Genomic DNA, 138,866 nt, shown 5'->3' with positions numbered 1-138,866 from the left:
ACTTTGTGTTGGTCTTTCATGTGGAATTCCAATAAAATTGATTCATACGAATACTTTTGCAACCCACTGTAAATATATTTTTGCCTGTAAATCAAAAAATCAGCCTGCCAGCTCTGATTGCGGGCTGGCAAGCTGATCACTACGGGCGGCTTTGTTTACTGATGAGAGCAAGCTTCTGTCTAATCTCGCTCCCCGCGAGATGACGGGAGCTCGCATGGCCTGACCAAGGAATAACAGAGTCACTCTGCGGCCACCAATCTGCATTAGGCTGTCACAGAGTGGTTAAAGGTGGCCACGCACCCTACAATTTTTTAAATATGTTTCCAATTCAAGAATTAATACATTTTTTTTACTGATTGTAACATTTAAAAAATCTGACCAATGTACCATACACACGTGTTCAATTTTTCCCCAATTCTGAAAAAAATGACTGTAAACTCTGAGAAAATTGCTTGGGTTTATATATTAATAAACTGACAATCTGCTTGTGACGATTTAGTGCCACAACTCAGATGTCTGATTATTGGTGATCTGCGGAATCACCAATGATGCAGACACTATACCCGATTATGTGTGATCCGCAGAATCACCAATAATACCAGTACAGCAAGACCAAGAGCAGAGTATGTAGTGTTTGGTGCAACCGTAACTTTAATAGTTTTTACAGGACCTTACCATAGGAGTTGGTAAGGTACAATCTGGACACAAACAAGACAGAATAGACATAAGGCTCCCCAGTGGGGCTGGGAAGAACACGGACAGAGAATACGGAGATAGTATAGCTAGTCTCTGCCAGGGATGCCGGCGAGAGACAAGAACCAATCAGACAGATAATCACAGATGTTCACCAGATAGCAAACTAATCCTATCTAGCGTACAAGCTCCAGCAAGCTGGAGAACAATACTGGCAAGGATGAATCTCCGAGGAGCGGGTGATTCAGAATCTAATGCAGGCAAGAGACAACAATACTACAATAACAGATACCCCACAGAGCAGGTAATTATGGCTGCATACAGCCTAGCAGAATTATAAGGCCAGAGGAGCTGGCGTAGCTATACCTCACCAGTGGCGAGGGCCCACAGGTGAGTAGAATGGTCAGGCAGGCAAGGCTCGGCAACAGAGAGGCAGATAGACGAAAGTACAGAATCAGAGAGCAGGAGAGAGGTCAGCAAAGCAGAAGGTCACAACAGATATATCTAAGTACAATCTAAATTTGAGGTGTGAGGTCCTTGGTCTCGAGCACCCTGGAACTGGTCCAGAGTATCACAGAGTAATGACACAGCTATCCTAAGCTTGGGGGTGAGGTCCTTGGTCTCAACCCCCCGGAACCAGTATAACAGAGTAATCACACAGCAATTCTAAGCTTGGGGGTGAGGTCCTTGGTCTCAACCCCCTGGAACTAGTCTAAAGTATAAAACAACTATGACACAGAAATCCTAGGCTTGGGGGGTGAGGTCCTTGGTCTCGACCCCCTGGAACTGATCTAAAGTATAATACAAGCCATGACACAGAAATCCTAGGCTTGTGGGTGAGGTCCCTGGTCTCAACCCTCTGGAACTGATCTAAAGTATAATACAAGCTATGACACAGAAATCCTAGGCTTGGGGGTGAGGTCTTTGGTCTCAACCCCCTGGAACTGATCTAAAGTATAATACAAGCTATGACACAGAAATCCTAGGCTTGGGGGTGAGGTCCCTGGTCTCAACCCCCTGGAACTGATCTAAAGTATAATACAAGCTATGACACAGAAATCCTAGGCTTGGGGGTGAGGTCTCTGGTCTCAACCCCCTGGAACTGATCTAAAGTATAATACAAGCTATGACACAGAAATCCTAGGCTTGGGGGTGAGGTCCCTGGTCTCAACCCCCTGGAACTGATCTAAAGTATAATACAAGCTATGACACAGAAATCCTAGGCTTGGGGGTGAGGTCCTTGGTCTCAACCCCCTGGAACTGATCTAAAGTATAATACAAGCTATGACACACAAATCCTAGGCTTGGGGGTGAGGTCCTTGGTCTCAACCCCCTGAAACTGATCTAAAGTATAACACAAGCTATGACACAGAAATCCTAGGCTTGGGGGTGAGGTCCTTGGTCTCAACCCCCTGGAACTGATCTAAGGTACAACACAACTATGACACAGAAATCCTAGGCTTGGTCTGAGCGCTGACACACAAAGCGTTCACGACAACAGACAGCGCCAGACTGAAGCCCCAAGGCTTAAGAAGCAGAGGAGACCTCACTGGCATGCCCCCAGCAGCAGCCAATCCGGGGCACCATGAGTCTCCTCCGCTGTCAGCTGACCAGCCGGTCAGCTGACGAGCTCTCTCCCAGAACAAAGGTCCTGTCTATGCGCGCGCTCGTGCGAGACAGCGACCTTACAGGCGACAGGTAGTTCTGTCCCCAGCGTCTTAGACGCCGGAGGGACGGACAGAGGCCCCGAGGCAGCCGCGGTGGCAACGCAGCCCGCCGCGGCTGCGCTCATTACAGTACCCCCCCTTTAGGCGTGGACTCCGGACACGCCCCAGACAGGTCCCCAAGAGATACTGTTTGCAATGTCCTCTTCTCATATCCAGACTCTTCACCACTCTTCATCTGCTCAGGTATCAGAGTGGAGGATCGCCCTGAGAGAAACCTTTCCTCACATACAGAACATAAGTACAACTTCTTACCGGTGTGAGATATCCCATGAGCAACAGGCGGTACCTCAGGTACAAAAGAGTCCCCACACCCAGAACATGAATAAAGTTGTCCTGTGAAGTGAAGCCTACTATGATTGATCAGATCTAAGTTATGCTCGAAACATTTCCCACACTCAGAACATGAATGCGGTTTCTCATTACTCAGTATCTGATCAGTTAATGGAGCCGTGGACTGCACGGTTTCAGACTCCAAAACTTGTTTCGCTGCAATAGACAAGCTTGATCCTTGCCCAGCAGATACACGCCTATAAATAGAGCTATCACTCTCATAAAGTTCGGAATTGCTGTCCGCATTGTAGTTCTCTATCTGTTGTCCCTCCAAACTAATTTCTGATACCAGTGAGGTCATACTTCCTCTATACGACTTCTCATCAGTAGAAGATTCCTCATGAAAGATAGGTTGTACGGAATGTACGTGAGATCTCCTATGTTTGAGAAGATCTGCAAAATATACAAAAACCTCTCCACACTCAGAACATGAAAAGGATCTATCAGGAAAATATTTGAGTGACAAACTTCCCACCATAACTTCAGTTACACCGGCACGTACTTTCAGCAATCCCGGGTCTGAACAAGTAACAGATCCCGAGTTTCCCTGAGATGGTGCAGCGGACTTCTTAGAAGTCGAACCTCCCCCCATCCCCCAAAAATCTTTTCTTAATTTTTTTCTGCAATTCTGCACCCAATGATCTCTTTGTCCACAATAAAAGCAAAGACCCTCTTGGCGTCTTCGCAACCTTTCAGGTTCAGACGATCTAAAGTGATGCCCTAAAAATTTTCCTAGTGGAGGCACCCTAGGTTTAATCACAGGAGGAGGTGACACTGGTGCCATAGAGGTTATTATACGTTTTACTGACTTAGTAAGCTGGTCAATCTGAATCTGCAATGTATTAACCGTCATCATGAACTTACTAAGAGTAGCGGTCAATACATTGACCCGTTCACCCAGTGTCACCATAACTTTTCTGGTCTGTTGTTCTGTGAAGATTTAGTGCCACAACTCAGATGTCTGATTATTGGTGATCTGCGGAATCACCAATGATGCAGACGCTATACCCGATTATGTGTGATCCGCAGAATCACCAATAATACCAGTACAGCAAGACCAAGAGCAGAGTATGTAGTGTTTGGTGCAACCATAACTTTAATAGTTTTTACAGGACCTTACCATAGGAGTTGGTAAGGTACAATCTGGACACAAACAAGACAGAATAGACATAAGGCTCCCCAGTGGGGCTGGGAAGAACACGGACAGAGAATACGGAGATAGTATAGCTAGTCTCTGCCAGGGATGCCGGCGAGAGACAAGAACCAATCAGACAGATAATCACAGATGTTCACCAGATAGCAAACTAATCCTATCAGAGGAGCTAGCTTAACTGGCAGCAAGAAGCTACCCCAGGCCTTTCCAGTGGATCAGGAAAGGTGACACAAGGGACTTAGACCGCTTTGGTCAAACCTTTCAGTTTGGGAAGACCTCACCAGAGGGGTTGGTGAGGTACTTTCAGTACACGAAGCGTGCACTAGCGTACAAGCTCCAGCAAGCTGGAGAACAATACTGGCGAAGCTGAATCTCCGAGGAGCGGGTGATTCAGAATCTAATGCAGGCAAGAGACAACAATACTACAATAACAGATACCCCACAGAGCAGGTAATTACGGCTGCATACAGCCTAGCAGAATTATAAGACCAGAGGAGCTGGCGTAGCTATACCTCACCAGTGGCGAGGGCCCACAGGTGAGTAGAATGGTCAGGCAGGCAAGGCTCGGCAACAGAGAGGCAGATAGGCGAAAGTACAGAATCAGAGAGCAGGAGAAAGGTCAGCAAACCAGAAGGTCACAACAGATATATCTAAGCACAATCTAAATCTGAGGTGTGAGGTCCTTGGTCTCGACACCCGGGAACTGGTCCAGAGTATCACAGAGTAATGACACAGCTATCCTAAGCTTGGGGGTGAGGTCCTTGGTCTCAACCCCCCGGAACCAGTATAACAGAGTAATCACACAGCAATTCTAAGCTTGGGGGTGAGGTCCTTGGTCTCAACCCCCTGGAACTAGTCTAAAGTATAAAACAACTATGACACAGAAATCCTAGGCTTGGGGGTGAGGTCCTTGGTCTCGACCCCCTGGAACTGATCTAAAGTATAATACAAGCCATGACACAGAAATCCTAGGCTTGGGGGTAAGGTCTCTGGTCTCAACCCCCTGGAACTGATCTAAAGTATAATACAAGCTATGACATAGAAATCCTAGGCTTGGGGGTGAGGTCCCTGGTCTCAACCCCCTGGAACTGATCTAAAGTATAATACAAGCTATGACACAGAAATCCTAGACTTGGGGGTGAGGTCCTTGGTCTCAACCCCCTGGAACTGATCTAAAGTATAATACAAGCTATGACACACAAATCCTAGGCTTGGGGGTGAGGTCCTTGGTCTCAACCCCCTGGAACTGATCTAAAGTATAACACAAGCTATGACACAGAAATCCTAGGCTTGGGGGTGAGGTCCTTGGTCTCAACCCCCTGGAACTGATCTAAGGTACAACACAACTATGACACAGAAATCCTAGGCTTGGTCTGAGCGCTGACACACAAAGCGTTCACGACAACAGACAGCGCCGGACTGAAGCCCCAAGGCTTAAGAAGCAGAGGAGACCTCACTGGCATGCCCCCAGCAGCAGCCAATCCGGGGCACCATGAGTCTCCTCCGCTGTCAGCTGACCAGCCGGTCAGCTGACAAGCTCTCTCCCAGAACAAAGGTCCTGTCTATGCTCGCGCTCGTGCGAGACAGCGACCTTACAGGCGACAGGTAGTTCTGTCCCCAGCGTCTTAGACGCCGGAGGGACGGACAGAGGCCCCGAGGCAGCCGCGGTGGCAACGCAGCCCGCCGCGGCTGCGCTCATTACAGTACCCCCCCTTTAGGCATGGACTCCGGACACGCCCCAGACAGGTCCCCAAGAGATACTGTTTGCAATGTCCTCTTCTCATATCCAGACTCTTCACCACTCTTCATCTGCTCAGGTATCAGAGTGGAGGATCGCCCTGAGAGAAACCTTTCCTCACATACAGAACATAAGTACAACTTCTTACCGGTGTGAGATATCCCATGAGCAACAGGCGGTACCTCAGGTACAAAAGAGTCCCCACACCCAGAACATGAATAAAGTTGTCCTGTGAAGTGAAGCCTACTATGATTGATCAGATCTAAGTTATGCTCGAAACATTTCCCACACTCAGAACATGAATGCGGTTTCTCATTACTCAGTATCTGATCAGTTAATGGAGCCGTGGACTGCACGGTTTCAGACTCCAAAACTTGTTTCGCTGCAATAGACAAGCTTGATCCTTGCCCAGCAGATACACGCCTATAAATAGAGCTATCACTCTCATAAAGTTCGGAATTGCTGTCCGCATTGTAGTTCTCTATCTGTTGTCCCTCCAAACTAATTTCTGATACCAGTGAGGTCATACTTCCTCTATACGACTTCTCATCAGTAGAAGATTCCTCATGAAAGATAGGTTGTACGGAATGTACGTGAGATCTCCTATGTTTGAGAAGATCTGCAAAATATACAAAAACCTCTCCACACTCAGAACATGAAAAGGATCTATCAGGAAAATATTTGAGTGACAAACTTCCCACCATAACTTCAGTTACACCGGCACGTACTTTCAGCAATCCCGGGTCTGAACAAGTAACAGATCCCGAGTTTCCCTGAGATGGTGCAGCGGACTTCTTAGAAGTCGAACCTCCCCCCATCCCCCAAAAATCTTTTCTTAATTTTTTTCTGCAATTCTGCACCCAATGATCTCTTTGTCCACAATAAAAGCAAAGACCCTCTTGGCGTCTTCGCAACCTTTCAGGTTCAGACGATCTAAAGTGATGCCCTAAAAATTTTCCTAGTGGGGGCACCCTAGGTTTAATCACAGGAGGAGGTGACACTGGTGCCATAGAGGTTATTATACGTTTTACTGACTTAGTAAGCTGGTCAATCTGAATCTGCAATGTATTAACCGTCATCATGAACTTACTAAGAGTAGCGGTCAATACATTGACCCGTTCAACCAGTGTCACCATAACTTTTCTGGTCTGTTGTTCTGTGAAGATTTAGTGCCACAACTCAGATGTCTGATTATTGGTGATCTGCGGAATCACCAATGATGCAGACGCTATACCCGATTATGTGTGATCCGCAGAATCACCAATAATACCAGTACAGCAAGACCAAGAGCAGAGTATGTAGTGTTTGGTGCAACCATAACTTTAATAGTTTTTACAGGACTTTACCATAGGAGTTGGTAAGGTACAATCTGGACACAAACAAGACAGAATAGACATAAGGCTCCCCAGTGGGGCTGGGAAGAACACGGACAGAGAATACGGAGATAGTATAGCTAGTCTCTGCCAGGGATGCCGGCGAGAGACAAGAACCAATCAGACAGATAATCACAGATGTTCACCAGATAGCAAACTAATCCTATCAGAGGAGCTAGCTTAACTGGCAGCAAGAAGCTACCCCAGGCCTTTCCAGTGGATCAGGAAAGGTGACACAAGGGACTTAGACCGCTTTGGTCAAACCTTTCAGTTTGGGAAGACCTCACCAGAGGGGTTGGTGAGGTACTTTCAGTACACGAAGCGTGCACTAGCGTACAAGCTCCAGCAAGCTGGAGAACAATACTGGCGAAGCTGAATCTCCGAGGAGCGGGTGATTCAGAATCTAATGCAGGCAAGAGACAACAATACTACAATAACAGATACCCCACAGAGCAGGTAATTACGGCTGCATACAGCCTAGCAGAATTATAAGACCAGAGGAGCTGGCGTAGCTATACCTCACCAGTGGCGAGGGCCCACAGGTGAGTAGAATGGTCAGGCAGGCAAGGCTCGGCAACAGAGAGGCAGATAGGCGAAAGTACAGAATCAGAGAGCAGGAGAAAGGTCAGCAAACCAGAAGGTCACAACAGATATATCTAAGCACAATCTAAATCTGAGGTGTGAGGTCCTTGGTCTCGACACCCGGGAACTGGTCCAGAGTATCACAGAGTAATGACACAGCTATCCTAAGCTTGGGGGTGAGGTCCTTGGTCTCAACCCCCCGGAACCAGTATAACAGAGTAATCACACAGCAATTCTAAGCTTGGGGGTGAGGTCCTTGGTCTCAACCCCCTGGAACTAGTCTAAAGTATAAAACAACTATGACACAGAAATCCTAGGCTTGGGGGTGAGGTCCTTGGTCTCAACCCCCCGGAACTAGTCTAAAGTATAATACAACTATGACACAGAAATCCTAGGCTTGGGGGTGAGGTCCCTGGTCTCGACCCCCTGAAACTGATCTAAAGTATAATACAAGCCATGACACAGAAATCCTAGGCTTGTGGGTGAGGTCCCTGGTCTCAACCCCCTGGAACTGATCTAAAGTATAATACAAGCTATGACACAGAAATCCTAGGCTTGGGGGTGAGGTCCTTGGTCTCAACCCCCTGGAACTGATCTAAGGTACAACACAACTATGACACAGAAATCCTAGGCTTGGTCTGAGCGCTGACACACAAGCGTTCACGACAACAGACAGCGCCCGAAGGCTTAAAGGGACACTTAAGTCAAACAAAAAAAATGAGTTTTACTCACCTAGGGCTTCCAATAGCCCCCTGCAGCTGTCCGGTGCCCTCGCCGTCTCTCTCCGATCCTCCTGGCCCCGCCGGCAGCCACTTCCTGTTTCGGTGACAGGAGCTGACAGGCTGGGGACGCGAGTGATTCTTCGCGTTCCCAGACACATTAGCACCCTCTATGCTGCTATATGGTATATGGTATATGCTATAGCAGCATAGATGGCGCTATTGTGGCCAGGAACGTGAAGAATCACTCGCGTCCCCAGCCTGTCAGCTCCTGTCACCGAAACAGGAAGTGGCTGCCGGTGGGGCCAGGAGGATCGGAGGGAGACGGCGAGGGCACCGGACAGCTGCAGGGGGCTATTGGAAGCCCCAGGTGAGTAAAACTCATTTTTTTTTGTTTGACTTAAGTGTCCCTTTAAGAAGCAGAGGAGACCTCACTGGCACGCCCCCAGCAGCAGCCAATCCGGGGCGCCGTGAGTCTCCTCCTCTGTCAGCTGACCAGCCGGTGAGCTGGCGAGCTCTCTCCCAGAACAAAGGTCCTGTCTATGCGCGCGCTCGCGCGAGACAGCGACCTTACAGGCAACAGGTAGTTCCGTCCCCGGCGTCTTAGACGCCGGAGGGACGGACAGAGGACCCGAGGCAGCCGCGGTGGCAAAGCATCCCGCCGCGGCTGCGCTCATTATACTGCTACACACCACTACATTTTCATAAAAATTGATCAGAAAAATCCACCACTCCCGATCAACTTTTATTGAATAATAACGTCAAATCCGATCAGATTTCTTGCTCAAATTAAAAAGAATGTAGATTTTTCCGGGAAATCTGACCACCTTAACATAGTAGTAGTCCAGACAGGATATGATTAGGACATATACAAGCAGTTTAGTAGCATTTTGTGTATGGAATAGACACATTTTGGATATATTTTTTAGTTGGATGTAGCTGGAGGTTGTTAATGAGATAAAAAGTTGCTTAAATGAGAGATCAGAGTCTAATATTTCCCTGAAAAGATGACACGAATTCAAAAACAGCAGATAGACAGTCAGGGACTGAAGCGAATAGTGAAGAAATTCAGTAGCTGAAAGATAGAGATGGGAGTCATCAGCATAGAGGTGATACTGAAAACCGAAAGAGCATATGAACTTTCCTAGGCCACAAGTGTAGATGGAAAAGAGAAGGGGTCCAAGGGCAGAATCTTGTGGTGCACCAAGAGACAGCAGAATGGGGCATACTCTGCTGGGGCTCCCAGTACAGTAATGTGGCGGAGTCCTGGTGGGAAATGGTGGGTGGAGGTGGGCCCAACTGTGTTGGCACTGTGGGGGGAGGAGGGCAGGTTGCAACAGTGCCAAGGGCTCTTGGCAAAACTGCAATGAGGAGCAATACTGTGCAGGCGGAGACTGACAGGGCTGCGGGTGTCCGAAAATGGTGCTGCGAGGAGTGGTGGTCGTCTAACAGGAAACAGCGAACAGGGGATGACTTTACACTAAAAATTACAAAAGATGGAAGACAAAAAAGTTGCATTGCCTTTAAAGGACTTCCATGGCGAAATATGTAATCTATTTTTTTCTCACCTGGGGCTTCTCCCAGCCCCTCTCAGCCATCTCAGTCCCTCGCTGCAGCCCCAGTCCTCCTCGGTGTCCCAGCTGGTCTCTGGTCCTTAAGGGGGCAGAGACCGCTAGTACTTAAGTGGGTAAAGGACACCTATACTGAGAGGGATATAGAGGCTGCCATATTTATTTCTTTTTAAACAATACAATTTGCCTGGCTGTTCTGCTGAACCTCTGCCTCTAATACTTTTAGCTATAGACCCTGAACAAACATGCAGATCAGGTGTTTCTGACATTATTGTCAGATCTGACTAACCAGGCTTTCGTTGTATGGCATTTTTTCCCTCAAATAATTTTGTTTTATATGCATTTTACTACATAAAAGAGGGAAAAAATAGAAAAAAAAAACATTTCTCAGTTTTACCAATTTCAGTTTAAAAATAAAATTCGCTATTGTAAATAAAAAGCACAATTTTTGTTTTGCTATTTCTACCGTTTATCACAAAACTTAGATTACTTTTGTGTTACAATCTATGGTGAAATTATTTTATTTTGAAATAATGCTACAGTGTGTATTTTTCACTATGAACTGAGAAAATAAAAGTATTTTTAATGGTAAAAATCAATCTCATTAGCTCAGGGAACATATATATTCCCTTTCACCAATTAGTGGTGCAGCAGATAGTGCCAGAAGTTTTGCACAGGAGCAAGCCCAATCGTGCACAGCTGTGCTTCAGCTACACGACTTTTATCTACGTCTTTGTGGCTTAGATGAAGTCACAGAGGACGTAGATTTATTGTAGTGGTGGATAAAGAGGTTAATATCTTGAGGACCGTGGTGTTAAACCCCCCCTAGTGACCAGGCCATTTTTTTCTAATTGGGCCACTGCAGCTTTAAGGCCTCTCTGCAGGGCTGTCCAACTCAGCACACAAGTGATCCCTCCCCCTTCCTCCCCACCAACAGAGCTCTCTGTTGGTGGGGTCATATTGCCCCCAAGATTATTTGATTATTTTTAATAAATATATATATATATATATATATATATATATATTTATTTTTTACTACATTTTCCTGTTTTTTTTTCCTAACCCTCCCTCCCCCCTTCAGCCTATCACAGCGATCGGCTGTGATAAGCTTCAGCCTATCACAACGGATCGCTCCGGAGTCCCCCAGGGGGACAGCCGTGTGACACGTGCCTTAGATCGCAGCGCTTTACTAAGTAAATACACGTCGATCGCCGCTGGGAGACTGATGGCGGAGCGGAGCTCCGTCATCCATGCAGAGATGCATGCGCATCGGCACGCGCAATCTCCTGCAAATCCCCACCCCAGGACTAGACGCCAATTGGATTTAAGCGGTACAGGGGCTGCCGCCTTGATCACGCCCATTGGCGTTAGGCGGTCCTTAGGAGTTAAAGACTCCACCCTGCTACAGACATTGCCAGAGCTTCAGTTATTACTAGGCCTCTGTGTGCTGCTAGTTGCCTAAACTCCTGGTCCCTTACTTGCGCTCTGATCAGGGGGGTTCCGTCCATTGGGCACCAGGGGGCGTGGTGTTTCGAGAGACTGACAGGGAGGGGAGTGTCAAAAAGGCCTCCCACAGAGGCCGTGAGCAGGAGGGGGAAGCTGCGCAAGAAGGAGGGGCAGTGGAGACAGAAGCGGGAAGGGGGGCCAGACCCCCCTCCCTTACTTGCATCCCCTCCTTCCGCACTTTCCCGCTCCAGATATGCGGCAGGCAGACGTGGCGGACATGGAATGACTCATCTAACTCCTGCGTTCCAGGCACTGGAGCGATTCGTCACCGTCACATGCCACAGGTCTCCTCCTTCAATGCTGTTCACTGTGCTCCCTGATTAGCATAAACACAGTGAGAGGCATTGAAGGTGGAGACCTGTGGCACGTGACGGTGATGAATCGCTCCAGTGCTTGGAACACAGGAGTTCGGTGAGTCATTCCATGTCCGCCACATATCTGGAGGAGGGAGAGTGTGGAAGGAGGGGATCCAGGTGAGAGGGGGGGGGGAGGGGTCTGCCCCCCCCTCTTCACCACTGTCCCCGCTGCCACTTATTCCAAGCTTCCCATACTGGGGGCAACTATACTACCTATACTGAGGACAACTACACTACCTACACTGGGGGCAACTACTCTACCTACACTGGGAGCAACTATACTAGCTATACTGGTGCAACTATACTAGCTATACTGGTGTAACTATTACTAGCTACCTATACTAGGGCAACTATGCTACCTATACTGGGGGCAACTATACTAGCTATACTGGGGCAACTACACTACCTACACTGGGGGCAGCTATACTAGCTATACTAGTGCAACTATACTAGCTATACTGGTGCAAATATACTAGCTACCTATACTGGGGCAACAATGCTACCTATACTGCGGGCAACTATACTAGCTACCTACACTGGGGCAACTATGCTACCTATACTGGGGACAACTATACTAGCTAAATATACTGGGGCAACTATACTAGCTACCTATACTGGGGCAACTATACTACCTATACTGGGGGCAACAATACTTGCTACCTATGCTGGGGGCAACTATACTTGCTACCTATACTGGGGCAACTATACTACCTACACTGGGGGCAACTATACTAGCTACCTATATTGAGGCAACTATGCTACCTATACTGGGGGCAACTATACTAGCTATACTGGGGCAACTACACTACCTACACTGGGGGCAGCTATACTAGTGCAACTATACTAGCTATACTGGTGCAAATATACTAGCTACCTATACTGGGGCAACAATGCTACCTATACTGCGGGCAACTATACTAGCTACCTACACTGGGGCAACTATGCTACCTATACTGGGGACAACTATACTAGCTAAATATACTGGGGCAACTATACTAGCTACCTATACTGGGGCAACTATACTACCTATACTGGGGGCAACAATACTTGCTACCTATGCTGGGGGCAACTATACTTGCTACCTATACTGGGGCAACTATACTACCTACACTGGGGGCAACTATACTAGCTACCTATATTGGGGCAACTATGCTACCTATACTGGGGGCAACTATACTAGCTACCTATACTGGGGCAACTATACTACTTATACTGGGGCAACTATACTACCTATACTGGAGGCAACTATACTAGCTACCTATACTAAGGGCAACTTTATTACATATACTGGGGCAACTATGCTACCTATACCCAGCACCGGGTGTCAAATGCCCTAGGTATACCACTGCTTCTGATATCCCTTGTGTGACCCCTTGCGCATGGGCGTCCGCACATATGGCAAAACCGGGCATCTGCCCGAGCCTGGCCGCCCGCTGCCCCCCCCTGGCCGCGTGCCCGTGCAGCCAGCAGGAGGGAACAGCGCAGAGAAGAGAGAGAGCTATGGGCACAGTGGGGAAGGGCGGACGTCTCCCCCCCCTTCCCTCACATTAGGGGGCTCTCTCTCCCTCGCTGTCCACTCTGGAAGTGTGCACTGTGCAGCGGCTGGCAGCGGGCGGAACTTACCTCCTCTCGCTCCTGCGCCGGAAGTTCTGGTGCCGCACTCTGGTCTGGATCAGGCCAGAGTAGCGGCTAATCCATCCGGCGCGTGCGACGAGAGGAGGTAAGTTCCGCCCGCTGCCAGCCGCTGCACACTTCATTCCGGACTCCGGAGGGGACAGCGAGAGAGGGAGGGAGAGCCCCCTAAGGTGAGTGCCCATAGCTCTCCCTCTTCTCTCCGCTGCTCCCCTCCTCCTGCACGCAGACATGGCCACTTTTTCTGGGGACATATCCCCCTGGCTACATATACTGGGACATATACCCCTGCCTACATATACTGGGACATATACCCCTGCCTACATATACTGGGACATATACCCCTGCCTACATATACTGGGACATATACACCTGCCTACATATACTGGGACATATACCCCTGCCTACATATACTGGGACATATACCCCTGCCTACATATACTGGGACATATACCCCTGCCTACATATACTGGGACATATACCCCTGCCTACATATACTGGGACATATACCCCTGCCTACATATACTGGGACATATACCCCTGCCTACATATACTGGGACATATACACCTGCCTACATATACTGGGACATATTATACACCTGCCTACATATACTGGGACATATACCCCTGCCTACATATACTGGGACATATACCCCTGCCTACATATACTGGGACATATACCCCTGCCTACATATACTGGGACATATACCCCTGCCTACATATACTGGGACATATCCCCCTGGCTACATATACTGGGACATATACACCTGCCTACATATACTGGGACTTATACCCCTGCCTACTGGGCACATATACCCCTGCCTACATATACTGGGCACATATACCCCTGCCTACATATACTGGGCACATATACCCCTGGCTACCTGTTCTGGGGACATATACCCCTGCCTACATATACTGGGCACATATATCCCTGGCTACCTGTTCTGGGGACATCTCTACCCCTGGCTACCAGTTCTGGGGACATCTATACCGCTGGCCACCTATTCTGGGGACACCTATAGACCTGGGGCTACCTATTTTTGGGGAACCACTGCTGTCAGATTAAGTGTATTTTGGGGAACTGCTGCCAGGTGAGAGGTGTCTACATATTAAGGGGGCATTCTGCCTATTTATGTGAAAAGCTGTCTATTTATGTGCCTCATGACTGCTGAATTTGTCTTGTTGCGGGCCTCATGGTTACTGACTTTGTCTTGTTGGGGGCCTCATGATTTGTTGGGGGCCTCAAGATTGCTGAATTTGTCTTGTTGGGGGCCTCATGATTGCTGAATTTGTCTTGTTGGGGGCCTCATGATTGCTGAATTTGTCTTGTTGGGGGCCTCTTGATTGCTGAGTTGGTCATGTTGGGGGCCTCATGATTGCTGAATTTGTCTTGATGGGGGGGGAGGGCCTCATGATTGCTGAATTTGTCTTGTTGGGGGTCACATGATTGCGAGACTATGGAAAAAGCTGAATCATCATCATATGAGACAATAGCATTAAACCTACTTTTTCCGCTTTTTAAAACAGAAAATGAAACTGGGAGGTTCTAAAAAAATGAATAATTTTTTTCAGGAGTACGATGGATGAAATTGTTTATCTTCACAGTTTATTTTCAACTTAATTTTCCATAATGTTCATGTATGAGTTAAAACGTTTGTATTTAGTTTAAATTGCTGTTGGCACTTTGTGATAGTAAAGTGACTTTGCAGTTTGGACACTTGACCTCCAAAAGGTTCGCCACCACTGTCCTAATCTAATGTCCCACCATTGCTTAGTTCATGTAAACTTGTCTCCACCCACGACCACACCCACATTCTGGTTCATGACCACACCCATAGCTCCATTTTTTGGCGCGCTACGCGCGCCACACAACACCAGCCCGGCTTTGCGGCCCGTTTTTTGCTACCCACTTTTTGCCCCCCCCCTGGAAAATTTTCTGCGGACGCCCATGCCCTTGCGTGTTTATTACCTTGCCTTTGGATCTCGATTCTGGACTGCGTTACTCTCCTGGTTTTTGACACTGTTGACCTGCCCTTAACCCCTTTGCTGCTCCAATTGTGTCGGCAAGGAGGCGGCGCAACACTTTTAAAATTTTATTTTTTTTTAAAATCATGTAGCGAGCCCAGGGCTCGCTACATGATAGCCGCTGACAAGCGGCATACCCTCTACCTAAGCCGATCGGCGCCGGTGCTCTCTGAAAGCAGGAAATCCCGTTCAGAACGACACCGACGTCATAGACGTCAGAGGGAATCCCGATCCACCCCTCAGCGCTGTCTGGCTCTGATTGACCAGGCTACGCAAGGGGTCTGGAGGGGGGGGGGGCGATGCGGCGCGGCTGGTAACGGTGAATCGGCGGCGGCGATCGAAATATGCACGCAGCTAGCAAAGTGCTAGCTGCGTGCAATAAAAAAAAAATTATGCAAATCGGCCCCCGAGCTGAGCTCGGGATAACCGGCAAGGAGGTTAATGTACGATTTGGTACTGCGTGCTCGGATCTGTATATTGTGTATATAATTCTGTCATTACCAGCTATTTAGCCTTGTGTGGTGTGTCCGTGTGTGTGGGATGTCTTGATGTGCTTGTATTATCTATTAAATCTCTTTTTCACTGTTTGTATTGTACATTATTTTTAATAAAACACTATTACTAAATCTGCTATCTCATCTTGTGTATGTGCTGCACAAAGTGGTCACCAGCTCTTCTGTCAGTGCGGTTCATCACAGCCATACAGCCTACCTCCTTACAGCTCCCATTTCTGCATGTCATGTAACATGCATCAGGCACCATAAGGAGATAGACTGTACAACACAGCTGTAGAGAGGAGTGAAGAGGATATGCAGCTTCACTGAGAACAGTTAATGTATGATGCCGCCGCACTTTGCTATATCAGGAAGGGGGGTATAAGCTATTGCAGGGGGGCCTAGGGCTGGGGGCGGAGTTGTTGGTGGGCCAGAGTTTTGCAGGGGAACCGGTGTGCTCAGTTTTGCTGGGTCTAGGTATGGTCCTGTGCAAGGGATTAATGATTTTCCATATTAATGACAACTGCCATAATTTGTGATTTTATGATGTGATAAGTTTTCTGGTAATTAAAGTACAATTTACTGTAAACATTCATGCATGTAAATAACAGAAATTTCAGGATAAATGTTATATAAGGAAAGAAAGCCATTATTATTTTATTATCTCATAGAGATCATAATAATACAAATATTCAAACAAGAATTTCTTTGTCATTTCAAAAACAAGTACTTACAGAACTGGTTTCCAGATAGCAGAACAAGGACAAACAAAAAACAAAGTGCTAATAATCGCCAATCTATGCCTAGCTATGGCATAGTTACATATAAAATGCATACAATTACAAACAAGATTGTCTCTGTAAAAAACAGAGTCCTGTTATGAATTAAGCTTACTGTATATTCTGGCGTATAAGACTACTTTTTAACCCTTGAAAATCTTCTGAAAAGTCAGGGGTCGTCTTATACGCCTGGTGTAATTGATGTCGGGTGATGCGCCCTATCCTGTTACCGACTCTCAGATCTCGCTGCTGAGTACTGTAGTGAAGTGGTGCAGGCGCTCATGTGTGAGATCTGAGAGGCAGAGAACGAGGTTATAGTATAAAAGTGTGGGCCAGAAGGGTGAAAGATGCATTTTTTATGGGCACAGCGCGATCTATTCTTCCATACCGCTCTGATAAACAGGTAGACAGGAAGAACTGACCAATCCACTTAGGGAGAGTTGACCAATCCAACCAGTCAATTGCCTAATGCCTATATACTGTTATATACTGAGTACCACATACAGTACAGCACCAGTATCTGTTCATACATAGCATCAGTATATGATATTTTTTTAATTTTTATTTGGTGTGCGTTGGAAGAGGGGTAGTCTTATATGGCGAGTATATCTCAAACTCTATACTTTAACTGGAAAAGTTGGGGAGTCGTCTTATACGCCCAGTCGTCTTATATGCCGAAATATATGGTATATGGCAAGATTCAGCATTTTATATGTGATCTTATCAATAACAAAACTGCAATTTATGAATGCAATTTATGAAAGCCTTAGCACCTTGGCCATATGGTCAAACAGTATGCTAACATTGTTCCCACTTCATACTTTATAATTCAGATATATGTATAACTTTGCTCTGACTTATAGTTGATTCCTTCATAGTTGCCAAATGGCAATAAACAGACTCTTCTTGCATGCACTGTGTTAGGGAAATGCTGTTCATTTTGCATAGTCACACAACAGTCTTTCATGAGACGAAGAGTCTACACCAGTAGTCGCATCAGCCCACAGTTTACATTTTACAATTCGTATGCATAGGGTCGGCCTTTGCTATGAACAACCTGTGCGGTCGCTCAGGGCGCCATACTCTCAAGGGCGCATGCATCCTGTCGCCCCTTGCCAACCCTCGCCGCCCCGCTGTCTCCCTGTGTCCTCTCCGTCTATATTTAGAGCAGGGCTACAAGAAAATGGCCGCCGATGTCCACAAATGCAGACAAACGGCGGCCATTTTCTTGTAGCCTGCTCTAACTACAGATGGAGCGGTGGCGGAGAAAGCAGAGTGACGTCGGCGCTGGAGCTGGATGTCAGGTGAGTCAGTCTCTGCCCGACCCGCTGCCACATAAGGGGGGAGAGCAAACTACCTACACTGGGGGCATACTACCTACACTGCGGACATACTACCGACACTGGGGGCAAACTACCTACACTGGTGGCAAACTACCTACACTGGGGGCATACTACCTACACTGGGGGCAAACTACCTACACTGGGGGCATACTGGGGAAAACTACCTACACTGAGAGCAAACTACCTACACTGGAGGCAAACTACCTACACTGGGGGCATACTACGTACACTGGGGGCATACTACCTTCACTGTGGGCATAATGGGAGAAAACAACCTACACTGGGGGCAAACTACCTACACTGGTGGCAAACTACCTACACTGGTGGCAAACTACCTACACTGGGAGCATACTGGGAGAAAACTACCTACACTGAGGGCATACTATCTACACTGGGGGGCAAACTACCTACACTGGGGGCACACTACCTGCACTGGGGGCACACTACCTACACTGGGGGCATACTACCTACACTGGGGGCATACTACCTACACTGGGGCAAATTACCTACACTGGGGTCAAACTACCTACACTGGGGTCAAACTACCTACACTGGGGGCATACTACCAACACTGGGAGAATACTGGGGCAAACTACCTACACTGGGGACATACTACCTACACTGGGGGCATACTGGGGCATACTAACTACACTGGGGGCATACTACCTACACTGGGGGCATACTGGGGCAAACTACCTACACTGGGGGCATGCTACCTACACTGGGGGCATATTGGGGCAAACTACCTACACTTGGGGCATACTACCTACACTGAGGGCATACTGGGGGCATACTACCTACACTGGGAGCAAACATGCTACTACACTGGGGGAAACTGTACTAGCTACACTGACGGCAGCTGTGCTACCTATATGGGGCAACTATACTACCTACACTGGGGGCAACTATGCTACCTATATGGGAACAACTATGCTACTTATGGGGGGGGGGGCAACAAAATCCGGTTTCGCTCAGGGCGCTGTGAAACCTAAGGCCGGCCCTGTGTATGCACATGTTTAAAGGAATAAGGTGTCCATGTATGAGAATATTAAAGTGTTTGATGTGCTGTACATTTCAAGCAAGCTGCTTTTGCATAAGTCAATGTTCTACTGGGAGGCTGTTGGGAAGCGGAGTCTGGCAATCAGGGGACAGCGTTTGTGCTTCATTGTCAGTCCATATAGAGGAGACATGTCCAGCTTCTCCCCATCGGGTATGGAAAATTGCATCTGCTGGAGCAGGGTGGTTAGAAAAAGGAAAACTTCCACTCTTCCAATAGCTTCACCGAGACACCTTCTCTTGCCCAGACCAAAAATCAGGACCTTCTCCATCTCTATTTTGTTTAATGAGGAGCCATCTGCATTCAGGAATCGTTCTGGGCAGAAGCTGAATGGATCCTTCCACAGATTCCTAGAATCAGAATTTTTAAATTAAACCCAGAACAGCAACAAGGCAACACAAGCAAAGAATCCCAATTATAGTAATAGTCTTACAATGACATACACAAAATAATCTAAAATGCCATAGTTTTTATTAATCAGTAATATAAAGGGGGATAAGAAAGGTCAGTAGCAATAGCCCCTGCAGAGGATGCAGCCACAGGGGGGCCCAGAAGCTGCAAGGGGCCCCGCAGGGGGAGAATTTTATTTTCCCTGTCCTGAGTAACTGACAGCTAAGGACACAGAGATAAAAATCTTTCTGCTCTCTGCACAATTGTTCCAATGACTGTGCCTGCTCAAGCACTGATAAGGAATCATACAAAGTTTTGAAGACAAAGATTTGTAGACAGTCCCTATTCAGTGTGCAGCAGGCTCTTTTGTACAGCGCCCAGCTCCCAGCCTCTCGATCCCTTCCCCAAGTGCTGTGAACTGTAGTAATGCTGGAGGAGTCTGCAGACCCAGTTCTGCTTCATTAGAGGAGGACAGAGTGTGTGTAATAAGCTGAGGCTGGGAGGACACTCGTCTGTTGGTTTTCTGTATGCTCTTTCTGCACAACATGTGTGTCTGTATGTGTGAAAACATGCATGGTTTATCACATAAGCAAATGTAATTGATAGAGAAAATGTGTGCAGTGCTTCACTGCTGGTTCTCAGTGTACCTGTGCAGAAAGCGAGGTGGGATGAGCCCCATCCAAGGTTTTGCAGGAGGTGGGCCCAGTGATTCCTAGCTATGCCACTAGGGATAAGCTACATGCAAGTTAAGAGTATCAGTACACAATGGGTATCAGATAAACTCATAATTCTTCTATGCAAGGAGTCATAATTACCAAATATACTTGTGTACAGGGAACAACCTCATATACAAGATGACCCCCCTTTCTCACATTGGACATTTGAAAAAAGCCTTTCCCCATATTTAGAGTGATGGTACAAACTTATCGACTTCAACATTATTATATAATGGCCCAATTGCTGATTAACCACCCAAAAATAAATTTTTAAAAAAGTGATACTTACGGGTCATGGTTCACTTGCCACTGGTTGATCATCACACATCTACCCTTGGGGATAAAGTATCCATTGAGCACTGTGTCAGTGGTTGTGCTGCAATTTACAAAGACAGTCATGTTACTTCCTCCTCTACAAATCAGTGGAAGTAGCTGGCTAACACAGGGATACATCATTTACAGAGGTACAGCACACTTATTTTCTAGTGTTTACTGACACCTTTTTTGTTTAAAGCACGTCTCCACATGCAATATGAAAAATCCCTATCAAATAATCTATACATTATAAGTGTTTCATCAGACTGCTGTTAATTAAATGAGAGTGATTGCTCCCAACAGCTGTGCACACATCGCCAGCATCCCCATGGATGTGAAGACCATTCTTCCCTATGGAATGAATGTGTCAGTGCAGCATACCTAGCAAAGCTGTTAGACTGCAATATATTTTACTTGAGACTGACATTGAAATATAATGTCATGTCCCACTTTGATGTCGGTTATTAAAGGACTTGTGTAGTGAAATTATGTTCTGGTGATATGTCTTTTCTCTAGGTTTCACTGATTATTCCAATACAAAAAGGAAGGCGATAAAGATTAATTCACATTCTACAAAGGAGGACATTGCTGCTTGTCATTTAATATGGTGCAGTTGTGCTCCATTCAGCTTAACTACTGTAGATAGTATGTGAATTCAGTATACAAAAAAGCATCTTGCCCTTCAACTTCAATAGTAAAGCCCAGCCAATAGCAGTTTGAGGGTGTTGCCATGTGTTTGGCAATTCTTACTGTTTTTTCCCACAGTAAGGTTTTGTTCACATTTTACCAATATAGAGAGATGCCCGCTGCTCAGTATTTTCAAATCACTGTTAACTTGGCTTCTCTATTGAAGACCGTGTCTACATTCCCAACATTGAGGCAATGTGCTAAAAAATTATATATACTGACCGAGAGTCACACTACACTATATCACAACAGTCAGCAATGGTTGAAAACATTATAAAGCAATCTGCACTGCTTATGCTTATCACCATCCATGTGTAAGACACAATTCCCTATGACACTGATTACAGAAAACCTGTGACATTTTCCATGGTGGTGTATGTGAGCTTAAAGGAATCATCAGCGGAAAAACGAAAAATCAGCTTTACTCACCTGGGGCTTTCTCTAGCCCCTTGCAGCCGACTGTCCCACGCTGACAGCTCCACTCTCCGCCGCCATCCCGGGCTCCCTGCACAGTGCAGAGGCCGACCTCAAGGTTGTCCTTACTGCGCCTGCATGAAGCGCCGCTGTCAATCAAGGCCACATCGTCCGTGGCTTACTGCGAAGGCACAGAATTACTGCGCCTGCGCAGTAAGCTGCAGACAACGTGGCCTTGATTGATAGCGGCACTTCACGCAGGTACAGTAAGGATGACCTCAAGGTCAGCCTCTGCACCGTGCGGGGAGCCCGAGACGGCGGCGGAGAGCAGAGCTGTCAGCGTGGGACAGTCGGCTGCAAGGAGCTGGAGAAAGCCCCAGGTGAGTAAAGCTGATTTTTCATTTTTTCGCTGATGATTCCTTTAAAGCTTCTTTAAATGGGGCTCTGATCAATAAGGCAATTTACTTCCTGTTTAAGATATAGGCGTGTAGGTAGAAAAAACAAAGTTTTGTAAATACAGTCTTGTAAATAAAGTCTTGCAGATATAGGCGTGTGGACCCCAGTATGTACTGTACACTATAAACTGCTGCACTGTCCATGTACTGATAGTAAACAAGCTACAGTCTTTGTTGATCTCTTTTTGGATAATTTGCTTTTGAACTGTCCCAATTACTTCTAAATTTATAAACTGACTCCTTGCACTTATTAAATTCCTTCTGTGAAACTGTTGATAATGTCTGCAAACATTAAGTACAGGAGCTGCAAATGACAGTAATAGTGAATAGAAGCAAAATCAGTAATAAAACATATATTGTATTATTGCTCAGAGCCTCATTTACAAGCACCTACTGTATGATAGACTACACTAACACTTTAAGGGCATGGAACAGCTGAAGATTGCACACAAATTATTGAAAAAATACTGTTGTTGCTATAAAGCAACATGTGGTTTTCAGGATTTAGTAAACGTAATGTGGTTGGTGCTTACCAGTGTGGAATTGTAAAGGGAAGGAAGGAGGAATGGCGGAACATCTCTAAGATGAAGGCTTCTGTATAGGGAAGCTGAGATCTGTCTGACACCTTTGGCCTCCGATCTCTGCCAATGACCTGATCTGCAACAGATTAAAAAGACACATCAAACACAAGGAAATAGGGTGATCATTTTCAACTGGTATACATTTTTCAAAATAATCTGAAAAAGATATGACCATTACTCATTTCACAGTCAAAAATGATTTCTAATAGATTTTTGGTTCATTGTTTAAAAAGGGGACCTACGGTATAACATAGCTTGTAAAACTCATCATGTACGGGATTGGATAAATGGCTCGAGTATCTACTCAAACTATACTTTAAAGTCTTCGTATGCTGAACCATGGTCTTTGGCTGGTCTGCTGCACACATCGCATAAACATCTCCCACCAAAATTCAAAAGCAGTAAGATCTTTAATGATGCAATAGTGACTTGGAGAGAGTTATGTAAATTATGCCATAAGCCTTATTTGATTTCCAAGTACATGCCATTGTGTGGGTTACCTGAGTTTCCAGCAAGCCTAGCCCATGGGGGCTTCTTTGAATGGAGCGATAAGGGGATACAAAGGCTAGGTCAACTGCTTGATCTAAATTCGGGTAGTTTACTGTCTTTTCTGGGTATTAGATTTAAGTTCAATATCCCTCGCCATCATATCCTATACTATGGCCAATTGGGATCTTTTGTAGAAAGCAATGGGGCTCAATACAAAAAAATGTCCACCTTAAATTGCCTAGATGTGTTCATAGCCCCACATGTTCCCAAAATTTCTTTGTCCACAATTCAGATAGATCTGCAACAGCAATCCGCCTCTAAACAAGCACTGAACAACCTGTCTGGCTGGTCCAAATATTTGCAGGACAACGACCTCCCAACTAGGATCCTTGAAGGCTACAAAGTAATCCACAAACTAATTATTGGGGAAAGTTGTACGGAATCTCACCTTAAATTTATACACAAGGCAAAATATGCATTTAACATTAAATATAAACACCCTCCAGCACATTATAGTCCAAAATGTCCTAAATGTTCTCACCCTGACGCGGACATATTCCATTGTGTGTGGAGCTGTCCAGTGATAGTAGATTTTTGGAATAAAGTGTTAAAGTATATCAAACAAATGTGCAAAGTCCAATTGGAATTACTACCACTACTGTTATTATTTAAATATGAGGAACCCTCCTCATCATTAGAGGTCAACCATCAATCTACTCAAAAGTGCATGAGTAAACTGGCTCACTTAAATCTAATCGTGGCTCGAACAGTGATCTTTAATAAATGGATATATTCAAGCGCCCCCACAATCTGGGACGTGAAACAGGGACTTTTACACTTATTTCAGCTGGACAGACTTGATGCAATGAGCCACAAAGATAGAAAAAGTAAGTCATTCTTTAAGAAATGGAAGTTATTTCTTCTAATGACTCACTCTTAACAGGAAATCAAAGACCGGATGGAACATTTTAAATATACGAAGTGGTATTTAACGGAACATCTGTTGGGCACGTTGGGGAAATTAGATATTTCTTGAAGTCTATCAACACAATAGATAAGGTTAATTGGTCGGGAATGACAAAGAGGGGGGGGGGGGGGGGACTCAGGGTGGGTCTGGGTTTGGGTTAATCTTGATATGTATGTTCATGCCAGTTATATGTACAGATTATTATAAGAGGTATCTTTAATATTAATACTTATTAATACTTTGTGATATACAACTGTGCATTTTTGATATGTGGATTAACCCAATGGGGTTGTTAATCTTTTAAAAATCAAATAACATTTGTTTTGTTCTTTTTTTAAAAAGGGGGACCTAATTATAACAGTGGTGGACAGCTTTTGGGCCGATCAGTTGATTGCCACAATTATAAAGCGATGATTTAAAAAGTGGTTGTACGTTTTTGTGAGCATCACTATTGACGATAATTATCAGGAATGAAATTACTTTTGCCCACCATATTTATACAGACGATTAGCGTGATCACCACTTTATGGATCGCTAAATAGCATTTTCCACTCTGAGATCAATGCCTTCAATGGAGTAAAGTAAAAAAAAAAGGGGTTTTTTTTGTTTTCAAACATCCGTTCAGCATTTCTATTGCGGATCACGGTTGTAGTTAACTGCACGACTGCGGTAATTTTTTGGCAGTTCTGATTGGAGCCTCCATTAAAACTAACTAGAGCCTCAGATTCCCACTTTAAAGTGGACCTAAACTCTTGCACAAGACATAAAGGAAACATAGAGAAATGCTCCCTGTATGTATTTAGAGAGTTTAGCCTGTCTAATTCCCACTGTGACTAATTACAACTTGAATTTAATCTCTCAGCTGTGTCAGCCGGCTGCCTCGGCAGAGCAGCTAATTAGTAAACACAGGATGTTAATCCTATGTCTGCTTACAGGAAGCAGTAGGTAGACATACTGATGATTTATTGCATTTGTATCAGCTGTAAAAAAAAGAAATGTTTTACTTTAAAGGTTATTATGCTGTTGCTTATCTTTTAGAGCAGAGAGGTAGTTCTAAGTTCAGGTTTGCTTTCAGCTGAAAGGGACTAAATAAATTAATTTGCCTCCACAGATGTTTGTCAACTGTCAGTGCAGATTATTTTGTTTATTGTAACTGAGCTGCACTTCTGTAGCAATTGATATAAGTGATTGATTTGATGTGATTTCAGTATTACCCTGCTGAGTCACTTCAGTCATATGTGTAACTGTTTACTTTAACACTTAAAGGTTATCATGGAGTTACTTACCCAGCTCATTGTGTAGTTTGGTTTGTGTTTCAGGATTTGACACGAGATACATAAGACTCCATGATAAGGCAGTGGTTATGGTGTCAAAGCCTAGAAAAACATGAAAAGTTATTATTTATGCACAGATTAATATTAGGAAGGCATTGTAGAAGTTTTGATTTGGATAAAGAGTTTACGGTAACTTGCATGCAAAGCTCCATCACTCAAGAAGGCGCGAGCTGCTGATCAATTAGCCATCAGGTGTTTTACTTAATCTACAGGCCAAATGACCAGCGGCCTGGATTTGCTAGTCATTGCTTCCACTTCTTGTGTGAGGGAGATCAGCATGTAAGGTGGAATCTCATCCTTATTTGTCATCCACCAAATACACTGAAAACATAAACCATGCTCACAACATCTTCAGATACTGACACAAATTATTTTCCAGCTATTAAACTATCGTTGTTAGAAGTGAGACACACCTTTCATTTGCTCATACCTTATTTCAATAGCTCCAGATGCTGTGTTGAATAGATAGAGGGAGTCCTAGTGCTGGAATGGTGGGGTACAAGAAGATACAGGAGGCCTCGGGATTATCCAGAAGCTTCCTACTACTAAGGTGCTTCACGATTGCTGTAAAAGCCCACATATATGCTGAGTGCTTGTCTGCTGGAACAGTTATTGGTGATTGTTCTGGGTGACAGGTTTATGAACAAGCATGGTACGCAAAAGCCGCCTATGTCTCTATGGGAGGGGGGTAAGGGGCAGCAATCACCTGCTGAGCAATAGCACTTGTTTCTCATCTCTTGGTTAGTGATCGGCATGGTGTATACAAAACAATGTTGTGACACTTCTGTACTAACTTTTGCCCAAGTTGATCATGAATGATTGCCTTGGTCAAGTAAAATCTAGCTTCCATATGTAGCTTAATTCCTGAAGCTAGAGGAGAAATCAACGGAAGGATGACCAGTTAAAAAAAAAGTCTACGAAAATAATAAATCCAGGGGCGTAGGGGCCACGGTCACAGAAGTCGATTGTGTGACCGGGCCCGGAACCCCTGAGAGGCCAGCCTATCCTCCCCACATGCTGCGTGGGGGAATGCAGCGGCATGCACCAGCAGCGGCAGATAGAATATCAAATGTTCACTTGATCATGATTCAAGTGCTGCATCTACATTCTTCCTGTCCTGCGTTCTTCCTGTCCTGCGTTCCAGCTCACAGTAACAGCACCCCCTAAAGGGCACTCTTACTGTGAGATGGAACGTAAGAACAGGAAGAAGTGTAGAGGGGGGGGGGGGGCACAAATTCCGCATCAGGGCCCCAAGGTTTGTAGCTACACCACTGAATAAATCCCAGAAATTTTGACGGTGAGGTACAAAACATACACTGACTGCAACATTTTTGTGTAGTTACATTCACATTACAACATAGTTTAGTAAAACTTTACACTCACCAGCTCCAAATAGGTCGTTCACAATGCTGACAATTTTGTTTTCTGAGAGCTGCAAATTAGATTTTGAGTGATTTTGAGTTTAGTTGTGTCTTAAAGAGAATCTGTACTCTAAAATTCTTACAATAAAAAGGATACTGTACCATTCTATTCCTTATGTTCTCCTGGGCCCCTCTGTGCTGTTTCTGCCTCTCCCTGCTGTAATCCTGGCTTGTAATTGCCATTTTTATACAGTGTTTACAAATAAAAAACATGGCTTCTAACCAGAGTATGATAGGCTGAGAACAGCTTACTGTGTGACCAGGGGTGTCGCTAGCCCTATTTTGGGGGGGCACGTGCCCCCAATCTGTCCTGGGGTGCCACGGATCTCCCAGCCGCCGCTGCCCCGCTCTGTCAGCGGCTCCCTCCAGCCGCCGCGTCACTCAGACCTCAGGATCAGGCGGCGAGCAATCGTGCGGGCGCTAGGACCCAGCGCCCGCACTGATATGCGGTAGTGACATCACTTCCGCATATCGAGCGGGTGCGTCCAGCGCCCGCTAGTACTGGTCGGGTCGCCGCTGATCCTGAGGTCTGAATACACTGCCAGGTGAGGGGGGGAGCGGCGGCGGCTAGAGTGGGGGCCTCCCTGTCACTCACTCACTACCTAAAGGGCCTCCCTGTCACTCACTTACTACCTAAAGGGGCTCCCTGGCACTCACTCACTACCTAAAGGGGCTCCCTGGCACTCACTCACTACCTAAAGGGGCTCCCTGGCACTCACTCACTCCCTAATGGGGTTCCCTGTCACTCACTACCTAAAGGGCCTCCCTGTCACTCACTCACTACCTAAAGGGCCTCCCTGTCACTCACTCACTACCTAAAGGGCCTCCCTGTCACTCACTCACTGCCTAAAGGGCCTTCCTGTCACTCACTCACTGCCTAAAGGGACTCCCTGTCACTCACTCACTTCCTAATGGGGCTCCCTGTCACTCACTCACTACCTAAAGGGGCTCCCTGGCACTCACTCACTGCCTGTGGAGGAAAAGGAGCGCACAATAGTGCATTACCTCAAAGTTTCTTTATTGGAAATTTAAAAGTTATACTCACAAGAGTTGAAAGAAATAGCGCTTTTCAGCGGTGAAGCCAACCGCTTGTATACCCAGGCAGGGCGGCAGCAGCGCGCTGTGGCCAGCAGCGCGAGTCCCGGTGGCTGGGGAAGACCGTCTCACTGTCGGGGTGGGCGTGGCTCAGATTCTCTATGCGTGCAGCGTCATTACGCGTTTCGGCGCACAGCGCCTTCGTCAGATGACGCATGCACGCCTGGCGGGGAGTTTTATAGTATGTTCCCCGCTGGTGGTCATGGCAACCATGAAGCCATGTAGGAAAAAGTAAAAAGTAAAAAACTTTATTTAAAACTCTCAGGTAGACCACAATCAGGAAACTCCTAGGAGTAGAAGGAGAGCACGCCTCCTAAGATGGAGACCTGGCTGCAATGAAGAGCCATGGGAGGTTAGGGCGGAAGTCGCCTGTCCTAGTAGTGAATGTTGAATGTGAAGCGGGGACGCGCTGGCGATGTTATCTCACAGCGCGCTGCTCGCTCTGCTTACAAATAGGTACAACTATTCCATAATTACAGAATAAAAAACATACATACAAATAAAATTATAATAATCACAGCAATAATAAAATGAGAAGTGAAAAGAGTGGTATACATTGGACGTGAATATTAAACTATTACTGACCTTCCAAATGCTTTTTGTTAGTTATTTCAAAACAGGCATAAATAGAAGTGTTCAGCCATCCCAACCAGGCGCATGTGTGAACAGTTACTCCTTATGGTTAATTTGCAACGCTAAAAGGCAACACTAAGATACGACACTAAAATAATAAAATAATAAAATAATAAGATCAAAGGGTTAAACTCTAACCTTCTGAGAAAATACAAATGTTTAAATAGCAATTGCTATAAGGACGCTGTTTATTCAGCGCAAAAAATGTTGGGCGCCACAGATATATATATATATTGGAGGTTGGGAATCAGGCCTGTTTGGGACTGCATGAGGGCAAGGTGTAGGGTGCCAACAGAGGTGTTCAGAAGGCCATCTGTGGGCACTCCACCCGGCGTCCCGCTAGGAGGATAAACGGACGGATGGAAGGGAATGAGCGGAGGAAAAGGGGGGTGGGAAAAGGGAAAAGGAAAAGGAAGGGGGGGGGAAAACGGGCAGGAAATGGGGAATGGGAAATGGGGGGGTGGGTGGAGGAAAGTGGGGGAAGGTTACTGGGAAACGGAGGGAAAGGAGGAAGAAAGGGGAACCATCCATCCGAATTCAAATTACAACAAGACCACCAAAGACAGGAGGTCAGTGTATGGGCCAGGGCTCAAAAAAAGTCCTAAATTCCTGGATGAAAAATACCAAAACATACCATACATAGAAATAAATCGCCACCATTCAATGTATTAAGAAAAATACTGGATAAACGAAACCTACTAGGGCCAATTCCTATTCTAAAAAGTACTCACCACCCTCATCTAGTGCGATATCTGCTAAGGGTAAGGTGGCTGGCTGTGGGAAGAAAAGAACAAAGAACACAAAAACAGAGCATTAATATCTTATTACTATACATATGCTCCTCAAACGGCAACAAGACACAAGTTCATAAATATGTCGATATCTCTAAACTTTCGTTTAAACCATTGGGGCTAAGGGCATTCATTTTAAAGATCCAAAAAGTCTCACGTTCACACAGTTTTCTGAACCTTTCCCCCTGGCGTAAGTTTTTAGGGATTAATTCGAGCCCCATTATCTTAAGGGTGGAAACCGAACTCTCATGATATTCTTTAAAATGAATGCACTATTGTGCGCTCCTTTTCCTCCACAGACACTTGCTTTGCCCTACCATGTGGAGCAGCACAGAGCATTGACCCCGATTGTTTTGAAGAAATACTTTTGTGTTTGTTGAGCTGCAGTTTCCAGGGAGGAGCGCAAGAATATTCCTTTTGTTTGAAATACTGAGTGACTGAGATAGGGTCAGCTACTTGCCGCACCACTGGAATAACAGATCATCATCATCGCACCACCACATCAGTGACCATCATGCCGGGTAATATCACTATAGACACTACCAAATGGGAGAAACTTAAATCAGAAATTCATAGCAATTTGAGATTAATCACGGACAAAATTGCACAAGATACACATATAGAGAGTTTGCCAATTTCCACTTCCAGACCCAGTTGCGATCAGCCTGTAAATTTGGCAAAAATGATCTCTTTATTTAGGGAATTAGAGAACGCCAAGAAATATGAGAGTATGCAGTGGATCGACTCCTCGTTTCTTTCTGAGTACATCACTGCACAAATTGCCCCTAGAGGTATGAGAAATAAAAAAGATTGTGACTTCTTAGACTCCGACCTACACCTCATTTGGAAAGAGGCGGCTATCAAATGCACTGAAAAGTGGATGAAAATAGTCGTAGTACAGCGTGAAAGGAATCTATCTAAAATACGCAAAGTAATTCCAGAGATAGAGACCAATCTGATCCCGTTCAGTGATATGGGGGAATTTAATGTATGGAAGGAAAAAATAGAAGTAGCGACTCGAACTACTGAGTCTGAATTAATCTCCAAAAAATTGAAAAAATATGAAAGAGATAAAACAGATTACGCTAAGGGCAACATTTTCAAATGGGGAAATGAAATGAAAAAGAATCTTTCATTCTCCCCACCAGTTAACATAAACCACAATATAGAACCTGACCGTTCTAAAACCCTTCCACCCCTACAACAAAGATACAATAAAGACACTAAGCATCCAAAAAAATCTGAGAGTCCAAATCATTACAGGAGAGAGAACAATTTCCCTCTCAGAACTCGTAAACGCCCTTATAAATATGACCGACCATATGTTGAGAAAGCTAGGAAATATAGACCCGAAACTACAAGATATAGATCGTACCCCAATACCCATTCGAATAGCCCAAACCCCAAAACACAAGATAACAGGATGGGAGCCAAGAGCCCTAGAAACCATCCTCGTGATAATCACCCTCAAAGAATGCCCCCCTCCCGAAACGAATTTAGACCCACAGACAACTCCATGTCTGGCTATCTTGAAAGATATAAAGATAGGATGAGGGGCGAAAGAGAGGGGGCCGTCCCTAAACGTACTGATACCCGAGAACATAGACCACCAGAGACCTCCTCTAAGGGAATAAATAAAGAACAACCAAAACTAGGAGTATCACCTCATCAGAGTCAGGAAATAGACATAGACCCTAGAGGTCCCCTATTAAGAGCCATAAGCCCAGAGGGAGGAGTAAGAGACCCGGGACAGGACCATTTTTTAGGGGTAAAGCCCATCCCACCCCAGGGGACCCTGAGAAAAAGAGGTCTAGAAGAATCAGAAGGGGAAGCAGAGGAGGGCGAACCGTCCAAGAGAGAAAGAAAAAATTCAGGGAGCTCAATAATGTTGATTCCACAATAAAAATATTTAATTTGTCATCCCATGTACTTACGGGTAGTGAAATTGCCTTGCTCAATAAGGGACTCAACTTTGCACCAACAGCCAAGCCAAACGAATTCCAATTATACAAAGACTTACACAGGTTCATTAGATCACTTACTATCAAAAGGTTCTTTGCATCCAAAAAGGAAAAAGAAAAAATAGAATCACTAATTCCCAAAGAAAACTCCACAATAGAGAATGAGATAGAAGAAACACCATCTATCGCTGATTCCAGTACCATTGAAGATGACTGGTTACAATTTGTACCTGATTCCAATATTCAACACACCAACTTTCTACCTAAATCAGTGTTCTATCCTATACATTCCAGAGGCCAATTTCTGAATACTTATTATCATGTGGTCCTTGAACAGTTTAAAAACATATGTAAGGACGGGCCCCTTAAAATCCACCATAATCTTAATCCAGGAGAAAAAAATGCTCTTAAACAATTTACAGAAAATAAACAAATTGTTATTAGACAAGCAGATAAGGGGGGTGGGATCGTGCTGATGGATTATGATAAATATAGAGTTGAGGGACTAAGGTTACTCTCAGACCAAACAACATATCAGACATTATCTAAAGACCCCACAACTAATTATAGAAAGGACCTGCAACATCTGGTGGAAAATGCTTTTTGCAATGGCATTGTGACTGACCAGGAGAAAAGATTCCTAGTGCCCAACTATCCCTCTGTACCTTACTTTTATCATATACCAAAAATTCATAAAAATGCCACAGAACCCCCAGGGAGACCCATCGTAGCAGGGATGGATGGATTAGTTTCAAATATTTCCTCCTATGTTGATTATTTCCTTCAACCTATCGTTTTGCAAACACAATCCTACACCCGGGATTCATTGCATGTCATGGACATGCTACAAAATTATGAGTGGATAGAGGGGTATTTATGGGCATCCCTAGATGTAACATCACTGTATACCAGCATCCCCCATGAAAAAGGTATTGAAGCTGTCCAATACTTCCTGATTCAAGACGGCTCACTCCCATTTGCACAAGGCCAGTTCATTTTAGATTTACTGCAGTATGCTTTGTCCCACAATTATTTCAGCTTCATGGACAAATTGTATTTACAGATTTGCGGCACGTCGATGGGGGCGGGATTTGCCCCCAGTTTCGCCAATCTATACATGTCACATTGGGAAAATGAACAGATATGGGCATCCAACCCCTTTGCCAAGCACCTAGTCTTCTACACTAGGTACATTGATGACATTTTAATCATCTGGGATGGGGATGAGGATACTTTTGAGCAATTTGTTAAAACGTGTAATATCAACACCTTTGGTCTAGCCTTTACTCACGTAGTTTCCGACCAAAGTATTGTATTTCTCGATCTAGAACTTTACTCTAACGAGGCCGGGAAAATATGCTCTAGAACACACTTCAAGCCAACTGCCGGGAACTCATACTTGCATGCCACAAGTTGCCATAGTACAAAATGGATACAAAATATACCAAGGAGCCAGTTCTGCAGACTAAGAAGGAACTGTACCTCTGACGCAGATTATGTTAAGCAAGGTGAACTACTGAGTAAAAAGTTCCTCGAGAAAGGATATAACCCTAAACATATACAAACTACACAGGATGAGTTTAAAGTTAAACCCATCCGTCCTAGCAAGACAGGTGCAAATACCACACAGTGTACCAATCTGCCATTCATTACCCCTTTCTCTGCAGGATCCAACAAAATCAAGTCCATTATAACTCAAAACTGGCCAATTTTGAAGCAGGACCCCCTTCTGAAAGACATTATCCCTGATTGCCCCACGATCATTTTCAAAAAGGCCCGATCCATTAAAAACACTATTGCTCCTAGTAATATAAGGAAAATCGTTGAAAAACCTAAAAGTATGTTCCCCACAGTGGTCGGGAACTTCAAATGCCAGGTCAAGAGATGCGGCTGCTGTCCTTTCATCCAACATCGAACAAAGGAGATCACTGACGGGAATCAGCACACTTCCAAACTGAAAGATTTCATAACCTGTGGGAGCGACTATGTTGTGTACTTGCTGATCTGTGACTGCCCAAAGGTATATGTAGGGCGTACAACTCGCCCACTTAGGCAAAGACTGGGGGAGCACAAGTGTAACATCTTAAGTGGTAATGAGAAACATAGTGTTCCCCGACATTTTAAAGAATATCATGAGAGTTCGGTTTCCACCCTTAAGATAATGGGGCTCGAATTAATCCCTAAAAACTTACGCCAGGGGGAAAGGTTCAGAAAACTGTGTGAACGTGAGACTTTTTGGATCTTTAAAATGAATGCCCTTAGCCCCAATGGTTTAAACGAAAGTTTAGAGATATCGACATATTTATGAACTTGTGTCTTGTTGCCGTTTGAGGAGCATATGTATAGTAATAAGATATTAATGCTCTGTTTTTGTGTTCTTTGTTCTTTTCTTCCCACAGCCAGCCACCTTACCCTTAGCAGATATCACACTAGATGAGGGTGGTGAGTACTTTTTAGAATAGGAATTGGCCCTAGTAGGTTTCGTTTATCCAGTATTTTTCTTAATACATTGAATGGTGGCGATTTATTTCTATGTATGGTATGTTTTGGTATTTTTCATCCAGGAATTTAGGACTTTTTTTGAGCCCTGGCCCATACACTGACCTCCTGTCTTTGGTGGTCTTGTTGTAATTTGAATTCGGATGGATGGTTCCCCTTTCTTCCTCCTTTCCCTCCGTTTCCCAGTAACCTTCCCCCACTTTCCTCCACCCACCCCCCCATTTCCCATTCCCCATTTCCTGCCCGTTTCCCCCCCCCCTTCCTTTTCCTTTTCCCTTTTCCCACCCCCCTTTTCCTCCGCTCATTCCCTTCCATTCGTCCGTTTATCCTCCTAGCGGGACGCCGGGTGGAGTGCCCACAGATGGCCTTCTGAACACCTCTGTTGGCACCCTACACCTTGCCCTCATGCAGTCCCAAACAGGCCTGATTCCCAACCTCCAATATATATATATATCTGTGGCGCCCAACATTTTTTGCGCTGAATAAACAGCGTCCTTATAGCAATTGCTATTTAAACATTTGTATTTTCTCAGAAGGTTAGAGTTTAACCCTTTGATCTTATTATTTTATTATTTTATTATTTTAGTGTCGTATCTTAGTGTTGCCTTTTAGCGTTGCAAATTAACCATAAGGAGTAACTGTTCACACATGCGCCTGGTTGGGATGGCTGAACACTTCTATTTATGCCTGTTTTGAAATAACTAACAAAAAGCATTTGGAAGGTCAGTAATAGTTTAATATTCACGTCCAATGTATACCACTCTTTTCACTTCTCATTTTATTATTGCTGTGATTATTATAATTTTATTTGTATGTATGTTTTTTATTCTGTAATTATGGAATAGTTGTACCTATTTGTAAGCAGAGCGAGCAGCGCGCTGTGAGATAACATCGCCAGCGCGTCCCCGCTTCACATTCAACATTCACTACTAGGACAGGCGACTTCCGCCCTAACCTCCCATGGCTCTTCATTGCAGCCAGGTCTCCATCTTAGGAGGCGTGCTCTCCTTCTACTCCTAGGAGTTTCCTGATTGTGGTCTACCTGAGAGTTTTAAATAAAGTTTTTTACTTTTTACTTTTTCCTACATGGCTTCATGGTTGCCATGACCACCAGCGGGGAACATACTATAAAACTCCCCGCCAGGCGTGCATGCGTCATCTGACGAAGGCGCTGTGCGCCGAAACGCGTAATGACGCTGCACGCATAGAGAATCTGAGCCACGCCCACCCCGACAGTGAGACGGTCTTCCCCAGCCACCGGGACTCGCGCTGCTGGCCACAGCGCGCTGCTGCCGCCCTGCCTGGGTATACAAGCGGTTGGCTTCACCGCTGAAAAGCGCTATTTCTTTCAACTCTTGTGAGTATAACTTTTAAATTTCCAATAAAGAAACTTTGAGGTAATGCACTATTGTGCGCTCCTTTTCCTCCACAGACACTTGCTTTGCCCTACCATGTGGAGCAGCACAGAGCATTGACCCCGATTGTTTTGAAGAAATACTTTTGTGTTTGTTGAGCTGCAGTTTCCAGGGAGGAGCGCAAGAATATTCCTTTTGTTTGAAATACTGAGTGACTGAGATAGGGTCAGCTACTTGCCGCACCACTGGAATAACAGATCATCATCATCGCACCACCACATCAGTGACCATCATGCCGGGTAATATCACTATAGACACTACCAAATGGGAGAAACTTAAATCAGAAATTCATAGCAATTTGAGATTAATCACGGACAAAATTGCACAAGATACACATATAGAGAGTTTGCCAATTTCCACTTCCAGACCCAGTTGCGATCAGCCTGTAAATTTGGCAAAAATGATCTCTTTATTTAGGGAATTAGAGAACGCCAAGAAATATGAGAGTATGCAGTGGATCGACTCCTCGTTTCTTTCTGAGTACATCACTGCACAAATTGCCCCTAGAGGTATGAGAAATAAAAAAGATTGTGACTTCTTAGACTCCGACCTACACCTCATTTGGAAAGAGGCGGCTATCGAATGCACTGAAAAGTGGATGAAAATAGTCGTAGTACAGCGTGAAAGGAATCTATCTAAAATACGCAAAGTAATTCCAGAGATAGAGACCAATCTGATCCCGTTCAGTGATATGGGGGAATTTAATGTATGGAAGGAAAAAATAGAAGTAGCGACTCGAACTACTGAGTCTGAATTAATCTCCAAAAAATTGAAAAAATATGAAAGAGATAAAACAGATTACGCTAAGGGCAACATTTTCAAATGGGGAAATGAAATGAAAAAGAATCTTTCATTCTCCCCACCAGTTAACATAAACCACAAAATAGAACCTGACCGTTCTAAAACCCTTCCACCCCTACAACAAAGATACAATAAAGACACTAAGCATCCAAAAAAATCTGAGAGTCCAAATCATTACAGGAGAGAGAACAATTTCCCTCTCAGAACTCGTAAACGCCCTTATAAATATGACCGACCATATGTTGAGAAAGCTAGGAAATATAGACCCGAAACTACAAGATATAGATCGTACCCCAATACCCATTCGAATAGCCCAAACCCCAAAACACAAGATAACAGGATGGGAGCCAAGAGCCCTAGAAACCATCCTCGTGATAATCACCCTCAAAGAATGCCCCCCTCCCGAAACGAATTTAGACCCACAGACAACTCCATGTCTGGCTATCTTGAAAGATATAAAGATAGGATGAGGGGCGAAAGAGAGGGGGCCGTCCCTAAACGTACTGATACCCGAGAACATAGACCACCAGAGACCTCCTCTAAGGGAATAAATAAAGAACAACCAAAACTAGGAGTATCACCTCATCAGAGTCAGGAAATAGACATAGACCCTAGAGGTCCCCTATTAAGAGCCATAAGCCCAGAGGGAGGAGTAAGAGACCCGGGACAGGACCATTTTTTAGGGGTAAAGCCCATCCCACCCCAGGGGACCCTGAGAAAAAGAGGTCTAGAAGAATCAGAAGGGGAAGCAGAGGAGGGCGAACCGTCCAAGAGAGAAAGAAAAAATTCAGGGAGCTCAATAATGTTGATTCCACAATAAAAATATTTAATTTGTCATCCCATGTACTTACGGGTAGTGAAATTGCCTTGCTCAATAAGGGACTCAACTTTGCACCAACAGCCAAGCCAAACGAATTCCAATTATACAAAGACTTACACAGGTTCATTAGATCACTTACTATCAAAAGGTTCTTTGCATCCAAAAAGGAAAAAGAAAAAATAGAATCACTAATTCCCAAAGAAAACTCCACAATAGAGAATGAGATAGAAGAAACACCATCTATCGCTGATTCCAGTACCATTGAAGATGACTGGTTACAATTTGTACCTGATTCCAATATTCAACACACCAACTTTCTACCTAAATCAGTGTTCTATCCTATACATTCCAGAGGCCAATTTCTGAATACTTATTATCATGTGGTCCTTGAACAGTTTAAAAACATATGTAAGGACGGGCCCCTTAAAATCCACCATAATCTTAATCCAGGAGAAAAAAATGCTCTTAAACAATTTACAGAAAATAAACAAATTGTTATTAGACAAGCAGATAAGGGGGGTGGGATCGTGCTGATGGATTATGATAAATATAGAGTTGAGGGACTAAGGTTACTCTCAGACCAAACAACATATCAGACATTATCTAAAGACCCCACAACTAATTATAGAAAGGACCTGCAACATCTGGTGGAAAATGCTTTTTGCAATGGCATTGTGACTGACCAGGAGAAAAGATTCCTAGTGCCCAACTATCCCTCTGTACCTTACTTTTATCATATACCAAAAATTCATAAAAATGCCACAGAACCCCCAGGGAGACCCATCGTAGCAGGGATGGATGGATTAGTTTCAAATATTTCCTCCTATGTTGATTATTTCCTTCAACCTATCGTTTTGCAAACACAATCCTACACCCGGGATTCATTGCATGTCATGGACATGCTACAAAATTATGAGTGGATAGAGGGGTATTTATGGGCATCCCTAGATGTAACATCACTGTATACCAGCATCCCCCATGAAAAAGGTATTGAAGCTGTCCAATACTTCCTGATTCAAGACGGCTCACTCCCATTTGCACAAGGCCAGTTCATTTTAGATTTACTGCAGTATGCTTTGTCCCACAATTATTTCAGCTTCATGGACAAATTGTATTTACAGATTTGCGGCACGTCGATGGGGGCGGGATTTGCCCCCAGTTTCGCCAATCTATACATGTCACATTGGGAAAATGAACAGATATGGGCATCCAACCCCTTTGCCAAGCACCTAGTCTTCTACACTAGGTACATTGATGACATTTTAATCATCTGGGACGGGGATGAGGATACTTTTGAGCAATTTGTTAAAACGTGTAATATCAACACCTTTGGTCTAGCCTTTACTCACGTAGTTTCCGACCAAAGTATTGTATTTCTCGATCTAGAACTTTACTCTAACGAGGCCGGGAAAATATGCTCTAGAACACACTTCAAGCCAACTGCCGGGAACTCATACTTGCATGCCACAAGTTGCCATAGTACAAAATGGATACAAAATATACCAAGGAGCCAGTTCTGCAGACTAAGAAGGAACTGTACCTCTGACGCAGATTATGTTAAGCAAGGTGAACTACTGAGTAAAAAGTTCCTCGAGAAAGGATATAACCCTAAACATATACAAACTACACAGGATGAGTTTAAAGTTAAACCCATCCGTCCTAGCAAGACAGGTGCAAATACCACACAGTGTACCAATCTGCCATTCATTACCCCTTTCTCTGCAGGATCCAACAAAATCAAGTCCATTATAACTCAAAACTGGCCAATTTTGAAGCAGGACCCCCTTCTGAAAGACATTATCCCTGATTGCCCCACGATCATTTTCAAAAAGGCCCGATCCATTAAAAACACTATTGCTCCTAGTAATATAAGGAAAATCGTTGAAAAACCTAAAAGTATGTTCCCCACAGTGGTCGGGAACTTCAAATGCCAGGTCAAGAGATGCGGCTGCTGTCCTTTCATCCAACATCGAACAAAGGAGATCACTGACGGGAATCAGCACACTTCCAAACTGAAAGATTTCATAACCTGTGGGAGCGACTATGTTGTGTACTTGCTGATCTGTGACTGCCCAAAGGTATATGTAGGGCGTACAACTCGCCCACTTAGGCAAAGACTGGGGGAGCACAAGTGTAACATCTTAAGTGGTAATGAGAAACATAGTGTTCCCCGACATTTTAAAGAATATCATGAGAGTTCGGTTTCCACCCTTAAGATAATGGGGCTCGAATTAATCCCTAAAAACTTACGCCAGGGGGAAAGGTTCAGAAAACTGTGTGAACGTGAGACTTTTTGGATCTTTAAAATGATTGCCCTTAGCCCCAATGGTTTAAACGAAAGTTTAGAGATATCGACATATTTATGAACTTGTGTCTTGTTGCCGTTTGAGGAGCATATGTATAGTAATAAGATATTAATGCTCTGTTTTTGTGTTCTTTGTTCTTTTCTTCCCACAGCCAGCCACCTTACCCTTAGCAGATATCGCACTAGATGAGGGTGGTGAGTACTTTTTAGAATAGGAATTGGCCCTAGTAGGTTTCGTTTATCCAGTATTTTTCTTAATACATTGAATGGTGGCGATTTATTTCTATGTATGGTATGTTTTGGTATTTTTCATCCAGGAATTTAGGACTTTTTTTGAGCCCTGGCCCATACACTGACCTCCTGTCTTTGGTGGTCTTGTTGTAATTTGAATTCGGATGGATGGTTCCCCTTTCTTCCTCCTTTCCCTCCGTTTCCCAGTAACCTTCCCCCACTTTCCTCCACCCACCCCCCCATTTCCCATTCCCCATTTCCTGCCCGTTTTCCCCCCCCCTTCCTTTTCCTTTTCCCTTTTCCCACCCCCCTTTTCCTCCGCTCATTCCCTTCCATCCGTCCGTTTATCCTCCTAGCGGGACGCCGGGTGGAGTGCCCACAGATGGCCTTCTGAACACCTCTGTTGGCACCCTACACCTTGCCCTCATGCAGTCCCAAACAGGCCTGATTCCCAACCTCCAATATATATATATATCTGTGGCGCCCAACATTTTTTGCGCTGAATAAACAGCGTCCTTATAGCAATTGCTATTTAAACATTTGTATTTTCTCAGAAGGTTAGAGTTTAACCCTTTGATCTTATTATTTTATTATTTTATTATTTTAGTGTCGTATCTTAGTGTTGCCTTTTAGCGTTGCAAATTAACCATAAGGAGTAACTGTTCACACATGCGCCTGGTTGGGATGGCTGAACACTTCTATTTATGCCTGTTTTGAAATAACTAACAAAAAGCATTTGGAAGGTCAGTAATAGTTTAATATTCACGTCCAATGTATACCACTCTTTTCACTTCTCATTTTATTATTGCTGTGATTATTATAATTTTATTTGTATGTATGTTTTTTATTCTGTAATTATGGAATAGTTGTACCTATTTGTAAGCAGAGCGAGCAGCGCGCTGTGAGATAACATCGCCAGCGCGTCCCCGCTTCACATTCAACATTCACTACTAGGACAGGCGACTTCCGCCCTAACCTCCCATGGCTCTTCATTGCAGCCAGGTCTCCATCTTAGGAGGCGTGCTCTCCTTCTACTCCTAGGAGTTTCCTGATTGTGGTCTACCTGAGAGTTTTAAATAAAGTTTTTTACTTTTTACTTTTTCCTACATGGCTTCATGGTTGCCATGACCACCAGCGGGGAACATACTATAAAACTCCCCGCCAGGCGTGCATGCGTCATCTGACGAAGGCGCTGTGCGCCGAAACGCGTAATGACGCTGCACGCATAGAGAATCTGAGCCACGCCCACCCCGACAGTGAGACGGTCTTCCCCAGCCACCGGGACTCGCGCTGCTGGCCACAGCGCGCTGCTGCCGCCCTGCCTGGGTATACAAGCGGTTGGCTTCACCGCTGAAAAGCGCTATTTCTTTCAACTCTTGTGAGTATAACTTTTAAATTTCCAATAAAGAAACTTTGAGGTAATGCACTATTGTGCGCTCCTTTTCCTCCACAGACACTTGCTTTGCCCTACCATGTGGAGCAGCACAGAGCATTGACCCCGATTGTTTTGAAGAAATACTTTTGTGTTTGTTGAGCTGCAGTTTCCAGGGAGGAGCGCAAGAATATTCCTTTTGTTTGACTCACTCACTGCCTAAAGGGGCTCCCTGGCACTCACTCACTACCTAAAGGGCCTCCCTGTCACTCACTCACTACCTAAAGGGCCTCCCTGTCACTCACTCACTACCTTAAGGGCCTCCATGTCACTCACTCACTGCCTAAAGGGGCTCCTTGGCACTCACTCACTGCCTAAAGGGGCTCCCTGTCACTCACTCACTGCCTAAAGGGACTCCCTGTCACTTACTCACTACCTAAAGGGGCTCCCTGTCACTCACTCACTACCTAAAGGGGCTCCCTGTCACTCACTCACTACCTAAAGGGGCTCCCTGTCACTCACTCACTACCTAAAGGGGCTCCCTGGCACTCACTCACTACCTAAAGGGGCTCCCTGGCACTCACTCACTACCTAAAGGGGCTCCCTGGCACTCACTCACTGCCTGAAGGGGCTCCCTGGCACTCACTCACTGCCTGAAGGGGCTCCCTGGCACTCACTCACTGCCTGAAGAGGCTCCCTGTCACTCACTCACTACCTAAAGGGCCTCCCTGTCACTTACTCACTGCCTAAAGGGGCTCCCTGGCACTCACTCACTGCCTGAAGGGGCTCCCTGACACTCATTTACTGCCTAAAGGGGCTCCCTGGCACTCATTTACTGCCTAAAGGGGCTCCCTGGCACTCACTCACTGCCTAAAGGGGCTCCCTGGCACCCACTCACTGCCAGAAGGGCTCCCTGGCACTCACTCACTGCCTGAAGGGGCTCCCTGGCACTCACTCACTGCCTAAAGGGGCTCCCTGGCACTCACTCACTGCCAGAAGGGGCTCCCTGGCACTCACTCACTGCCTGAAGGGGCTCCCTGGCACTCACTCACTACCTAAAGGGGCTCCCTGGCACTTACTCACTACCTAAAGGGACTCCCTGTCACTCACTATCGGGGTCCCTGTCACTCACTACCTAACTGGAGGCGCCTGTCACTCACTAGCTAACCTGGGGGTCCCTGTCAGTCACTACCTAACTTGGGGGGCTACCATATTAAGGGGGCATTCTGCCTATTTATGTGAAATGCTGTCTATTTATGTGCCTCATGACTGCTGAATTTGTCTTGTTGGGAGCCTTATGATTTGTTGGGGGCCTCAAGATTGCTGAATTTGTCTTGTTGGGGGCCTCATGATTGCTGAATTTGTCTTGTTGGGGGCCTCATGATTTGTTGGAGGCCTCATGATTGCTGAATTTGTCTTGTTGGGGGCCTCATGATTTGTTGGGGGCCTCATGATTGCTGAATTTGTCTTGTTGGGGGTCACATGATTGCTAACTGCGAGACTATGGGAAAAGCTGAATCCTTATATGAGACAATAGCATTAAACCTACTTTTTTAGCTTTTTAAAACAGAAAAAAAAATGGGAGGTTCTAAAAAATTGAATACATTTTTCAGGAGTAGGATGGATGAAATTGTTTATCTTCACAGTTTATTTTCAACTTGGATTTTCCATAATGTTCATGTATGAGTTAAAACGTTTGTACAGTATTTAGTTTAAATTGCTGTTGCCACTTTGCGATAGATAAGTGACTTTTGGGTTGCAGTTTGGGCACTCGGCCTCCAAAAGGTTCGCCACCACTGTCATAATCTAATGTCCCACCATTGCTAGGTTCATGTAAATTTGTCTCCACCCGTTACCACACCTATATTCTGGTCCATGGCCCACCCATTTTTCGGTGCAGCGCGATAAGCACGCCGCACAATGTGATCCTCATATTTTTGGCACGCTAGCTGCAGTGTGCTGAATTCTGCTGCCTACAGTATGTACAGTATACGCTGTTCTCTAGTGCCTGCACTGTGTGCTGATTTACCTCCAGTGTGTACAGTGTAAGGTGTTACTCTGTGCCTTTACTGATTGTAAACCAGCTATATTGATGCTGATCCCTGCTACTTTCAGTATGTACAGTATTAGCTGTAAAGCCTGGTACACACATACAATTTTGATTAGCCAATTTTAGCTCTGTTCATAAAATTCATTGTCTGTTGGCCCACTTACTGCACGGGGGTGGTAAAATTGGGGGTCAGTGATTGACCAATCAAAATTGTATGTGCGTATACATCTTTGATCTATGCCTATACTGATTGTAAATTATCTAAATAAAGGACAGGGGGCTCCATCCAATATTTCGATGGGCAGGCCCGTTATCTGTAGCTTACACCGCTGCTAAGTTCATGTACATTTGGCCCGACCCATGACCACGCCCACCCACCTCATGGCCACGCCCATTTTTGCCACCTCCCCACCTGGTGCCCACAGGTGCCCCCGATCTCCAAGGACCCTAGAAACACCCCTGTGTGTGACTCATGCAGAGCTTGGAGAGGGTGTGTATAGCTTCTGCTAATGACAAGCAGTGCTGCACATTCCACACATTCCAGCCTAAGCCCGACAGAGACGACTGAGGAAAGAAGATAAGATTTATTACAGAGACAGTGCAACTAGGAAAGGCTGCAGTAAGACAGACCACATTAGAACAGGCATAGGAACTTATAGGATAGAAGAAACAAGGCTCAAAATTTTACTAGAGAGTCTCTTTAAGAACAGTGAGTACAGCAATACAAATGTTGGCTTTTGCATTCCTGTGGCCATAGCATGAAATATATAGTCTTGAAATACAACTCATACAGAAGTTTCATGCAGAGATTGACAGTGAGAGGCAAATAATCGTGACATGCATTCAAATACAATATGAACAAGAGCAATTTTGACATTTTAGCTATGTCTTAATTTAATCAGCAATAGTGTTGATGAAAAGTGATTTTGGTTAGTAAAGAATGGAAAAAATGAGAATCCCCAATGAGGAGATGGACTAGTCCAAAACCTGTCAGATCAGTCAGATTTTTACAGTCTACTGAAAGTGAAAGCAACATACGAAAAAATAAATGTACTGTATAGTGAGTGCACTTTACTCTGGGAGACATGTAAACCTTACAGTACATGTGTGTATTTTAAATCTTTTAAATCTTGCAATGTTTTGCAATAGTGGTCTGTTAAATGATGTTACTGGCACAATGTGGGGATGGTATCTTATTTTAAAATAAAGGTGTATCAAAAATTGAGTAGAGGAGGTTAATAGGGGAGTGAGGGGGGTGTCATTTTTAGTATGCAGGAGGTGAAGGTATGGTTAAATGGTACTTTTATTGTAACAGTTCCAGTTTGTGCCCCTATTACATGTCCCCATTGCACATGTCTCCCTTCTAGTTGCCACTATTAAAGTGCCCCTCTAATAGTGGTCTTTGTGCATCCTATAGTGGTTCCTATGCTTTGCTCTCTTATAGTAGTTGCTTGATGTGGTCCCTTATAGTGACATGCTTTTCCCTGGTAATCTACTGATTTCCTTGAAAGTACGTGAATCTCACCATTGATAGGTATATCAGGAAGTATCACTACACCTTTAACACAATGTTCATATAGTGTTTCCCAGCCAGAAATGACCTCTCACTTATCTGTGTGAAAAAGCTTTCTGCTCTCTGTACAATTCTTCTAATGACTGCATCTGCTCAGCCGCTGATAAGGAATCATACAAGTATTGTAAACAGTCCCTATTCAGTGTGCAGCAGGTTGTTGTGTACAGCACCTTGCTTGCAGCTTCTCCTCCCCCTTCCTGTGTGCTGTAGTGATGCTGCCAGAAAAGTCTGCAAGGCCAGTTCTGCTCTGTCAGAGGTGGACAGAGTGATTGTAATATGAAGCTGAGGCTGGGGTACGCTTGTCTGTCAGTTTTCTGCACATCATGGGCTTGATTCACCAAATCGTGATAACTCAAATATCACACCTTATGAAAAGATATTACACCTTATGAAAAGATATCACACCTTATCAAAGTTAACACGCCTTATCAGAGTAGCATAGCGAGCGCTACATAATATCATGTCAGTATATCAGCCATAATATACTGTCACTATAAATGGCTAGACAATACCACCTAGTGGGATTGTCTGTCACTCCATGTATGGCATAGCAGGAAGTTGGAATAGCTATAGGCATTATTGGTTTCCAATTAACTAGAGGATCCAGTTAAAACTCCTAGCCCTAACCTACAAAGCTCTCCACAATCTCTCTCCCCGGTACATATCCTCACTAATTTCCAGATACAAACCCAATCGCAATCTCAGATCTGCACACAATCTTCTGTTGTCCTCCTCTAGAATCACCTCCTCACATTCACGCTTACAAGATTTTGCACGCGCTTCACCCCTTCTCTGGAATCCCTCCCACAACACATCCGTAACTCGCCAACCTTTGTTACTTTTAAACGCTCTCTAAAAACTCATTTGTTCCGACAAGCATATGTGCTACCTTAAGCCACTTCCCTTTGTCCTAAGACCAAATTGCACTCCAACTAGGTATCCTAAAACACACTGCCTTTATATATTTTATCGTATACTACCCCTCCTCTTGTTTCCCCCCATTCCCTTTAGATTGTAAGCTCGCAAGGGCAGGGCTCTCTCCCCCTTTTGTGTCTTGAAAATCATTATACATTTTATTCATCATGTTACTTTTAGCACTGTCCTTACCACTTCTGTATTTTGTATTCTGTATGCTGTATCATTTTTAGTATTTTGTCACTAACTATGTATCTTGTATATTAGTGTACACCATTGTCTGTATTATGTACCCCACGTTTGTTTCTTACTTTGTACAGCCCCACGGAATATGTTGGCGCTTTTTAAATCAATAATAATAATAATATTAATAATAATAATAATAATTGCTAGTAGAAGTATTTTTTTTACCTGTTCCCCAATTTCCACAAGAGAGTCAACTTGAGATAACCCTCTACTGTCTGCATCATTGCCTAGTTAGCAATACCCTACCAGTAGGTGAACAAGGGGCAGTTTTATGGATACTACACTTCATTTTATGGATACTACACTCCATAGTAGGCTGAGGTAATCTGAATAATTTCACTTATCAGCTACTATAAACAACCCAAATCTACATTGAAATAAAGCCCCTTAACAAAATCTCTGCCCAATCTGGCAAATAAAGATTAGGGTATATAAAACTCAGGCTAATGGTGTATAGTTATCGGTGCTGTTGTCCAACTATAAGTAGTAACATGAGGAAACTGACAAGGTAGACCTATGCAGACCCAAAGGCTAACCCTAATGTTTGATTGCCGATTTCATGAACTTGATAAATAAGCATAAAAAGCATGTAAAAATTCTGATCAAACTTGCATGTGAGAAAGAAATGACGCACCAATTGTGTAGATAGACAGAGCTAAATTGTATTTGTTTTGCATCAGATAATATAATCGCATTGTTAATGTGATGGATTTATATTGTAATGATACATTCATTCTTAGCAGTGCGGAGCGATGGAATTTGTTGGCATAACATGATGCATGCAGTGACATGTGTATTAATGTAAAGCATACTTTGTATGTACTGTATGCTTCACTGCATGCACTGCACCACACGCGATGTTACTTTTCAGCTCTGTTTAGATCCCATTTTTACAGACTTCGCACTGCAGTGTGTCACTGAACATAGCCTGAATCAGTATTAGCCAAGTACCATCTATTTTGAATAAAGTCACCCATATTACATTTACATTTTACTAGGAGCACTAATTGGGTATATATGATTTTAAACATTCTGTTATACTTTTCATTTTTTTCAAATACTTATTCAGGTTTTCTTGTATATGATTTATCTTTTCTTCTAAAAAAAAAAATTACAATTGACTGCGACAAGTTAAACTATCCTCTGGGGTACATATCCTGTGTTTTGAGGATCTAGGACTTTCAGCCACCATTGTGAACGCTAAGGGCCCATTCACACTGGGGAGCTTTCCGAGTGACTTCTTCAGCACTGTGAATCGCTGATGTTTGCTAGCGCTTTGAAAAGCGCTAGTGTAATGTATAATGTATGGCAGTGATCTCACGGCACAATCGCCAGCGATTTGCGGAAATCAGAAGTTTTGGAGTGATCGTGGTTCAAATGTTAAAAAATTTAGAATCGCGATCGCTCAGAATTCATGTTTGACGGAGCTCACCAGGTATGACACTGTAATATAATGACTCTATGTGATAACCCATTTAGACCATTAAAACTACACTGGATACATATGTTATACCGATCACTGCTGTTGTTGAATAGAGTTGGGCCGAACGGTTCGCCTGCGAACGGTTCCATGCGAACTTCCGTGGTTCGCGTTCGCGTCCCGCAGGCGAACCTTTGCGGAAGTTCGGTTCACCCCATAATGCACCATGGAGGGTCAACTTTGACCCTCTACATCACAGTCAGCAGGCCCAGTGTAGCCAATTAGGCTACACTAGCCCCTGGAGCCACTCCCCCCCTACTAAAAGGCAGGCAGCGGCGACCATTACGGTCACTCGTGTGCCTGCATTAGTGAGAGTAGGGCGAGCTGCTGCACACTCTCTCTCATAGGGAAAGATTAGTTAGGCTTAGCTTGTCCCTGGCTGCATACCTGTTCTGTGAACCCACCACTGCATACCTGTTCTGTGAACCCACCACTGCATACCTGTTCTGTGAACCCACCACTGCATACCTGTACTGTGAACCCACCACTGCATACCTGTTCAGTGAACCCACCACTGCATACCTGTTCAGTGAACCCACCACTGCATACCTGTTCAGTGAACCCACCACTGCATACCTGTTCAGTGAACCCACCACTGCATACCTGTTCAGTGAACCCACCACTGCATACCTGTTCTGTGAACCCACCACTGCATACCTGTTCTGTGAACCCACCACTGCATACCTGTTCTGTGAACCCACCACTGCATACCTGTTCTGTGAACCCACCACTGCATACCTGTTCTGTGAACCCACCACTGCATACCTGTTCTGTGAACCCGCCACTGCATACCTGTTCTGTTCAGTGAACCCGCCACTGCATACCTGTTCTGTTCAGTGAACCCGCCACTGTATACCTGTTCTGTTCAGTGAACCCGCCACTGCATACCTGTTCTGTTCAGTGAACCCGCCACTGTATACCTGTTCTGTTCAGTGAACCCGCCACTGCATACCTGTTCTGTTCAGTGAACAGTTTGGTGTGTCAGTGTGAAGAAGTACCTTAATTACACTACCTGATTGATGTATACACATGCAAGATGTTTTAAAGCACTTTAGGCCTGTCATTTAGCATTCAATATGATTTCTGCCCTTAAAACGCTGCTTTGCGTCAAATCCAGATTTTTCCCGGGGACTTTTGGCGTGTATCCCACTCCGCCATGCAACCCTCCAGGTGTTAGACCCCTCGAAACATCTTTTCCATCACTTTTGTGGCCAGCATAAATTTTTCTTTTTTCAAAGTTCGCATCCCCATTGAAGTCTATTGCGGTTCGCGAACTTTAACGCGAACCGAACCTTCCGCGGAAGTTCGCGAACCCGGTTCGCGAACCTAAAATCGGAAGTTCGGCCCAACTCTATTGTTGAATAGCAGTGGCTGAATTGAGTACTGGTTAAGGGCTCTGCCTTTGACATAGGAGACCAGGGTTCGAATCCTGGCTAGGGTCAGTACCTATTCAGTAAGGAGTTCAAGGCAAGACTCCCTAACACTGCAGGGTGGCCTCCTGAGCGCACCCAGTGGCTGCAGCTCTTGAGCGCTTTGAGTCCGACAGGAGAAAAGCGCTATATAAATGTTTGGATTATTATTATTATAATTATAATATGATCTCATGATAACTGTATGCTATAACTATGAGAATAATGCATGCTAGCAGTCTACAATCATCGTTTTATATTATTTTGAATGCCAAGGACCAGTTATTTATCTCTTTATACTGTAATTATGTACTGCTATAAACTAAAAACTTTTCTTCATTGAAAAAAATGAATCAATATCACTCTGCAAAATGCTAGGGATTTTGCTAGTGTCTGGCAATGCCCAGGGTGAATGGGACCTTAATTCTTTTAACAGTTGAATTATTATTATTGATTTCTAAGGCACCAACATATTCCGTGCTGCTGAATCTTGATTGGTTGCTCTGGGCATCTGCTACAGTTTTGCTGAGGCTTTCCTGGCACCCTGTGATACAGCAGCACCCATTGCTAGACGCCTGCAGTTGCAATGCTGCTGGTGTTACGGAAAATAACTCACAGCTGATATTCATTCTTGAACCAACAAATGGAATTAAGCTATACATATTAGGGTGACCAGGCGTCCTCTTTTGCCCGGACAGGTCCACTTTTTCCAACCTGTCCGGGGCGTCCTGGCGGGTTTTTGAAATGTCCGGGTAGTCGGTAGTGAAGTGCCGTTTGGGAGCCGAACACAAGCCGGCTCTTTAAAGGGAGCCGAGCGGCCAAGCAAGCCAGAAGAGCCGATGCTTTCTAAAGAGCCGGAATTCCTATCACTAGACTGAGTCTCAGTCTGAGTCTCAGTCTAGTGATGGGAATTCTGGCTCTTTAAGCATCGACTCTTCTGGCTCGGCCGCTTGGCTCCCAAAGAGCTGGCTCGTTCGGCTCCCAAAACGGCTCTTCTTGATGGGAACCAGCCAGACCGGTGCATAGCACCGGTCTGATGTCACTTACTGCATTTGAATTCACCAGCGCTCGGCTGGTGTGGGCGTGTGGCTGACTCGGCTCCTATCTCCTGCCGATCTGAGGTGTGTATGCTGCCAATCTCATTGCACTTGTGCGGAAATCTGCTGCCAATAAGATTGCATTTGTGGGGAAATCTGCTGCCAATCTCATTGCATTTGTGGGGAAATCTGCTGCCAATCTCATTGCATTTGTGGGGAAATCTGCTGCCAATCTCATTGCATTTGTGTGGAAATCTGCTGCCAATCTCATTGGGGAAATATGCTGTCGATTTCATTGCATTTTTGGGGAAATGTGCTGCCAATCTCATTGCATTTGTGGGGAAATCTGCTGCCAATCTCATTGCATTTGTGGGGAAATATGCTGTCAATCTCATTGCATTTGTGGTGAAATCTGCAGCTAATCTCATTGCATTTTTGGGGAAATCTGCTGCCAATCTCATTGCATTTGTGGGGAAATCTGCTGCCAATCTCATTGCATTTGTGGGGAAATCTGCTGCCAATCTCATTGGGGAAATATGCTGTCAATCTCATTGCATTTGTGGGGAAATGTGCTGCCAATCTCATTGCATTTGTGGGGAAATCTGCTGCCAATCTCATTGCATTTGTGGGGAAATATGCTGTCAATCTCATTGCATTTGTGGTGAAATCTGCAGCTAATCTCATTGCATTTGTGGGGAAATATGCTGCCAATCTGACTGCATTTGTGGGGAAATATGCTGCCAATCTGATTCCATTTGTGGGGAAATCTGCTGCCAATCTCATTGCATTTCTGCGAAAATCTGCTGCCAATCTCATTGCATTTGTGGGGAAATATGCTGCCAATCTCCTAGCATTTGTGGGGAAATCTGCTGCCAATCTCATTGCATTTGTAGAGAAATATGCTGCCAATCTGATTCCATTTGTGAGGAAATCTGTTACCAATCTCATTGCATTTTGTGGGGAAATCTTCAGCGAATCTGATTGCATTTTGTGGTCGGCCGGCCCTACACCATGTGGTCTGGAAAATAAAAACGTCCCTCCATGCCTGCGAAGTTGGACAGCACACTGCTAAGGTCTTGTATATTTGGCCCTACCCATGACCACGCCTACAAGCTGTTGTGATTGTCCTCTTTTTTGGAAATCAAAATATGGTCACCCTAATACATATGTGTCCTCTGCCATGGATAAGGCAGAAAACCAGCTTGTGAGGCACAAAACTGGGAGCTGCAGTAAAACCACCACAGGAAGTAAATGCATAAAAATGTAGCTTACACAATGTTATAGAATCTGTGATCTGCAGCAGTGATGAGATCAGAGGTGCTGTTGCTGACGTCTCTATTAGCTGCTAGAGTCCTGATCCACTATGAATATAAGTGCTTAGTTCTTTGTGTAAAGAAATAAAACCTATAAAAACTGCAATGCTACTTCTCTATGAACACAAACTGGCACTTCTGTTACTCTCTCCACATGCAAAGATGCTGTAAAGATCTTACATGAAGTAGTACAGAGTGTCACATGTCATTCAGAATCATGCTCAGTGCAGAGATAATATGGCTGCATAGGGGGCAGCTTATAAATACCTTTATACTCTTCTCGCAGTCAGATGTGAGACTTGATGCTGAGCTTTCCTCACAGGTACCCCAAGGAGGACCATGGCAGGAGTGCTAGCTGCAGGATCTTATATACACCTCCTTCCCTCACCACCGGACGGAGCTCCTGGTTAGTGTTGGGCGAACAGTGTTCGCCGCTGTTCGGGTTCTGCAGAACATCACCCTGTTCGGGTGATGTTCGAGTTCGGCCGAACACCTGATGGTGTTCGGCCAAACCGTTCGGCCACATGGCCGAACTAAGAGCGCATGGCCGAACGTTCCCCGAACGTTCGGCTAGCGCTGTGATTGGCCGAATGGGTCACGTGGTTCGGACCCGAACGCGCTCTGATTGGCCGAACTGTCACGTGGTTCGGGTAAATAAATACCTGAACCACGTCATATCTCTGCCATTTGTCTGTGGGTTTAGCTTTGGGTAGGCAGGCAGGGTAGTTCGCGCTCCAGCCACGCTAGCCAAGGTCCCCCGGTCATTGTGTCGCTGCTGGGAATAGTAGTACACCGCTCGCTCAGCCACACTATATAGCATTGTGTTTACTGCCACTCTGTGTACCTCGCTCAGCCACACTATATAGCATTGTGTTTACTGCCACTCTGTGTCTGCTGGGAACAGTAGTACACTGCTCGCTCAGCCACACTATATAGCATTGTGTTTACTGCCACTCTGTGTACCTCGCTCAGCCACACTATATAGCATTGTGTTTACTGCCACTCTGTGTCTGCTGGGAACAGTAGTACACCGCTCGCTCAGCCACACTATATAGCATTGTGTTTACTGCCACTCTGTGTACCTCGCTCACCCAGCACTATATAGCATTGTGTTTACTGCCACTCTGTGTCTGCTGGGAACAATAGTACACCGCTCGCTCAGCCACACTATATAGCATTGTGTTTACTGCCACTTTGTGTCTGCTGGGAACAGTAGTACACCGCTCGCTCAGCCACACTATATAGCATTGTGTTTACTGCCACTCTGTGTACCTCGCTCAGCCACACTATATAGCATTGTGTTTACTGCCACTCTGTGTCTGCTGGGAACAGTAGTACACTGATCGCTCAGCCACACTATATAGCATTGTGTTTACTGCCACTCTGTGTACCTCGCTCAGCCACACTATATAGCATTGTGTTTACTGCCACTCTGTGTCTGCTGGGAACAGTAGTACACTGCTCGCTCAGCCACACTATATAGCATTGTGTTTACTGCCACTCTGTGTACCTCGCTCAGCCACACTATATAGCATTGTGTTTACTGCCACTCTGTGTCTGCTGGGAACAGTAGTACACTGCTCGCTCAGCCACACTATATAGCATTGTGTTTACTGCCACTCTGTGTACCTCGCTCAGCCACACTATATAGCATTGTGTTTACTGCCACTCTGTGTCTGCTGGGAACAGTAGTACACCGCTCGCTCAGCCACACTATATAGCATTGTGTTTACTGCCACTCTGTGTACCTCGCTCACCCAGCACTATATAGCATTGTGTTTACTGCCACTCTGTGTCTGCTAGGAACAGTAGTACACCGCTCGCTCAGCCACACTATATAGCATTGTGTTTACTGCCACTCTGTGTACCTCGCTCAGCCACACTATATAGCATTGTGTTTACTGCCACTTTGTGTCTGCTGGGAACAGTAGTACACCGCTCGCTCAGCCACACTATATAGCATTGTGTTTACTGCCACTCTGTGTACCTCGCTCAGCCACACTATATAGCATTGTGTTTACTGCCACTCTGTGTCTGCTGGGAACAGTAGTACACTGCTCGCTCAGCCACACTATATAGCATTGTGTTTACTGCCACTCTGTGTACCTCGCTCAGCCACACTATATAGCATTGTGTTTACTGCCACTCTGTGTCTGCTGGGAACAGTAGTACACCGCTCGCTCAGACACACTATATAGCATTGTGTTTACTGCCACTCTGTGTACCTCGCTTACCCAGCACTATATAGCATTGTGTTTACTGCCACTCTGTGTCTGCTGGGAACAGTAGTACACCGCTCGCTCAGCCACACTATATAGCATTGTGTTTACTGCCACTCTGTGTACTTCGCTCAGCCACACTATATAGCATTGTGTTTACTGCCACTTTGTGTCTGCTGGGACCAGTAGGACACCGCTCGCTCAGCCACACTATATAGCATTGTGTTTACTGCCACTCTGTGTACCTCGCTCAGCCACACTATATAGCATTGTGTTTACTGCCACTCTGTGTCTGCTGGGAACAGTAGTACACCGCTCGCTCAGCCACACTATATAGCATTGTGTTTACTGCCACTCTGTGTACCTCGCTCAGCCACACTATATAGCATTGTGTTACTGCCACTCTGTGTCTGCTGGGAACAGTAGTACACTACTCGCTCAGCCACACTATATAGCATTGTGTTTACTGCCACTCTGTGTACCTCGCTCAGCCACACTATATAGCATTGTGTTTACTGCCACTCTGTGTCTCCTGGGAACAGTAGTACACTGCTCGCTCAGCCACACTATATAGCATTGTGTTTACTGCCACTCTGTGTACCTCGCTCAGCCACACTATATAGCATTGTGTTTACTGCCACTCTGTGTCTGCTGGGAACAGTAGTACACCGCTCGCTCAGCCACACTATATAGCATTGTGTTTACTGCCACTCTGTGTACCTCGCTCACCCAGCACTATATAGCATTGTGTTTACTGCCACTCTGTGTCTGCTGGGAACAGTAGTACACCGCTCGCTCAGCCACACTATATAGCATTGTGTTTACTGCCACTCTGTGTACTTCGCTCAGCCACACTATATAGCATTGTGTTTACTGCCACTTTGTGTCTGCTGGGAACAGTAGTACAGCGCTCGCTCAGCCACACTATATAGCATTGTGTTTACTGCCACTCTGTGTACCTCGCTCAGCCACACTATATAGCATTGTGTTTACTGCCACTCTGTGTCTGCTGGGAACAGTAGTACACCGCTCGCTCAGCCACACTATATAGCATTGTGTTTACTGCCACTCTGTGTACCTCGCTCAGCCACACTATATAGCATTGTGTTTACTGCCACTCTGTGTCTGCTGGGAACAGTAGTACACTGCTCGCTCAGCCACACTATATAGCATTGTGTTTACTGCCACTCTGTGTACCTCGCTCAGCCACACTATATAGCATTGTGTTTACTGCCACTCTGTGTCTGCTGGGAACAGTAGTACACCGCTCGCTCAGCCACACTATATAGCATTGTGTTTACTGCCACTCTGTGTACCTCGCTCACCCAGCACTATATAGCATTGTGTTTACTGCCACTCTGTATCTGCTGGGAACAGTAGTACACCGCTCGCTCAGCCACACTATATAGCATTGTGTTTACTGCCACTCTGTGTACCTCGCTCAGCCACACTATATAGCATTGTGTTTACTGCCACTTTGTGTCTGCTGGGAACAGTAGTACACCGCTCGCTCAGCCACACTATATAGCATTGTGTTTACTGCCACTCTGTGTACCTCGCTCAGCCACACTATATAGCATTGTGTTTACTGCCACTCTGTGTCTGCTGGGAACAGTAGTACACCGCTCGCTCAGCCACACTATATAGCATTGTGTTTACTGCCACTCTGTGTACCTCGCTCAGCCACACTATATAACATTGTGTTTACTGCCACTCTGTGTCTGCTGGGAACAGTAGTACACCGCTCGCTCAGCCACACTATATAGCATTGTGTTTACTGCCACTCTGTGTACCTCGCTCAGCCACACTATATAGCATTGTGTTTACTGCCACTCTGTGTCTGCTGGGAACAGTAGTACACCGCTCGCTCAGCCACACTATATAGCATTGTGTTTACTGCCACTCTGTGTACACCGCTCACCCAGCACTATATAGCATTATTGTGTTTACTGCCACTCTGTGTACACCGCTCACCCAGCACTATATAGCATTATTGTGTTTACTGCCACTCTGTGTCTGCTGGGAACAGTAGTACACCGCTCACCCGCCACTGTATAGCATTGTGCTCTGTGTCGCTGCTGGGAATAGTGGTACACCGCTCACCCATCACTGTATAGCATTGTGCTCTGTGTCGCTGCTGGGAATAGTGGTACACCGCTCACCCACCACTGTATAGCATTTCTGTACTGCCACTGTACTGCTGCCAGTCAGCGTGTACTTTAAGGATAAGTGAAATGAGGAAGAAATCCGGTGAAAGAGGGAGGGGCAAGGGAAGAGGTGTTTCCCCTGACGGTTCACGTACAGGCCACAGGGGAGCACCCAAGAAAACCCACTCAATACCGCCCATGTTGTCCAGGACAACAACCCTCACAAATCCAAAAGAACAGGACCAGATAATTACTTGGATGACCTCTCAAGCGTCCAGCAGTGGGTTAAGCAGCACCAGCACATCACGCACGAGGTCTGAGTCCTCAGCCAGTTACAAGGAGCCAGTGGGCACAAAGCTGACACAACCGGCAGCGACACCACGCACACAACTGCCAGATAACCAGTCCGATGAATTACCTCAGGACACAATGGGGTATTCGCAGGAGCTATTCCCAGCCCAACAAACTTCCACCTTTGAAAGGTCAATGGAGGAACAGCCAGAAATGTTGTGCCCGGATTCACAACCATTAACTGTGGGAAATGCACCGCGCACTGAAATACAAGGCGAGTCCGAGGACTTTGAAACCCAAATCCCAGAGCAAGTTGGGCAGGAGGGGTTGCAATTGCAGGAGGTCGGCCAACAAGATCTGGAAGACGACGTTGGAGTCAGGGATGCTCAAATTCGGCTTCGGGAGATATCCGGATTTTTGCTATCCGGATATCTCCCAGTAATGCTGTGCGGGCTGGGCGGGGGGGTCAAGCTTACCTCTCTGACGTCTTCTTCGGTCGTCCCTCGGCGCCTCCCACGATGCGCTCCATGCGCGTCACGTGATTACAAACACTTCCTCCTTCAACCCGGAAGGAGGAAGTGTTTGTAATCAGGTGACTGCCGCTTGGAGCGCATCGTAGGAGGCGCCGAGGGACGACCGAAGAAGACGTCAGAGAGGTAAGCTTGACCCCCCCCGCCCAGCCCGCACACCATTACTGGGAGATATCCGGATAGCAAAAATCCGGATATCTCCCGAAGCCGAATTTGAGCATCCCTGGTTGGAGTGAGCTGCGCAGAGGTTGTTCTGGGGAGCTCTACTCCACGGCGGCGGCCCCCCACAATGACATATGACGAGTTTGAGGAGATGGAAGAGGAGGGTATGGACAATGTGGACATAGACCCAGATTTTGTTTGTGAACGAGAACATCGCCGTCGTAGCAGCAGCACAGATGAGTCTGTTGAAGAACCCACTGCTGCACGAGTTCGCCTTGTGCCACAAGGTAGGCGGCGCGCAATTTCAGGCACCAAAAGCGTGGAAGTTCAAGTGAGAGGCAAAAGAGGCGCAAACAGAAATCGCCAGCAAGGCAGGTGCTCCAAAGTCTGGGCTTTCTTTGAAGACTGCACTGAGGATGGTACTATGGCGATTTGCAAGGTGTGCAAGACTCGCCTGAGCAGGGGGAAAAGTATTAACAACCTCTCCACCACCAGCATGAGCCGCCACATGCTATCCAAACATCCCACTCTGTGGGCAAACGCGGCAGGACAGGGTACCAGCAACACTGCCTCCCTTGGGGTCACCAGACTCACCACCAGACCCACCTCAGCAGCAGCAGTAGCCCAGCCATTGCGTGATTCACAACATTCACAAACATCAGACGACGCTGACACTGTCACTTTCCGGAGTAGTGCTCTTGAGGTCTCCCAGTGTTCATCAAACACAACAACCAACAGCCCTTCAGTGTGCAGCCCTACGGTTCAGTTGTCTGTCTCGGAGATGTTTGAGCGCAAGAGGAAATTGCCAGCAAATGACCCCCGGGCCGTGGCAGTAACAGCCAGCATAGCCAAGCTTCTGGCCTGCGAAATGCTGCCATATTGAGTGGTGGAGACAAACAGCTTCAAGGGCATGATGTCAGTGGCCATCCCACGTTACGTGGTTCCCAGCCGCTACCACTTTGCGCGCTCTGCAGTGCCTGAGTTGCATGAGCACGTGGTCAGCAAAATAACCCGAAGTTTGAAGAATGCAGTTGCCTGCAAGGTTCACCTCACCACTGACACCTGGACGAGTGCGTTCGGCCAGGGTCGATACATCTCCCTTACCGCGCACTGGGTGAACCTTGTGGAGCCTGGCAGCGATTCCTCACCTGCTACAGCGCGGGTGTTGCCCACGCCGCAAACAGCTGCACCGCCGTCCCTCCCACTGGATAACAACAGCAGCACCTACCTCTCTGACTCCTTCTCCTCCAACGCATCTCAAAGCTGTACCTCATCCGGAAACCCAGCAGCAGTAGGATCGTGGAAGCAGTGCAGCACAGCTGTTGGCATGCGTCAGCAAGCGTTGCTGAAGCTGATCTGCATGGGGATAAGCAGCACACAGGGGAGGAAATTTGGAGGGGAATAAAGGAACAGACGGATTTGTGGCTGGCACCGCTGGACCTGAAACCGGGCATGGTTGTGTGTGATAATGGGAGTAATCTCATTCGCGCTTTAAGGTTGGCTAAGCTGACACACATCCCTTGCCTGGCGTACATGATGAACCTAGTAGTTCAGTGGTTCCTGAGGACATACCCAGGCGTGGCCGATCTTCTGTTGAAGGTGCGACGAGTGGCCAAACATTGTAGAAATTCCAGTACTGCTTCAGGGGCACTCGCCAAGATGCAGGAGCGCTTTAATCTCCCCCACCATCGCTTGCTGTGTGATGTCCCTACGCGCTGGAATTCTACGCTGCACATGCTAGCCCGCTTTTGCGAGCAGAAGAGTGCAGTGATCCAGTACATGACGGCGCAGTACTGAGGCGCATCCGGACAGCTGCCAAGCTTCTGTGGATCCGATTGGGCCAACATGTTGGACCTCTGCCAAGTCCTCCAAAATTTTGAGCAATCCACGTTGCTTGTGAGCAGTGACAACTCTTCAGTCAGCATTACCATACCACTGCTGTGTTTACTGAAGAGGTCAATGTTGAAAGTCAAGGAAACAGCTGTCATGATGCAACTGGGGGAATGTGAAGGAGAAAACGATCAGCGTGATGGTACCAACATCAGGCCATCCGCCTCAGGAAACGCTGGCCCCAGCAGCTATGACGAAGAAGAGGAGGAGGAACAGCTGTAGTTGGAGCAGGAATTTCATGCCACCACTGACGAGGGCCAGAGCGGTGCACGTTGGACTTCCACAATTCAGCGCGAATGGTCAGCAGAAGCAGACCAGGAAGAAGGTGACGACTATGATGCATCACAACAACTATTACAATGCTCACAAGAGGATGATGAGGATTCTGGCAGGAGTCTGGCACACATGGCTCAATTCATGCTAGACTGCATTGAACGCGACCCACGCATTGTGCGCATTCTGGACAACACCAATTACTGGGTTTATACCCTTCTGGATCCACGGTACAAACACAATGTTCCAAAACTGCTTGAAGAAAGAGTCAGACAGGTCAAAATGGAAGAATACCAGCAGGCCCTTGTGGAGACTTTAGAGAAGAGATTGACATCCTCCCCCTCCTCTAGCCAGTTGTACGCCGACAGACTGACTTCCGCAAACCCAGGACGACCAGGAGGGCAGCAAACAACACAAGCCGCAGCTAGTGCCCAAAAGGGAATGGTATCGGCAGTGTCCTTGGAGTGGGAAAATTTTCTGACACCCATGCAGCAGCAGCCCACAGAACAGCAAGCGTGCAGATCCACCTCCAACACCGATCGCCTGGAGAAGATGGTCAAGGACTACATGTCAGATGGCGTAGCTGTGTTGAACAATCCATCTGCACCCTTCAACTATTGGGTATCGAAGCTAGACACCTGGCACGAACTGGCAATGTACGCAATAGAGGTGCTGGCTTGCCCGGCAGCCAGCGTTATGTCGGAACGCTGTTTCAGTGCTGCCGGAGGCATCGTCACAGATCGGCGTATCCGCCTCTCCACAGAAAATGCAGACCGTCTGACTCAAATTAAAATGAATCAATCCTGGATTGGAAACGATTATGCAACACTCCTGGACCCCAACCAAGTAACATGAACAATGACCATCTGTGATGGGTAAGCGTTGCCGGTCCCTGTTTATTGAACCTCTCATCTTTATTACATTTATGACCGCATGGCGGCAAAAAGCATTGCTATATCCGCACGCTTTTTGTCCTCATGCAAGGCCTGGGTTGCGTCTCAAAAAGCGTGGCCGTCTCCTCCTGTGCCTCCTCCTGTTCCATCACGTGTGCTGCTGCTGCTGCTGGCCTGGGTTAGCGTTTCCGGTCCCTGTTTATTGAACCTCTCATCTGTATTACATTTATGACTGCATGGCGGCAAAAAGCATTGCTATATCCGCACGCTATTTGTCCTCATGCAGGGCCTGGGATGTTGTGTCTCAAAAAGCGTGGCCTTCTCCTCCTGCGCCTCCTCCTGTTCCATCACGTGTGCTGCTGCTGCTGCTGGCCTGGGTTAGCGTTTCCGGTCCCTGTTTATTGAACCTCTCATCTGTATTACATTTATGACTGCATGGTGGCAAAAAGCATTGCTATATCCGCACGCTATTTGTCCTCATGCAAGGCCTGGGATGTTGTGTCTCAAAAAGCGTGGCCTTCTCCTCCTGCGCCTCCTCCTGTTCCATCACGTGTGCTGCTGCTGGCCTGGGTTAGCGTTTCCGGTCCCTGTTTATTGAACCTCTCATCTTTATTACATTTATCACTGCATGGCGGCAAAAAGCATTGCTATATCCGCACGCTATTTGTCCTCATGCAAGGCCTGGGATGTTGTGTCTCAAAAAGCGTGGCCTTCTCCTCCTGCGCCTCCTCCTGTTCCATCACGTGTGCTGCTGCTGCTGCTGGCCTGGGTTAGCGTTTCCGGTCCCTGTTTATTGAACCTCTCATCTGTATTACATTTATGACTGCATGGCGGCAAAAAGCATTGCTATATCCGCACGCTTTTTGTCCTCATGCAAGGCCTGGGTTGCGTCTCAAAAAGCATGGCCTTCTCCTCCTGCGCCTCCTCCTGTTCCATCACGTGTGCTGCTGCTGCTGGGTTAGCGTTGCCGGTCCCAGTTTATTGAACCTCTCATCTTTATTACATTTATGACTGCATGGCGGCAAAAAGCATTGCTATATCCGCACGCTATTTGTCCTCATGCAAGGCCTGGGATGTTGTGTCTCAAAAAGCGTGGCCTTCTCCTCCTGCGCCTCCTCCTGTTCCATCACGTGTGCTGCTGCTTGTGCTGGGTTAGCGTTACCGGTCCCTTTTCCTGGAACCTCTTCTCTGTATTACATTTATGACTGCATGGCGACAAAAAGCATGTTACCTGTGCAAAGAAACATGACATTTTCCATATTTAAAAGACAGTTTTTCCTTTGAAACTTTACAATCAATTTTCTCAAAAACTATAAGCTCTTTTTCAAATATTTTTTTCCCCTTGTACCCACTCCCAAGGTGCACATACCCTGCAAATTTGGGGTATGTAGCATGTAAGGAAGCTTTACAAAGCACGAAAGTTCGGGTCCCCATTGACTTCCATTATGTTCGGAGTTCGGCGCGAACACCCGAACATCTAGGTGTTCGCCCAACACTACTCCTGGTCACATGACAAGAGTACAAGAGGCGAGCCAAGTGTGTTTATTCAGCAGAATCATTAGAGGCAGTGCGAGAACACGGAGCCTCTCATTCCGAGAACAGATCTAATGGACAGATCAGCACGCCATGGGGAGGGGGCTTTCATTGACAATAATAGATCGGTGAATTATAAAGCGATGATCTCGCCATTAGAGAGCACTGCTAGGAAAGGCTGCGAGCAGAGTACTTGTGCTGCAGGCTCCAGATAATAGCTGGACAGCTCCGAGTCCCTCTCCGTTCCTTGCCGGGCTCATATTACTCATTGAGGGCAAATAACTTTTGAAATGTGCCTTAGGCTCATACACACATTAGACTATAGTCTTTTGAAAATGAAAGATCACAGACCAATTTTACCCCCTTCCATGTAGTATGAGAGCCTGTTATGATCATGTCTGCAGCGTTTACTGCTGGCTGCAGTGGTATTGTAACCCAAGCAGTTCTGATGTCATTACATGCATTTTCTTGCATAGTTTGGTTTGCACTTAAACTAGTTGCTGATTCCATCTGCAGTCGCTCTGAAGTTAATGACAGTTTAATATGCTTTTGTGTACACAAACATTGTCTGCTGCAATGAAGGGGCAATCCCTTTCCTGCAGGCTGCATATCATTGTCTGCCTTTTCCTGCTGTCAGCCTGTGATTAATTACCATTCACTTGTGTGGGAATCTGCAGGTCTGCTCCCATTGGATGACCTCAGTATAAAGAACTGCTTCCTGCAATGCTTGATGGGCTACCATAGTCTCAGATTCAGTCTGTTACTCTGCCCGTCCCCCACCTCGTTCCTAGTCCGTGTGGACTGCGCTGACTCCTGCGAAGGGGTCAGCGAGTCCTCCTAGTTCTGCTCTTGTTTCTAGAAGTTGTTACTTTGCTTGTCTTGTGTCATATATTGGTTCATCGCCAATATATACGCATACTTGCACGTTTATTATTTTCCTTGTATTCGTGTTACGTTGATACATCAGTGTCGCTGATATATACGTACACGAACTGTTTATATCCTGTGTTCCGTTAGTCAGCGTTCCAGCACGCTGAGCTAGTTATCCTGTTCCTGGTCCTGTTTGTGGATTGCGTTCATCTCTGCGAAGAGATAGCGAATCCTTCTGAGTCCTGTTCCCTGTATTACTCCAGTCTTAGTCAGAGTTCCTGCTTATGTCATATATCGGTTCATTGCCGATATATACATATGTTAGTCAGACGTTACAAATAGTTTCATTGATAGCTGTAATTGTTATACGCTAGGAAATCATACTTATTGTATATTTATCTGTGTTACGTTCATCTATCTTGATCCTGCTATTTCCTGACTATCCTGTCCTGTCTTTGTGAGGCACGCCATTGCTGCAAACGCATTGGCTACCTCATTCCAGTCTGTTTTATTGTGGACGCTTGCTGTCACTAAGTAGTGGCTAGTTAAGCAAGCGTTCATTCTGTCTACCTGTCCTGATCTCCTCAGTCCTGGTTTATGCGCTCAGCGCTACTTTGCGCTGAGACGTTATTACGAAAGTGTTGTTTGTGGCTGTTCGGATCTGCACCGGCTCTGTGCACCACAATCTCCTATTGGAGTCAGTCCTCTCCTCCACTAAACTGGGGATATCCTGATTCCTTGTGCTGGTGTGTGTACCTCCTTCACGTCAGCTTATGTGTTGCATGCTGACTGTGGAGATTACACCTCCAAGCGTGACATTATGGTAGCCCCATTACCAATCCCTATTGTGGGGGGAATTTCCAGAAATTATGACACTGTTTGTCAGGGGTCCTGCTCCTTTAAAAAATTTGAAAAGCTTGGTCCTGAAGTTACAGACAAATTTATATCAGAATTGGTTAAAGTTCTGGCCAATCCCGACTTTCGGGCTTCTGCAATTTCTACCTGGTCTGATTGGATCGTTTGTGCTCTTTTTAAGGGCAAACTTTTTGATTGGGCAATCGATGTCTTAGATCACACTCAGTTTAGACAAAGTCCTTTGCAATTTATAGCTTTTGTAATTCACAATTGGTTGCGCATAGATCCATTGCCTTTTCCTCTTAATGAACTCCTGGCAGCAGGCCAATTAGCTGCTCCTTCAATTGCTTGCAAGAATGAGCAGCAAGCAGAAAGTGTTACTGATAATTTTCCTGCAGCTTTGAATAAATCACCAAAAACAGCAAGGTCAAAGGCAAAACGCAAACGTTCTAAGAAACGTGTCCAATCTGCAGAATCGTTATCTTTAGCGACTGCGCATCAGACCTGCAATAAGATTCTGCCATTAACAGATAATGAAATGCAATTGTCTTTCAGGGGAATTAAATGGACTTATGAAACTACTAATGAACTTTCATCACTGGCTAGGGAAAATAAAGATTTTTGTTTAAAAGAATTATCTGAGTATGATTATGAGGATATATTACAGAGTATTGAACAAATCAATCTATTCGTGCAGCAAGAAAAATTTGCATACACTACAGTCCAACACTTGCTACAGGTATTGGAGATCCTTAGGAATAAGAAATCTGCCAATCGCCTGCTAAATAATCCAATGTATGTTTCTGCCAAAACCACATTTGCAAACTGTGATCTGCCTGTTAAGTATGCTTAGAATCCTCCATTTGAGAAAGGAGAGATGGAAGCTCTGGTCAATGAATGGAAGAATGATTCAAGTTCATTTTGTCAATTTTACAGTGCAAAAAGTGAATTAGTATTGAATGCATGCATTAAGTCTGCCTATAACCTAATAAAAACTGGTGTGTGTGGGTATGACCTTGTGGCTCCATTGATCGATGTGTGGAAAATGATTTTGGACGATTTTTATGCGATTCAATCAGTTGATACCAGGGAAGGCACACTGTCAATTGGAGACTTTTCCACTTCTCCAGTTACTGAGTCCCTGCCATGTCTTGTGAATGTTCCCGTAACTCCACCCTGTACCATGGATAACTCAGTGTTACTTCCCAGTAAAACAGAAGCCACTGATACTTTCTTAACTTTGCCCTGCACAAATTTCTCAGCAGAGAATCCAGAGGTCCTGCTGACTTCTGAGTCCAGCCTAGCCAGTACTCATGAGTCTTTGTTCAGTGAAACAGACACCAGAAAAATCTTGCCTGTCTCTGCAAACACTTCTGCAGAAATTACCTGTGTTAATAAAGTTCAACTCCTGTCTGATCCAGCAGATGTCAATAGATGCACTACATCAGTTTCCGAGTCCCAGCAATCCTGTCCAGAAACCTCAGAACCCCAGCATCTGAATTTTCCAATTTCACAATTGAATGGTGATTTAGATGCGCAAACATTGTGTTTTGATCTTCCTGTTTCTACACCTCACTCTAGCTTCGTGAATAACTCAGAGCGTCTGCTATGTGAATCCGAAATCGCAGAATTATTACCGTGTTCAGAAAATGTCCCAGTAAATTTGCCCTGTACCATGAATTGTGCAGTAGATCTCTCCAATGAAACTCAGGTCACAGAATCATTATGCTGTCCAGCAGGTGCTTCCATGGTTTTGCCCTGCAATATGGACTGTTCAGTGATCCTGTCCAGTGAAGCTGTGGTCGCAGAGTCTTATGCTTCACCCAGTACTTTGGATACTTCAAACCCTCTAGCAGAGGAGTCTGAGGCACTGCTTACCTCAGTTGGTGTTGCAGTAATATTCACTTGTCTAGCAGCTGTTTTGGAATTACAGTCTGCTCTAATAAAACTTGATGAATTTCTGCCCAGCGAAGCAGAAGCCATTGAAATATTGTCCTCGTCAGCAAGTGTGTTAGATACCTTGCCCTGTACACAGTCTGATTTAACCAATGTTGTTGAGTCCCTCTCCAGTGTTGTAACAGCCGAGGAACTCCAGCCCTGTCCTCTGAATGTTTCAAAAGTCTTGCCCTGTAACATGGATAATTCTGACTCGCTGAAAAAAATAATAGAAATCTCAGAATTTCAGTCCGGGTTAATGAGTGTTTCTGAAACCCAGCCCTGTATCCTGGAAAATTCTGGTTCTCTGGCTGGTGTGGCAGAAGTTCCAGAGTTCCCTTTCTGTCCAGTGAGTTACTCAGTTTTGCCTAGTTCAGTGGGGATTGCTGCACTACTGACTTGTTTTGCAGCCCTTCATGAGCTCCAATCCAGTGTATTTGATGAGTCTCTGTCTAGTCCAGAAGAAGTTATGGGAACCCTGTCTAGTTCGGTGCATACATCAGAAGATTTGTCCTGTCTTGTAAATGCCCCTGAACATGATTTGTTAATAACCTTGCTGGAATCAGAGACATCTAAGTCTGATCCTGCATTTTTTAGTGAGAATCCAGTAACTGTGAAGTCTAGTCATGATGATTTTTTTTTGCCCAGTCCTGGTTTGGGTCCTACCTTGACTGACTTTGAGGTTCGCAGTTCCTTGACATGCCCAGAAGTCTCTCTTGTGCCGGTGTGCCCAGATGTGCTTCGTATGCCAGAGTGCCCAAGTGTGTCTGTGTTGGCGTGCTCACACGCTTCCCTAGTGGAGACATGTTCTGATGTTGCCGGTTGGCCTGCATGCCCGGAGATGGTTCTGGTCCCTAAAAGCCCTGATCTTGATGTTTGTCCTTGTGACCCTGACTCTAGAGTTGCCCTGGGTTTCATAGGGGTTCTTGATAGTTCTCCATATGAGCCTAAGGGGCGTTCTGACCTGTGGGGATCTCTTTGGAGCTTCCAAGTGTTCTGGGAGATCTCTGAGGAAACTTGTCCTGGTACCTTGGACTGGTTCAACGGTGGGTTTTGTGTTGGTAGGGACAGTTCCGGTGGGCATTGCAAAGGCTTTGGCGTTTTTGGACAGTCCCCGGAAGGCGGTGGGTATCGCTCAGAGAGTTTTTGGGGGCTTTTTTCTGGAAGTCGTGGTTCTGATGGGTATCACACTGAGGCTTGTAGTGCTGACGGGCATGGTTCTGTAGGTTCTGGTTCTGATGGGTCCAGTCTTGTGGGGACTGATTCTGGAATTTGGTCTTGCCGGGCTGTCCCGGTCATCATGAATTATCAGTCAGATTGTTTTGTTGGGAATTTCAGTTTTGAAAAGCGTCTGGTATCCGCTTTTAAGGGGGGGGGGGGGGGGGTAATGTTATGATCATGTCTGCAGCGTTTACTGCTGGCTGCAGTGGTATTGTAACCCAAGCAGTTCTGATGTCATTACATGCATTTTCTTGCATAGTTTGGTTTGCACTTAAACTAGTTGCTGATTCCATCTGCAGTCGCTCTGAAGTTAATGACAGTTTAATATGCTTTTGTGTACACAAACATTGTCTGCTGCAATGGAGGGGCAATCCCTTTCCTGCAGGCTGCATATCATTGTCTGCCTTTTCCTGCTGTCAGCCTGTGATTAATTACCATTCACTTGTGTGGGAATCTGCAGGTCTGCTCCCATTGGATGACCTCAGTATAAAGAACTGCTTCCTGGAATGCTTGATGGGCTACCATAGTCTCAGATTCAGTCTGTTACTCTGCCCGTCCCCCACCTCGTTCCTAGTCCGTGTGGACTGCGCTGACTCCTGCAAAGGGGTCAGCGAGTCCTCCTAGTTCTGCTCTTGTTTCTAGAAGTTGTTACTTTGCTTGTCTTGTGTCATATATTGGTTCATCGCCAATATATACGCATACTTGCACGTTTATTATTTTCCTTGTATTCGTGTTACGTTGATACATCAGTGTCGCTGATATATACGTACACGAACTGTTTATATCCTGTGTTCCGTTAGTCAGCGTTCCAGCACGCTGAGCTAGTTATCCTGTTCCTGGTTCTGTTTGTGGATTGCGTTCATCTCTGCGAAGAGATAGCGAATCCTTCTGAGTCCTGTTCCCTGTATTACTCCAGTCTTAGTCAGAGTTCCTGCTTATGTCATATATCGGTTCATTGCCGATATATACATATGTTAGTCAGACGTTACAAATAGTTTCATTGATAGCTGTAATTGTAATACGCTAGGAAATCATACTTATTGTATATTTATCTGTGTTACGTTCATCTATCTTGATCCTGCTATTTCCTGACTATCCTGTCCTGTCTTTGTGAGGCACGCCATTGCTGCAAACGCATTGGCTACCTCATTCCAGTCTGTTTTATTGTGGACGCTTGCTGTCACTAAGTAGTGGCTAGTTAAGCAAGCGTTCATTCTGTCTACCTGTCCTGATCTCCTCAGTCCTGGTTTATGCGCTCAGCGCTACTTTGCGCTGAGACGTTATTACGAAAGTGTTGTTTGTGGCTGTTCGGATCTGCACCGGCTCTGTGCACCACAATCTCCTATTGGAGTCAGTCCTCTCCTCCACTAAACTGGGGATATCCTGATTCCTTGTGCTGGTGTGTGTACCTCCTTCACGTCAGCTTATGTGTTGCATGCTGACTGTGGAGATTACACCTCCAAGCTTAACAGAGCCATACTCTACACAGTCTATTCTATGGAGCTGAACTCCCCATCAGACAGAAATCTTTGCAAGATGCTGCACACAAAGATGCTGTAGACATTCAAAAGATCAGTATCTGCAAAAGATCTGTTCCTGCTAAAGATTCGTTCCTGCAAATTGCATTCATAGTCTATGATATCTGCAGATCATCATACACACCTTGTTTAACAGACATTCATCTGCAGATCAGATCCACCAGGATGGATTTTCAGATCTGCAGATGATTGATCTGCAGATGAATGTCAGTTAAACAAGGTGTGTATGATGATCTGCAGATATCATAGAGTATGAATGCAATTTGTAGGAACGAATCTTTAGCAGGAACAGATCTTTTGCAGATACTGATCTTTTGTGTCTGTACAGCATCTGTGTGTGCAGCATCTTGCAAAGATTTTTTTCTGATGGGGAGTTCAGCTCCATAGAAAAGACTGTGTAGGTATGGCTCTCATACTACATGGAAGGGGGTAAAATTGGTCTGTGATCTTTTATTTTCAAAAGACTATAGTCTGATGTGTGTATAAGCCTTTATGCTTTATACACACTTGAGATAAAAGTCTTTGGAAAATGCAAGATCACAGACCAATTTTACCCCCTTCCATGTAGTATGAGAGCCATACTCCACACAGTATATTCTATGGAGATGCACTCCCCATCAGATAAAATCTTTGCAAGATGCTGCACACAAAGATGCCCGTACACACTCAAAAGATCATTATCTGCAAAAGATCTGTTCCTGCAAAAAATCCATTCCTGCAAAATGCATTCATAGTCTATGAGATCTGCAGATCCTCATACACACCTGGTTTACCAGACTTCATCTGCATATCTGGCAATCATCTGCAGATCTGAAAATCCATCCTGGTGGATCTGATCTGCAGATGATTGTCTGTTAAACCAGGTGTGTATGAGGATCTGCAGATATCATAGACTATGAATGCATTTTGCAGGAATGGATTTTTTGCAGGAACAGATCTTTTGCAGATAATGATCTTTTGAGTGTGTACGGGCATCTTTGTGTGCAGCATCTTGCAAAGATTTTATCTGATGGGGAGTGCAGCTCCATAAAATAGACTGTGTAGAGTATGGCTCTCATACTACATGAAGGGGGTAAAATTGGTCTGTGATCTTTCATTTTCCAAAGACTTTTATCTTAAAGGGGAACTTCAGCCTAAACAAACATACTGTCATTAAGTTACATTAGTTATGTTAATTCGAATAGATAGGTAATATAATATTTTACCCACCCTGTTTTAAAAGAACAGGCAAATGTTTGTGATTCATGGGGGCTGCCATCTTTGTCATGGGGGCAGCCATCTTTTTGGTTGAAAGGAGATGACAAGGAGCAGGAGACACAGTTCCAACTGTCCTGTGTCCTGATCACCCCTCCCAGCTGCACACGCTAGGCTTCAAATGTCAAATTCAAAATGTAAAAATAAATAAAATTGCACCAAAACAGCAGAACGAGAACAACAAAATCAGAAATCCCATCATGCTTTGCACAGCATCAGGGGAAAAAAGCCCGGGCAGTTTTCTTCTGTGCAGCTAAAAGTGAGGCTTGTATAAGAGAAACAAAGTTCTGATGCTGTGAAACTGTTAAATAAACACAAAGCCTTTTCAGTGCTGCTGAGTCGATTTTTAGTCCGCAGGTTCACTTTAAGTGTGTATGAAGCATTAGAGGGACGCACAGGTCTCACAATTCTTATGATAATGCTGTGACCATTATCATTACTAGCTATATGTATAAATGATGTGTATTTCTTACTAGGACCCCAATCAGTCTGTACCATTATATGTCATTGCTGTTCCTGCTCATCTAGGTGCTGGCACCCAGCCTATGGAATGGAAATGAGGTTCAAATGGACGCTTCTTCTACGTCGTTTACCACCGGCCGCAACACGTATCACTAAATGGGCAGCGCTGGTACCTCATTTACTGTCCTTGAGCAAATGCTTTGTTATTATCCCTACTTTTCCCATTGCGTTCAGGGGTGCTTACAGCTACGGCTCCTTGTTCCTCCTGTGGGGGTAAAAACCTCAGATCACTGCTGAAGGCTGTTAAGCATGTAGAAAAGCATTTAACCGAAACGTCGCAGGATTCCTGTGTGAACTGGCTCAAAGGGTGAAGCACTGGACTCTGAATACATGGCATTCAGTATTATTAAGCAAAGATTTAAAGCTTCAAGTACAAAAGAACATATGGCTGGGTAGTATAACACAGCGCATGCAGTTCAATATATTAGCCCCATAATGGAAATGGATTGATGTAGGTGCCTTCCACACTATGTCCATTGCATCCTGGATCCTGAGAAATAGAATCACAATTCAGGGATGGTAGAAAGTTGTATCTGCATGTTTATGTATAGCAATCTATGTATTTTAGGTACCTGTGTTTGTTTTCTACTCACAGTGGATGATGGTGCTATGTTATTATTATTATTATTATTATTATTAATCATAATAATAATCATAATAATAACAAAAAACTGAGTATGTATTTATAGTCATGCAAGCTAGAGATATGTTGAGCAATATTTTATACCATCACAACAGGCAAGGGAGAGTGACATTTGGTAGACGATAACCTTAACTGAGTGATCGAGACCAGATCTGCATACAAATCCAATCAAAACTGCACTGGTCTTTGTGGAAGGATTTAAAATCAGAGGATAGGGTGTATTCACACTATGCATGTTGTGCTTTGTTACAATGTAAGTTAGGTATGTTTGCGACACAATAGCCACTGTGAACCTAGCCTCTGTAACAGAAAAAAGTGCCCCGGGGGGGGGGGGGGTTTCTCACCTCGGGAGGGGGAAGCCTCAGGGTCCTATCAAGTCTTACCCGTCCTCCACAGTTCCATGGTGGTTTCGATGGGCCCCTCCAAAAGCACAGCTGACAATTTGTCGTGCTGTGGCACAGTAGTTCCTGCAATCTTTACCTTCCCCGGCTCCAGCACAGGCACAGTAGTTCCTGCAATCTTTACCTTCCCCGGCTCCAGCACAGGCACAGTAGTTCCTGCAATCTTTACCTTCCCCGGCTCCAGCACAGGCGCAGTAGTTCCTGCAATCTTTACCTTCCCCGGCTCCAGCACAGGCACAGTAGTTCCTGCAATCTTTACCTTCCCCGGCTCCAGCACAGGCGCAGTAGTTCCTGCAATCTTTACCTTCCCCGGCTCCAGCACAGGCGCAGTAGTTCCTGCAATCTTTACCTTCCCCGGCTCCAGCACAGGCACAGTAGTTCCTGCAATCTTTACCTTCCCCGGCTCCAGCACAGGCACTGTAGTTCCTGCAATCTTTACCTTCCCCGGCTCCAGCACAGGCGCAGTAGTTCCTGCAATCTTTACCTTCCCCGGCTCCAGCACAGGCACAGTAGTTCCTGCAATCTTTACCTTCCCCGGCTCCAGCACAGGCACAGTAGTTCCTGCAATCTTTACCTTCCCCGGCTCCAGCACAGGCACAGTAGTTCCTGCAATCTTTACCTTCCCCGGCTCCAGCACAGGCGCAGTAGTTCCTGCAATCTTTACCTTCCCCGGCTCCAGCACAGGCGCAGTAGTTTCTGCAATCTTTACCTTCCCCGGCTCCAGCACAGGCACAGTAGTTCCTGCAATCTTTACCTTCCCCGGCTCCAGCACAGGCGCAGTAGTTCCTGCAATCTTTACCTTCCCCGGCTCCAGCACAGGCGCAGTAGTTCCTGCAATCTTTACCTTCCCCGGCTCCAGCACAGGCACAGTAGTTCCTGCAATCTTTACCTTCCCCGGCTCCAGCACAGGCACAGTAGTTCCTGCAATCTTTACCTTCCCCGGCTCCAGCACAGGCGCAGTAGTTCCTGCAATCTTTACCTTCCCCGGCTCCAGCACAGGCGCAGTAGTTCCTGCAATCTTTACCTTCCCCGGCTCCAGCACAGGCACAGTAGTTCCTGCAATCTTTACCTTCCCCGGCTCCAGCACAGGCGCAGTAGTTCCTGCAATCTTTACCTTCTCCGGCTCCAGCACAGGCACAGTAGTTCCTGCAATCTTTACCTTCCCCGGCTCCAGCACAGGCGCAGTAGCGGCTCCCAGATGGGCTAAGGTACAAATGGCCGAACCCAATCAGGACCCCTCTACTGCGCAGGCGACTTGCGACTGGGCAGTAGAACGGATTTGACTGGGATCGGCTATTTTGACCTCATCCCAAGCCGAGAGCCGCTACTGTTCCTGCGCTGGAGCCAGGAAGGTAAGTATTTACATGCCCGCCATTCGGAGGGGCCCACCGAGACCACCATGGGACAGAGGAGGACGGGGGAAGTCTCAATAGGATACAGAGGCTTCCCCCTCCCATGGTAAGTACACAGGGGCACTTTTTTCTGTTACAGGTTTTCTTTCATCAATACATTGTAATCTGAGTTTATCAATGTTGCCCTGGGTGTGCGCACATAGCTGTACTGGCACACATACCAATTTATCCCCAATATGTTCTGATATGATCCAAGTGATGGTTGCAAATAATTGCCACCTACTAGCATAGCAGGTTTGATGCATTAGGCTGCTTTCACAGTGGGACGTTACAGGCGCACAGTAATGAAAAATCAATGGGTTGTTCACAGTGCCCACGTTGCGTTACATTGTAACGCAGCACGTTCAAAGTGCTGCATGCAGTACGTTATACGTGGCTAAGCCGCGTTAGACTGTTTGCATATGCTCAGTGATGTTGGAGGAGGAGGTCTCCCCTCCTCCTCCGCGCCAGCCACATGGCTAATTAATATTCACTGCACTGTGTGACGTACAGTGTTTACTCCCTGGAGCGGGCCGCATTGAGCAGCGATTGGCTGGCGGGACCACGTGATGCGGATTACATGATCTCCGCATCGCATAGCACAAAAAAGGCGCACCAAGAGCTGCATAACGCAGCTCTAGGTAGCGTCCTCCTCCAACACCACCAGGCGTTGCGTTAGGGGCACGTTATGCGACCTATAACGTCCCGTAAAACCCAACGTCCTGGTGGGAAATAGGCCTTAGTGTATGGTCCGCAGTATTCACCACCCTTAGTGAATCAACCCCTCATAGCCCTTGAAACCATGACTGGCGGTTTCTTCCAACATACAAATGTCTTTATAACAGGGAGATGAGAGCATGAGCATCCAAGCCAAGCAGCAGGCAGCTGGAGATTGATGAGGAGGAAATAAAAAAATAGAATCCTTGTTGCAAGTATTTTTCATATTTGATTTAGAATGAACTGCAGAGATTTTTGTGTTATGAATAATTCATATAGAAAACAACGTTGTGTTGAATGCATATTGAAGAACAGAAAACTGTGCCTAAACATACCCCTTAATAGGAAACTAGCCAGTTTGTGATGTCTTGAGGCATCTCCTGAGAATAACATGCCTGTATGCTGTGAGAACCTTCACATTCCCCTCCTATATCAGGCTGTGTGAGGGACATGTCACCCTATGCTGTATTTCTTCCTGTCAATGGGGTCCTGCACTCTTCAGACATGTCACAATCTTTTATTTCCACATGTTATTCCATAATATCCAGGCAGACCTGTCCTTCTGATGACACTGTTAATATACCTTGTTTATCCTAAAAAAAATCATCTAGTACAGCAAGCTCCTTTGATACATGTGCATACCAACATATATGTTTGATTTTCTACTTGCCTTGTTTTTTATTTCAATTTCTAGTGATTTTTAGTATTAATGAAATTCATAGCAAACTATTGAGATAGGTGTGGGAACAGGTAATTATAGTAGTAAGAGCAAATACTATTAATGTATGGACAGTACAAATGATTGTAGAACAGAGAACACTAATTTGTGTACATTCACACACCTATGCGTAATATTACAGGAATATGTGCTATAGAGAGAAGTGCATTATGGAGGAATATACAGGCATGTGTGTGCTGTACCAGGAATTACCCTGGGAAATTCTCCTGATATTCACTAATACATGCCGACATTAGCAGCACAACTATATCCTTTCCTGACAACTTATCCATCACATGAAATTTCCCTTCCAATAGATACATAAACTTTATTTTGCCATTTACAACAACTAGGTTCATTTTTCCTTTGACAGCCGACTGACTGCCTTTTGGTATAAGCATCAAATGATGTAATTAATACAGAATATTATTTTGCAGCGACAAGAAAATGTTACTGTGCTGTACTGTTTTTCTTATCTTTTTTCAAATTAACGTTTGCCGATTGATTCACTATTGACGTTAATTGAAAAAAGATAAGAAAAACGAACGGAAGATAAGAGAATCAAGCGGGCAAAACGATCGGACGCAGAATCGAGCACCAGAATCGACCAGTGCATTCCCAGCATAATGCTAGGTACACACCATACAATTTTCTGTTAGATTTTCTCTTAGATTTACCTGCCAGATAGCTTTTTTCCATGTTGTAGGTAAATCTAACAGAAGAATCTAACAGAAAATTGTATGGTGTGTACCTAGCATGAGAGAGCATACTGAAAACTATAGGGATAAATGCTATACAGAAATGTATACTCAGGTGAGATTGTATAGCAGTCACTGTAATTTTAGGAATGAAGAATGGGTATATTGTAAGGAGCACACACATCCTAACCACCTATTCTGACATTTTCTTACATTCTAACTGAATAATAATAATAGTTACAGGGGCGTAGCAATAGGGGGTGCAGCGGTAGCGACCGCATCGGGGCCCTTGGGCCGGAGGGGCCCCGAAGGGCCCTCCCTCAACTACAGTATTAGCTCTATATTGGTCCTGTGCTGATAATAATCACTTCTATAGATACTTTGAATAGTGGTAATCATTAACAAGCTGTTCCCCATCCCCTTCTTGCACCACTGACACTGTAGTTGCCATTGGCAGGTTTTGGTGCACCGTATCAATTGCTATGTATAGAGTGCTTGGGGGGCCCCATTGTAAAACTTGCATCGGGGCCCACAGCTCCTTAGCTACGCCACTGAATAGTTACACTTTGACTGATCTACCACAAATGTCAGATTGTGCAGGTATGGCACTGTAATGTGTGTCTCGCCTCTGGTATTTTGTAAGATACGGGGATTTTCTGGAGCAAAAGTGCTTTTATTGCGTGATATCATTAGTGTGCACAATGGGTTCATATCACAGTGTACAGTAATCCTATTATGGTACTGCAGGTGTCAATCTATACTGATCACCAGCAGATCACACAGGCAGCCCTGTCCCTAGGGTAGTTAACGTTTAGCTGGGAAGTCTGCCTCATGCAGGTTAAAGATTGTCAGCTTGCGTGACAACCCAGGAGACATGCTGAAGCCCAGCCAAGAGAAGGGGGGGTCTAGGGTGTAAGAGAGAGAGGGAGGGGGTCGCCCCAGTCCAGGGGAGCCAGCAGAACTCATCTCCTCCCCCGGTGACATACGGGAGGTGGCAGGTGAGTGTGACAAGGTATTGCGTGACAAGAAACAGGTGAGGTGCACTTTACACCTGACACAGGTCCATCGTGTGCCAGATCCCCAGTGCTGCGCCTCACTGTGGCCAATTATACTGTGAACTTATCACTCATGAGTCATCTATCTGGCTCCGGTGCCAGGAGGAGTATTTGCTGCTGGCACGCTGCAATGCCACCCAAGCTCACGCAATGTTACATTGTGTCCTGCAGATGAGGCTGCCTGGACTGCTCATCTTACTAAGGGAGTCCATTTCACCAGGCAGTGATCTATACAATGGTAATTGCTTCCTTTCTACAATAATCCTCCCCCCGCCCCCACACACACACACCTTAAGGAAGTGAATACCGTCCATGGAGAAAGCTACTCCTGTAATACCACTGATCAGGGCTGGTTTTAGCAATAATGGGGCCCCAAGGCAAAATAAACCTGGAGGGACCCCCAACAGATAACCCGGAACAAAAATCGGCATTAAGGGACCTTTTTTTGCAGCTGGTATAGTCAGGGTGTGAAGCCCCAATCGGTTGGAGCTCCACATCCTGGCTATCCCAGCCTGCATGGGGGACAAGGGGTTAAAAAGTTTCAGGAGGGGGGACCCCACATAATTAAAAATAAAATTCCCACACTCTAAACATAAAAAAAATTTTGGGGGGAAAATAGGAAAAAATGCCAGGGATCTTCACACAGCCATGTTGCGGGTGTATAGCGATCCCTGGCCAAAGCGCTGCGGCTGCGGAGGCGTTTCCAGGAGGTCCATTCGTACTACGTATGGACCCCCTGGAAACCCTGTCAGGAAATTCATTGCTCTTTCTTTTGATACATGTAAAATTACACTACCGTTAGGTTTGCTACTAAAAGTGACATTTACCGCATTTAAAAGAATACTTTTTTCCTTCTAAACTTTAAAATAGATTTTCTCAAAAACTATAAGGTCTTTTTGAAAAATTGTTTTTTTCCTCTTATTCCCAATGATCTCCTTAACATATCCTGCAAATTTAGGGTTTCTAGCATTTAAAGAGACACTGAAGCGAGACTAAATCTCGCTTCAGGTCTTATATATAGCAGGGGCACGTGTGCCCCTGCTAAAACGCCGCTATCCCGCGGCTTAACGGGGGTCCCTTCACCCCCAACCCACCCCCCGCAAAAGATGGTCGGAAAATGGTCGCTGGCTGTCTCTCTTCCTGGAGGCAGGGCTAACGGCTGCAGCTCTGCCTCCCAGCGCGTCTATCAGACGCGCATCGCCGCCTCTCCCCCGCCCCTCTCAGTGAAGGAAGACTGAGAGATACGCGTCTGACAGACGCGCATGGGGCAGGGCTGCGGTGGTTAGCCCTGCCCCAACCAGGAAGCGCTCCCCCGCTGCACGGAGGGGGTTTGGGGGGACAGGGACCCCCATTAAGCCGCGCTATAGCGGCGTTTTAGCAGGGGCACACGTGCCCCTGCTATATATGAGGTCTGAAGCGAGATCTATTCTCGCTTCAGACTCTCTTTAAGGTGGATTGGCCATTAACCATTAAATTCGGCAGGTTTTTAAATGTGTATTTTTTTTTCCTTTGAAACTTTAAAATCGATTTTCTCAAAAATTATAAGGTCTTTTTGAATTTTTTTCCTCTTGTAGCCACTGGGGGCCCCTACAGGCTCTGGGGCACTGGGGCAATTGCCTCCTTTGCCTCTATGGTAGCGCAGGCCCTGCCCCTGATCATTGTATTCAGCTGGCAGACACAATGACTGACAATCCCTGCTGAGGAACCTCAAGCACCAGCCTAGCTGTATCTGGGACTTGTAGTTCCACAACAGCTGTGAGGAGTGAGATCTGTGTGGACAACAAGTGAGCAAATGGCAGGATAGGTCGCCTGTGTCACATGCCTCATCTGCAATAAAAAGCCTGAAATAACTGAATAAATATTACATTGTAGTGTTATCAATCAATTTATTGATTGATTGATAACACTACATGTGCAAACATGTGTTAAATAATCAGGCTGGTTACAGTTACACTTATATGTGCAGTACAAAATCATAAGCGCGGTTACATCACTTAAAAAAAATGTTTCAAATATGTTTATACAATGAGGAGGCCACACACGATAACTTTTAAAATATCTTTTCAATTCAAGAATTGCAATCAATTTTTCTGATTGATTGCAACATTTCAAAAATCTGACCAATGTACCACACACATATGTTCATTTTTTCCGCAATTATGAAAAAATGATTGAAACCTCAGAAAAAAATTCCTTGGGTCTGCTCTGTACATCAAGTAATTGGCAATCTATCACACACCATACAATTTTTATATAAATTGATCAGAAAAATCCAACACTCCCGAACTTATTTTATAGGATAAAAACAGGAAATTTGTTCAGATTTCTCAAACGAATGAAGAAAAAGCTTTTGATTTTTTTGGGACAACCATCATTTTTATCAAATTGCCATAAATTTGGATCGTTTTATTGTATGGTGTGTGCAGATTTGTAGTTCCAATGTATTCTTATTGTTGTTATTCTCTGCATTTCCTATGTGCATATTAAGTTACTAATAGGATACATCCCCTCCCCCCCCCCCCTTTAGTATCTGAAGCCCCCAGTTCCCCCCTGCAGCTGTGTCTCTGTATTGTATTACCCTGCTATCCTGGTGGGGGTTCCCTCCAGGTGCTGGCAGTGAGAGAGGGGAGAGGTCACTGTGTTTGGGGCATTGCGTGACAAAGGGAATGGGAGATGGTTTAACTCTCAGGACAAAACTTGCCAAACTTTCCTGGGTCAGTCACGCAATGGGCGGACTTAAAGAGACAGTGCAGCAAAGGAGGAGATAACACTTTCTACACTACGGGCTCCACCTTAAATGTTTAAGGTGGCACAGTGATGGGAAAAGAAGGCTTCTAGGTTACAACAGGGGTTCAACCTTCATTTGTAATTTATTAACAAAAGCTATATAAAATTATATAAAAAGGTAAATAAAGGAAGAATACATTTTAATTGCTCAAGCAAATCTTTTGACACCTACAGTATTTATAAAGGAAGTGAATGATTCCATGCTGTGGCTCTGTGGCTATTTCTCGTCACTGTGTCATTGCCTGACCAGTGACCACTGAATTACTCCTGTACAATGTATAAGGCAAGGTTCACAGTGAAATGTTGCGCTGTAAAGTAGGAACGCACCACAACGGAACGGAAAAGTCACACCACACATTCTCCATTGCGTTGCATACAGTGAAGCATGCAATGAAAAGTATGCTTCACTTTCACTGTTAACATGCACGTTTTGTGGTAGCGCGCTGCATGCAGTGCATTGGGATGCCGCTTACCATTAGGCTGGACCGCAATGGTTGCACTGTGAACATCGCATTGCAGTGTGACATTCCATATTACAAATCGGCCGTAACACAGCACCGCCACACCCCACTGTGAACGTAGCCTAAGGCCTGGAACCCACTACAAATCGCAAATCGCTAGCGCAATCTCTAGTGTTTTTAATTAGACTTTTGTAAGCAATTTCTTGAGCGTTTTCCGGCGCTTTTGGGAGCGATTTTAAAAATTGTAAGCTTTTTGCCAGCGACTGTGTAGCGATTTGCGATTAGCGATTTTAATATCGATTGGTCCTTTCAATAGATCATAATTTTTTTTACAGTTTGCAGTCATTTAAAATCGCACTCAAATCACTATGTGTTCATAAGCGATTTGCCAGCGATTATATACTTTACAATCAAGAGTAAACATTCCCAAAATTCTGCATGCCCTGCAATTGCGGTTTTGCTAATTACAATCGCTACTGTGGAATTTGTTACATTTATTTACATTGGCAGAGCGTTTAGGGAAAATGCTATTGATTTAAAGCCCATCCTAAACGCTCAAAAAATCGCACTAGTGGGTTCCAGCCCTTAAGGTGGCCACACACCATACAGTTTTTTTTAAATATCTTTCCAATTCAAGAATTGCAATCAATTTTTCTGACTGATTGTAACATTTCAAAAGTCTGACCAATGTACCACACACGTGTTACATTTTTACTCAATTATGAAAAAATGTTTGAAAATTCTGAGAAAATTGCGTGGGTGTTTATATTAATAAATTGACAATCTACCACGCACAATTCAATTTTCATAAAAATTGATCAAAAAATCGACCACTCTCGATTGACTTTTACCGAATAAAAATGGGAAATCTGATCGGGTTTATTGCTCGAATAAAAAAAAGCTTTTTACATTCTGGGAAATTCTATTGTTTTTACTGAAGTGCTGTAAAACCAGATCATTTTATACCGTCATGTGTGGCCTCTTGCACACTACATGCAATTCCATTTTTTTACATGATTTGATTATTTATTCCGATTAAAAAAAGTCCTGCTTGCTGCTACATTTTTTTAATCGGAATCATAAATTGGATCGTTTAAAAAAAAACGGAATCGCATGTAATGTGCAAGAGGCCTGTAACCTGACATTTTAAAGTGTACCAGAGACAATTAACAACAAAAGTTTTATATATATCTGGGGCTTCCTCCAGCCCCATGTGTATGGATCGCCCCCACGCCTTCTCCAGCTCAGGTACCGGGCCCGTAACTTCGGCCAGTCGCGGACAGTCTGACGCAAGAAAAGTGCCCTCTCTATGTATCTCTCCGGCAGCCAGTACCTGAGCTGGAGAGGGCTGAGAAAAGCAGCGTGGGAGCGATCTGTGCGGATGGGGCTGGAGGAAGGCCCAGGTATGAATAAAACTTTTGTTGTTATTCGTCTCTGGTTTCCTTTAACCTTTCGCTTCCTAAACGAATGCAGTTTACACACGTGAAGAAATCAGGACAATTTTGCATAATATTATTTTTGATTAAATCCAACAATCATACAAAGAAACCTTACAATATGAAAAAGTCTCCAGACAGTTGGAAGAAAAATGATGTTGTTTCCACAAAATTAAAAACTGAAAAGGGCTTATTAAAAATCCTTCCAATATAAATGGCAGGCCTATTTTATTATGAGAAAATTAGAGACTGTTTCAGGTGACAGTTTTGGAGCAGTCATATAGACATTATGGGGTTTACTCACTAAGCAAAATAGCATAAGCAACGTCCTGTTGCTTCTGCGCAACTTATTTTTCCTGCCATGCACAGTACGCACGCTAGTGGCAGAGTAGCGTGCGTAACTAAGCAGTGCTTACCAAAGCCACGCAGTAGTGAGGTATCGCTAGCGCGATACTTTATTAGCGCACCCACTACTACATTAATTAACATAGTAGCATCCGCTTTAGTGAAGTATTGCGCTATTTTGCTTAGTGAATTGACCCCGATGTTTGGCTATGTCCCGAACAGCCCTGTTCTGTCTTAGGGGAAGTAGCGTAGGGGAAGTATGGCAACAAGCGAATAAAGGTCCGTACACACTCTCAACAAAATTCGCCACAAACAAAGAACCAACGTTGCGGAAACAATTTTACTGGCAACAAACTCAAATGACGGGTCTTACCAACTATGTTGTGCGCACACTGATATAAAAAGCAACCAACTTATTTAAAGGGAACCTTAACTGAACGGGGGGTAAAGAGTTTCACTTACCAGCCCCCTGCAGCAGTCCTGTGCCCTCGGAGCCGCTCTGGAATCCTCCGGTCCCCCGCTGTCACTTAGTTTCATTGTTGACGACTCACCAGTCGGCCGGCCGCCATGCGTATTAATGGACGCATTCCCTACTGCAATTAGCGGAAAAATACGCGTTGACGCATTCCGCACGCGTAGATATGCGGCAACGTGTATTTTTGTACGCGTTGCGGTCCGCAACAGCGCTACTTGCAGTAGGGAATGCGCCCAATAATACGCATGGCGGCCGGCCGAGTGGTGAGTCGTCAAAAACGAAACTAAGTGACAGCGTGGGACCGGAGGATTCCAGAGCGGCTCCGAGGGCACAGGACTGCTGCAGGGGGCTGGTAATAGCCCCAGGTAAGTTAAACTCTTTACCCCCGTTCAGTTAAGGTAAAGTAAAGAGGAACATTAATCAAGGATTAAACTTCCTTCCAATCAGTAGCTGATACCCCCTTTCCCACAAGAAATCTTTACATTTTCTTGAATAGATCTTCAGGGGGATCTGATGGCTAATATTGTGGAGAAATCCTTACTACAGTGTGACATCATAGCCATGGTCTTGACAGTTTGTTGTCTGTGAATCTTGTTGTATTGTGGGAAATAACAGCCCTTTTTCAACTGCCAAGCAAGGCAGCATCTCCCTCTGTGCATAGAATTCTCAGTACCAAACATTATATACAGATCAACGGGCAGAACTAAAGATGTCACCATCAGTGATACATTTCAGAATGTAAATCAGGGAGAGGAAAGATTTTACAATGGGCAAATACTGGCTGAATAAGCTATAAATTAATATCATACAAAAAAATATGCAATATTATTATTTTCACTACAGTTCCCCTTTAAAGAGACTCTGAAGCGAGTCTAAATTCACTTTTTTAACTTGTAACCATGTTAAAGTGAACCTCCAGACTAAAAATCTACTCAGCAGAACTGAAAAGGCTCGGTGTTTCTTTAACAGTTTCACAGCATCAGAACTTTGTTTTTCTTATAGAAGCCTCATTTTAAGCTGCATTTTTAGCTAAGCTCCGTCCCATCAAAGAAAACTGCCCGGGCTTTTTTCCCCTGATGTGCAAAGCATGATGGGATTTCCTATGTTGTTATTCACGTTGCCTAGCAACTGGGAGGGGGGATCAGCACACAGGACAGTTGGAACGGTGTCTCATACTCCGTCACCTCCTTTCAACCAAAAAGATGGCTGCCCTCATGAAATCACAAACCTTTGCCTGTTCTTTTAAAACAGGGTGGGTAATATCACCTATCTATTTTAATGAACATAACTACAGTAATGTAACTTAATGACAGTATGTTTGTTTAGGTTGAAGTTCCTCTTTAATAAGCCCTGCACTGGATAAAATCCTTAAACACAATTCTATAGCCCCCCAACACAATAGACTTGCCCGGGATCAACTGATGGCAGTGGACACAGTTATGGCAGCGAAAATTACCCACAGGCCTCATTTTTGTCAGCCAATCTGGTTCCTTCCTTGTCTGGAATTCGCTTTTAACTATCCAGTCACTAATCGATCGCGCTCTTCGAAAGGTGACTAGTGGTCGTTCACTCAGATGCAGTTCAAGTTCTGGGTTACCCTTTAGTCTATTCCAATTTTTAAAGCTAAGGTTTTAATCATGCTCTATCTGTGTTTATTGTCATTTTAGGCATACCACGCTTCTCTGCCGGTTGCCTAGGTTTCTGGACGCCGGCACCTCCTACACCGATACCACTGGCTTCAGGGAAAGAGCGGAAATGATGGGATAGTCATGTGACGTCCCATCAACCAATCAGGTTAGCGCCTAAACGATCTACCTGGAAGGGAGTGATTGGACTGTATACCCTAGCTGTGGCTCGGAGCTGTGCAGTGGAGCGAACGCACGCTTGGCGGTGGGGCGGGTTGAAGAGGCGTGGTAAGCCATGTGAACGATTTATTGTAGTATATTTAAGTATGCTCAGTTTTTTGTCACTTTGTTTGGTTGCCTTTGAGAAAGCAGGTTGCCCTGCCAAACGGCTGTCAGGCCATAACCACTTTGTATGTCATTTGTATGGGGATGAATTAAAGGTTCACTTTAAGGTGCGTACACACGTCAGATAAAAATGAAAGGTCACAGACCAATTTTACCCCCTTTCATGTAGTATGAGAGCTATACTCTACACAGTCTATTCTATGGAGCTGAACTCCCCATCAGATAGAAATCTTTGCAAGATGCTGCACACAAAGATGCTGTACACATGCAACAGATCAGTATCTGCAAAAGATCTGTTCCTGCAAAAGATCCGTTCCTGCAAAATGCATTCAAAGTCTATGAGATCTGCAGATCTCGTACACACCTTGTTTAACGGACAATTATCTGTAGATCAGATCCACCAGGTTGGATCTTCAGATCGGCAGATAATTGTCTGATCTGCAGATGAATGTCCATTAAACAAGGTGTGTATGAGATCTGCAGATGTCATAGACTATGAATGCATTTTGCAGGAATGGATCTTTTGCAGGAACAGATCTTTTGCAGATACTGATCTGTTGCATGTGTACAGCATCTGTGTGTGCAGCATCTTGCAAAGATTTCTATCTGACGGGGAGTTCAGCTCCATAGAATAGACTGTGTAGAGTATGGCTCTCATACTACATGAAAGGGGGTAAAACTGGTCTGTGATCTTTCATTTTTATCTGACGTGTGTACGCACCTTAAGCATCATTGCTGTGGCTGGTGCCCGGATACTTTTTGCTACCTTTACACCTGATTGATTGTACTACTGATCCGGAGGCACATCACAAGTAACCTGCAACCCCCTACTGTGCTGCAGTCTGCGGAGTTCATCTGGTGCCAGTCTTTCTCTTTGTTGTCTTTGAACTGTATGCCAAAATCATCAATATTAAAACAATAAAAGGCTTGAACTACTTCAGTTGTGTGTAATGTATCTAAAATATATGAAACTCTAAAGTCTACCAGTACATTACAGAAAATAATGAACTTTATCACAATATGCTAATTTTTTGAGAAGGACCTGTATATCTAGAATTATATATTATGTATATCTGGAACAAGCATACAGCCAGTGGAATCAGAGTGGAAACAAGTGAAATTCAATTTTTATGTATTTATTTATTTATTTTGGTGCTTGAAATTAATAAGGTTATTTTTTTGTTTGTTTTGTTTTTAATTACTTTTAACCTTGTCACTTCTAAACCAAAGTAACATTGGACTGGGCTTCACAGCCTCTCTGTTTTCTGAAGGGGCTAATTTTTGAAAGGACAATCATAAAGTATCCTGTTGAACCTTTCAAAACATTGTTTGCACCAATTTTTTTGCGATGGAGTGGAAGCACCGCAGCAATGAGCCTTCATATGAACCTGCACCACGGTGCGGTGACATGGTCATATGCATAGCGCCGCCCCCGGCTAGTGACATACTCCCTGCAGGGCAGGAAGTACGGGGATTCCTGTCGTTCCGCGCATGCGCCCCCATCACACCATGCTCCCGTTGTGCATACTGCCTGCATCGCGGATTGATTTGCATTACTGCATAATTTGTGCGGTAGGCATCGTATTATAGTGGCTTCATAGACTTGCATGGCCTGTGCAGCAGGGAAGTGTTGGGGAAGGATAATGCGGTTCAACGCAGTTTGAGGTGTGCAAGGGGCCTTATTGACCCTTTTACACTTAATGTGTTGCATTGAGCTGCATGATGTTCCAGGAAATGGGACGCAGCATGACACAACTCAATGCAATGCGTTAAGTGTAAATGAGCTGTAAAGGTGCCATTGTTTCTCACATTCATTAAAATTTGGTGTTGATCCAATAACACTACAGAGAGCTGCAGTACCATGTGCAATTACTACCATTGGTTGCCACAGCTTACTGAATGCTTGATTCATTAAACCTAAATATGATTTAACTCATGCACACTTTAGTAGTGTGATCAGTGAAAGGCTGCTTTTTATCTTCTGCAACCAACTGAGGGTAGGAACACACTAGGCAGAAACGCTAGCGTTGTGTTAAGGCATTTGTTTGTGTTCTGCAATGTGCGTTTTTGAAAACACTGAACTTGCTGCGTTTTATATGTGGTTTTTTTTTAACCAAGCTTGATGATATAATTCCGCTTCCTGCTGACTTCCTAGTGATGAGCATAAAACACATATCAGAATACGCATACACACACATAGAAAACGCACAAAAATGCACTTGCAATGTGAAATGCATGTGCAAAACGCAAACGCACTCAAAACACACTTCATTTGATATACAAACATTGTCACTAATGCTGGAATGAAGTTTGGGGGTGGGGCTGGAAGGGGATTGCTGGGTATTCATTAGAAAAAGGTTTAAAGAGAACCCGAGGTGGCATATGATAATCCTAATAGGACTCAGAGGTATGTCGTTTGCACAATGACATGCCTCTGGGCAGTGGCGTTGCTAAGGAGCTGTGGGCCCCGATGCAAGTTTTACATTGGGCCCCTCAATTCATTCTATACATAACAATTGATACGGCGCACCAAAACTTGCCAATGGTAACTACAGTGTCAGAGGCGCAAGAAGGGGATGGGGAACAGCTTGTTAATGATTAACACTATTCAAAGTATCTATAGAAGTGATTATTCTATAGATACTGAGGTTATTGCAACCTCTGCACCTCCTATTGCTATGCTAGCGACGATCTGCTTGTCACTAGCTGGCTTTATTTATGTTAGGCTGTCAGTCTGCCAGGCTAGCGACAATCTGCTTGTCGCTAGCTGGCTTTATTTATATGAGGCTGTCAGTCAGCCTCGTAGCATCTCCGCCTGGATTCCAGACTCCCCCTGCCGCCTTTGTTAGCTTCCACCAATAGGAAAGCAAGCATCGACCCAGAAAGTTCCTGGGTCGCGGCTTGGCTTCCTATTGGTGGAAGCTAACAGAGGCGGGGAACGGCGGGGGGGGGGGGGGGGGAGTCTGGAATCCAGGCGGAGATGCTACGAGGCTGAATGACAGCCTCACATAAATAAACTGACTGACAGCCTCACATAAATAAAGGCAGCTAGCGACAAGCAGATTGTCGCTAGCCTGTTGATCTTTTAAGGGGGTGCAGCGTGGCGGGGGGGGGAGGGGCTGGCAGCGGCGGTACAATGACCCAGAGGCATGTCATTGTGCACACGACATGCCTCTAGGTCCTATTAGGATTATCATATGCCGCCTCGGGTTCTTTTTAAGAACGTAAAATAACAGAGACAGTGTAGAAGAGCCTATGTAAGAAAAACCGAAGGGCGGATACTGTTTACAAGCAATAATATTAAACAATATCATGTTGACAACTATGCTATTATCCTAAACACAAGCACATACACACGCACCTTTTAAAAATGACACTGCAGCAAGCAATGTGATACAACTCTGACACAACTCTGCCTGACATGCAAGGACCTTATCACCTCCGCACGGACATGTTTGTGAAAACCACACTGACATTTCCCAGGCTGCCTTTAGCTAGTGCTGCTATAGAAAACACTTTATGCTGGTGATAATCTTGAAAGAAAATAGTTTTCATAGGAGTAGAAATGTTGAAAGAAGTGCATGGAAAGACAAACTTTGAATAATAATTATGGCTAAACTCCCATATATATTTATGCCTATCAAGATATATTTAGGTTAGCCAGGTCTAGTTTCCCTCAGTATAGGTAGCCAGCTATAGGTTCCCCTTAGTAAAGATAGCCAGGCATAGGTGCCCCCAGTATAGTTGCCCCTGGTATAGGTTAGCCAGGTAGGTGCTTTCAGATAGGTAGCCAGTATAGTTGCCCCAGTATAGGTTAGATAGGTAGGTGCCCCAGTATACCCCAGTATAGGTTAGCTAGGTAGGTGCCTCCAATATAGGTAGCCAGTATAATTGCCCCCAGTATAGGTTAGATAGCTAGATGCCCCCAGTATAGGTTAGTTAGGTAGGTGCCTCCAGTATAGGTTAGTGTAACGAGCAACGGGGCAGCTGCGGCGAACAGCACCGCCACCGCAGCTGCCTCCGTGCCTCTGCCCGTCCTCCCGGCGTCTAGGACCCCGAGGATGGAACGTTCTGTGTATCAAAGGGTCACCGTCTCGCGCGGGCGCATGCATAGACGGGACCTTTTTGCTGGGAGGAGGCTCGTCAGCTGACCTGCTGGTCGGCTGACGTCAGAGGAGTCTCACGGCGCCCAGGATTGGTTGATTGTAGAGGGCGTGCCAGTGAGGTCTCCTCTGCTTCTTGTGAGAAAACGCGGAAAAGCCGCCACGTGTACTCAGAACAAGGCGGCTGATTCCGCGTCCAACGCGGCGGTTGGCACGCGTAGGCCTATATCTAGTAGTATGGCCGAACGCAGAGAAACCGCCGCAAGCCTTGATAGCGGTGCGGCGGTTTCCGCGTCCAGCGCGGCGGGTGCTTTACATCACATGTCTGGTGTGGCTGGGACCAATAGTCCACACAGGTTCAGAAGGACGCGCGCACGCGCGCTGAGAGGCAGAACTTATATGACAGCCAGAAGGGAGTCAGCTGACCAAGCCGGTCAGCTGACGGCAGTACCACTTCCCATTGGTCCAGCACTTAGGGGAGGCGCTGGAGAGTGCTTTGCTATATATACTGGGTGCTGGTCATTCTCTGGTTGTCTGCTGTTGCGATCACTACGTGGTAGCACTCAGACCTTATTGTTAGAATCTGTGTTATCTCTGTTATACTTCAGACTAGTTCCAGGGTGTTGACGATCAAGGACCTCACACCCAAGATTAGGAATCTGTGTCATCATTCTGTGTTATACTTCAGACTAGTTCCAGGGTGTTGATGATCAAGGACCTCACACCCAAGATTAGGAATCTGTATTATCATTCTGTTATACTTCAGACTAGTTCCAGGGTGTTGATGACTACGGAGCTCACACCCAAGATTAGGAATTAGCATTACCATCCTGTTATTCTTCAGACTAGTTCCAGGGTGTTGATGATCTAGGAGCTCACACCTATAGACTAGACATTGTTGATTATTTGTTATGACCTTCTGCTTTCCTGACCTCTCTACTGATCTCTGATTTGGTACTTCGCTATATCTGATACTCCGTTGCCGAACCTTGCTTGCCTTAGGACTCTGTATTGTCTCTTCCTCTGTTTATCTGTTGCCTACCTGACTTGTCCGACCTCGAGAACTATCTCCTCTGTTTAGAGATAGTTCACAGATCTGTCAGTGACACTCCACCATTGGTGTCACTCACACTCTGGTCCTTCCCACTTTCAGTCTGACTCCTCCCCTTGGGGAGCCTCAGGCCATTGGAAGGAGCTTGTCCTTGGGCAGTATCTCTTACTGCCTTGCACCCTCGATACGGGTGCTCTCCTCAAAGTATTACTGTTGCACCAAACACTCATCTTACTCAGGTGTCCAGAGGTTAGAGATATATTTGATTATCCGTGATACTGCAGATCATCAATAATCGGGTATATATCTGTATTATCGGTGATACTGCAGATCACCGATAATCGGATCCTCTCTGTGTTACACCGATCGTTACACTTCTTAAGCCTCCGGGCTTCATTCAGTAACTGTCTGCTGTCGTGAATACTTTTGTGTTAGCGCTCAGACCTTAGACTAGATCCCAGGTGTTGAAACCAAGGACTTCACACCTAGACTAGGAGATTTCTTATTGTTATTGATTATCTGTGTATGATTCTGGCTAAACTCTGACCTCGCTTCTTCTCACTGATTCTGTACTTCTGCCTATCTGACTTGTTGCTGAACCTCTGCCTGTTTATTCGTTATCCTTTGCCTCACTATTCTGTACCGATACTTACCCCTCTGTTGCCGAACTTAGCCTGTCTGACCACTCTGTCCTCACCAGTGGGCCTAGCCTCTGGTGAGGGATTTCTAGTTTATAATCACCTGCTCCTCAGGTGATCATTAGTTGCAGTATTGTTGGTACTCCTGCTCCTCAGGTGTTCACTAGCCTGCAGTACAGTCTTAATCACATGCTCCTCAGGTGATCATTAGTTGCAGTACTGTTGGTAACTCCTACTCCTTTAGGTGTTCACTAGCCTGCAGTACAGTCTTAATCACCTGCTCCTCAGGTGATCATTAGTTACAGTATTGTTTGTATCTCCTGCTCCTCAGGTATCCTCTAGGCTGCAGTACCGTCTTAATCACTTACTCCTTAGGTGATCACTAGGCTGCAGCACAGTCTGAATCACTTGCTCCTCTGGAGATTCTATCTCTTCAGAATCAGTATCTCCAGCTTGCTGGGGCTTGTACACTATTATACAGTCAGTGTACTGATAGTACCTCATCAGCCCCTCTGGTGAGGTCTCGCCAAATTATTTAGTTACAGTCTGTGTATAAGCAGTACCTTACCAGCCCCTCTAGTAAGGTCTTGCAAAACTAATAAAGTTACGGTTGCACCAAGCACTACTCTCTAGCACCCTTTCAGCTATACTGGTATTATTGGTGATTCTGCAGATCACCACATAATCAGGTCTAGCGTCTGCATTATTGGTGATTCTGCAGATCACTATATAATCAGACATCTGAGTTGCTACACCCAACCGTTACAGTTAGATAGGTAGGTGCCCCCAATATACAGTAGGAAAGCTAGGTAGGTGGCTCCAGTATAGGTTAGATAGGTAGGTGCCTCCAGTATAGATTAGCTAGGTAGGTGCCTCCAGTATAGGTTAGATAGGTAGGTGCCCCTGTATAGGTTAGATAGGTAGGTCCCCCAGTATAGCTTAGCTAGGTAGGTGGCTCCAGTATAGGTTAGATAAGTAGGTGCCCCCAGTATACGTTAGATAGGTAGGTGCCCCCAGTATAGCCTAGCTAGGTAGGTGGCTCCAGTATAGGTTAGATAGGTAGGTGCATCCAGTATAGGTTAGATAGGTGGCGACTCCAGTATAGGTTAGATAGGTAGGTGCCCCCAGTATAAGTTAGATAGGTAGGTGCCCCCAGTATAGCCTAGCTAGGTAGGTGGCTCCAGTATAGGTTAGATAGGTAGGTGCCTCCAGTATAGGTTAGATAGGTAGGTGTCCCCGTATAGGTTAGATAGGTAGGTGTCCCCGTATAGGTTAGATAGGTAGGAGCCCCCAGTATAGCTTAGCTAGGTAGGTGGCTCCAGTATAGCTTGGCTAGGTAGGTGGCTCCAGTATAGGTTAGATAGGTAGGTGCCCCAGTATAGGTTAGATAGGTAGGTACTGTACTACACATACAAATCATTAATTATCCCATACATTTATTTTCACTTCAGATTCCCTTTAAGTGGGCTGTTTGGTCTGTTGGAAATTAGTTAACATGTTTTTGTAAAAATGTGTTCATATCTTCCCAGTTTTTGCTGTAAACACAGCCCTATCAAGATAAAGAAACATTTGTTTATCATATAAAGAAATATATATATTCCATATATTCTATTAGCTTCATGTTTACACTAATTACATTTTAACATATAAACTACTTGAATTCTTTACTGTGACAAAACAGATAGGCTGCGGTATTGTAGCAAGGAGTTGTATTAATAACATCTGGAGAGCCTACATTTGACCTCCTTGTTTCAAACATACATACGTGTTTCAGATATACCATGGGAAACTGAATACTTTATCTACATGCTATGCTTACATATAATCAATCATGAAAAGATAATTGAGTGCTGCTCTAGGCCTCCCCTTTCCTTCAAGCAAATGACAACTGAACTGCAGGAATATGAGGAGAAGTCACGCAATCTCCCCCAATAAAACCTCTGTTAATCACAGCACTTCTCCAGTGTACCATTACCATTAAATTGAAGATCTGTCACTCTAGGCAGCTGGATGAGTGGTGGATGAAAGAAGGAGAGAAGGAAGCCTTCTAGACACCAGCCAATTATTACTGTCAAGGAATACAGGGCTAAGCTTTAAACCTAATATGTCAGATTACAAAACAGTAGCACATGACTTTAGATAAGATCTGAGCTGGGCTCACCTCGTCTGCCCCTAAATTTAAATCCTTATTTTAACTTTAACCTTACTTCTTTTTTCCTCTTTTTTAATCAAGCTAAATTTTTCTCTCTCTTACTTTGTATTAAAGATTACTTGAGCTGAAAATAACAGAGTCTGTGAATGACGAATACATACCTGCTCTGACATCATTGCACAGGAGACACTCAGCCCCTTCCAGGACGGCAGCGCTCATGTCTCTGAAGACTGCCGAAGTTCTTCGGAAACCTCCGCCTCCATGGCCACAGCCCACATCCAGCTGGGCAGTCACTAATCAGGCCAAGCCTGCTTAGTTGGGGGCCCGCAGCCTCACAGGTGGGCGTGGCCAGAGCGTCGGCAGACAGTTAAAAAAAATCACCAGGGCGCAACTCTGAGAGGAGGCAGAGTGTTCACCTGCCTGGACGGATGACACCCGGACGGGAAAGTATTTAACCCCATGACCCCGCCTTACTCCATCATTTAGACAGAGCCTGTCATTTACACCTCAAATACTCTTTAAAGTAAACCCAAGGTGAAAATGAACTGATGAGATAAACAATTATATTTATCCTCCTACTCCTAAAAATGACTTTTTTAGACATCCCAGGATTTTATTTTATATTTAAACATTTAGAAAGTAGATTGAATGTTTTGTTGTCTCTGCTCAGTTGCAGTCTATTAAGTCTCCCTAAATAAAAATACATGAACTATATTGACCCTTTCTCTCTACCTTTGCTCTCAGAAATATGTAGAAAAATGTATTCTGCCAGGAAAACTTTTGTGGCTGGAATTTGCTGATGTTTACTATATTTCTGACAAGGTACTGACAAGACAAAATCTGCCACTTCCATCCTTAAAAATCAACTCTTTCAGGCAGCAAACTAAAACCAGTAAAACACCATGATTAAAGTGGATCCGAGATAAACTTTTACTCATTGCATAATTGTGTTCCTTTCATATAGTTTATAGGGCATTACTCAAGCTCAATACTTTTTTTTTTTAATACTCTAATTCCCTATAAACTAAACAAGCTTCGCCCACAGCTTTTCCAGTGCCTTGGCATTCTGAAAACCATGTAGCAAGGGCTTATGGGAGCTCAGTCTGGTCAGGAGGAAAAGGTGTTACGGGTATACTTTAAATACAATTTCCCTTACTTAAAACACAAGATATTTGCAAATTTTCAGCTTCACATGAGCAGGAAACTATTCTTATGAAACATCACTATAGCATTTACATTTTTGTATTATTATCTATTAAGCTGCTGCTTAACATTGACTACATGTATACTGTATGTCACAAAGACTCAACAAAGGCAAAAATGCACTGTATTGTGCCACGCACCCCATGTACTAAAACGTCCCTGTGAGAAAACGCGGAAAAGCCGCCGCGTGCGCTCAGAGTAAGGCGGCTGTTTCCGCGTCCAACGCGGCGGTGTGCACGCGTGGGCCTACATCTGCTAGTATGGCTGAACGCGGCTAAACCGTCGCATGCCTTGATAGCGGTGCGGCGGATTCCGCGTCCAGTGCGGCGGGCGGTACGCAAGACATGTCTGGTGTGGCTGGGACCGATAGTCCACACAGGTTCAGAAGGACACACGCGCGCGTTGAGAGGCAGAACTTTTATGACAGCCAGAAGGGAGTCAGCTGACCAAGCCGGTCAGCTGACGATTGTACCAGTTCCCATTGGTCCAGCACTTAGGGGAGGCGCTGGAGAGCGCTGGGCTATATATACTAGGTGCTGGTCATTCACTGGTTGTCTGCCGTTGCGATCACTACGTGGTAGCACTCAGACCTTATTGTCAGAATCTGTGTTATCATTCTGTTATACTTCAGACTAGTCCCAGGGTGTTGATGATCAAGGACCTCACACCCAAAGATTAGGAATCTGTGTTATCATTCTGTTATACTTCAGACTAGTCCCAGGGTGTTGATGATCAAGGACCTCACACCCAAAGATTAGGAATCTGTGTTATCATTCTGTTATACCTCAGACTAGTTCCAGGGTGTTGATGATCAAGGACCTCACACCCAAAGATTAGGGACTTGTGTTACTATTCTGTTATACTTCAGACTAGTTCCAGGGTGTTGATGATCACGGAGCTCACACCCAAGACTAGGCATTGTTTATTATCTGTTATGACCTTCTGCTTTCCTGACCACTCTTCTGTTCACTGATTTGGTACTTCGCTATATCTGATACTCTGTTGCCAAACCCTGCTTGCATTAGGATTACCAAATCAGCCTCCTGTCTTTGTACCTTGTATGTCAGTGTGTTGCTGACCTGGCTTGTCCAACCTTGAGAGCTTTCTCCCCAGTTAGAGATAGTTCACAGATCAGTCAGTGGCCTCCTTCTATTGGTGTCACTCACGCTCTGGTCCTTCCCTCTCCCAGTCTGACTCCTCCCCACGGGAGAGTCTCAGGCTGTTGAAAGGTACTACTCCAGCAGTATTCCTTACTGTCTTGTACCTGTCCTCCTGGTATTGTTCTCAATGTATTACTGTTGCACCAAACACTCATATCTCTCAGGTGTCCAGAGGTTAGTAATATATCTGATTATCGGTGATACTGCAGATCATCAATAATCGGGTATATATCTGTATTCTTGGTGATACTGCAGATCACCAATAATCAGACCCTCTCTGTGTTACACCAATCGTTACAGAACGGCAGACCAAAAAATGCAAATGGACTCACTCACCAACCGTCTGGGCACACTTACCACTTCGGTGGAAAACATCAATATTGTGCTGGGCTGTCACCAGACGGTAATGGACGCTTTGTCTGGATCTTTACAAACCCTCCAGACGGCTGTGAAGGATGTGCGATCTCCTCTTAGCACAGACATACGTATGCCTGTACCTGAAAAATTTTCTGGTCACAGATCTGACTTCTGAAATTTTAGAAGTAGAGTGTTATCATACTTTGAGTTAAGACCTAATTCTTCAGGAACTGTGGCCCAAAGGGTTACCTTTATTAAAACCTTGTTATCTGGCGATTCTCAGACCTGGGCGTATAGCCTTCCCACCAGTCACCAGGCCCTGACCTCTGTAGAGGAATTTTTTAAAGCCATGGCTATAAATTACGACGATCCAGACATTGCCTCGACTTCTGAACGGAAGCTCAAACTTTTACGTCAAGGCAAGAGTCCGGTTGAAGATTATGCTGCTGAATTTAGGAGATGGTCAGTATCGGCCAGGTTGGACACATTTGCCCTTTTAGATTGTTTTTTATCAGGGTTGTCAGACGAGGTCTCCGATCTTATGTTAAGTGAGCCGGAACCTGAGTCCATCGATGAAGCTATTTCATCGGCCATCAGGATAGATCGCCGGTTGCGATATCAGAGACAGAACCGGGGTAAAAATCATGTAAGAATGGTGTCTCACGCTGCTCCCCCAGTAACTCCACTTCCACCCGCTTCACCTCCACCAGAGCCAATGCAGATTGGTCGGTCAAAGTTGTCTGAAGTGGAGCGGAAACGCAGAATCTCAGAGCGCCTCTGTCTTTATTGTGCAGAGGGGGGTCATAGAGTACAGAATTGCCCTAAGAAGTCGGGAAACGCTACTGCCTAGGTGTAGTCGGGGGTAATACCCTAGGCAAGCAATTGTTACCCCTAGATGATAAACGTTTGCTTCTTCCCTGTACCATTTCATGGGGAGATAGGTCTGAAGTCACTGAAGCCTTCATTGACTCAGGCTCAGCAGCAAATTTTATGGATTTTGAATTTGCAAAAAAATTGGGTATTCCGGTCACCCCGGTAGAACCACAGATACAGGTTACTGCAGTAGATGATTCCCCTCTGCAGAGTAACAGTCCTCTGTCACAGACTCCAGAAGTAGGGGTCGCTATCGGGGTGTTGCATAAGGAAGAGTTGGGTTTTTTTTGTGTTACGTATGACAACCTCCACAATCATTCTTGGCATGCCTTGGTTACAACTTCACTCACCTCAGATTAACTGGGCTACTGGTCAGCTAACGAGCTGGTCTTCCCAGTGTTTTCATCATTGTTTAGCGAAGGTAACCTTAGGTGAGACCAAGATTCATGTGGAAGGATTGCCAGATCAGTATTCTGAGTTTGCGAACGTGTTTTGTCCTAAATCGGCCGATAAACTTCCTCCACACCGCCCTTTTGATTGTCCGATTGATCTCCAGTCTGGTTGTATGCCCCCTAGAGGTCATCTCTACAATTTGTCTGGGCCCGAAAAGTTGGCCATGCAGGAATACATCCGTGAAAACTTAGCTAAAGGGTTCATTCGCCCTTCCCGGTCACCTGCTGGTGCAGGTTTCTTTTTTGTTAAGAAAAAAAACGGAGGCCTTCGGCCATGCATTGATTATCGGGGCCTGAATAAAATCACAGTAAAAAAATCGCTATCCATTGCCTTTGATAGAAGATTTATTTACTCAGGTCACCAATGCTAAGATTTTCTCAAAATTGGATTTGCGGGGTGCATACAGCCTAGTACAGATCAGAGAGGGCGATGAATGGAAGACGGCCTTTAACACACCCGATGGACATTGCGAGTACCTGGTGATGCCCTTCGGGTTGTGTAACGCCCCGGCCGTCTTTCAGGAACTCATTAATGAGGTGTTCAGAGAGGTTTTGGGCAAATTTGTCCTTGTAAATTTGGATGATATACTAATCTTCTCAGCCAACCTCTCAGAGCATAGGGATCATGTCAGGTTTGTGTTGCACAAGCTAAGACAAAACATGTTATACGCCAAATTGGAGAAATGCATTTTTGAGGTAACATCTGTCACTTTTCTGGGGTACATTATTTCTACCTCGGGCCTTTCTATGGACTCTGCCAAGGTCTCTGCTGTTCTGGAGTGGCCTCAGCCTGTGGGTCTGAAGGCTCTCCAGACATTCTTAGGGTTTGCTAACTACTATAGAAGGTTCATAAAGGGGTACTCCACAGTCATCGCACCCCTTACCAGTCTCACAAAGAAAGGGGCAGATACTAACCACTGGTTCCCCGAGGCCCTTGCTGCTTTCTCCACCCTGAAGGAATTGTTTTGTACTGCACCCATTTTAAGACACGTTGACATCTCCTATCCCTTTATTGTGGAGGTAGATGCCTCAGAGGTTGGTGTAGGGGCTGTGCTGTCTCAGCGTTCTGGGTTGCAGGGAAGGTTACACCCGTGTGCCTATTTCTCTCGTAGATTTTCACCCGCAGAAAAAAACTACGAAATAGGCAACAGGGAGCTCCTAGCCATTAAATTGGCCTTTGAAGAATGGCGTCATTGGCTAAAGGGAGCAGAACATACGATTACAGTTTACACTGATCACAAAAATTTGGAATACATCAAGGGGGCTAAGAGATTGAGTCCCCGACAGGCTCAGTGGTCACTGTTTTTCTCGAGATTCAGATTTATAATCATATATACCCCGGGTAGTAAAAACATTAAAGCAGACGCTTTATCCAGATGTTTCGAGCCAGAGACAGCACAGCCCTCAGACCCAGAGACTATTCTCCCACAGAAAGTGGTGTTGGCAGCCACAGAGACCTGGAGGAATTGGACTGAAACTTTAAGTCCTTTCCAACAGGATGTCCCTGAGGGAAAGCCTGAAGGGGTCATGTTTGTACCGTTGCCATTCCGTCTCCAGATTTTGCAGATGTTCCACTCCCACAAAAATGTTGGACATTCTGGTGCCACCAGAACACAGGACCTTGTTGCTAGGTGTGCATGGTGGCCTTCATTGACAACTGACTGCAAGGAGTATGTGAGAGAATGTGCAGTGTGTGCTAGAAGTAAACCCTCCCGTCAGGCACCTGTGGGAACATTGCAGCCTTTACCCACCCCAAGTGAACCATGGACCCATTTGTCCATGGATTTTGTGGGCGAACTCCCGAAGTCTGAGGGCATGTCGGTCATTTGGGTGGTAATCGACAGATTCAGTAAAATGGCCCATTTCGTGCCCCTGAAAGGACTCCCCTCGGCCCAAGAATTGGCCGATCTTTTCATCCTGCATATTTTCCGGCTACACGGTATTCCGGAGAATATAGTGTCAGATCGGGAGTCCAATTTGTTTCCAAATTTAGGAGGGCATTCTGTCATCAGATGGGCATGGAACTTTCATTTTCGTCGGGCTACCACCCACAGACCAATGGTCAGACGGAGAGAATTAATCAATCTCTGGAACAGTTTTTAAGATGTTATGTGGCGGATGCACAGACTGATTGGATCAAGTTTTTGCCATTCGCAGAATTTGCACACAATAATTTGAAAAGCTCTTCTTCTGGATTCTCTCCATTTCAGGTGGTAACAGGAAGGTTGCCTAGGTTCTCCCCATTGCCAGTGGCCTCTACTCCGTTTCCAGCTCTGGAGGCTTGGCAAAAGTCATTTAAAAACATTTGGGGAATGGTAAAAAAGAATCTAGAGAAGGCTTTCCAGAGTCAGAAAGGACAAGCTGACAAGAAACGTTCCATAGAGTGGAAGTTTCAGCCAGGAGACTTGGTCTGGGTGTCCACTCGTCATTTGGCCCTAAAACAGCCTTCACCCAAGCTAGGACCCAGATTCGTGGGTCCTTTCCCTGTAACCAGGAAAATCAACAATGTTACTTATGCCATTGATCTTCCTGCCAGTATGCGGGGTGTGAGATCATTCCATGTATCCCTGCTTAAGCCAGCAGTGCAGGTAGATTCCACTCTTCCTCCTCCTGTGATGGTGGATGACCAACCTGAGTATGAAGTGGAAAAGATTTTAGACTCACGTATTGTACAGAACTCGGTACAGTATTTGGTTCACTGGAAGGGTTATGGCATTGAGGAAAGAACATGGGTACCTGAGTGCCGCATGCATGCGGATGAATTAAAGGGGGCGTTCCACGCCCTATATCCTGAGAAACCAGGTAGGAGCTGTCCGGAGTCCACTCCTCAGGGGTGGGGTACTGTGAGAAAACGCGGAAAAGCCGCCGCGTGCGCTCAGAGTAAGGCGGCTGTTTCCGCGTGCAACGTGGCGGTCTGCATGCGTGGGCCTACATCTGCTAGTATGGCCGAACGCGGAGAAACCGCCGCATGCCTTGATAGCGGTGCGGCGGATTCCGCGTCCAGCGCAGGGCGGGTGGTATGCAAGACATGTCTGGTGTGGCTGGGACCGATAGTCCACACAAGTTCAGAAGGACGCGCGCGTTGAGAGGCAGAACTTTTATGACAGCCAGAAGGGAGTCAGCTTACCAAGCCGGTCAGCTGACGATTGTACCAGTTCCCATTGGTCCAGCACTTAGGGGAGGCGCTGGAGAGCGCTGGGCTATATATACTGGGTGCTGGTCATTCACTGGTTGTCTGCCGTTGAGATCACTACGTGGTAGCACTCAGACCTTATTGTCAGAATCTGTGTTATCATTCTGTTATACTTCAGACTAGTCCCAGGGTGTTGATGATCAAGGACCTCACACCCAAAGATTAGGAATCTGTGTTATCATTCTGTTATAATTCAGACTAGTCCCAGGGTGTTGATGATCAAGGACCTCACACCCAAAGATTAGGAATCTGTGTTATCATTCTGTTATACCTCAGACTAGTTCCAGGGTGTTGATGATCAAGGACCTCACACCCAAAGATTAGGGACTTGTGTTACTATTCTGTTATACTTCAGACTAGTTTCAGGGTGTTGATGATCACGGAGCTCACACCCAAGACTAGGCATTGTTTATTATCTGTTATGACCTTCTGCTTTCCTGACCACTCTTCTGTTCACTGATTTGGTATTTCGCTATATCTGATACTCTGTTGCCAAACCCTGCTTGCCTTAGGATTACCAAATCAGCTTCCTGTCTTTGTACCTTGTATGTCAGTGTGTTGCCGACCTGGCTTGTCCGACCTTGAGAGCTATCTCCCCAGTTAGAGATAGTTCACAGATCAGTCAGTGGCATCCTTCTATTGGTGTCACTCACGCTCTGGTCCTTCCCTCTCCCAGTCTGATTCCTCCCCACGGGAGAGTCTCAGGCTGTTGAAAGGTACTACTCCAGCAGTATTCCTTACTGCCTTGTACCTGTCCTCCTAGTATTGTTCTCAAAGTATTACTGTTGCACCAAACACTCATATCTCTCAGATGTCCAGAGGTTAGTAATATATCTGATTATCAGTGATACTGCAGATCATCAATAATCAGGTATATATCTGTATTCTTGGTGATACTGCAGATCACCAATAATCAGACCCTCTCTGTGTTACACCGATCGTTACAGTCCCTCTTCCATGTGCAGCACCTTCTTCTCGGTGCAGCTACCTCACATATAGCATTATGTGGTGGACCTGATCCCTCAGTCCACAAGGCAGGACCAAGGCTGTACAGACACGTCGCTGGCCTACAGGCTAGCAGCATGTTCTGTTGCTATGCAGGGGAGCAGAGGGCTGATGGAGCAGTGCAGAAGTGGCATCGCAAGGGAGTTGGAGAACAATACTCTCAACCGTCGCTCGGCCAAAACAATCCGCCAGACTGATCGATGGCCGAGCAGCAGAGTGGGGATCAGCGGCTGCTGTACCTATGCTGGATTCTGCAGTCGTTATAGGCTTCCTCCGTCAAGTTTCTTCTAGTATGTGTACACAGCTTAAAGGGAATCAGAGACAAAGCACCCTCATGTATTTTACCATATAGATCAGTGGGAACATTAGAGAAAACACATACCATGCTTTCTGTTTCATTCTGCACTGCACAGCTTGTTTCTTATCAGACCTGATAAAATCCCCGACTGAGCATTCAGTCTGGCTTTGCTCAGGAATATTTATAGCTCAGTCTGTGTTCTCTCATGTCTTTTCAAGTCCAAGCCTGCCCCCTGCTGGCTCTACTCAGGCATCATTATAGCTGAGTCATTATAGCAAAGCCAGACTGAAGGGCTCAGTCGGGATTTTATCAGGTCTGATAACAAGCTGTGCAGTGCAGAATAAAACAGAGAGACTGGTAGGTGTTTTCTCGAATGTTCCCACTGATCTATATGGTAAAATACATGAGAGAGTGCTTCGTCTCTGGTTCAATTGAACAGTTTCTGCTTTGCAGATTTCTGTCTGTGACACAGCCTCGGAAGAAGCGCCGGTTGGCACAAAACGGCCATCAGGCTCCTTGTGCCTCCACCCACTGACCTGACCAGTCTCCGGAGCTTGGTATATGACTTCTCCAATTTCACCTTGCATGTGGATCTATCTACAAGACAGCGATTGTGCCAATAAGTATTAAACCATCTTGTGGAAGTGCCAGGGATATTTTTTTCTATCTCCAAACAGTGTTTTCTGCAAATCTCTGCACCTAGAGGCCACCGCAGTTCTCTGCAGCCATAGCAAGCTACGTCATAGCCTCTCATCACACATGCTGGGCATTGTAGTGCCGACCCACTATTTTCTCCTATAATATCACATTGCATGTGTTTGGACATAGGTGTGTCTGTTTATGCACATAGGTACACAATCCTGGACATCAAGGCAGTCCACTCATGTCATGGAGGATATTCAATCTCCCTTTCCAGCAGCAGAACTTTACTGACACTTCTGCTAGCTTGCTATCCATTTGGTGTCATCCTGTGCTTGTAAACTGTTGCTGACCACACCCATCGGACCTTAGGTTCTGACTTGTCCTGCTCTGATCTATGTTCATCTCTGGTTCTGGTCAGACAGTCTCCTGCCTGCCCTGACCTTAGCTAGTACTCCAACTAGTATATCTACCACTTACCTTAGCTTGTCTGCTGACCATGACATCTGTATCCTGCCTTGACTCCAGCCTGTCTACTGAACATGATACCTTCTATCTTCCTCTGATTGAGCTTGTTCCTGACTAAAATTGGCTCAGTTTACTTTGGTTTGACCACAGTTTGCCAGCCGGACTCCCACAGTAAGATTATCTCTATGAGGACCAGATTTCAGCATTGCAAGAGTCACGCATGTCATGGTATAGGGTGGCTGCTGCCCAAGACAGTAGCTGAACATGGAAGATGGGTTTTCTGCATATTAAAGAGAAGGCTGCAAATGGAATGGGGCATTTTGAAATTATGAGCAACACGTGTAAGAGGTGCTTTGCATGTCCACTAAATAATAATCACAGCTTTTATGACAAACCATAACCCTTTTACCACTCTGCGACCACCTAACGCATAGTGGCTTCCCCAGGACCGCTGTCGTGGACAGCAGGCTGTTAAAAGAAAATAAACGGTTTATGTTTATTTTATACGCGCTGTGATCCATGCGCAGCGCTGTAAGGGGACAGTTTAGTGACAAAGCTTTTGTAATAATCTCCTCTGTGAGGTCTGTTTTGTCTTCAGGCACTACTGCAGCCAGACTATGCTGGCTGCTGTCTGCGGAGATTTTCTGACATTTACAATGAATGAATTGTCCATTTGCATCTCATTCGCATTCCATTGTGGTGTGGTCTGCTATTCTGAATTCAAGTGCTATGCTGTTTGCATGGGGATGCATGAACTTATGAGATGCAGACTAAGTGAATGCAGATGGCTGCCTTGTTCTGTTTACATGCTTCTCTCTGATTGGTGTGTTCATCCATAAAAGTCACTTCCTGAGTCTGCCATCCTGCCCGACATATTGCTAGTCTATAGGACTGCAGTCCTGGGTCTTTGTTCATGCGAATACTATGTGTTAGCACTCATACCTTTTGATAGCTGTAATAATAACTTTCATTATTTGTATTGATATTCTGTCTCAGACCTTAGTCAGATCCTGGTGTGTTTGATCCGGCAGGACCCCGGGGATTCACACATTGCTTAGGTTCATTATTGTAATTATTATTGATATTCTGTGTTGACCTATTTGCTTGTACCTCTGACTCCGCTCTCTGCCTCCTGATTCTGTACTGTGCTTATCTGATCTGTTGCAGATTCTCTGCCTGATTACCGACCCTGATTTCTGCCTAACGATTCTGTACTGTATCTCCTAATCTGTTGCCGACTCCTGATTGTTTGACCACTCTGCTACCAGTGGGTTCCTCCTTGGTGGCGTTCGCCACTTTACTGTGCACCAAACACGTGTACTTCTCATAATAATAAAGTATACTGATTTGTTATGTTCTGTACTGTTTGTATTGCTCATTGCTGCTTCCGCATTGGGCAATTTCTGTCTGGCATCTGCGGGTGCTCTGTGAATGAATGTCTGTTTCCTCAAAGTCTGCTATCAGTTTGACAGACATTCATCTGATCTGTGGTAGATCAGTTCCTGTTCCTGTTCTGTTATTATATTGCTCATCGCTGAATTTGCTTTGTGCAATTTCTGTCTGTTATCTGTGGATGGTTCAGCGGATTAGTCTTGCTGTGCCCCACAGCTCCACCTGCTGGCTGGATTTGTTCCTCCCCAGATGTATTCCATTACTGGGCTCCTCTTTCTGAATGCTTGTGGAGATCTCCTCAGAGTCAGCGTACACGCTGTGCGCTGACCGTGGAGATCGTTCCCGCAATCATTACAGCTTTCCCCTCGAGTGGCCCACTGTGTTCCCCTCTCATAGGCTCATGCCTATGAGAGGTGATCATTGATTGAATCTCGGGGGGAGGGTAAAACAATGATTTTTATATTAAAATAATAATAATAATAATATTTATAAAAAAACAAACAAACATAGCAACAGCAATCACATGCCACCAACAGAAAGCTCTGTTGGTGGCAAGAAAAGTGGCAAGATTCATTTGTGTGCTAAGTTGTATAGCCCTGCCGCTAGCTGTTAAAGCTGCAGTGGCCTGAATTGTAAAAAATGGCCTGGTCACTAGGGGGTGTAAGCCTGTGGTCCTTAACTGGTTAAAACCACACCTTAAAACTTCATCCACAATTCCTCATCACAGCACTTACTCAATGTAATCTTCTGGCATGTCTGGAATAAAACAGAAACCTGGGGGCTGCTAAGATCAGCGTTTACCTTACCAAATCGCATGCAAAAAAATATTTTTAACTACTGCTCACAAATATATTTACTGCTCATATGTTTTATATAACTATTGCATGCACACAGAACTATTCATAAAAGAATCCACAGAGGCCTCCAGTCAGAGTGCGAGAAGATCTAATAACTGGTATATACTGTATATTTCAGTGGTGCTTCTTCAGTCCTTTATTTGTATTTACCCTCTAAGCCTAATACTTTGCATTGTTTGCAGTATTCCAAAGAATACTGTCTTTGGACTTGTTGGGCTTCTAAAGAGGTGGCTACTTTGGCCGTGAAACATGCATTAGGCACTTCCACACATTGCCTGTGTTTATTAGAGATTCAACTGTGATGTCTCATTTGAAGCATATGTGGCAGTTACTTCATGTTTTACATGCCCAATAAGTAATATACACAGTTTTTTAATGAAAAACCATAATCCTTTAAAACCATTTGCTGTACAGATCTATGACTTTTCCCACCACCCATGACTTTTCCCACCCATGACTTTTCCACCAATAAAGTATGATTTTATTACCACTATAGTAGTAATAATAATTAGGTTGAAATAATTAGGTTGTAGCTTTAACCGGTCTTGATCTACTATTGAGAATTTGGTTTTATACCCTACTAAACCCTATTCTAGAGTATTATCAACCCTTATTTTTTCTAGAATACATTTAATCCAATTACTCCAGCTAAAAGTCTACAGTAGCTCATACCGAAGAGCCATCAAACTTGGCCCACAAGTGGTTTACACACTTTGCATTATGTTTGGCCCACTCTAGACCACCAAGGAAGCTATATGGGGGATGGAGGGGGAAATCAGTAGACACCGGGGAACTGAATAGGGGGGGGGGAGGGGAGGGGGTGTCACTATTATTATTATTATTTATTGGATTTATATAGCACCAACATTATGCAGCACTGTACAATAAATAAGTTTACAGATGATAATAATAATGGGGGTGACAAATAACACAATACAGGTAATAAGCAATAAGATTCATAATGCCAGATAATACACTGGAAAAGTAGCCCCAATAATACAAGTTCACATTGTTCTGTGAGCAGGATACAAGATCTGGTAGGATACACAAGGAGGGAGAGCCCTGCCAAAGGAAACCAATCTAAAGAGTGGAGGGGGTGGTGACCCAGTAGGAGGGGGGCTGCATCAAGAGGTTCTAGGCAGATACGGTTAGGGCATTGGCGAGGTGGGGTAGGCCTTCGTGAAGCGGTGAGTTTAGAGGGCTTGTTTGAAGGTGTTGAAGGAGGGGTCAAGCCTGATGGGCAGTGGGAGAGAGATCCTCAGGAGGGGGGGACTGCTCTAGTGTAGGCATCAGGACACTGTGTAGGTGAGGGAAGGAGGACCACTAAACACCAGGGAACTGTATAGGGTAAGGAGGGGGCCACTAGACACCAGTGAACTGTATAGGGGAGGGTGGAGGCATTAGACACCAGGGAACTGTATAGGGTAGGGAGGAAGGCCACCAGGGAACTGAATGGGGGGGCATTAGACACCAGGTAACTTTATAAGGGAGGGAGGTGGCTACTAGACATTGAGGATGGCCTGCAACTTGGTCCCTATGTTAAAGGGACCCTAAACAGTAGAAATAAATGAAACTGGTACTTACCTGGGGCTTTCTTCAGCCCACCATAGTCCACGAGGTCCCCCGGCATCCTCCTGGCTCCTCTCGTGGTCCTGCTGCAGACTTCCCGGACCGAGTGTCGGCTCGACACTTCCTTAGCCTTGACGGAACGCGTCATCACACCGGCTGTTACGCATTAGCACGGTGGCTGGCGTGACAGTCCTGCACATGCGCGGTATTCTAATTCTAAACCGCGCATGCACAGGACTGTCACGTCGGCCACCGTCATAACGCACAGCTGCCAGCGTGATGACGTGGAGCGTCACTGTTAACCTATTTTGATTCCTGGACATACAAACTACGTCCAGGAACCATGCGTGCTACCGCACTCCCGGCCGCGGATTCGGTAGCCAAGGAATCAATGTATCGGGCTATGGTGCCCGATCACTGATTCCTCTCCCCCGCTGAAAAAGTGACAGCTTCTCTCGGAAGCTGTGCTTTTTCTGGCCGTTCCCTCCCCGATGAGTCACTCTAAGCGTGTGTTACGCTTAGAGTGACGTCATGTAAACAAACTCATGACCGCCATCTTGTGGCCAAAAAGTAAAACTACAACTAAAATTAAAAAAAAATTAAACATAACACACAATTACATTATAACACTATACTTTACATCCCACCCTCCCAAAAATACCCAAATAAAATGTTTAATATAAAAAAAAAAAAACCATTACAATAAAAAAAAAAAATGTAAATATTTACCTAAGGGTCTAAACTTTTTAAATATCAATGTAAAGATGAAATATTTCTATATTTTTTTTATTTTAAACTTGTAAATAGTGATAGATGCAAAACGGAAAAAATGCACCTTTATTTCCAAATAAAATATTGTCGCCATACATTGTGATAGGGACATAATTTTAACGGTGTAATAACCGGGACATATGGGCAAATACAATACGTGAGTTTTAATAATGGAGGTGTCAGGAATATATTGGGGTGCTTAGGATGTAAGGAACAGGAACATATTCTTTCATTTTTCTGCCTGTGTTCCATGTAGGTCTGCTAGAAGGGAGCTGTTGCCGTTGATTGCTTGGGGCAAGGAAGTGGGTATTGTCTTGACCATATGAGGTGCTTTGAGTTTCTGCTAATGGGATTATCTGCCTGGCTTTTTGAACTCAGGAGACGGCCCATTGTCTCAATACACAAAGCAAGCCTACTCAGGAAAAGTCTAAAACATGTCAGCTTGTGGTGAAGAAACCCTATTTCACTGTGAGGAAATTAAATTATTGGTGGAGTTGAAAAGCCTCACTTAACAATCTCGTGATGTATAGACATTGTAACCTGGGGAAATTGGGCTAAGGAAGTCTTTTGTTGGGTGTGGGTACTATAGTGGCTGTTGGATCTCTGAATATCCAATTATGACTGAGGATGTAATTAAATCTAGTCTCCCCCCGTCCACACAGGCTTACAGCCTCGAGGCGAATATTTCATTATAAAAACCAGGGGACAGCTACCTCAAATCAGTTCTCTTCTGACGGTAGCTGCGGCTGGTCTCCTGGCCCAAGCTAGTGGACTCCTGGTCTAACCAGAATTGTGTCCGTCCACAAAAGTCCAAGATTCTTCTATCTGGATTCCTGTATTTTGGTAAGCAAAATCGCTTTGTGTGTATCTTTGTAACCTCTTATCTTTGTAACTCTTAATTTTGTAACTTTTTTACTTTGTTTTTTTTGTAATCTTTTGTATATATTCTGTTCTGCATTGTTCCATGTTTTTCTGGAATATTAAATTATTATTTAATAAGCTTGACTTCTGCTGTGCTAAACTAACACTTATAGCCTAGAAGAGATTGAAGTGCAACTGTGTATAGTCCATGCCTATTTGTACGCTTGAGCAACACTACCATATGAAATTGTAATTGCATTGTGTGTGGGGGCGTTTGTCATAGTTTGGCCTAAAGCGCGCAGCTGACCCAACGTACGAAAAACGCCAGTGCGAGTAGCGACAGCAGAGTGGCTAACAGTATCGTTCGGAACGACTGTTAGTGGTTTTGCTTCATTACAGTGTAAGATTGCAACTGTGTGTGGGTGCGTGGCGTTCTCGTATTCGGCCTAAGCGCAAAGCTGACCCAAATACGAAAACGTAGATTGCGTGTTTAGCCCTCGACAGCTGAGGGGACGTGTTCTGGGGGGTCACAGCCTTGTTTGTAGCTTAAATAAGGCTGCTCCCCGCTTGATCTGGTCAAACCCGCAGTCGGGAACCGCATACGCAGGCAAGCCGCGGGTCGGTTCCTGACATAATTGGTGGCAGCGGTGGGATCAATTAGTACATTAGTACGCAGTTTAGCTCGTTATTCTGAGTACTAAAGGCTGGAAGCTTGCTAGAAGCAACTAGCCTACAGAAGTCTACTCAGTGCAGAATCTATATACGTTTTTTTTTGTTCAAAGATACACACTTGATATTTGCTTTCCCTTCCCCCCTTTTTTCTTTTTATTTTTTGCAACACGATGGCTCAGAAAGCATCCAGCTATGCAAGGCAAAACAAAGAGATACTACTCAACCTGTGTGAGCACAAAGGCATCGAGACGGTGAGCGGCCAGACTAAGGAGCAGTTAGTTCGTGCGCTCGAGGAGCATGATGAGGCAGAGCGAGCCCGTGCTTCAACGTCAGCGGATGCAGCTCACGACACGCCAGAGAAGGAATCGCTCCCGCCACAGGATGCGAGTGGAGACGATGTCCTGGATGATCCACCGAACACGGAGATGACATCTCTGGAAGCCGACCTACAGCTACTAGGTTCGGCTGAGCCCGAACTGCGCCTAAAGCTGATCCTGGAACATCGGCAAGCAGAGAGGGAAATACGACAAGCCCAGAGGGAGCAAGTTGCACAGCGACACCAGCTGCAGCTGGCTAAACTTCAGCAGCAGAACCAGTCTGCTGGACCCGCAGAACGCGAAGGTGAGCGAGTCCACAGAATCCCCCTGGATAAGTTCCCCGCTATGGACAAGGACTCTGACATAGACACTTTCCTACAGGGGTTTGAAAGGACTTGTCGGCAGCATGGGGTGCCCCATGAGCAGTGGGCAAGATACCTCACACCAGGGCTGAGAGGCAAGGCCCTGGAGGCGTTTGTGAGTCTCCCCCAGGAGGAAGAAACAGACTTTGAGGCAATTAAGAAAGCCATTATTGCGCGATACCACCTCACGCCAGAGGTGTATCGCAAACGTTTCAGGACAGTGCAGCGAGGTCCTAATGACAGTTACCTGGATCATGCGTGCAACCTGCGCACTGCCTTCCAGCAGTGGTTAAAAGGACTGTCAGTCAAAACCTTGGATGCCCTGCAGGAGCTGATGATAAAAGACCAGTTCCTACACACCTGTCCTGTTGAGGTCCGGCTGTTTGTGCTGGATCGAGAACCAAAGACAGTGGATGAGGCTGCAGAAATGGCCGATTCCTACACCGCCCATAGAGCACCTGAGTCCCGGAGGACTACTACGCCCAGCTGGAGAAGAGAACAGTGTGCTAAACCTGTGTCACCCAGCACCCAGAGGAGGCAAGCACAGCTGTCTCCTGGATTCAGGCAACCAACCCCTGACACTCGGAAATGCTTTGTATGTGACAGGGTGGGTCATATCAGCAGGACTTGCCCAGAGAGGAAGAGGGAGGCCCCAAAATCCAGTGAGGCCTCAAACCCCAGTGAAGTCCCAACGGCTTTGTGTGCTACCAGGAATGCTACTGGCTATGCAGAGAATCTGCAGCTTGTCACGGTTGGGGGTACAATTGCCACTGGGCTGAGAGACACTGGAGCAGAAGTGACTCTCATACATCCCCAGCTTGTGAACCCGGAGCAGTACATACCTGGGAAAATGATTGCTGTCAGAGGAATTGGGGGTGTCACCCCAGCCATACCCACCGCCTTGGTCCACCTGAATTGGGGGGCCGGCAGCGGATTGAAAGAAGTTGGGGTAACCGACAAAATCCCCACCAACGTTTTGCTGGGTACTGACCTGGGACGGTTAGTGGCCCGGTATGAGCCTACTCCTAACCCTGTGGAGCCTGCACCCCCAGCAGAAGTTCAGGACTCTTGCCAGGTGCGGTTTGATAATGCTGTGCAAGGGGGGAGTGCTGGTGAGGCCCCAGGGGCTATGGACTGTGTACTAGGAGCCAGCCCTAGTGATTCTCCAATGCCTAGGCCTGGAGTCGGACATGTTGATACGGAGAATGCAGAAACTGATGATGTCATTTATGACGCACGGACTATCGAGGCGATCGATGCAAGAACTGTTGATGCTACTTGTGAAGTGCTGAGTAGCAATGTGTGTAATGATACAGATAATGTGGATGTTTTATGTGATGTCCCAAATGACAATATATGTAGGGCTGATAATGCTGATGTCATATGTGTTGTACTACATAATGCTGTGTGTCATGTGGACACTCCGTCAGCTGCAGTAGTAACCAGCGGCGCTCGCTGGGCTGCAGCAGGTGGACTGTTCATTGAAGGGGCAGGTGGCACCAGGCCAGATCTTCCCCCTTCAGATGGTTTCAAGACCAAAGGTGATGTGGTTTATGATATGTGTAAGGTGGGCGCTCCCTCAGCTGCAGGGGTAACCCGCAGCGCTAGCGGGTCTACAGCAGAGGGACTGTCCACCGAAGTGGCAAATGTTGCTGGGTCAGCCACATCCAATTCGGAACCTGGCCCGGAGGGCCCAGGAGCCTCTCCGTCTGCAGCCTTCCTGGAATGTGTGACAGGCAGCACTGAGCTCTCTGGGGCTGTTCGATTTGACAGCAGCCTGGAAGAGCTCAGGGGGCTGGCCAGCGGGTCACCAGCTGGGAGGGGCGGGCTGAGAGGGTTCTGGGAAGTTACTCCCTCGGAGCTGTCCGAAGTGGAGGAGGCAGACCGGCAGATACTCGTTCCCCAAAGGGACCGAAAGATAGCTCCTGCCACTATAGAAAGAGTGCGTGTAGCGACGGTTGGAACCCTTCCCCAGTTGCAGCACTGTCTCTATGGTCGCGAATTCACGGTCGTCACTGACTCGCATTCCCCTGGTTGGTTACGTCAGGTTGCCAAGGGCAACGACACATTGCAGCAACCTGACCAACTTTTCCATTCCTGTAGCTTGGAGCTAAGGAGTTACCCCCCCAGTGTCGGCTTTGGCAGGACGATTCGTTAGAATCATCTGCTGGCGCCGTCTGGAAGAGGGGGCATGTCAGGAATATATTGGGGTGCTTAGGATGTAAGGAACAGGAACAAATTCTTTCATTTTTCTGCCTGTGTTCCATGTAGGTCTGCTAGAAGGGAGCTGTTGCCGTTGATTGCTTGGGGCAAGGAAGTGGGTATTGTCTTGACCATATGAGGTGCTTTGAGTTTCTGCTAATGGGATTATCTGCCTGGCTTTTTGAACTCAGGAGACGGCCCATTGTCTCAATACACAAAGCAAGCCTACTCAGGAAAAGTCATGTCAGCTTGTGGTGAAGAAACCCTATTTCACTGTGAGGAAATTAAATTATTGGTGGAGTTGAAAAGCCTCACTTAACAATCTCTTGATGTATAGACATTGTAACCTGGGGAAATTGGGCTAAGGAAGTCTTTTGTTGGGTGTGGGTACTATAGTGGATGTTGGATCTCTGAATATCCAATTATGACTGAGAATGTAATTAAATCTAGTCTCCCCCCGTCCACACAGGCTTACAGCCTCGAGGTGAATATTTCATTATAAAAACCAGGGGACAGCTACCTCAAATCAGTTCTCTCCTGACAGTAGCTGCGATTGGTCTCCTGGCCCAAGCTAGTGGACTCCTGGTCTAACCAGAATTGTGTCCGTCCACAAAAGTCCAAGATTCTTCTATCTGGATTCCTGTATTTTGGTAAGCAAAATCGCTTTGTGTGTATCTTTGTAACCTCTTATCCTTGTAACTCTTAATTTTGTAACTTTTTTACTTTGTTTTTTTTTTGTAATCTTTTGTATATATTCTGTTCTGCATTGTTCCATGTTTTTCTGGAATATTAAATTATTATTTAATAAGCCTGACTTCTGCTGTGCTAAACTAACACTCATAGCCTAGAAGAGATTGAAGTGCAACTGTGTATAGTCTATGCCTATTTGTACGCTTGAGCAACACTACCATATGAAATTGTAATTGCATTGTGTGTGGGGGAGTTTGTCATACGTTGGCCTAAAGCGCGCAGCTGACCCAACGTACGAAAAACGCCAGTGCGAGTAGCGACAGCAGAGTGGCTAACAGTATCGTTCGGAACGACTGTTAGTGGTTTTGCTTCATTACAGTGTAAGATTGCAACTGTGTGTGGGTGCGTGGCGTTCTCGTATTCGGCCTAAGCGCAAAGCTGACCCAAATACGAAAACGCAGATTGCGTATTTAGCCCTCGACAGCTGAGGGGACGTGTCTAGCGAACCGCTAGTGGTGGCAGTGAGAAGTGTTCTGGGGGGTCACAGCCTTGTTTGTAGCTTAAATAAGGCTGCTCCCCGCTTGATCTGGTCAAACCCGCAGTCGGGAAACGCATACGCAGGCGTGCCGCGGGTCGGTTCCTGACAGGAGGCATGTATTATTTTAAAACTATAATGGCTGAAAACTGAGAAATAATGATTTTTTCCGTTTTTTTTCTTATTCTTCCTGTTAAAATGCATTTACAGTAAAGTGGCTCTTAGCAAAATGTACCCCCCAAAGAAAGCCTAATTGGTGGCGGAAAAAACAAGATATAGATCAGTTCATTGTGATAAGTAGTGATAAAGTTATAGGCTAATGAATGGGAGGTGAACATTTCTCAAGTGAAAACGACGGAACCTGAATGGGTTAAGGAAGTGTCGGGCCAGCAATCGGCCCAGGTGTCACCGGTAGTGAAGACAGCTGCGGGACCGGGAATGGAACCAGGGGGACGCCGGGGGACCTCACGGCCTATGGTGGGCTGGAGGAAGCCCCAGGTAAGTACCGATTTCATTTATTTCTACTGCTCAGGGTCCTTTTAAATTCCGTCCCACTTTGTATTTGAGTTTGACACTAATATCTGTAGTGTGAGGCAGGAAAAAGTGTTCTGCAGAGTTTATCACATTTATTATAGCATAAGGTAGAGAAAAAAACGGAAGAAAAATAGTCACAGAAAACACACAGCTTTTGGCAAGGGCTGTACAGTTACAGACAATTATAAGAATTAGAAGTTGTTATTAAGAAATACATTACTCAGCTGAACTATTAGCTTGGACTGTGTCAGTCCACTTCCGATAACTAATCTCGGTTCACTATCCATTAGTTACTGGTCTGGCTAGTAGTGACACCATTATCACATTTCTGCAGTGACAGTCTTTGGCATGGGCATAAATGGGATACAGGGAAATCCAATATGTCTGCTTGCAAATGTCAGGATCCATGCGAATCAGCCCCAACCGATTAGGGGCTGGAATTACCTGGAATTAAGGTGAGGTCACTTGGAAATGGAGTGACAGCAGAGGATATTATCACATCCTGCAGTTCTCAGTCATAAGTTTCGTACACATGTCTGATGTAAGGCAACGACGGGTCCGTTGTCACCTCCCGCTTGGTGGGTTTTCAGCAGACAGTACAGCGTGTGTACAGTCTGTCGGTGGACTGATAAGACTGTTTCTGAGCGATCCGCCCGGCGGAGACCTTGGGCAGGACTCTCTATCCCTATAGGCTACTGCCTATAGAGTGCATCCTAGTGGCTGCAGCTCTGGTGCTTATAATGTTCACATTATTCTGTAAGCAATATAAATGTTCTGTGTCTTGTCTTGTGAACCAGAACTCCTAGGAGTGGGTAAATGGCTGAATGAGACCAAAAAGCCTCCTTACTAAAATGTTATGCAAAACAGTTAGTTGTCAAGGCACAAAGATAAAAGCACTTACCTTACTCCACCATTATGCAGATGTAAATGTTTTGAATAAGAGTCAATTGTAGACAATCAAGTACAGAACTGGTGGAATATTTCCAGTATGATGTGGTAGGATAAAGACTTCTGTGGCTTTGTCTCAGCTACATGCACGCTGTTAAACAAGCACAGTGGAAGTTGTAACTTTCCTGTGAAGAAACAGTTGCTATTGTGTGAAACGTGAATCAGAATTTTTTACCGATGATATGACCTGGAAACAATTGTTTGTCTTTTATGGCTAAACATACTATGGACATTTAAGTTTAGTCCTCTATGAGATTATTTCATGATTTTTGTAAATAAAAAGATTGTTTTTGCTATAGCATGATCGGTACTGTACGAGTGTAAATCTTTCTCCAACCGCACTACAAATAGCTTGCTTTGATTAGGTTTACTGTTTATGTATTGCTTGAGTGTTAACTACCTAGACTGTTGGCCGAAGAAGGTGGATTGCCTGTACTTTATAAATGGCTACATATTAAAATCACTCACTAGACTTTAAAAGCTTGCTTTATAGGAGTGATTGATTTTAAAGCTAAAGGTATGTTAAAGCTACTTTTTCTTTAGATTTGTTTAAGCAAATCTGAAGCCTAAAAAAAAAAATTAAAAAAGTACCACTGTAGAGGGAAGCTTCTGGATGCTCCAGAGTCTTGCCCGATCTTCCAAAAACCCTCCGCTGCTGACCAGGACCCTCATGGTCCCCTCCATGTATGAGCATAGCCACACTGCACAGGGGCAGCCAGAAGGGTCAGCGCATGCGCAGTAATATGGAGCCACTCGTGCATGGAGGCTTCCCCCTACTGATGTAAGTGTCTAACTTTTTTTCCCTGACATCAGGCAACCTTTAAAGCTATTTTTTTTTTAGATTTACAATGACTAAGATAAATGAGAACAAGAGATGACCAATGATAGGCAAATAATTATGGTTTGCATTCAAATGTATGCAGCCTAAAATTGGACCAATCAAAATCAACAGTAAGTTATTCTCTTTGGTCCAATTCCAAGCTGCCTACAATTGGTATTACATTTGAATGCAAGCCAGAATAGGTGAGAGGATAGTGAGAGAGAAGAACTCTTTTACTTGGTCTATATACGGACTCTACCCTCTTTTCTCATCGGATCAATTTGGTCCAAATGATGTGCTTTTATGGGAGACGGGAAATTTTTAGTAGATGGGGTAATAACACTCTTCCTTCAATCTCCTCATGGTCTAAAAGATTAAACAAAGCAGGGGTGTAGCAATAGGGGGTGCAGAGGTTGCGACCGCATTGGGGCCCTTGGACCAGAGAGGCCCGAAGGCTCAACTACAGTATTAGCTTTCTATTGTTCCTGTGCTCATAATAATCACTTCTATAGATACTTTGAATAGTGGTAATCATTAACAAACTGTTCCCCATCCCCTTCTTGCACCTCTGACACTGTGGTTGCCATTGGCAGGTTTTGGTGCGCTGTATCAATTGTTATGTATAGAGTGCTTGGGGGGGCCCCATTGTAAAACTTGTATCGGGGCCCACAACTCCTTAGCTACGACACTGAAACAAAGCTATGTTATGGTATAAGTTAACTTATCTTAAGCGTAATTGTCTAGACAAATTTGTCTTGATCTGGCAAAGTTGGAGTGATTATGTTGACTCGCATAATGTTCTGGACTTATCTTAGAAGGGTTGCCTGTGGTGGTGTCCTGAATGGACAGTCCCGCACAGTCTTAGCTATTTGATTGTTGGGCGCACTGAAATTTAGGGGGGTGGGGGGCGGGTAGTGCATAGGTGGGGGGAGGATGGTGGGACTGTTTATTTTGTATTGTTCATACTGTTTAAAAATTTGATAACATTTTGCTTTAAAAAAAAAAAATTGAATGCAAGCCAGAATTAATTTCATCTTATTGACCATTTCTGATGAGACCCTTTGCAGAAATAACTGATACTCATTGCTACCAGGAAATGTAGCACTACGATAATACTGTTTGTGACCTTGTAATATGTAGTCTTCTGTGCAATTTGACATTTTTAATTACAAAACCTTATGATATGAAAGACATCTTATGAAATACAGGAGACTTTAGCAGGGAGCACCAGCGTTTGTATTCATTCAGCATCTTATAACAACACCGGAACTTCTTTAAACCCTGTAGGTCAACAGTCATGATGAAAGATTGTCAGTGTTGGCCAACTGCCAAATAGCCCACACACATGAGGAAGCTCAGTGGTTATAAAAACATAATTCTATACCATGTTATAGCAGTAATGAAAGGCCCGGATTAGATACTACTACATAAGTACTCAGTGTAAAGATAAATTACATCAAATGGCAAAAATAACAAAAACAAACTTTTAAAAGAAGTGCGATTTGGTTATGCACAAAACATTTATAGGAAATATTCTGAAATGCCACAGGAAGCAAACTTGGTAGATACAGCGCCACGGAATATGTTGGCACTTTATAAATCAATAATAATATAATATTCTTGTAAACCTTAAGTTAATTTATATTTGTCAACTTTCTCCATTCCTATAATGATTTTGTCATACTCACCGTCCTGCTCCTGTCCGGCGTGCCCGCGGGCGTGTCATTACGCGCGCGCGCGCGGATGCGCTGGGCTTTATTTACTGTCCTGGTTTGTCTTCGCGCGCACGGCGCTGTGCACGCAGGGTCATGCGCGTGCGCATAGCGACGCGCGCGCATGCACGCGCTGCACGATGCGCTGCGCGCATGCGTAGGCGTAATTGCTGGCGCCAAAACTCCCTATTTAAACAGCACTGCTCTTTGGAACAGTGCTGTTAGTTCTTACAGCGTGTGCCTTGTATCCTGAGCCTTGTTTCTGACTGTTATCCCGGTATTGACCCTTCGGGCTTGTTCCTGACTACTCCTGATCGCTGCCCGTCCTGACCCTTGGCTTGTTCCTGATTACGTCTGATCGCAGCCTGCCCTGACCTCGGCCTGTCTTCAACTATCCAGATCTCCGCCTGTCCTGACCTCTTGCTAGTCCACGACCACGAGTGACCTGTCACTGGCTCTCTTCATCGAGACGTCAACTGTTCTCCAACCCTCTGTGGGATCATCTGAAGCGCAACCTGGTGGGCACTAGGCAGCTAAGAATCCGCTTACCCCTCAACGGTTTGTGGTCCTGCTTCCCCCTCAAGGGGTCGCAGGTGAAGACCCGTGGTCACTTAGATTCTGTGCTTTGGGTGGTCCATATCGCAGTGGGGCGGTCAACAGCACCTGATTCCTGTTACTCCTAACAGTAACTAACAGCCATATGGACGGCTCTGGAGAGCGTTCACCCTTTGATGCCCTCTGTGACCTGGTTCATCAGTTAACCGTATCCGTTCAAGAGGTTCAAAGAGACTGTGCTATGATCCGTGGCCAGCTGAGCACGGCACCCGCCCCTGTGGCAGCTCCAGTGGTGTCCGCTCCAGTTCCTGCTTCTGAGCCTGCATCCGGGTCTGCTTCTATGCCTGCCACAGTACCAGCTGGGTCCGCTCCCGAGCCCAAGCTGCCTCTTCCTGAACGTTTCACCGGGGAAAGGAGCAAGTTCAGATTGTTCAGAAGTGCGTGCTACCTGCACTTTTCTCTACTACCCAGGACCTTTGCTGATAAAAGAGTTCGTGTGGGTGCCATCATCTCTCTACTGCAGGGAGAACCCCAAGCCTGGGCCCTCAGGCTGGTGGAACAGAGTCACGATTGTCTACAGGATTCTGCTTCCTTCTTCCAAGCCATGGCCGAGCTATACGATGATCCCAGTAAAAGCGCTTCAGCAGATGCAGCCATACGCGCTCTCCGCCAGGGTCGTAGGACGGTGGAAGAATATGTTCTGGAATTCCGCCGCTGGTCTGGAGATCTTGACTGGAATGACTCTGTGCTCAAATCTCAGTTTCGCCTTGGTCTTTCCGAAGCAATCAAAGATGAGCTTGCTCGAGTGGGGATTCCTGATACTCTTAAAGACCTCATTCAGCTCTCGATCCAGATCGACAGACGACTAAGGGAGAGACGTCAGGAGAGGTCAGGCGTGACTCATAGTTCCTGGTTCCCTCCAGCTCCCGTTGTGCCACCTGTCTCTGCTCCCGTTCCCAGCTCTCCTGCTCTGGACGACCCTGAGCCCATGCAGTTGGGCCTTGCTCGGTCTCCCTTAACACCTGAGGAGAGACAGCGCCGCAGAACCGCCAACCTCTGCCTCTACTGCGGAGCTCCCGGACACTTTCGACAGAATTGCCCAGTCCGTCCTATGAGTAAGCCTGATTCCTTGTGCCCTCTTGAGAATCCCAGATCCGCTGCTTCCACAGCTTATGTACCCTTGTCTCTCTCCTTACAGGAGCCCAGAAGAGGGAACCTCAAGTTTAAAGCTATCATAGACTCTGGAGCTTGTTCCTGCTTCCTTGACATCCAGCTTGCTCTTGATCTCCAGCTACCTACCTGCAAGAAAAGAAGACCATTATTCCTCCAGCTCGCTGATGGGTCCTCCATCCACTCTGGACCTATCACCTTAGAGACTTTTCCTTTGTTGATCACTGTAAAAGGCAATCACCAAGAATATCTCGTCTTCGACCTGATCCCTTCTCCATTGTACCCTGCAATACTGGGAATGCCTTGGCTCAAGAGTCACAACCCTCAAATTAACTGGTCCACTGGGGAAGTGGCCTTCAACTCAACTTCTGCTTCACTAATTCTGGCCGTTTGCTGTGCACCAGTCCGGAGAAAGCCTCCCTCATCCCGTCCGTCTATCACGACTTTCTGGACATTTTCGATAAAAAGAAAGCTGATACCCTTCCTCCGCATCGCACATATGATTGTCCCATAGATCTTCAGCCCGGAGCAGCCATTCCTTATGGTCGAGTGTATCCTTTTTCTGAACCAGAAACGCAAGCGATCAAAGATTATATCCAGGAAAACCTTGAAAAGGGCTTTATCAGACCTTCTAATTCCTCAGCAGGAGCTGGAATATTCTTTGTGGAGAAGAAGGATGGCTCCCTCAGACCCTGTATTGACTACAGAGCACTCAACCAGATCACCATCAAGGATCGTTATCCCCTGCCCTTGATGTCTGATCTTTTCCAGAGACTCCGTACCGCTAAAGTTTTCACCAAACTGGACCTACGAGGAGCTTACAACCTGGTTAGAATCCGTGAAGGCGACGAGTGGAAGACGGCATTCAGATCTCGTTTCGGGCATTTTGAATATATGGTGATGCCTTTCGGCCTGTGCAATGCCCCTGCCACCTTCCAGCGCTTCATCAATGATGTGCTCCGTGACTTTATTGATGACTTTCTAGTTGTTTATCTGGACGACATTCTGATCTTCTCTGCTTCTCTAGAGGAACACCGGAGTCATGTTAAGAAAGTTCTATCCCGCTTGCGCACCCATGAACTTTACGCCAAACCTGAAAAGTGCGAATTTGAGCTAGACAATATTCAGTTCCTGGGTCTCCGCATTTCATCTGCAGGGATTGAAATGGATCCAAAGAAGGTTTCTACAATTTTAGACTGGCCAGTGCCTTCTGATCGTAAAGCAGTCCAACGCTTTATCGGGTTCGCTAACTTTTACCGAAGATTTATTAAGAACTTCTCCAAGATAGTAGCTCCTATCACGCAATTGACCAAGACCAACATCCCCTTTACGTGGACCCCTGAGGCTCAGTCTGCATTTGAAACACTTAAAGGTCTGTTCACGTCTGCCTCCATCCTCAGACATGCGGACCCATCCCAAGCCTTTATTATGGAAGTAGATGCTTCAGAGGTTGCCGTGGGGGCCATTCTCTCCCAACGTTTTGGTCCGAAGTCCCTTCTACATCCAGTAGCTTTTATCTCTAGGAAGCTGAGTTCCGCGGAGAGGAATTACGACGTAGCAGACAGAGAACTTTTGGCCATCAAAGCGGCTCTTGAGGAGTGGCGCTACTTGCTGGAAGGAGCTCTGCATCCCATTATTATCTTCACTGACCACAAGAACCTGGAATACTTACGCTCTGCTCGAAGACTTAAACCTCGCCAAGCCCGCTGGGCCCTATTTTTCTCCAGGTTCAATTTTCATCTCACCTTCCGTCCTGGATCCAGGAATGTTAAAGCTGACGCCTTATCCCGCATGTTCCACGAAGATTCTTTACTTCATGATGAGCCCCATACCATCCTCTCTAAGAATCATTTTCTTCTGCTGCAATCCGATTTGCTGAGTCAAATTAAGCGGGCCACCGCTGCAATTCCGTCACAAGAAATACCAACTAACCTTGTCTCACGTGACGGTCTTTTTCTTTTTCAAGATAAAGTTTTTGTTCCCCCTGGTCTCCGTCAGACAGTTCTTGCAAATGGTCATGATGGCAAACTGGCAGGCCACTTTGGTACTTCCAAAACACTGGAACTTCTTCAGCGAAACTTCTGGTGGGCTGAGATGTCTAAAGATAGCAAGCAATTTGTCCTGTCTTGTGAAGTATGTGCTAGAGCTAAGAGTTCCAGATCTAAGCCTTGGGGTCTCCTTAATCCCCTACCGGTACCTGAACGACCATGGGACAGGATTGCAATGGACTTTATTGTTGAACTTCCTCCCTCTGAAGGGTTTTCTACCATTTTTGTGGTCGTTGACCATTTTCCGAAGATGGCCCACTTCTTGCCTATGAAAGGCGTTCCTTCTGCAGCAACCACGGCTCAAGTCTTTGTGAAAGGAAATTGTCCGTCTTCACGGCCTTCCTTCTGAGATCGTCTCTGACCGAGGAACACAGTTCACCTCAAGACTCTGGAAAGAACTCTGCAGATTGTTAGGAATTAGTTCTAGTCTTTCGTCTGGATATCATCCTCAGACCAATGGCCAGACCAAGAGGACGAATCAAACCTTGGAACAGTACTTACGTTGCTTTTCCTCTGAGTCCCAAGATGATTGGTCTGCACTGTTACCCACTGCTGAGTTTGCCTATAATAATGCTACTCATTCTACCACGAAGACTTCTCCGTTTTTTTCAAATTATGCCTTTCATCCTGCTTACTTACCTGACTCCTTTAGCGATTCCTCTGTCCCCTCCGTGCAAGATAGACTTACATTCCTCACAGAAAGTTTCAAGAAACTACAATCCATTCTGCTAGAATCGCAAGAAAAGGCAAAATTTTGGGCAGATAAAAAACGCAAGAAGAGTCCTGATTTCCTTCCTGGTGATTCAGTCTGGCTTTCCACTAGTAATCTTCACCTCCGTTGCCCCTCCAAGAAACTGGGACCTAAATTTATCGGGCCATTCCTCATCGAGAAGGTGATCAACCCGGTAACTTTTAGATTGACCCTCCCAAGTTCTATGAGTGTTCATCCGGTCTTCCATATCTCCTGCCTCAAGAAGGTCATTCCGGATGATTTTAACCGCTCTGTTCCTCCCCCACCTCCTGTATTACTCGACGGCCATGAGGAATTTGAGGTCGAAAAGATTCTAGATAGTAGAAGGAGGGGTGATTCTCTTCAGTATTTGGTGAAATGGAAGGGGTTTGGAGTGGAAGAGAATTCATGGGAGCCTTCTCGTAATGTGCATGCACCTAGACTAATTAAGAGGTTCCATTCCAGGTTTCCTGAGAAACCGGCTCCCAGAGGCACCCAGAGGTTGCCCGTAGGGGGGGGGGGGGGGGGGGCAATGTCATACTCACCGTCCTGCTCCTGTCCGGTGTGCCCGCGGGCGTGTCATTACGCGCGCGCGCGCGGATGCGCTGGGCTTTATTCACTGTCCTGGTTTGTCTTCACGCGCACGGCACTGTGCGCTGTGCACGCAGGGTCATGCGCGTGCGCAGTATGCACAGAGGGTCACGCGCGTGCGCTTAGCGACGCGCGCGCATGCGCTGCGCGCACGCGCAGGCGTAATTGCTGGCGCCAAAACTCCCTATTTAACCACTTCCCGACCGCCTAACGCACAGAGGCGGCCGGGAAGTGGACCCCGCAAGGACCGCCGTATAGACAAATGGCGGCGGTCCTTGTAGGGGCATGGGCGGAGCGATCGCGTCATCCGTGACGCGATCCTCCGCCTCCGCCTGGCGCCGCTCACCCGCCGCAACATCCCGCCGGCCATACGGAAGCGCCGGCGGGATGTTAACCCGACGATCGCCGCATACAAAGTGTATAATACACTTTGTAATGTTTACAAAGTGTATTATACAGGCTGCCTCCTGCCCTGGTGGTCCCAGTGTCCGAGGGACCACCAGGGCAGGCTGCAGCCACCCTAGTCTGCACCAAGCACACTGATTTCCCCCCCCCCTGCCCCAGATCGCCCACAGCACCCATCAGACCCCCCCCCTGCCCACCCCCCAGACCCCTGTTTGCACCCAATCACCCCCCTAATCACCCATCAATCACTCCCTGTCACTATCTGTAAACGCTATTTTTTTTTTTATCCCCCCCCCCTGCCCCCTGCTCCCTCCTGATCACCCCCCCACCCCTCAGATTCTCCCCAGACCCCCCCCCCCCCATGTACTGTATGCATCTATCCCCCCTGATCACCTGTCAATCACCTGTCAATCACCCGTCAATCACCCGTCAATCACCCCCTGTCACTGCCACCCATCAATCAGCCCCTAACCTGCCCCTTGCGGGCAATCTGATCACCCCCCCACACCAATAGATCGCCCGCAGATCCGACATCAGATCACCTCCCAAATCCATTGTTTACATCTATTCTCTCCTCTAAACACCCACTAATTACCCATCAATCACCCCCTATCACCACCTGTCACTTTGACCTATCAGATCAGACCCTAATCTGCCCCTTGCGGGCACCCAATCACCCGCCCACACGCTCAGATTGCCCTCTGACCCCCCCTTATCAATTCACCAGTGCATTAATTACATCTGCTCTTCCCTGTAATAACCCACTGATCACCTGTCAATCACCTGCCAATCACCTATCACCCATCAATCACCCCCTGTCACCCCCTGTCACTGCCACCCATCAATCAGCCCCTAACCTGCCCCTTGCGGGCAATCTGATCACCCACCCACACCATTAGATCGCCCGCAAACCCGCCGTCAGATTACCTCCCAAATGTATTGTTTACATCTGTTATCTTCTCTAAACACCCACTAATTACCCATCAATCACCCATCAATTACCCCCTATCACCACCTGTCACTGTTACCTATCAGATCAGACCCTAATCTGCCCCTTGCGGGCACCCAATCACCCACACACTCAGATTGCCCTCAGACCCCCCCCCCCCCTTATCAATTCGCCAGTGCATTAATTACATCTGTCCTTCCCTGTAATAACCCACTGATCACCTGTCAATCACCTGCCAATCACCTATCACCCATCAATCACCCCCTGTCACTGCCACCCAACAATCAGCCCCTAACCTGCCCCTTGCGGGCAATCTGATCACCCACCCACACCAATAGATCGCCCGCAGATCCGACATCAGATCACCACCCAAGCGCAGCGTTTACATCTATTTTCTCCTCTAAACACCCATCAATCACCCCCTATCACCACCTGTCACTGTTACCCATCAGATCTGACCCTAATCTGCCCCTTGCGGGCACCCAATCACCCGCCTACACGCTCAGATTGCCCTCAGACCCCCCCTTATCAATTCGCCAGGGCATTATTTACATCTGTCCTTCCCTGTAATAACCCACTGATCACCTGTCAATCACCTGCCAATCACCCATCAATCACCCCCTGTCACTGCCACCCAACAATCAGCCCCTAACCTGCCCCTTGCGGGCAATCTGATCACCCACCCACACCAATAGATCGCCCGCAGATCCGACATCAGATCACCACCCAAGCGCAGTGTTTCCATCTATTCTCTCCTCTAAACACCCACTAATTACCCATCAATCACCCCCTATCACCACCTGTCACTGTTACCCATCAGATCAGACCCTAATCTGCCCCTTGCGGGCACCCAATCACCCGCCTACACGCTCAGATTGCCCTCAGACCCCCCCTTATCAATTCGCCAGTGCAATATTTACATCTGTTCTCCCCTGTAATAACCCACTGATTACCTGTCAATCACCTATCAATCACCCATCAATCACCCCCTGTCACTGCCACCCATCAATCACCCCCTGTCACTGCCACCCATCAATCACCCGCTGTCACTGCCACCCATCAATCAGCCCCTAACCCGCAAGGGCAATCTGATCACCCACCCACACCAATAGATCGCCCGCAGATCCGACGTCCGATCACCTCCCAAGTGCAGTGTTTACATCTGTTCTCTACCCTAAACACCCACTAATTACCCATCAATCACCCCCTGTCACTGCTACCTATCAGATTAGACCCCTATCTGCCCCTAGGGCACTCAATCACCCGCCCACACCCTCAGAATGCCCTCAGACCCCAGCCCTGATCACCTCGCCAGTGCATTGCTTGCATCTATTCCCCCCTCTAATCACACCTTGAGACACCCATCAATCACCTCCTGTCACCCCCTAGCACACCTACCCATCAGATCAGGCCCTAATTTGCCCCGTGTGGGCTCCTGATCACTCGGCCAAACCCTCAGACCCCCTTCCAATCACCTCCCCAGTGCATTGATTGCATCTATTTTCCCCTCTAACCACCCCCTAAGACACCCATCAATCACCTCCTGTCACCCCCCCCAGCACTCCTATCCATCAGATCAGGCCCAATACAACCTGTCATCTAAAAGGCCACCCTGCTTATGACCGGTTCCACAAAATTCGCCCCCTCATAGACCACCTGTCATCAAAATTTGCAGATGCTTATACCCCTGAACAGTCATTTTGAGACATTTGGTTTCCAGATTACTCACGGTTTTGGGCCCGTAAAATGCCAGGGCGGTATAGGAACCCCACAAGTGACCCCATTTTAGAAAAAAAGACACCCCAAGGTATTCTGTTAGGTGTATGACGAGTTTTTTTCACAAAGTGTCATTTTTCACTAAATTGTGACAAAAATAAAATCTTCTATGAACTCGCCATACACCTAACAGAATACCTTGGGGTGTCTTCTTTCTAAAATGGGGTCACTTGTGGGGTTCCTATACTGCCCTGGCATTTTAGGGGCCCTAAACCGCGAGGAGTAGTCTAGAAAACAAATGCCTCAAAATGACCTGTGAATAGGACATTGGGCCCCTTAGCGCACCTAGGCTGCAAAAAAATGTCACACATGTAGTACCGCCGTACTCAGGAAAAGTAGTATAATGTGTTTTGGGGTGTATTTTTACACATACCCATGCTGGGTGGGAGAAATTTCTATGTAAATGGACAATTGTGTGTAAAAAAATCAAACAATTGTCATTTACAGAGATATTTCTCCCACTTAGCATGGGTATGTGTAAAAATACACCCCAAAACGCATTATACTACTTCTCCTGAGTACGGCGGTACCACATGTGTGGCACTTTTTTACACCCTAAGTACGCTAAGGGGCCCAAAGTCCAATGAGTACCTTTAGGATTTCACAGGTCATTTTGCGACATTTGGTTTCAAGACTACTCCTCACGGTTTAGGGCCCCTAAAATGCCAGGGCAGTATAGGAACCCCACAAATGACCCCATTCTAGAAAGAAGACACCCAAAGGTATTCCGTACGGAGTATGGTGAGTTCATAGAAGATTTTATTTTTTGTCACGTTAGCGGAAAATGACACTTTGTGAAAAAAACAATTAAAATCAATTTCCGCTAACTTGTGACAAAAAAATAAAAACTTCTATGAACTCACCATACTCCTAACGGAATACCTTGGGGTGTCTTCTTTCTAAAATGGGGGTCATTAGTGGGGTTCCTATACTGCCCTGGCATTTTAGGGGCCCTAAACCGTGAGGAGTAGTCTTGAAACAAAAATGACCTGTGAAATCCTAAAGGTACTCATTGGACTTTGGGCCCCTTAGTGCAGTTAGGGTGCAAAAAAGTGCCACACATGTGGTATCGCCGTACTCGGGAGAAGTAGTATAATGTGTTTTGGGGTGTATTTTTACACATACCCATGCTGGGTGGGAGAAATACCTCTGTAAATGACAAACTTTTGATTTTTTTACACACAATTGTCCATTTACAGAGGTATTTCTCCCACCCAGCATGGGTATGTGTAAAAATACACCCCAAAACACATTGTACTACTTCTCCCGAGTATGGCGATACCACATGTGTGGCACTTTTTTGCGCCCTAACTGCGCTAAAGGGCCCAAAGTCCAATGAGTACCTTTAGGATTTCACAGGTCATTTTGAGAAATTTCGTTTCAAGACTACTCCTCACGGTTTAGGGCCCCTAAAATGCCAGGGCAGTATAGGAACCCCACAAATGACCCCATTTTAGAAAGAAGACACCCCAAGGTATTCCGTTAGGAGTATGGTGAGTTCATAGAAGATTTTATTTTTTGTCAAAAGTTAGCGGAAATTGATTTTAATTGTGTTTTTTCACAAAGTGTCATTTTCCGCTAACTTTTGACAAAAAATAAAATCTTCTATGAACTCACCATATTCCTAACGGAATACCTTGGGGTGTCTTCTTTCTAAAATGGGGTCATTTGTGGGGTTCCTATACTGCCCTGGCATTTTAGGGGCCCTAAACCGTGAGGAGTAGTCTTGAAACGAAATTTCTCAAAATGACCTGTGAAATCCTAAAGGTACTCATTGGACTTTGGGCCCTTTAGCGCAGTTAGGGTGCAAAAAAGTGCCACACATGTGGTATTGCCGTACTCAGGAGAAGTAGTATAATGTGTTTTGTGGTGTATTTTTACACATACCCATGCTGAGTGGGAGAAATATCTCTGTAAATGGACAATTGTGTGTAAAAAAAATTAACAAATTGTCATTTACAGAGATATTTCTCCCACCCAGCATGGGTATGTGTAAAAATACACCCCAAAACACATTATACTACTTCTCCTGAGTACGGCAATACCACATGTGTGGCACTTTTTTGCAGCCTAACTGCGCTAAGGGGTCCAAAGTCCAATGAGCACCTTTAGGCTTTACAGGGGTGCTTACAATTTAGCACCCCCCAAAATGTCAGGACAGTAAACACACCCCACAAATGACCCCATTTTGGAAAGTAGACCCTTAAAGGTATTCAGAGAGGGGCATGGTGAGTCCGTGGCAGATTTCATTTTTTTTTGTCGCAAGTTAGAAGAAATGGAAACTTTTTTTTTTTTTTTTTTCACAAAGTGTCATTTTCCGCTTACTTGTGACAAAAAATAATATCTTCTATGAACTCACTATGCCTCTCAGTGAATACTTTGGGATGTCGTCTTTCCAAAATGGGGTCATTTGGGGGGTATTTATACTATCCTGGAATTCTAGCCCCTCATGAAACATGACAGGGGGTCAGAAAAGTCAGAGATACTTGAAAATGGGAAAATTCACTTTTTGCACCATAGTTTGTAAACGCTATAACTTTTACTCAAACCAATAAATATACACTGAATGGGTTTTTTTTTATCAAAAACATGTTTGTCCACATTTTTCGCGCTGCATGTATACAGAAATTTTACTTTATTTGAAAACTGTCAGCACAGAAAGTTAAAAAAATCATTTTTTTGCCAAAATTCATGTCTTTTTTGATGAATATAATAAAAAGTAAAAATCGCAGGAGCAATCAAATAGCACCAAAAGAAAGCTTTATTAGTGACAAGAAAAGGAGCCAAAATTCATTTAGGTGGTAGGTTGTATGAGCGAGCAATAAACCGTGAAAGCTGCAGTGGTCTGAATAGAAAAAAAGTGGCCGGTCCTTAAGGGGTAGAAAGCCCTAGGTCCTCAAGTGGTTAAACAGCACTGCCCTTTGGAACAGTGCTGTTAGTTCTTACAGCGTGTGCCTTGTATCCTGAGCCTTGTTTCTGATTGTTATCCCGGTATTGACCCTTCGGCTTGTTCCTGACTACTCCTGATCGCTGCCCGTCCTGACCCTTGGCTTGTTCCTGATTACGTCTGATCGCAGCCTGCCCTGACCTCGGCCTGTCTTCAACTATCCAGATCTCCGCCTGTCCTGACCTCTTGCTAGTCCACAACCACGAGTGACCTGTCACTGGCTCTCTTCATCGAGACGTCAACTGCTCTCCAACCCTCTGTGGGATCATCTGAAGCGCAACCTGGTGGGCACTAGGCAGCTAAGAATCCGCTTACCCCTCAACGGTTTGTGGTCCTGCTTCCCCCTCAAGGGGTCGCAGGTGAAGACCCGTGGTCACTTAGATTCTGTGCTTTGGGTGGTCCGTATCGCAGTGGGGCGGTCAACAGCACCTGATTCCTGTTACTCCTAACAGATTTGAAGGCTCCAGTATAATTAAAGGATACCCAAAGTGACATGTGACATGATGAGATAGACATGGGTATGTACAGTGCCTAGCACACAAATAACTATACTGTGTTCCTTTTTTTCTTTCTCTGTCTGAAAGAGTTAAATATCAGGTATGTAAGTGGCTGACTCAGTCCTGACACAGACAGGAAGTGACTACAGCGTGACCCTCACTGATAAGAAATTCCCCTTTTTATCTCTTTCTTGCTTTTAGAAGCCATTTTCTGCTAGGAAAGTGTTTTATAGTTGGAATTTCTTATCAGTGAAGGTCACACTGTAGTCACTTCCTGTCTGAGTCAGGACTGAGTCAGCCACTTACATACCTGATATTTAACTATTTCAGGGAGAGAAACAAAAAAAGGAACACAGCATAGTTATTTGTGTGCTAGGCACTGTACATACACGTCTCTCATCAAGCCACATGTCACTGCCGCATATCTATGCATTCGTAATGCGACAACGCGTATTTTTGTACGTGTTGCGGTCCGCAATAGCGCTAATTGCAGTCGGGAATGCGGAAAAAGATACTCGTGGCCAGTCTTGACGGGCCTGTCGGCAAAAACGAAACTAGCTGGCAGCGAGGGACCAGAGGATTAGTGAGTGGCTACGAGGGCACAGGACTGCTGCAGGGGGCTGGTAGAAGCCCCAGGTGAGTAAAACTCATTTTTTTTTCTGACTTAAGGTTCACTTTAAAGCGTAATCAAGAGCCCCTGTCACTGTTTTCCTGTTGTGTGCTGCAGCCCCTCTGTATTTATATATTTCTTATGGAGATTGGGGTTCTCCAGTGCTGCGTGCATGCTTTGCATAGTATTGCATAAAATTTGGTTTGTTCTGCTCATCCCCTGATATATATTATTTTCCCCTGTGAGCGTGCATAACCACGCCCACCTCTAGCACAGTTAAGCATATAAATGAGCGGAGCTTATAGTTCAGTTAGTAGCTAGTAGAAGGTGAGGTGTTTTTAATTTCATTTCTTCCATTTAGTTGACCCTTGGGCTTTTGGCATGGTTCCCACTAGAACGATGATAAAAACTAGCATTTTTGCCTGGTTAGAGTAAGACTCACCAGATTGGGAACACTTTGGCGCAGTTGGTGAGCTTAAACACGTTAAAGTGTAACCAAGAGCCCGTCACTGTTTTCCTGTTGTGTGCTGCAGCCCGTATGTATATATATATCATGTTGCAGTATACTACAAGTGTTTATTTCATAGTGAATTATCTGCACTCCAGTCTGGGATTCTCACAGTTTCTCAGCATGTGACAGGCAGCTCCCTCCCCCCCTCACCCTCAGAAACTGCATCAGCACACAGAGCCTGGAGGGGTTGTGCATAACTTGTATTCATTACAACAGAGGCAGCCCCTTCCTCCCTGGGTCGACAATGCTTGACAAAGAAAAGAAGATTAGATATATTACAGAAACTGTGCAACTAGAAAAAGCTTCAGTAATCCAGGCCACATTAGAACAGGTATAGGAACTTATAGGATAGAAGAAATAAGGCTGAAAATTTTGTTACAGAGTCTCTTTAACCTCCCTTTCGGTAATCCCGAGCTATGCTTGGGCTAGCTGCCGGGAGCTCTGTGCAGAGTATTGCGCGCATTGGGTTTTTTTGCTCACCTCCTGGGGGATCCACACTTCAGTAGCCTTTTTCCTTCCTATCTTCCAAGGCTCTGAATCACTCAGGTGAGATCACCGTCATTAATCTCACCAAAGTGTTACAGCGCAACCTGGAGGACGGAGGTAAAATTGCAGCGCTGGTACCCAGGTAGGTGAGTGAGTGCAGGGGCTGCTGCTGGCATTCTGGCAGCATGATTTTTTTCCTGATTTTAGGGTCTGAAACCTTTGAAAAAGACCCTAAAATCCATAAATAATCATACCGCCAGGGGGGGGAGGGGGTGGGGTTAATGACCGTAGAGTTCTATGAAACTTTCCTGAATTATCAACGCTTTTATCCAAGAAGCAGCAGAATCAAATTTGTCTCTTATTTGAGAGAGAGAGAATTCTGAGGAGTTATACTTATTTGTTTTCATTTGATGATTTGTTTACATCCATTGGGGAGTGTAATATTGTTTCAGGTCGTGCTGACACAGAACATGCTGGCAACGAATAAAATAATCTTTCCCTTGCTATAATCTGCTTTGAAAGTCTGCTTAAAAAGAAAATAAACAACAACAAAAAAACATTTCTGCTATTGAGAACACTGTAACCTTGACATGCTGATGCTGAGAACAGTGGAATACAGTGATACTGCAACCCTAGACTGGATTTTTAATAGATTGTCTACTGCTAGGTGGCAAGGTGTACATCCCACAGATGGATCACATCAGAACATTGTGAGGATTGTCAAAAGGTTGGTGAATAATGGATATTTAAAAAAGAAAAAATATATATGTACCACAGTGCCTCCAGGAGGCAGCAATCACAATATTCACCAGTTTTATCTGCTTACATGCATGAGCCGACGTCCACATTGACAGGCACATATGGCCATGCACCCGTCTTATTACCTCTGACAGCACTGCTAGCAGACAGAGGAGAACTGTGGATAGCCCACGCCGTTATTGCAGCAGCAAACGAGCTTTAGTCCCGTGGCATTGGCCGCTGTCCTAATAAAAGCATCCAGTGCATCCCTGCCCGTGATACCATCAGTATCTCTGTGGTTGCTGCTAGGAGGTAATTGTTGGAATGTCTTAAAGTGGACCCAAACCAAACATTTTTTTAATTCAAAATATTTACCGTATTTCGCGCCGTATAAGACGCTCCGGAATATAAGACGCACCTAGGTTTAGAGGGCAAAAACCAGGGAAAAAAATATATGTATACTAAAACTAGTGCGTCCATATTCCAAGAGCGTCTTGTACATGCTCTCCCCCAAATGGTGTCCCTTATGTGCCCTCCTGTGTCCATTATGTGCCTCCCTGTGCCCATTATGTGCCCTTCTGTGTCCATTATGTACCCCCCTGTGCCCATTATGTGCCCCCCTGTGCCCATTATGTACCCTCCTGTGCCCATTATGTACCCTCCTGTGCCCCTATTGACTAGTGTCAAGTGGGTGGCCGCTCTCTCCCAGTGTCTATGTTCCCCTTTGTAAGTGTAACGCGTTCAGGCAGCCTGATCACATACCACATGGCCGCCGCAATTTCAGGCATCTGTTTTCCTTAATAAAACTGCTCGGGCTTCTCCTCTCTTGTATGTCCACTCCACTCGTGCACATGTGAAAGATCGGGCAGCCCGGCTTCCATACAGCTTGACCGCGAGGATTGCAGACCAGTTCTCTGTGCGCGGCTGCCTCTATTGACAGGCTCATACTGATGACGCGATTAGAACGAGCCTGTCAATAGAGGCAGCCGTGCACAGAGAACTGGTCTGCAATCCTCGCGGTCAAGCTGTATGGAAGCCGGGCTGCCCGATCTTTTACATGCGCACGAGTGGAGTGGACATACAAGAGAGGAGAAGTCCGAGCAGCTTTATTAACCACTTAACGACCAGCTAACGCCCATAGGCGTCAGCAGGTCTTAAGTGGGTTACCATGGAAACGGCTGCTCGATCGAGCGGCCTTTCCATGTCAGTTCAATGAGGGTGTCTCCGTGAACAGCCGGAGAGCCGCCGATCGCGGCTCGCCGACAAAATGTAAACACGCGGGGAAGAAATCCCCGCTGTTTACATCATACGGCGCTGCTGCGCAGCAGCGCCGTAAGGCAGATCGGCGATCCCCGGCCTCTGATTGGCCGGGGATCGCCGGCATCTGATAGGCGGAAGCCTATCCTTCAATGCGCAGGATGGAACTCCATCCTGCGCATTACGGAGAGAGAGAGGGAGGGAGGTAAGGAGGCAGAGGGCGGAAATGGCTGCGGAGGGGGGCTTTGAGGAGCCCCCCCCCCCGCAAAACGCAGATGGCCGGCGGCAATCAGACCCCCCCGGCAGGACATCCCCCTAGTGGGGAAAAAAGGGGGGGAAGTCTGGTCGCCCTGGCTTCAAAGCGATCTGTGGGGTGGGCTGGAGAGCCCACGCAGCACAGATCGGGCCAGCATAGGCTGGTCCTTAAGTGTGGGAAACAGATGCCTGAAATTGTGGCGGCCATGTGGTATGTGCCGGGCTGCCCGATCTTTTACATGCACACGAGCGGAGTGGCAATACAAGAGAGGAGAAGACCGAGCAGCTTTATTAAGGAAAACAGATGCCTGAAATTGCGGCGGCCATGTGGTATGTGATCAAGCTGCCTGAACGCATTACACTTACAAAGGGGAAAATAGACACTGGGAGAGAGCGGCTAGCGGGCACACACAGGCAGGGAATCCCCGACATGGCGGCGGTTCCTATCGGCGGGCATTCGGAGGTCGGGGATTCCCTGCCTTTGCCGTATAAGACGCAGGGACTTTTTCTCCCCATTTTTGGGGGAGAAAAAGTGCGTCTTATACGGCGGAAAATACGGTAGTTGCACCACTCTGACACATACAAATATAAATAAACACTCCTTCAAGCCTATGAGCATTTCAGTGCATGCTTTTCACCCCTCTTCTTTGTATAACTAGGGTTATACAGGTGGCAGCCATTAGCAATTCCTCCTTTGCTGGACACCATCTACTCCACCAATTTGCCGGATTTTTTGCCGGCAATATGAAAGGAAGGGAGGGGTTTCTCCAATAAATGTAAAATATTTTATATTTGTCATCATGCAGCTGAAAAAAGGCTGCTATTTATTATTATAATTTAGAAAATAGATTTTATTTCTGAAATCTTGTATTTTTAGTTTGTGTCCACTTTAAGTGGCACATTGTGGTGATCAAAGTGTTGTACTTAGGGCTCGTTTCCACTGTGTTCGGCATGTGTCTTGCAAGACGCGATGCCAGCACAGCTGTCCTGCGCCTTGCAGCCGAATCCCACTAGCCGCGCTATGCACGCTATGGGATTAGGACAGGTGAGGCGAGAATATGCTGCAGGCCATCAGATTTTTCCCCACCCACAAATTCGGATGCTTCCTATTGACTTCAATAGGCTGCCAAATCCCTTCCAAGTTCCTGGGCGCGAAATCGGCCCGGATTCACAGCAATGGAAACTCAGCCTAAGGTGGCCATACATGGTACAATTTTTTCATACAATCTTACTATTTCTATGTAATATAAGGGAACTGCCTAAATTATCCTTTCAGTATATTCTCTTAATTTACCCTTATACTACATAGAAATGGTAAGATTGGATGAAAAAATTGTACCATGTATGGCCACCATTAGTCTGACACTTTGATCTATTGGGGCTGACGCCATGCCGGACTGGATCCGGCAAGGGCTCCTCGCGCAGCATTATTATTTTTATTTATTGTATTTATAAATCTCCAACATATTACGCAGTGCTGCACAACAGATAAATAGGGTTATCATACAAGGTAGGACACACAAGGAGCTTCCTGTGCAGGGCACTCCTGGCGACTTGGGCGGGAGCGAGGATGTGTGCGACCAGGGCCACGCAGGTCCAGTGGCCCGCAACATTAAAGTCACAAAAACTGAAAGTGAGCCGCGGCGGGGGACGGGAGGATCATTTTGTCCTGGCGCAGGCACAGGACGTCTGCGAAGGACCGGTAGAAGCCCCAGGTAAGTTAAACTCTTTTTACTTTGCTTACAGTTCGCCTTTAACTTGCACATACGCACTTATATGATTTTAGAATATGGGGCTACTTCTCTCTTAGTACTGTTGTATATTGGCCCCAGAGGTTTATAACTCCCCAGTAACAAGGCCATTTTTTACAATTCCGCACTTCACAACTTTAACGGTTTATTGCTTGGTCATACAACATAGCACCCAAATTAATGTTACCCCTTTGCTTCTCACAAATAGAGCTTTGTTTTGGTGCCATTTGATTGCTGCTACGATTGTTAGTTTTTTTTAATTTAAAAAAAGCACAATTTTTTGCATTTTTTAATCCCCTCCCCCCAAAAAATTGGCCCTACACTACGTTAGATACACTACACATACATATGTTTATGGTAGGGATTAGATTGTGAGACCCTCAGAGGGGCAGTTAAATGACAGAACTATTCTCTGTGCAGCGTTGTTAGATGAAAGTGCTATATAAATAAAAAACAGCCTGCCAGCTCCGATCGTGGGCTGGCAGGCTGATCGATGGGGCCTGCTTTGTTTACTGAAGGGACCTCGTGTGAGTGCGAACTCCTGTGAAATCTCGCCGTTCGCAAGATGACACCATATGCCATCACTGAGATCTGAGAAAGACACTGTCCTGCTGCCATCCTGCGTTAAGCAGTCAGAAGGTGGTTAAAGAGACACTTAAGCCAGAAAAAAAAAATGAGTTTTACTCACCTGGGGCTTCTACCAGCCCCCTGCAGCAGTCCTGTGCCCTCGCAGCCCCTCACTAATCCTCTGGTCCCGCGACGCGTTGCCGCATTACGCATGCATAGATATGCGGCAACGCGTATTTTTGTACGCATTACGGCCCGCAATATCGCTAATTACAGTCGGGAATGCGGAAAAAGCTATGCGTAGCCAGTCCTGACGGGCCTGTCGGCAAAAACGAAACTAGCTGGCAGAGGGGGACCAGAGGATTAGTGAGGGGCTGCGAGGGCACAGGACTGCTGCAGGGGGCTGGTAGAAGCCCCAGGTGAGTAAAACTCATTTTTTTTTCCTGACTTAAAGGGACTCCGAGCTCAGCGAAAAAAGTAAAGTTGTACTCACCAGGGTCTTTCTCCAGCCCAGTGCTGGTCGGGAGGTCCCACGCCGGCGTCCTGGCTCCTCTCCTTCACCCCGCTCCGGTATCGTTGACAGGCCGCAGCCCGGGCGACACTCGGTGGAGTGTCGGGCTGCAGCTTCCGCGTATGACGCGGATTACGTCACACGCCGGCCGCCTCGCGTCATCACGGCGGCCGGCGTGAAAGTACTGCGCATGCGCGATTAAAGCGCGCATGCGCAGTACTTTCACGCCGGCCGCCGTGATGACGCGAGGCGGCCGGCGTGTGACGTAATCCGCGTCATACGCGGAAGCTGCAGCCCGACACTCCACCGAGTGTCGCCCGGGCTGCGGCCTGTCAACGATACCGGAGCGGGGTGAAGGAGAGGAGCCAGGACGCCGGCGTGGGACCTCCCGACCAGCACTGGGCTGGAGAAAGACCCTGGTGAGTACAACTTTACTTTTTTTGCTGAGCTCGGAGTCCCTTTAAAGAGGAACTGTAACGACAAAACGGCCCCTGGGGGGTACTCACCTCGGGTGGGGGAAGCCTCAGGATCCTAATGAGGCTTCCCACGCCGTCCTGCGTCCCTCGGGGGTCTCGCTGTAGCCCTCCGTACAGCCGTGACGCAATATTTACCTTCCTGGCTCCTGCGCAGGCGCTCTGATGCCTCTCGGCGCCGAAGTAGGCGGAAATACCCGATCGCCGTCGGGTTTGCTCTACTGCGCAGGCGCAAGTTTCCGGCGCCTGCGCAGTAGAGCGGACCCGACGGAGATCGGATATTTTCGTCTATTTCCGTGCCGAAAGTCGCCACAGCGCCCCCGCTGGAGCCAGCAAAGGTAAATATTGAACTGACAGTCGGCACAGTCGCCGGCTGTTCGGAGGGCTGCGGCGAGACCCCCGTGGGACAGAGGACGGCGTGGGAAGCCTCATTAGGATCCGGAGGCTTCCCCCACCCGAGGTGAGTACCCCCCAGGGGAGGTTTTTGTTGTTACAGAGTCTCTTTAAGGTTCACTTTAAAGGGACACTTAAGTCAAACAAAAAAAAATGAGTTTTACTCACCTGGGGCTTCCAATAGCCCGCTGCAGCTCTCCGGTGCCCTCGCCATCTCCCTCCGATCCTCCTGGCCCCGCCGGCAGCCACTTCCTGTTTCGGTGACAGGAGCTGACAGGCTGGGGACGCGAGTGATAGCATATATCATATACCATATAGCAGCATAGAGGGTTCTAATGTGTCTGGGAACGCGAAGAATCACTCACGTCCCCAGCCTGTCAACTCCTGTCACCGAAACAGGAAGTGGCTGCTGGCGGGGTCAGGAGGATCGGAGGGAGACGGCGAGGGCACCGGACAGCTGCAGGGGACTATTGGAAGCCCTAGGTGAGTAAAACTCATTTTTTTTGTTTGACTTAAGTGTCCCTTTAAGCACATAAAATTATACTGCTAAAATTCTTGTGCAAATTAAAAAGCTACCATGTGAACAGTGTATATTTGTACATTAATGCAAAATTACTCTTGCATGTAACTGGAATAATGCAAAACTTTACATACTGTAAGTAACTAGTAATAACTCGCTGTTTAGTGTAGTATTTTGTGCATGCTATGTTCTGTGTTCGCATTTACGCATGATAGCTGCTTATACAATTTTGTTATAGAATATCCGTGTGTGTGTACCGTAATTCCACATTAGAACTTATATCATGATCACAAATTAGAACTTCTCAACTGCTGGGATCAGGATGGTGTTACAAGAACGCAGCTGCTTAATTAATGGTTTAGAAATTGACATAAAGCAGATTAATGACTCAGCAGCTAATTACTACAGATAGCTTGACATGTGCATTGTTACTGTTCTTTCAGTGGCAGGAGCACAGAGGAAATATTTACAGTTATTTTAAAAAAGGAGGCCTCCAATTTCCATTGAAATGTTAGTGAATATTCTTCTTGTTACTGAAAACACGTCCATTGCACAAATGGTTATGAGAAGGAGAGGACTTGGTTTTATTAAAGTCACACTGAAGCAAAAAAAAAAGTATGACATAATGAATTGTGTGTGTAGTACAGATGATTAATAGAACATTAGTAGCAAAGAAAAGCGTCTCATTTTTATTTTCAGCTATATAGCTTTTTTTCTATAACATTGCAATTGATCCCTAATATTTGCAATTTACAAATTACATTTTGTATTTTAAATGATGAAACAGAGCAGAGCTAATGGATCTTTGAACTTTCTGGCAGTAAAACCTTAAACGAACAAGAAACAGTGAGAGACAAGTTGAGATAAGTGCTTCAGAGAACAGCACTGTTGGGTCGGGGAGCTCAAAGAAGCTCTTTTGCATAGATAACAATTTAAGTGGCTTAAAGGACAGCTGTAGTGAAAAGAATATGGAGGCTGCCATATGTATTTCCTTTTAAACAATACTAGTTACCTGGCAGTGCTGCTGATATATTAGGTTGCAGTAGTTTCTAAATCACACACCAGAAACAAGCATGCAGCTAATATTGTCATCCCTGACAAGAATGTCAGAAACACCTGATCTGCTGCATGCTTGTTCAGTGTCTATGGCTAAAAGTATTAGAGACAGAGGATCAGCAGTATAGCCAGGTAACTTGCATTGCCTAATAGGAAATGGATATTATAGCCTCCATATCCCTCTCGCCTCAGTTGTCCTTTAACTCTTCCTGTACTGAAAACAATATGAGACTCATATCTATGCTACTAATGTTCTATTTCTTAGCTGTACTACACATACAAATCACTATATCATGTTTATTTTCACTTCGGATTCCCTGTAAAGTGTACCAGAGACGGATTACTACAAAGATTTGTTACTTATCCGGGCTTCCTCCAGCCCCATGAGCAAGGATGCATCCCACGCCGTCCTCCCAAGTGCCTCCGTTCAGCCACAATCACTCCCAGTAAACTGACTGTTATGCCAGTCGGCTCTTCTGTGCACATGTGGCCCCTCCGCGCATGTGCAGAAGAGCCCGACTAGCGTGACTGAGCCAGTTACCGAAGCTGTTTGCGGCTGAACGGAGGACCACGATGTCACAGACCGCAAGGGCTGGTCCGCGATGGGGGTCAATCAATTGGAGCCATAAATCCTCTCACACTGTCATTTTGCTCATCACGAATCGTAACAGACTTCGCAGGTTGATGAACCGACTAGCGGAGGGAGCGTTCGGACACCAAAGGATTCACCACACTCATACAATTCAAAGATCTGCCACCAAGCGGGTTACACATCCCGCTACTGTAATTATGCTACTACTTCGAGAACGCTCTGTTAACACTTTGGGCTGGATTCACAAAGCGGTGCTAACTGTTAGCACGCCTGTGAAAACCCCCTTAGCACGTCTAAACAAGCTTTTCGCGCATAAAACTTTACGCGCGCAAAACTTTATGCGCGTAAAACTTTACGCGCGTACTGCACAGAGCGCAGGGCGCTCCGCGCGAAGTGCCCATTAAAGCCTATGGGACTTAGCGCGCGTAAAAACTTTGCGCGCATAAAACTTTGCGCGCGCAAAGTTAGCGCGCGATCTGATTTAGAAATCCAGTGCTAACCTACTTAGCACCCTGGTTAGCGCGTCTAAAGACTTTAGACGTGCTAAGTAGGTTAGCACCGCTTTGTGAATCAAGCCCCTTGCAGTATGCAGGAATCTGGGTCAGATCTGAATATCTGAGCCGGGTCAGCGCATAAGGGTTATAAATGTACACTTCTATTAAACACAGGGTAGCGGTTTCAGGAGAATAGATACGTTTGTGTATATTCAAAGCAGGTCATAACCATAACGATTTTTAAAATGTTTTAATAATAAAGTTGCATTACATACATTTATACAGATTAACACATAGACACATAGCTAAAAATAATAGGGATAAAATTAGAAAGTTCTTACTTTAGTTATGGCTGAGCAGTCCATTTGGAGAATGAAGAAAAAGAGTCAGCTTTAAATTAGGCATTAATGGTAAGAGTCCTTGGAACAATGCATGCGTTCGGTCCTTCTGTAGGAACGCATGCTCAAAGCTCTTCTTTAGCAGAAGAAATGGTGAAAGACAAGGCGGGCAATGCTGGCCCCAGATTTATACAATCTTAGAATTGGGGCTGGATTACCTCCAAACTAGGTGGGGTTAAGGTGGAGTTACTTCCTGGTCAGCAAGGTCGCAGTCCCCAGAACTCAGAGCAGAAAATGTAACATTTATTAATCATCTGCGTGATTCCCCCCCAGATTGGCATATCGTAAATCCCAGACTATATTCATAAGCGGCCTGCGATCCTGCATCAAATGAGGGTACACATGCCTAGTCGATCGCATTCGGTCTGCGCAGGATGAATAAAGCAGTTTCCCGACAGTTAGAAAATTGTAATTCGGGTGGATGATAGAACTGGTTTATGGGTATCAGAAAATGTATTTTTTGTCTTTCTGTGACAAGCCTATTTTGAATTACAAATACATTAAAGTTCTCTTTGTTTGGGTCTAAGATTTAGGAGGGAATCCCTTATCTATGCCGGTTCTACCTGGTTTTTGGGGATGAGCTGTAGGCAGCAGATGGTCTCCTCAGGAGGTCCAGCCACGTGTGACAATCCTCTCTGTACCTAATGCAGGACATGGAGGAAGGTGGGTGAGGGGTTGGCTCTTAAGAGAAGAGAGAAAATAAAATGCACTTCTTGTACGTTTAACAGAGTGACAAAACAAAACTGATATTCGGCTCGACAATACGGAAATCGTTGGCTAGTACGCACAACTTTCCGTAGTGTTCATCACACACAGAAGGACGGTGTGAGATGCATCGCTACTCATGGGGCTGGAAGAAGCCCTGGGTAAGTAACAAATCTTTATAGTAATCCGTCTCTGGTTTCCTTTAAATAAAGTATGTAAAGCAAGAATAACGGTATAATTATTTCTTAACCCAGACGTACCAGACTAATGTTAGATCAATTTATAGTTGAGAGAATATCTCACCATGATAAATACCCTAAAACCCTTGATATTCTAAGGATGTTCACAAACTTCCAAAATTGTAAGTTTTGTTTTTTTTACTATCAATATTGGGGATCCAAATTCCATCTACAAAAAAGTGTAATTTTCAAAGGAAAGTGATATGGAAATGGCTGAGAAGCTTCTGAAAAATCTGTGCAGCCAGTTATTGGGACAAACATTTTGTTACTACGGTGAGGAACATATGCAAAGACGCAGCAGCAGTCTGTGAAGATATGAAATAAGGGGACTATGGCTAAAAGCTACATAACCACACTGTTTGGATGGTATGGAGATTATTATTATTATTTAATATTTACTGTATATAGCGCCAAACTTCCACAGCACTTTACAGAGTATATTGTCATGTCAATAACTGTCCTTCAGAGGGGATCACAATCCAATTCCCTACCACAGTCCATCGTAGTCTAGGGCCAATTTATGTATAGTGTAGTGTAAGTATAATATTCTAGGGCCAATTTAGGGAGCCAATTAACTTATCTGTATGTTTTTAGGATGTGGGAGGAAACAGGACTGCCAGGAGGAAACTCACACATGGGGAGAACATACAAACTCTAAGCAGATAATGCCCTAGCTGGGATTCGAACCGTGGACCTAGTGCTGCAAAGTAAGAGAGCTATCCATCATGCTGCCCACGGGAGAGGGATGAGGAAAAAATACAGTAGTTAAAACATTGAAAAGGTGAGTAAGTTTCTCACCTACCTCCTGTAAGCACTAAACATTACTGTAAAGACACAGAGGTAATTATACCTGATTTAGTCAGCTAACCAGTGAGTAGCCCATTTTTAAAAAATAATTTAACAGAAGTATTTACAGGATCTTCTCAAAAAATTAGCATATAGTGATAAAGTTCATTATTTTCTGTAATGTACTGACAAACATTAGACTTTCATATATTTTAGATTCAAATACACACAACTGAAGTAGTTCAAGCCTTTTATTGTTTTAATATTGATGATTTTGGCATACAGCTCATGAAAACCCCAAAATTCCTATCTCAAAAAAATTAGCATATTTCATCTGACCAATAAAAGAAAGTGTTTTTAAAACAAAAAAAAAAGTCAACCTTCAAATAATTATGTTCAGTTATGCACTCAATACTTGGTCGGGAATCCTTTTGCAGAAATGACTGCTTCAATGCGGCGTGGCATGGAGGCAATCAGCCTGTGGCACTGCTCAGGTGTATGTAGGCCCAGGATGCTTCGATAGCAGCCTTAAGCTCATCCAGAGTGTTGGGTCTTGCGTCTCTCAACTTTCTCTTCACAATATCCCAAAGATTCTCTATGGGGTTCAGGTCACGAGAGTTGGCAGGCCAATTGAGCACAGTAATACCATGGTCAGTAAACCATTTACCAGTGGTTTTGGCACTGTGAGCAGGTGCCAGGTCGTGCTGAAAAATGAAATCTTCATCTCCATAAAGCTTTTCAGCAGATGGAAGCATGAAGTGCTCCAAAATCTCCTGATAGCTAGCTGCATTGACTCTGCCCTTGATAAAACACAGTGGACCAACACCAGCAGCTGACATGGCACCCCAGACCATCGCTGACTGTGGGTACCTGACACTGGACTTCAGGCATTTTGGCATTTCCCTCTCCCCAGTCTTCCTCCAGACTCTGGCACCTTGATTTCCGAATGACATGCAAAAGTTGCTTTCATCTGGACCACTAAGCAACAGTCCAGTG

The 138,866-nt window shown here is 45.6% G+C and overlaps 1 protein-coding gene across 1 annotated transcript; it reads right to left on the bottom strand.

Moving 5' to 3' along the window:
• Nucleotides 1-18,974: 18,974 nt before the first annotated feature.
• LOC137561301 (cytochrome P450 1A5-like) lies at nt 18,975-111,312 on the bottom strand. The gene is made up of 6 exons (XM_068272569.1): nt 111,282-111,312; nt 26,813-26,861; nt 25,382-25,471; nt 22,592-22,715; nt 20,477-20,563; nt 18,975-19,431 (listed from the first exon to the last, which is right to left on the bottom strand). Exons 3-6 carry the CDS (start codon nt 25,431-25,433, stop codon nt 19,131-19,133), a joined length of 564 nt encoding a protein of 187 aa, XP_068128670.1. The 5' UTR covers nt 25,434-25,471; nt 26,813-26,861; nt 111,282-111,312; the 3' UTR covers nt 18,975-19,130.
• Between the last annotated feature and the right edge of the window lie 27,554 nt (nt 111,313-138,866).

Source organism: Hyperolius riggenbachi, chromosome 3 (genome assembly GCF_040937935.1).
Source record: "Hyperolius riggenbachi isolate aHypRig1 chromosome 3, aHypRig1.pri, whole genome shotgun sequence".
NCBI classification, from domain to species: domain Eukaryota; kingdom Metazoa; phylum Chordata; class Amphibia; order Anura; family Hyperoliidae; genus Hyperolius; species Hyperolius riggenbachi.
This window is presented reverse-complemented; position numbering and strand designations above follow the sequence as displayed.

Excerpts from the sequence above, each read along its gene's own strand:
- LOC137561301 (XM_068272569.1), bottom strand. The coding sequence starts at position 25,433 with ATGTATCTCGTGTCAAATCCTGAAACACAAACCAAACTACACAATGAG. Across the intron at positions 22,716-25,381 it reads CAAACTACACAATGAGCTGG|ATCAGGTCATTGGCAGAGAT; the intron begins GTAAGTAACTCC and ends AATCTGTTGCAG. Across the intron at positions 20,564-22,591 it reads CCCTTTACAATTCCACACTG|CACAACCACTGACACAGTGC; the intron begins GTAAGCACCAAC and ends TGTAAATTGCAG.